The sequence below is a fragment of the Oncorhynchus gorbuscha genome, linkage group LG06, assembly GCF_021184085.1.
Source record: "Oncorhynchus gorbuscha isolate QuinsamMale2020 ecotype Even-year linkage group LG06, OgorEven_v1.0, whole genome shotgun sequence".
Lineage (NCBI taxonomy): Eukaryota > Metazoa > Chordata > Actinopteri > Salmoniformes > Salmonidae > Oncorhynchus > Oncorhynchus gorbuscha.
In genome coordinates this window covers 54,244,944-54,355,020 of record NC_060178.1, presented here as the reverse complement: position 1 = coordinate 54,355,020, position 110,077 = coordinate 54,244,944, and the positions used below count along the sequence as shown (strand labels likewise).

General features: G+C 43.2%; 3 protein-coding genes across 3 annotated transcripts; 2 read left to right on the top strand and 1 right to left on the bottom strand.

The window, feature by feature from the left end:
- The first annotated feature begins 17,007 nt into the window (after positions 1–17,007).
- On the top strand, positions 17,008–48,095 carry oga (O-GlcNAcase). The gene is made up of 18 exons (XM_046353537.1): positions 17,008–17,714; positions 23,472–23,523; positions 23,716–23,813; positions 24,211–24,341; positions 24,626–24,797; positions 24,901–24,999; positions 25,139–25,423; positions 26,198–26,356; positions 27,780–27,967; positions 28,230–28,484; positions 28,974–29,177; positions 31,561–31,735; positions 36,657–36,742; positions 40,970–41,074; positions 41,364–41,455; positions 41,549–41,741; positions 42,110–42,269; positions 42,663–48,095. The coding sequence occupies exons 1-18, from the start codon at positions 17,543–17,545 to the stop codon at positions 42,797–42,799; spliced, it is 2,763 nt and encodes a 920-aa protein (XP_046209493.1). The 5' UTR covers positions 17,008–17,542; the 3' UTR covers positions 42,800–48,095.
- A 2,441-nt stretch (positions 48,096–50,536) lies between these two features.
- npm3 (nucleophosmin/nucleoplasmin, 3) lies at positions 50,537–53,253 on the top strand. The gene is made up of 5 exons (XM_046351844.1): positions 50,537–50,721; positions 51,008–51,093; positions 51,363–51,482; positions 51,744–51,837; positions 52,190–53,253. Exons 1-5 carry the CDS (start codon positions 50,637–50,639, stop codon positions 52,285–52,287), a joined length of 483 nt encoding a protein of 160 aa, XP_046207800.1. The 5' UTR covers positions 50,537–50,636; the 3' UTR covers positions 52,288–53,253.
- A 3,286-nt stretch (positions 53,254–56,539) lies between these two features.
- LOC124038089 (suppressor of fused homolog) lies at positions 56,540–78,759 on the bottom strand. Its single transcript, XM_046353536.1, has 12 exons — positions 78,244–78,759; positions 71,539–71,673; positions 70,908–71,044; positions 68,602–68,744; positions 68,355–68,440; positions 65,096–65,168; positions 64,804–64,960; positions 63,411–63,513; positions 62,782–62,916; positions 62,407–62,545; positions 62,239–62,307; positions 56,540–58,643 (listed from the first exon to the last, which is right to left on the bottom strand). The coding sequence occupies exons 1-12, from the start codon at positions 78,390–78,392 to the stop codon at positions 58,554–58,556; spliced, it is 1,416 nt and encodes a 471-aa protein (XP_046209492.1). The 5' UTR covers positions 78,393–78,759; the 3' UTR covers positions 56,540–58,553.
- Between the last annotated feature and the right edge of the window lie 31,318 nt (positions 78,760–110,077).

The following is a 110,077-nucleotide window of genomic DNA, read 5'->3' as shown; positions in this document are numbered from 1 at the left end:
ATTATTTTTCCGTGAAGGGCGAGGTTTAGAGCGAGGCGTAGACAATGAGTCTTCATTGGTCCGCTCGTTTTGAAGAGACGGTTCGTTTTAACCCAATCAATGAACATGATTGTACATTATAATCAGGAAGTATTCAGACCCCTTTTTCCACATTTTGTAAGGTTAAAGCCTTATTGATAAAACATTTATTAGATCATGTAGATTGAGAGAAATAAACCACCATACCCCATAACCACAGAGCAAAAACAGTCTTTTAGAAATGTTTGCTAATTTATACAAAAAAAGCATTTACAAAAGTATTCAGACGCTTTACTTTGAAGCACGTTTTGCAGCGATTACAGCCTCGTGTTTTGGGTATGACGCTACAAGCTTTGCACACCTGTATTTGGGGAATTTCTCCCATTTTATTTTCTGCAGATCCTCTCAAGCTCTGTCAGGTTGGATGGGGAGCGTTGCTGCACAGCTATTTTCAGGGTCTCCAGAGATGTACGATTGGGTTCAAGTCCGGGCTCTGGCTGGGCTACTCAAGGTCATTGAGACTTGTCCCGAAGCCACTGCTGCGTTGTCTTGGCTGGGTGCTTAGGGTCGTTGTCCTGTTGGAAGGTACACTTTTCGCACCAGTCTTGAGGTCCTGAGCGATCTGGAGCAGCTTTTCATCAAGGATATCTCTGTACTTTGCTCCGTTCATATTTCCCTCGATCCTAACTAGTCTCCCAGTCCCTGCTGCTGAATAACATCCCCACAGCATGATGATGCCACCACCATGCTTCACAGTAGGGGTGGTGGCAGGTTTTATCCAGATGTGATGCTTGGCATACAGGCCAAAGAGTTCAATCTTGGTTTCATTAGACCAGAGAATCTTGTTTCTCATGGTCTCTGAGTCCTTCAGTCAAATTCCAAGCGGTCTGTCATGTGCCTTTTTACTGAGGGGCTTCCGTCTGGCCACTCTATCATAAAGCAATGATTGGTGGAGTGCTGCAGAGATGGTTGTCCTTCTGGAAGGTTCTCCCAATGCCACAGAGGAACTCTGGAGCTCTGTCAGAGTGACCATCGGGTTCTTGGTCACCTCCCTGACCAAGGCCCTGCTCCCCCGATTGCTCAGTTTGGCCACGTTGCCAGCTCTAGGATGAGTCCTGGTGGTTACAAACTTCTTACATTTAACAATGATGGAGGCCACTGTGTCCTTGGGGACCTTCAATGTTGCAGACATTTTTTGGTACCCTTCCCCAGATCTATGTCTCAACACAATCCGTTCTCTGAGCTCTACGGACAATTCCTTCGACCTCATGGCTTGGTTTTTGTCTGACATGCACTGTCAACTGTGGGATCTTATATAGAGAGGTGTGTGCCTCATGTCCAGTTTACCACAGGTAAACCCACATCCAATCAAGGATGCTCAATGGAAACAGGATGCACCTGAGCTCAATTTTGAGTCTCATAGTGAAGGGTCTGAATACTTAAAGGTATGTCATGACTTTCATTAATGTGATGACTTATTTATTCAATCCACTATGTTTAATTGTTACCTGATTAAATTAATGTAACAACTAACTCATTAGGAATTTGAGGCACAACGGAAGTTGTTTAACGAGATACCATCTCCCGATTTAAACTATAGAAGAGATAACAATATATTGATAAATAACTTATTCATCATTACCTCATATCAGTTCTCATTCTAAACAGTCATGACCTTGCATCCGCAAGAACCCAAACTTTTGCTTATTATTCAGTACTACACATTGGTTTCATCATTTATTTACTAACTAAATAATAACACAGAATACACATACACACTTTCATGAGACAAGTCCCTAGTGGACTGACAAGATATGACTGCTTGTTACACATATGGAGAGGGTTGGGAAAGAGATAGTGAAAGGGGACCTGTATTGTGGATACATTCTAGGACTGTCCTCACATTAATCACATACCTTGCACATGAACTTCTGCCCGTTTGGGGATAAGAAATTAATTTACGTGTTGAATGTCGTTCCCCTTTCTCTGTCAGAACGAAGCCCTCTTGGAAAGTTGTTTCGGTGAGAGTTTCCTGTAGGCCACTTGTACATGCTCTGATTGTCCACCAGAAGTCACAATGTCCTTCTTAGTTGTACCATCTCCAATTGTGATGAGCGTAGTAGGATAGTCGTTTAAATTAGCTGCCTTACATTAGATATCGAGAAAAGCTAATCAGCTGTACCAGGGATCGTCTGAGGTGAGATTCTCACCTATTTTCATCCTTGGGTAGATAGTCAAAGTTCCACACCACTTTACACCTTGCAGCTGCAGACTGACTGTTTCTGGTCTGGTAGAGCTGCAGCTGCAGACTGATGGTGTTTCTGGTCTGGTAGGTGAGGTTATTTTCTTCAACTCGTGTTGAGGCTAGGTTCTAACCATTTCCCACATGTAGCTGATGCTCCACACTTTCCTGGTCTCGTGTGAATTTCCGTACCAAGGCTTTTTATGCCCTTGGGTAAAAAGGAGCATTCCATCATGCTGACACAATCTCTGATCTCACTCGGGGCATGGCTAGTCACTGTGCATAGTTTATATGAAAGATAATTGTCATTTGACACTAAAATCATATTCCTATCTTAACAAAAATAGTTTAATCCATTTTCTTATTACAGAGACAACGTATTGGAAGAGAACTTGACATAAAATGGGTACACATTGAGTTACAGTATTTTCTTGATACCATTCTTAATGACATCACAAAATAATAAACAATGTGACATGATTATTCCCTAATGACCATTCCTAACATTCTCATCTTAGAAATATTGTTCCAATATTCACTTTTTGGGTGTTACAGTTTTGGCGGAAAAAGTCTTCTGGGGGACAAAGGCATTACTTTCACTGATAATGAAAAGCAGGAGGGAGATTCCCCTCCCTAATTTGAGAAGGGTCTGGTCATCGTCTGCCATTTGCCAAGCTGATCTGAGGCCTTGGATCCTCACCCATGAGAGGTATGACCGGTATTTCTGTTTTTCAGCGACAGGGACTGGGAGACTAGTCAGGGTTGAGGGAAAAATGAACAGAGCAAAGTACAGAGATCTTTGATGAAAACTTGCTCCAGAGTGCTCAGGACCTCAGACTGGGGCGATGGTTCACCTTCCAACAGGACAACGACCCTAAGCACCCAGCCAAGCAGGAGTGGCTTCGGGACAAGTCTCTGAATGTCCTTGAGTGGCCCAAACATCTCTAGAGACACCTGAAAATAGCTGTGCAGCGACGCTCCCCATCCAACCTGACAGAGCTTGGGAGGATCTGTGGAGAAGACTGGGAGAAACTCCCCAAATACAGGTGTGCCATGCTTCATACCCAAGAAGAACCGAGGCTGTAATCACTGCCAAAGGTGCTTCAACAAAGTATTGAGTGAAGGGTCTGAATACTTTTGGAAATGTGATTATTCAGTGTTTTTTATTTGCCAACATTTCTAAAATCCTGTTTTGCTTTGTCATTATGGGGTATTGTGTGTAGATTGATGAGGAAAAGGCTGTAGCTAGTGATGCACCGATATTACATTTTTGGCCGATATCCGATATTTTCCTTGCCAAAAAAAGAATACTGATTACCTTCTAAGCATTCTAGTACAGTTAAATAATTAACACACACACATCGACGCAGCGGTCTAAGGCATTGCATCTCAGTACAGGAGGCGTGACTACAGTCCCTGGTTCGAATCCAGGCTATATCACATCCGGCCGTGATTGGGAGTCCCATATTGGGCGGCGCACAATTGGCCCAACGTTGACCGGGGTAGGCAGTCATTGTAAATAACAATTTGTTCTTAACTGACTTCCCTAGTTAAATAAAGGTTTCTTACACCACACTGAACGAAAAGTTATTTTGTTGGCATTTACATATGTCCCCATTACCAGTAAAACAATCAAAACCTATTTCTTTCACTTACTTGCTGTGCTGTTTTGTTCATTTGTTCAGTCGTTTCATTCTCAAACAGGATTTCTATGGAACACCGTTTGGGTCTTTGACATGTCAAATAAGCTTATTGACCAATCAGGACCTGAATATGACTGCACGTCACATAATAATTTAACGCTTTCATACATGTTTTACATAGTTATTAAACATTGATTACTCTCACTCGTATTTCATATGTCACAGCGATTCATCAATACATATGCTGTGATGCTGGTAAAGTTGTCTCACGCACCTACAGTGCTGGTCATAAAAAAAGCTAGCTAGCTCATGGATGCAAACAATGTTTTTCCCCAAAAACATAGCAAAACGACAATCTGTTTCAGTAGCTATAGTTAGCGAGCTAACTAAACTCAGCAAAAAGAAACGTCCTTTTTCAAAACCCTGTCTTTCAAAGATAATTTGTAAAAATCCAAATAACTTCACATATCTTCATTGTAAAGGGTTTAAACACTGTTTCCCAAGCTTGTTCAATTAATCATAAAAATGGTATGAACCTGTGGAGCGGTCATTAAGACACTAACAGCTTACAGACGATAGGCAATTAAGGTCACAGTTATGAAAACTTAGGACACTAAAGAGGCCTTTCTACTGACTCTGGAAAAACACCAAAAGAAAGATGCCCAGGGTCCCTGCTCAGTTGTTGAATCTGATGTTAATAATACAAATATTTACACATGTTAAGTTTGCTGAAAATAAATGCAGTTGACAGTGAGAGGACATTTAATTGTTTTGCTGGGTTTTTTATAGCTAGGTGTCATCTAAAATAACCCACATTGTCCTTCTGTAGCTCAGTTGGTAGAGCATGGCGCTTGTAACGCCAGGGTAGTGGGTTCGATCCCCAGGACCACCCATACGTAGAATGTATGCACACATGACTGTAAGTCGCTTTGGATAAAAGCGTCTGCTAAATGGCATATATTATAAGACCGTTCTTATTTGATTAATGGTGATCGGACCCATCTATGTGAAGCTAGCCACAATAAGGTTTAGCCACAATAGTGGACTTTGCGGTTAGCCATCAAAATAGAAGTATGGCATAGTTCTACTATTTGTATTCATTTGCATCACTGTTTCATACTTTTATTTTGAAAGTAACCCGCAAATTCCACTATTGTGCCTAATCCTTATCGTGTCTAGCTTCACAACACATAACCCAGTCCGGTAGAGCCTTACTAGCCAGATGAAGCTAGCTGGCTGCTTATAACATTAGCTTTGGGAAACAGGGTTAAGTAGCTGGGTAGCTATTTATTTTCATGAACTTAAATTCAATTTCAATAGGTGAACAAGTGGCAACCTAGCTAATACTTACAAGGATTCCTAAATCATTGCTAAGAATAATGATAATGATTGCAGTTTCTACTAGAAACAGGCTTTCAGGCTGGCTCAAGCTAGCTACCCCAGAAGTTGCGGTCGAACAAATGATGCTTTATTACCAACGCAGTATTGTAAACACATTCGTGGCCGGTGATTGCTGATTTTTTTGTACAGCTTTAACAGTGTTACTGTATACTTTTTGACACGCAAAGACCCAAATGGCATTCCATAATATGTATGTTGTGAAGCTAATAGCAGGGACGCTATTACTGTGTTACTCCAGTAGGGCAACATCGGAAAAATAGCGCACTTGCTCGACCAGTCAGCAAAAGCCAACATCACCCACGCGACAGAGAACAGTTAATTGTCAAGGGCAATGAATTCCGTCATGTACCTTCGTTATATAGGTATGCACGTCAGCTTTGACATCGATTTTGCACATTGGGCGTTAAACTAGACATTGGCGATACGGATGTTGGCATTTTTCACTAACATCGGCCGATTACATATGTTCACCGATTTATCTCGCATCCCTAGCTGTAACACAACCAAATGTGGAAAAGGGTTAGAGGTCTGAATATTTTCCGAATGCACGGTAACTAACGAGATTACAATGAATGAAAATGTACACTTAATCCAGTATAAATTAATGTATATCATTTATTATACAAGAAACAACATTCACAAATTCTACAGCACAATGGCAGAGTCATGTCTGATGTGTAAAACTAATAATGACTCAATAATCCAAGCCTAGGGCTATTATGGTGACCATATTACTGCCACACCAGTGGTTATGAGTCATGACCATAGTCAAATCCAACGTGACCATTCAGAAAATGGAAACTAGGCTTCTCCAAGCTCTGATGCTGCTGATGGTCATTAGTAGTCTACCAAACTTGCTAACTGCCTGCTACTCAGCACTCTATTGTCCCTATAATAACTCTGACATCAATGCAAATGTAATTGAGAATTGAATCAAACACTTCATGAGAGCCCATAAGCTCAACATTTCTATAGGCTATACAATTGCGTGAGAAAACACGAGTTTTGAGGAGAATCCCATCAGCTTTTTATAGGCTAGGCCTAGTATACTGTATATTTATTTATCAACTTGACTAATATTAAGCACATTGCTTCGCTGGGGCAGCAGCGTAGCCTAGTGGTTAGAGCATTGGACAAATAACCGAAAGGTTGCCAGTTCAAATCCCCAAGCTGAAAAGGTACAAATCTGTCGTTCTGCCCCTGAAAAAGGCAGTTAACCCACTTTTCCTAGGCCATCATTGAAAATAAGAATTTGTTCTTAACTGATTTGCATAGTTAAATAGTTTAAATAGTTAAATAAAGGTCAAATAAAATAGCCTACCTGGCTGGCATGAAAATTAACCAAGGGAAAAGCGTCCTCCATTCGGTATTTAAGTGCATAGATGACATGTATTTTTTCCCCCTGCTCCGAGACAGGTGCATGATAATGGTCCATTCATTTTTAATATATGTAAAGACAAGATTAAATAAAGAATAGTCTGATAGGTGACAATATTAGCATATCACTTGTGAATGATGGGCTATATACAGTAAGGAAAGAAACAGCACGCCTTTTTTTGCTACTTTTTCAAATCGTAGTCGCACACCTCCTGTTCCCTAGCCCATAGGCCTCTAACGTTTGTATCACAACTAAAGTGGCCAAATAACTAAATGAATAACATTTATCTGCTTTACAACGGGTGTAGAGCCTAACTGGCATACATACGCAGCCGTGAGTTTCAAGTTTTGGGAAGATAATTTTCACTATAAAAATGCACCTTTATAATAAAGCATTACATGCATAATCGCGGTAGCTTTTAAGAATATTTTTTTCCCGCTAATTGATTGCATTCTGAAACATTCATGCTTATAGCCTACTGCTGTGAGAGAGAATACAGTAGACGGCACACGTCAAACGTGTGATTTATGACCCTTTGTCATGGGTCACGTGTATGCCCATATATTGAAAGAGTATGGCCCCCACCCTGTTTTAGTGACCTTAGGGCTGTTGTCTAAGAAACAGGAATGTCTGGGGGTATTGGGGGGACAGACGCATTATAAATAAGCCCCAGAACACAAGCGCCCATGATAAACCACTAAAGAAATTGAACATGTTTTTTGTGATCAGCGACACACGTGAAGACCGTAACAGCGGAAGCAGGACCTTGGTTGAAACATAGAGAAAGCTCTGAGGATAAAGCATCAATATACGATGCGCCAAAAAAGCGGTTTCTAAATATGTATAGAACCCAAATACCGCCCGCAACGGCGCTGAAAGATCAAGTGATGATGTCTAATGGACAGCAATGGGGTTATCTGTTTGATTACCCGGCCTGTAGAGTGATACCGTAGCCGAAGGAGAAGAATATACAGACCAGACTTTAGGAGTGGACTACAAGCTTGAAGACTGGCAGGTTTTTCGCAAGGTGGCTTGTTCACGGGCTACGAGACTCGTTGGGAAGGTGCCCCTAACTCCTCAGGAAGAATATTTCATAGGGTTAAAATACAAAAAAAGAATGGACTTCCATGTGGGGGCGTGGAGTTCTATATCAGCAACGAGGAAATCGGCAAAGGCAACAACAGGGATGGTGGCCTGACTGGGGATTTTAGGTTGCGTATGCTTCCTTTTAAAAGTTGGGATCTAATGGAATTGAAAATGTGAGTTGGTGGATGCTCTTTTTGTACAGAGCCAACAATGGCAGAGCATTGTTTGGCTAAGGAAGTGCATGATTAAAAGGAACCCCAAGAAGGGTCATCCTCAGAAGGTTCAGCCCCCGAAGAACTAAGTACTACTGCTACGTTAACCACGCCCTGATACCAAAGGACTGGTTCAACAATAAAAGGAGTGCCCATAAAGCCTCCAGTTCTTCATTTCAGCATATACCATGGATATTCATATACCAGGACTCCAATACGTCATGGGTACCAGACCCTAAGGACTCTATGCCTCACAGCCCTCCATTCTACTCCCCTCAGGCAAGACCCCCAACACCACCTAGATGTACACCGCCTGAGGATGTGTTTGATGGGGTGGTCAGTACTATTTTGGTGGACGCCATCAAGGTCTCTGTAGCCGCACTTTTAGACATGGTGATTGAAGAGTATATAAGAGAAAAATGCATCGGTTGTGAGCTCAAACACCCCAGCCAATGACGACATCCATGTTTATACGACCCCCCACGGTACTACCGCTCCAACCATTTTGAGAAGCTGGTGAAAAGACTGTGGTCCAGCCGGTTTATACCTTCGGCGGTCAGAGCCCTGGAGTCTATGGGTCTTGTGCCGTCTATTCCCAGAGTTTACGGGGTAACCGAGGCTTTCCTACATGAACTGAAGGAGGCGATCTACATCCACGAGGAACTCAAAGAAATCCGGCACACCCTGGTGGACAACAACAAATACAAGGAAGCTTTGGTGGCTGGTGTGGTGACTTTCTGGCTCAATAAACTGCAAGAGACCGAGTAACAATACATATTTTTTATTTAGATGTAAAGCAATGGGTAACTATATGCATATGATGTTAGAGAGAATAAATAAATAAAATATTTTGAGAGAACTTACAAATGTTATGCAGCAAATTATTGAAAAAGTGAACAATGCATCGTTTTACACAACCCACAATACATGGGCTAATGCAGAGCGTGTGCTCAAAATGGAGCAAATCATGAATCATGTACGACATGCGGGCGAGAGTCTACAATGGACACAACTGGTATCCCGTCTTGTGGATGATTCTGAAGAACTAGAAACAACCTTGTCTAAGATTTTACTTTATTTGTTTGAAACACTGTTAAATTGTAACATGTATCATATTTGTTGTTTATATACTTATATAATATTTAAAAATTCATCGACACAAGCCTGTAAATATAAACCAAATATACAAGGTGTTTGCATGCCTGGATCTTTGAGAAAACGGAGACTAGTATCCTGCTACGTATCCTGAATTGTCTGTATACATCATAAATTCAAAATGAAAATGAAATGTTCTCGTTATTTGAAAGGAGCTCATTAACGTTGTACATCAGAGAGGCAAGAAGAATGGCGGAGCAGATGTTGAAAAACATTTATTATACCCCCTCTAACCCAGGGTCTTAGGAGGGTAAGGAGCGGTTACAGAGAGCTATACCTGAAGAAACAGGTAGCAGGTTAGGCACTGCTCAAGTGAATGAATGAGCAGAGCAGGATGCTTACACTGCATAAACCTGTGCGAAAAACCCATACCTTGTCCCAGTTTCAGGCAGATCTATGTGACATGCAGGCCCTTGCAGATAAAAATGATGGAAATCTCTACATGTTAACAGTTATAGATACAGTATATGAATAACCAAAGTTAGAATTATACAACCAATTTTCCAAAGCCTATAGAGTTATCAGAGGCCTGGGAAGTAGGTCTCAGCGAGATAACATACCCCCATAGTTGGTATAATATCAAGGATAAGGACCGTGATATTTATTGCAAAAGGATATTGCAACCCCCGAAACTTATAAAGGTTAAAAAAAGGGTGCTATAGAACCGTCGACAGGATTGTCTCAGAGTTGAACGAACACCTAACCCTGAACAATATGGAAATACTCTTGAACTACAACCCTTTTCATAAACGTATACAAATCTCAGTGGCTGCTGATGGGGGTATAAAGACCAGAGGTAATTTAGCCTACATGTTGAGGATGAGTTCAAATAAATGGACGTATGTGAGTGATAGATTATTCCCATTCCCTGCGGATATACATGCTGGGTTTTACAACATATTTGTGTATACCGACATCATATCCTATCAAAGGGTAGGAGACAGATATGTGCCCCTCCTGAGAACAGTGCATATAGAGGGAAATGATGGTTATGGAGTCACTGTTAACTATGACAAGCCATACTATGTACCTGTAAGCAAGAAATATATTGAAAACATTCTGGTTTATCTTAAAACGGATCAGAATGAAAACATCGAATTTACATATCGTAAAACTCCACTTTAGACCCACCAAAACCTCTCTACATATCTAATATATTATTAGTATTATATATATATTTATAAACATTATACAAATAAATTCAAATGGTTATGGAACACAACCACCATCTCGACCCTAACCGCTATGTCTCATACTATGTTGATCAAGTGGGTAATGGATTACCCGGCTATCACGGATCCCCGACCATGTACGGTTCGGGGATAGGAGACATTTCGTAACCTCTTTAGGATGGTTTTACCGTTTATAAAGAGAGGCCTCAATATAGCCAAACCACATATAAAATCAGCTGCTAAAAATATTGTGAGGTTGTAGCCAATGCTATGACCAGAAAGGTGTCATTAGATGCCGAGCATCAAGAAGGCTCGGGGCTTATGCTGTTGCCACGAAGACCAAAAAATAGACCTCTGGGTATAAGGCGCAGGCCAGCCCCTAGCGGAGGTTAACTGTTAAATGAAACTCAGTAAGTCAAAGACGTGGTAAAGTGAGGAGGTCTGGACCAAAAACGTCAAAAAGAATACTCAGAAGTATTTTCTAAAAGAACAAGCAACATGGCTCTTTTACACCGCATGTCATCTGAAGCTATAAAGACAGAGCTCAATCTTTTCACGGCCCCCTTAACCCAATTTTCAATAGATAGGTCATGTTATGTGGAGATAGCCCCACTCTCTGCCATTACAGACAATGGTCATTTAGAATTTTTCATACCAGGCCATGGTGACAACTACCTGAACCTCAACAACACCTTATTGCATTTACGTCTCAAAGTGACCAAAAGAGATGGTACTAATATTGCAAATGATGCAAAAGTGAGTCTCATTAATTACCCCTTGACGACCATCTTCTCCCACGTGGATGTGACTTTGGGTGAACGCCTAATCAGTCAAAGCAGTGCCACCTACCCTTATAGGGCCATCATGGAATGTTTTCTAAACTTCTCCGAAGACACTCTCAAGACACAATTCAGTGCCGGGCTGTTTAGCAAGGATACTGCAGGAGTCTCTATGGAATCTACAGACCCTTCCACCGGTGCAAACAAAGGACTGTCTGCACGTGCTCGCTACTGTGCCGAAAATTGAGAGTTTCATCCGCTAGGGCCTATACACTCTGACATTTTCCTTCAAGAACGTTTACTCTTAAACTTGATTGATTTAAGGCTAAAATTAACTAGGGCCAAGGATGAGTTTTCTCTGATGTCTGCCCAAGACGGTGACTTTAGTTTAAAAGTATTGGGGGCAACGCTTTTTATAAATAAAGTGTCTGTATCTCCGGCCGTTCGTCTGGGTCATTCACAGGGTTTGATGAAAGGAAATGTCCTTTACCCTCGCCAAAGAATTACCATTTAAACCTTTGGCATACCGGTGGGCAGTAGAATCTGTAGTCAAGAAAACCTTTTTTCTAGGCCCTTTACCCCGCTTCATGGTTATGGGTTTGGTTGATCAACGCCTCTAATACAGACAGCTTATTTTTATTTTCAACACTTCAATGCAGAGTATGTAGCTCTCTGTCAGGACGGACGTCAGGTCCCTGCTAAGGCTTTCCAACCGCAATTTAATAACAACATGTCACGTTCTGACCCTAGTTCTTGTGTTATTTGTTTGTTTTAGTTGGTCAGGACGTGAGTTGGGTGGGCATTCTCTGTTTTGTGTTTCTAGGTTGGTTTTCTGTGTTTGGCCTAGTATGGTTCTCAATCAGAGGCAGGTGTCGTTAGTTGTCTCTGATTGAGAATCATACTTAGGTAGCCTGGGTTTCACTGTTGTTTTGTGGGTGATTGTTTCCGTGCCTGTGTTTGTTCGCCACACAGTACTGTTTCGGTTTTTGTTCACAGTTATTGTTTTGTAGTCATTGAGTGTTCAGTTTATTTTTTTAAATAAACAACCATGGAGACTTACCACGCCGCTTCTTGGTCCGATCCTTGCTACACCTCCTCTTCAGACGAAGAGGAGGAAAACCCTTACACAACATATCTGTGTGAGAATTTTACAATCTATTCCTGGTTACCGGGAGGCATCTAAAAGATCTCTCTTAACCTATTGACAGAAATGATTTTGCAGAGGGTTATACCCTCTGTATGCTTTCAATTTATCACCTGATGATGACACCTCAGGAAATCTCTCTGTGGTGTCCCAAGGTACCCTCAGGCTGGAAATGTGTTTCCGTACATCTTTAGCCTGTACAGTTAGAATGATTGTTTATGCATGCTCTGATTCAATCTTGGAAGTGAATGCCCGAAGACAAGTCTTAGTGGATTATTATTAAGGATCGTTGAGCAAAGACATCAAGAGCTAGAAGTTCTCATGAGCCGCTTGATTGGAAAACTATTTTGTGGAGTGTGGGCTTGTCATGAATTACCTATTGAGAAATGGCCGGAGTGACCGGCCATGCTTCTTGTCAATACCCATCCTAAACACATGCCGGGTGAACATTGACTAGCTGTGACATTAGAAGACGGAGGGAAACAAAATCTCTTTTTTTTTATTCCTACGGCTTTCCCCCCGGATTTTCACAAATTTTCCTCAAATCTATTAAACAATTTTTGACTAAAAATGGATATATCTACTACAGCATCAAACAAGTACAAGATAACCTTTCCACTACATGTGGTCAACACTGTGTATTCTACCTATGCCAAAGAGCCCGTCGAGTTTCTTTTGAAGATGTTATGTCTCTTTATAATGATGATTTAAGAAGTAATGATAGCGTTGTAGATTGTTTTGTTTGAAAATATCAAAAGTGTTAAAGTATGTGTCCTTTAAGACCCTGTAATCAAGGTGTATGCTCACGTCAAATGTTTCAAGAATGTCAGAAATGTTAAATTGTATAATTTTTCAAATAAAATTGATTGAATTTAATCAGAGTCATTCAGAAGTCTAACCACCCTGAGAGATCAGGATAAGGTCCGGAGACGTTCAGGGGAGTTATCATCAGTCCTTTCAAAGGGGGGAGGGGTTGTTAGAACATCTTTAGGGGTGCTGTAGCTCATTGAAGGTTTTTGTTTTAAAGTTTGAATCTGTTGACGAAGCTTATAGTTTGGTACACCCGAGAGAGTGGAATGTTGAAGATTGCCAGCGCCTTAAGAAACTGACACCACCCGGGAGGTCTTCTGTCATCAGCAATCTTGCAGGCTGCCGTGGTACTTTTAAGCAAGTGGGAGAACCCTTTTTTACTTTATTTTTCCTTTATTTTACTAGGCAATTCAGTTAAGAACAAATTATTATTTTTAATGACGGCCTAGGAACAGTGGGTTAACTGCCTGTTCAGGGGCAGAACGACAGATTTGTACCTTGTCAGCTCTGGGATTCAAACTTGCAACCTTTCGGTTACTAGTCCAACGCTCTAACAACTAGGCTACCCTGCCGCCCCTTGACAACAGCGCCCTGAAAGATAAACTCTCCATTGTCATTCCAAGTAGTGGCCCCCTTTGAGTCTTTTGGTTGGTCTCTCTCTCACCTTGTTTTACCAAGGCCAAATACCTTTGCAAGAGTTGTGTGTATTTTTGGACATTACCATAGGGGTTCAATCCTTTTTGGTTCAAAATATCCTTCATGGCCGTATCAAAATCATTTTCCGCTGTTTCTCTGATATTTTCAGGACCCTGTAATTGCTGTTTAAGTCTATCCAACTCTTGTTGAGGCACCAAGTACATTTTATTTGCCATCACACATGGTGTTCAACCCCCACTTCTGGCAGCAATAAGGCTGGTGATGAAGGGCACGGCGATACTTAGTAAAGGTAGAAGAAAACCCCCAGACTGTTGTATGCTATGTCTTTCCTTGTGAAGACTGGCCCTTTTATTGGCAAAGCGTTTGATCACGGTCTTTTGTCTCTTTAATTTTTTTAATTGGGTCAGGGTAAGTTGCGTTTAAACTAATGGTACGGCTATTTTTACCTTGGTGAAACACATTCTGCACCAAGTAAATCACGGACAGGTTTCTATGATGAGCATATTGGGTAAAAGCTTGTGCAATTTCAGGATGTTCGCAAAGCAATCTCACATAGGGATAATATGAGATCTGAAGAACAGTGACCCAAGATGGCATTCTGTTCTTTAGCGGTAGCCCTAACTAGGCTTCTCAAGAGCGGCAGGTTTATTTTTAAACGCAGAGACATAGCGGTTACTTTTTAGGAATGTTAGCTGCCAGCCACTCCCATGGGAACAAGCCGGTTCGGCGCCTCAGGTGTTCTGGAGTATTTGATTTTAAATCCATGATGAAATAAGAAAATGGCACTTTGGTAGCGTCCTCATAGCTCTCCACAAAGTAGGATTTCCTTCCTGGGTACATCTGCTGAGCTAGAAGGTTTATTTGTAGTTTGTCTCTAGGGTTATTGAACAAAACCATGTAATTGGCGTTTAAACTAATGGTACGGCTATTTTCACCTTGGTGAAACACATTCTGCACCAAGTAAATCACGGACAGGTTTCTATGATGAGCATATTGGGTAAAAGCTCGTGCAATTTCAGGATGTTCGCTACCTGCAAACAGCATATCGTCCAAATCCAGCAGATTGTTTTTATGAGGAGGTAAAAGTTCATCATCAGACAGGCATCATGTGGGTACTCCTTCAACCAACTTGATTTTTTATTTTCTTCAACAGCTCATCATACAAAGGTTGATAACATGAATAACACCATGACAATGACAATGATCCCAAACACACTGCCCGGTCAACGAAGGAGTGGCTTCGTAAGAAACATTTCAAGGTCCTGGAGTGGCCTAGCCAGTCTCTAGATCTCGACCCCATAGAAAATCTTTGGAGGGAGTTGAAAGTCCGTGTTGCCCAGCAACAGCTCCAAAACATCACTCCTCTAGAGGAGATCCGCATGGAGGAATGAGCCAAAATACCAGCAACAGTGTGTAAAAACCTTGTGAAGAATTACAGAAAACGTTTGACCTCTGTCATTGCCAACAAAGGGTATATAACAAAGTATTGAGATAAACTTTTGTTATTGACCAAATACTTATTTTCCACCATAATTTGAGTCAATTGGAGGTGTACCTGTGGATGTATTTCAAGGCCTACCTTCAAACTCATTGCCTCTGCTTGACATCATGGGAAAATCAAAAGAAATCAGCCAAGACCTCAGAAAAACATTGTAGACCTCCACAAGTCTGGTTCATCCTTGGGAGCAATTTCCTAACGCCTGAAGGTACCACGTTCACCCGTACAAACAATAATACGCAAGTATAAACACCATGGGACCATTATGATGAAACATAATATATAACTGTTTAGGCATAATGACCATTGTTATGTTTGGAGGAAAATGGGGGAGGCTTGCAAGCCGAAGAACACCATCCCAACCGTGAAGCACGGGGGTGGCAGCATCATTTATTTAATTTTCATTTTATTTAATCATGTTGTGGGGGTGTTTTTCTGCAGGAGGGACTGGTGCACTTCACAAAATAGATGGCGACATGAGGATGGAAAATTATGTGGACATATTGAAGCAACACCTCAAGACATCAGTCAGGAAGTTAAAGCTTGGTTGCAAATGGATCTTCCAAATGGACAATGACCCCAAGCATACTTCCAAAGTTGTTGAAAAATGGCTTAAGGACAACAAAGTCAAGGTATTGGACTGGCCATCACAAAGCCCTGACCTCAATCCTATAGAAAATCTGTGGGCAGAACTGAAAAAGTGTGTGTGAGCAAGGAGGACTTACAAACCTGATTCAGTTACACCATCTCTGTCAGGAGGAATGTGCCAAAATTCACCCCATTTATTGTGGGAAGCTTGTGGAAGGCTACCCGACACATTTGACCCAAGTTAAACAATTAAAAGGCAATGCTACCAAATACTAATTGAGTGTATGTAAACTTCTGACCCACTGGGAATGTGATGAAAGAAATAAAAGCTGAAAGAAATCATTCTCTCTACTATTATTCTGACATTTCACATCCTTAAAATCAAGTGGTGATCCTAACTGACCTAAGACAGGGAATGTTTACTTGGAATAAATGTCAGGAACATTGAAAAACTGAGTTTAAATGTATTTGACTAAGGTGTATGGAAACTTCCGACTTCAACTGTAGCTAGCTAGATGCTAAATAATTGTATTGTAATCACATACAAAATCTATTCACTTACTCCTGCAAATACAGCAGTTTCTGTGTTTGCCGAGCTGCATCTCTCACCCTCTTTCTCAAGAATAAATAAATCAGTCAGGACTAAAGCCCTGAAAGCCCAAGTCTGGTGACTCCAATGCCCATGGGACTGGAGATCGGTGGTGTCCGGTGAGATAAAAGCAGGTTGAGGTTGCCGGGGTTAGAGTAGAACATAAAGTGTTGTATCCTGAAGCAGTGAACAGAGTGGTAGAGAAAGATGGGTACAGGGTGAGGTTGGCGGCAGCTGCATTGAAGTATTCGGGATTGAGAGATTTTACTGCAGAAGATTTGCAGGGGGTGTTGAGTGGTAGTGTTCTGTCCTCCCAAACCGTTGGCATGGAGTAGGATTAGGTAGGGGTCAATTGTAGAATGGGGTGGTGATTTTCACATTTTTGTGTGGGCAAATAGCTAGCAGGGTAATTCTCCTTTTCCCCAATTTTGTATTACTGGACGTTAATGTTGGTCGGCCGTGACTGGCCTCACACTCCAGTACAGTAGGTGGCGGCGTATGCACCCAAAAGTTGGATGCGAACCGCCAACCCAAAGAAGAAGATGTCCACTATCTTGGTTATGGAACTCTACTATCTTGGTTATGGAATTGTGTTTTGTCACAAAAATCCGGTTGTGACTGGTTTGATCCAGTCTTCTGAGCATGCGCAATCGGTGTAAACAGGAAGAAGCTGCGAAAACCAGGGAAAATCTAGAAGAAGAATATATATTCAACGGGGAAAAAATCATAATGTTCATTGATTACTCGTAATTTTATTATTTTAGCGCACGAATATGTCAACGAATATTATTCTGAATGAAGTATTTTAGCACAGCGGTACACGACGATAGTCAGCAACATTATATCAGATAGACCTTTTCTTTATTTATTTTTTACAGATTGGCAACTAACTGAAGCTAGTAGCTTTCGTTTCGTTTTACTAGAAAATAGTTTGCAATAATCTAATTTGGACAGATAAGTCGAGCAATATTTTTTCACACCTGCGGCCTGTGATCAACGCCGGGGATTGTCAGTAAACTAACGTTACACGGTTCATTTCCCCTCCTTTCAAGTCGTCCGGATGGCCTGCTAACCTATTGTCAGAGTTTCGGGTCAGACTCCCCTAGTCCAAGCACGTTTTTTCCCTAAACCCTGTCTGTTGCTAGCTACGATAACAGACAGTCTATAGAAATGGTTCAGAAAGGTAAGGCGGTGGTGGGGACGTCTCAAGTGGAGGTTGAGGCGAGCCCAAGCTCGGGGCCGTCTGAGGCTGGTTCAGATGCCCCTGGCTCAGTGGAAGAACCGAGAAGCATCGGTGTGGAACTATCGGGCCGCAGGAAATTCATCAGTGGAGTCGTGGAGGGTGAGTAGAACATATTATATTGAACAAAAATCACATTGATTTGGTATAGCTAGTGATTTTCGTGTTGTGATGTTAATGCATACAAGATTTGCATATTGGTCAAATGCAGAAAGAATGCCAGAATATTTGTGATTATGCAGGACACTTATTAACACTCCATTGTACTATTAACAACTGCTCAAGGTCGATGACCCATTCGGAGGAACTATGGGATGTCATTATTTTTTAAATCGATCACGGTCTGCTCTCCCAAAAGCATCATAAGGCAATCATTAGAAACTTCGTAGGAGCAATTTAAAGCTGCAATATGTAACTGCTTGGGCCACCTGACAAAATTCACATAGAAATGTGAGTTATAGATCTGTCATTCTCATTGAAAGCAAGTCTATAAGAAGCGATCTTGTGTGCAACTGCAGCCCGTAATTTGGGGTGTTCCTGCATGTGGGCATTCCACATGCAATTGGATTCATGAACCCCCCCTCTAGCATCCCATTTAATGTATTATTATTTTTATTTTTTCGCCTCCCGGAGTCCTTGCTAGCTAGCGGGAGCGAAACCGGTAGACAGTGTTCTTCGCTCCCGCCTGCCGAACACCTGCACTCACTGTAGTTAACAGAACAGTGGGAAAACACTGCCTGACAGGCGGGGGTGAAAGGACACTGTACCGGTCGCCTCCCTCCTCCTGCTAGCACAGCAGGTGATAGGCTGGGGCGACACCAGAATGAAGGACACAGTCTACCGGCTACCTAGTTGTCACCCCCACCCCTTCTTCTGGGTGGTTTGTCAGCGGCTGGCATACAACGTGATTGTGCATTAACGCCACCTACTGTACTGGAGCGCTCCCACCTCCCGCCTGTACTAGCTTCAAAATGTACCGACAGAGAAGTATAGAGGGTGTCCTGCATGCCCACATGCAGGAGCGCCACGAATTGCAAGCTGCAATTGCACCCTTCTCCTAAGAAGCTGTAGATCTGAGTCACTTTAACAATTCTACCTACATGTACATATTACCTCAATTGCCTCGTCACAGGTGCCCCCGCACATTGACTATGTACCGGTACCCCCTGTATATAGCCCCGCTATTAACTGATTTTTTAAAACATTTTATTTAACTAGGCAAGTTAGTTATGAACAATTTCTTATTTACAATGACGTCCTACCAAAAGGCCTCCTGCGGGGACGGGGGCCCAGGATATATTTTTTAAACAATAAATACAATATAATTATAGGCCAAAACATACAACACTACATAAAGAGAGACCTAAGACCACAACATAGCAAGGCAGCAACACATGACAACACAGCATGGTAGCAACACAACATAACAACAACATGGTAGCAGCACAAAACATGGTACAAACATTATTGGGCACAGTCAACAGCACGAAGGTAGAGACGACAATCCATCACACAAAGCAGCCACAACTCTCAGTAAGAGTGTCCATGATTGCGTCTTTGAATGAAGAGATTGAGATAAAACTGTCCAGTTTGAGTGTTTGTTGCAGCTCGTTCCAGTCTCTAGCTGCAACAATCTGAAAAGAGGAGCAACCCATGGATGTGTGTGCTTCGGGGACATTTAACAGAATGTGACTGGCAGAACAGGTGTTGTATGTGGAGGGTGAGCGCTGCAATAGATATCTCAGATAGGGGGGAGTGAGGCTTTAGCAGGTTTTATAAATAAGCATAAACCAGTGGGTCTTGCAACGGTTATACAGAGATGACCAGTTTACAGAGGATTATAGGGTGCAGTGATGTGTCCTATAAGGAGCATTGGTGGCAAATCTGATGGCTGAATGGTAAAGAACATCTAGCCTCTCGAGAGCACCCTTACCTGCCGATCTATAAATTATGTCTCCGTAATTTAGCATGGTTAGGATGGTCATCTGAATCAGGGTTAGTTTGGCAGCCGTGGTGAAAGAGGAGCAATTACAATAGAGGAAACCAAGTCTAGATTTAACTTTAGCCTGCTGCTCTTTAATTATTTGTTATTCTTATCTCTTACTTTTTTGGGGTATTTTCTTAAAACTGCATTGTTGGTTAAGGACTTGTAAGTAAGCATTTTACTGTAAAGTTTACACCTGTTGTATTTTGCGCATGTGACAAATAACATTTGTGTTTCATGAGCCATCTCTTTGTCAGTGAGTTCAATTGTTGAATCATGTTTTGGCGTGATTGTCTAATTTCAAGTAACTAACTGCAGGCTTAAAGAAATTCAATCATATACTTTGAATAGAAGCCCAAAATAAAAGCCTGTAGATAGAATGGAACTTTAAAAATGACAGTTGCATATTAGCCAGTACATATGCCATAGCATACATTGCAATACAAATTCTCTAAAAACAGTTGTACAATGTGCTCTGCAATAAGATATACAGAGTTTGAGTTCTAAACCAGCAGCTTCCCTATACCATGGTAAGCGTGCATAATGTTGGATGCATTAGAATATAAGGTATGGAGAATGACAAAAAGGCTGTAGGATTATAGAAAAAGCAGTTGGGAAATTAATGTTTTAGTTTCAAATACTAAATGTTCATTGACTGGGAGTATATTTAAGTGGTTTAAATGATTACATTTCCTACTAACCTTCTAAAAGTTGAGTGCTAAGATCTTGTCAATAAATTCATTATTCTACTAACTACGACTGAGTGCGAGACATATTTTCCATAATGTACGTTTCATGCCTATACATACCGGACACCATCACACATACTGTTTCACCATTTATTGAGTATGGAGATAAATAGCCAAAGTGTCTTAGGTAGTATTTGAAGTATCTAATTATAGTAATCCATGTATATCAAGTGCCGTGGAGGGCACAATCTTACAATGTTGCAGTCCAGGAATGAGAGCTTTACCACCTATGCCAAAAACCTGGGCCAGTGATGGAGACTACAGTCGTGGCCAAAAGTTTTGAGAATGACGCAAATAATCATTTTTACAGATTGCTGCTTCAGTGTCTGAAGTATAATTACAAGCATTTCATAAGTGTCAAAGGCTTTTATTGACAATTACAAGTTTGATGCAAGTTGATGTAAAGACTCAATATTTGCGGTGCTGACCCCTATTTTTCAAGACCTCTGCAATCCGCCCTGACATGCTGTCAATTAACTTCTGGGCCACATCCTGACTGATGGTAGCCCATTCTTGCATAATCAATGCTTGGAGTTTGTCAGAATTTGTGGGTTTTTGTTTGTCCACCCGCCTCTTGAGGATTGACCACAAGTTCTCAATGGGATTAAGGTCTGGCGAGTTTCCTGGCCATGGACCCAAAATATCAATGTTTTGTTCCCCGAGCCACTTAGTTATCACTTTTGCCTTATGGCAAGGTGCTCCATCGTGCTGGAAATGGTATTGTTCGTCACCAAACTGTTCCTGGATTGTTGGGAGCAGTTGCTCTCGGAGGATGTGTTGGTACCATTCTTTATTCATGGCTGTGTTCTTAGGCAAAATTGTGAGTGAGCCCACCCCCTTGGCTGAGAAGCAACCCCACACATGAATGGTCTCAGGATGCTTTACTGTTGGCATGACACAGGACTGATGGTAGCGCTCACCTTGTCTTCTCCGGACAAGCTTTTTTCCGGATGCCACAAACAATCGAAAAGGGGATTCATCAGAGAAAATGACTTTACCCCAGTCCTCAGCAGTCCAATCCCTGTACCTTTTGTAGAATATCAGTCTGTCCCTGATGTTTTTCCTGGAGAAAAGTGGCTTCTTTGCTGCCCTTCTTGACACCAGGCCATCCTCAAAGTCTTCGCCTTACTGTGCATGCAGATGCACTCACACCTGCCTGCTGCCATTCCTGAGCAAGCTCTGTACTGGTGGTGCCCCGATCTAGCAGCTGAATCAACTTTAGGAGACGGTCCTGGCGCTTGCTGGACTTTCTTGAGCGCCCTGAAGCCGCCTTCACAACAATTGAACCACTCTCCTTGAAGTTCTTGATGATCCGATAAATGGTTGATTTAGGTGCAATCTTAATGGAATCAATATCCTTGCCTGTGAAGCCCTTTTTGCGCAGAGCAATGATGACAGCACGTGTTTCCTTGCAGGTAACCATGGTTTACAGAGGAGGAACGGTGATTCCAAGTACCACCCTCCTTTGAAGCTTCCAGTCTCTTGGTGCGGCTGGCTTCCGGGTTGGATGCGCGCTGTGTTAAGAAGCAGTACGGCTGGCTGGGTTGTGTATCAGAGGACGCATGACTTTCAACCTTCGTCTCTCCCGAGCCCGTACGGGAGTTGTAGCGATTGAGACAAGATAGTAGCTACTACAACAATTGGATACCACGATATTGGGGAGAAAAAGGGGGTAAAATAAAAAACGATTTAAAAAAAGAAGTTGTAGTTATTATAGGACTATTTCGCTCTATACCATTTGTATTTCATTAACCTTTTGACTATTGGATGTTCTTATAGTCACTTTATTATTGCCAGTGTAACAGTATAGCTTCCGTCCCTCTCCTCGCTCCTCCCTGGGCTCAAACCAGCAACACAACGACAACAGCCACCACATCGAAGCAGCGTTACCCATGCAGAGCAAGGGAACCAACCACCCCAAGGCTCAGAGCGGGTGAAGTTTGAAACGCTATTAGTGTGTGCTAACTAGCCAGCCATTTCACTTCGGTCACACCAGCCTCATCTCGGGAGTTGATAGGTTTGAAGTCATAAACAGCGCAATTCTTGACGCACAACAAAGAGCTGCTGGCAAAACGCAAAGAAAGTGCTGTTTGAATGAATGTTAATGCTTACTTTGCAACTTACCTTGGCTTACTGCATTTGCGTAACATGCAGTCTCCTTGTGGAGTGCAACGAGAGAGAGGCAGGTCGTTATTGCATTGGACTAGTTAACTGTAAGGTTACAAGGTTGGATCGCCCGAGCTGACAAGGTGAAAATCTGTCTTTCTGCCCCTGAACGAGGCTGTTAAACCCAGGCCGTCATTGAAAATAAGAATGTGATCTTAACTGACTTGCCCAGTTAAATAAAGATTAATTAAAGGTGTTAAAAAAATATATATATAAAAAAGGCGTCCAAAAATACAGATTTCCGATTGTTAAGAAAACTTGAAATCGCCCCTAATTAATCGGCAATTCCGATTAATCGGTCGACCTCTAATTTGAACTCATTTGCATGACAGAGTGTTCTCCAGCCTTGTCCTTGTCAACACTCACACCTGTGTTAACAAGAGAATCACTGACATGATGTCAGCTGGTCCTTTTGTGGCCAAAACGTTTGGCCACAACTGTACAAAGTAGCCCAATGATATGACCTGGCAGAATTATATTATTATTTTCATCAATCCAGTGGGTATTTGTTTCACAAACTCTACCATCACATGAGCTACAAAAAACATGGCTAAACAACAGCCTCTTGCTACACTATGTGTGGAAAACACTGATCAAGGAGGAGCCTGATGCAACACCCATACAGTCTTCAGGTCACACACATGGCAGCTGAATGTACACAGCCAGGGGAATAGATAGGGGTGGCTGTCTGCAGGCCTGGAATGTTTGCTGTGTGTGTTAAAGGGATGTTGCGAGATTCTGTCATTTAAGATTCTTTAATTTCTCTACTTACCCAGAGTCTGATGAACTCGTGGATATCGTTTTTATCCAGTCGTTGCGCTCACTAGTTAGTTGAAGTTTCGCGAGATAATACTAACTTCCTTCATACTGCACACTGAGACATTCAAATAGCATCCACAAGCCTCTGGGTAAATAGAACAAGGGCTTAAATGACGACATTTCTTCTTTTGTTTTCAACAGGCTTCTATGGCCGGCCATGGACAATGGAACAAAGGAAAGAGCTGTTCAGGAGGTAATTTAATGGTTATGTACAGCAGGCTGGCATAAGGTGTTGAATAGTGCTCTATCATAATGGGATCAGTGAATGTACTGAAGTTTTCAATATCAAATTAGAAATCGCTTTAATCAATTTAGTCAATATGTTCTGTGATAAACAAACCATGTCACGCAAAGCCTGTGTTAATCACTATGTGTTGTTCCCCAGACAGCAGAAATGGGGCTTGAACACATACCTCTACGCACCTAAAGATGACTACAAACACAGGATGTTCTGGAGAGAGATGTACTCAGTAGAAGAAGCAGGTAAGGTTGTCTCATCATGGCCATGGGTTGGACCTATACCTGTCACATATACAGACAAATATGTAATAAACAAACAAAAGTGCACAGGTGTTGCTGATTGTGATTGTTGCAATAGTGCTCTGCTTTGATAAATACGCTTGCTCTGAAACGCGTCAGCATGAAACATTTTCGAAGGGAATTAAGTTGCCGCCTTGAACCTACTCAAAGCATTTGTTTTACATTCCTATGTCTGAGCACCCCTTCAGCATTTCAGGACATATTTGAAATATTAGTTACAATACAGCGATGTAATAAACAAACCATGCCTCACATATTTCACATCCATACTGAGTGTGTGTGAGTGGGTGTCACGCTGATGTGAAATAGTATCTGAAACGAATGCATCTCTCTCTTATAGAACAACTGATGACCCTGATTAGTGCTGCAAAGGAGTATGGGACCGAGTTCATCTATGCCATCTCCCCAGGCCTAGACATCACCTTCTCTAACCAGAAAGAAGTGTCCACACTCAAGAGGAAACTGGACCAGGTATCCACAACTGTTAAAAAAAATACTTTTTAAATGCATCTCTCCTTCCTCCTTGCAGACGACGCAATACAATAACTCCTTATGTGCGTATAGAGATTTTAGGATTGGGTTAGAGGAGTACTGTCTTGCTAATAATGATAATCTTTAACCACAGTTAAGAATGCAGGCCTATAGTCTAATCTACATCCTTGATGGAATACATAACCTCTACATCCTTGACGGTCTGCACTCACTCGTTTGCCGGAGTCTTAACATAAAATATAATTATTCATTCTCTCCATTAGGTAACTCACTTTGGCTGCAAGTCATTTGCCTTACTGTTTGACGACATCGACCACAACATGTGCCCCGCCGACAAGGAAGTGTTCAGCTCCTTCGCCCATGCCCAGGTGTCCATCACCAATGAGATCTTTCAGTACCTGGGAGAGCCTGAGACCTTCCTCTTCTGCCCCACAGGTAACAGGTAACCCTGTATGTTGTTACTGAAATTTGATCTAGATTCAAAGTTGAAGGAAGATATACATTTCATGTATGTTTTTCATTGTCTCCCTAAAACCAGAGTACTGTGGAACGTTCTGTTACCCCAATGTGGCCCAATCTCCCTACCTGCACACAGTGGGAGAGAAGCTGCTGCCTGGTATTGAAGTGCTGTGGACAGGTACAATAGAACCAAACTAGTTCATATCCAACATGTTTTGGCACTCATTAGATGGAATTAACCTTACCATTATAAGATAAAAACACAGTAACGGACTTTAGAACTTGCATGACTCCTACATCGGACATTATTTTTCTAGGTCCTAAGGTGGTATCCAAAGACATTACAGTGGAGTCCATAGAGGAGGTCTCTAAGATCCTGAAGAGAGCTCCGGTAATCTGGGACAATATCCATGCCAACGACTACGACCAGAAGCGTCTGTTCCTGGGGCCGTACAAGGGACGCTCCACAGAGCTCATCCCCCGCCTCAAGGGGGTTCTCACCAACCCCAACTGTGAGTTTGAGTCCAACTTCGTGGCCATCCACACCCTGGCCACCTGGTACAAGTCCAACATGAACGGAGTGCGCAAGGATGTTGCCATGAGTAAGTCTGACTTGATTTCTGGCACATTCGGATTCGGTACGATGAAATTACACATAATATCATCGTCATGGGTACGTCTGACCGGGGTGGACTTCATTTATTTATTTATTCACTTACTTTATTAGATTTATTCGTCAGGGAAATTATGTTCTGTAATGTGCCCGATTGAGCTAAAAATACAAATTTCTTAAAGCAGGGATGTACAGTTTTGGTTCTCACGACTGCTGTGTGTATTGGTTTTCATTGTTGTCCTGAATCTGAGTGTTATTGCCAATTAATGAGGACAATTGAGTGAATGTTTTGGTATTTGTAGAGTAGGGTCACTCACCGTCACACAAGGTACACGAAATGGCTGCCAAAGTCTCGTCTGTTTGGTTTTTAAGAATGACACAAAATATGATATCTATCCTTGAAAGAGGACAGCGTTGTGTCTATTCAGATTACATGGCTTTGAATTAAATCGAATCACATGATTGATTACTCAAATAGAGGAATGGAAGGAGGCGCTTTCACAGTATTCAAACAGGCCTGTACATTACACCTGGTAATGGTGATTTGTTTGGTTATCAGTGTGGCAGCCCCCCGCACCTCTCTAAAACCTGAATGTGTCTTTCGAGGGGTTAGGTTAAAAGCAGAAGTCAAATTTCGGTTGGATTTTTTTGTGAAATGTACCAATAAAGTAATCTTAATCTTATTTATCTCCCTTCCTCTCTTCCTCCTTCTCTCTCCCTTCCCCCCTCTCTCTCCTTCCTCCATCCTCCTCCCCCCTCTCAGCGGATGGAGAGGACAGTACCGTGTCTATCCAGATCAAGCTGGAGAATGAGGGCAGTGATGAGGAGTTAGAGACAGACATGTTGTACAGCCCTCAGCTGGCCCTGAAACTGGCCCTCACAGAGTGGCTGGGGGAGTTTGTAGTGCCTCACCAGTACAACAGTAAGAACTGTCACCTACCTATCTTCTCTCATTTATACAACTGGTGGGCCTAATCCTGAATGCTGATTGGTTAAAAGCACATTCCAGCCGGTGTCTGTTCCACAAGTTACCATCGGCTAAATCCATGACATTAAAATGCACATTTACTCTGTTCCCCCTGACTGTGCAATCTAGTGTCTCATTAGCCCACTTTATAAACTTTATCTCCTATAAAAGCATCTCGACATTATCTCACGTTTCTTTTAGACTAACATTTTATTTTCAACAGGGGAGATTTCTATAAACCTTGCTGTCTGTCTCTGACATTTGCAACATTTTTTCAATATTCAATTTCGATCTCCAACTGTCCCATAGTAATGAACATGTCGGGTTCGGGACTAGACAGAGGAAGGCAGCTTTTCTCAGCCAGTCAAAATCATGAATCAGCTGGCATATTTTTTTATGGATATATACAAACTAGACTGCTAGTTTGCATTCTTTCCTGCTTCAGTTTGAAGATATTGTGTTAGCTGTGTTGTTTACTAGCTCCTCTGAGTAACAGTGTCCTGATGTGAGAGTCCATTTTCTATGCCAGGTGAAATCGTGCCTCATTATCTTATTGTTCAGGATGTATCCAAATAAATTTCACTAGAAAACAGCTTATGCAAATGCAGCTACTGTTGTTATTCTGTCTGTACTGTTTGACATGGCTGTAAGTTAGCCGTAGTTGGCTTGCTTTTTTATATATGTATTTTTTATTAGGGGATGGATCAGCTTTAATATTGCGGATAGATTGTTGTTTTGTAGTTGGCTAGTTAGCAAGGAAGGGATAAGAACATTGCCAGCCAGTATGGCAATGGAACATTTTAGAACGAAGAATTGAATCGTGTCCATAGATACAGAACAAAAAGACTGAACGACTGGGTCGCATCTCTGTCAACAGAGCCAATAGAACGAACGACCAGCTGGCTTGGGTAGCAACCCTAGGCTTGTGTTGGGACTATATCTTGTAGAAGGATGAAATAGTATGAATAAATGGATCAAAATAATGTTTTTAATGAAAAAATGTCAATCATTATTAGAATATTTTGGTAACCCGTTGTATAAAAGTGGCAATGCCCTTGAAGCCAGTGTTTGGATTATATATTGGAACGATTTTCCAGCCCTCGACTTCGTCTTGGGCCTAAACACCCGTGCCAATATATCCTTTATCACCTGCTTCTCTGGCATTGTCACTTAAATAACGTGTGTGTGTGTGTTTCCTTACTTCATACTGTATAATTTGAAATAATGGTAAATGTCTCTCGAAAAATTCAGCACTGGATTTTTAACACTTATTTCACTCATGCATTAAAGCTGGCCATTCAATTTTTGTCTAGTATGTTGATATTTGTTATAAAAGCCTCTTGTATAGCATGTTGACAATGTCTTGTCTCCTCTCCAGGTCGCCAGGTACCCCACAGCGGAGCTAAGAGTTCAGCTATTGACGTGTCATCACTAGGTGCCTCCTCCCTCTGCTCTGCTACTACAGTCACTACAGTGTTCCAACAGCCCATCATGACCCCCACAGGCGCCCCTGACCCCAACAACCACCCCATGGCCAAGAGACTGCAACAACAAGAGGTGGAGGAGGTAGTTACTGATTTAACTTAGATCATTTTTATATTAGATAGGGTAGAACATACAGTATGCAGTGCACATCCAATGGTTTTAAGTTGGTTTCCCTGGTTTGTCTCTGTTGTGCCAAGTCTCACAATCTACATATAGTACAACAAAACAAAATATTTCATTACAACTGATCAAGAATAACACACAATTCTACATGGGCTCACCAAGATGGTGAGGCAATAACTTGTTTCCTAAAAGTTTTCTACGCGTTTCTAATGTTGTTCAGGTGGATGTTGAGAAGAAGGAGTCTGATGAAGAGCCCATGGAGATGATTGTGGAGAAACCAGATGAGACTGACCCAGAGTCAGACCCTGTAGCGGAGGCTGCAAATGAGACCAAGAGCAGCCTGGTCCTTATAGACAAGATGGCAGAGGATCTGAAGCCCATGGACACAGACAGGGAAGTCCTGGTTCCTGAGTCCAAGTCTCCAGAGGAGGACATTGACATGGCCCCCATGCAGACAGACGAACAGCTCAAACAGGTAAGTCGTTTGTGTGTGTGTTGGAACTGGGTTCAAATACATGTTTTATTATTTGTTATTTAAATACTTATGTTCTGTGTATTTTCAAATAATACGGCCCTAATCAACTACTTCTATTGAAAGTATTTGAAAGTATTTTCAAATACATTATTTCAAATACCAGACCTGGGTTCAAATGCATGGGAGTATTTAAATATTGTATTTTAAAATACTCAAATACACAGACAAGTGTATTTTAAAATACATGCCAATACTTTCCAAGTGTATTTCCAAATGCATTCCAATATTCAACTACTTGTTTTCAAACAAGAAATATACAAATACTTACTTTCAAATGTCTTTGTGTCGGGGATATATCTTAAATAGTGTTTGAACCCAGTTCTGGTGTGTGTGAAGTACGTGTGTGTGTGTGTCCGTGACTCAGATTTTCCAAAGTGATTTGCAATTAAGTGACTTATGTTTAAACAATTACTTGTATTTGTCTTTCAGGATGTCTTTGTACCTGGTCCCAATGAGAAGGCATTGTACACGGCAGAGCCTCTCTCTCTGGAGGACCTGACCCTGCTAGCTGAGCTCTTCTACCTGCCCTATGAATACGGACCCAAAGCCCTGCACATGCTCAAGGAGTTCAACTGGCTACGGGCCAATAGCAGCACCGTCAGCGTCAACCGCGAGGGCAAGGAACCAGAGAAGGTAGGTGTATGGGATGGAGGGATGGGTAGTTAGGAGGGAAATTATCCCTAAATTAGCCTTGTTAGTCATTAGAATTTTTTTCTGATATTCAGGTGTGGTGGTGATCACAACTGCGGTACAAAATGGTAGTTGTGTAGTACCTTTATGCAGCCATTGGGGGTGGGTCTAAAACAATGAAACTGTATCTATGCTGTGGCACACACAATGTAAAATCTCCTCATGGAGATGACCGTTTTGCCGTGTTGATACATTTAGTTCTAACTAAGGCTGTGGATGAGGGGTCGCTCAAGATGGTGGCATGAGAGATCGTAAAATTTCTAGCTGAGGAACAATTTTAGAGGTTTCTCACAAAGTTGTTCATTTTAGGCTGCAGTTGCAACAAAAACAGAGTTTGGACACACCTACACATTCAAGGCTTTTCCTTTACAACTTAACAACACATGGAGTCATGTAGTAACCAAAAAAGTGTTAAACAAATCAAAATATATTTGGGATACTTCAAAGTAGCCACCCTTTGCCTTGATGACAGCATTGTACACTCTTGGCATTCTCTCAACCTGCTTCATGAGGTAGTCACCTGGAATGCATTTCAATTAACAGGTGTCCCCAGTCAATTTCCAATATGGATTTTTTGGGGGACAATGTAGCAAACACTGCTAAGAAGATTTATAATGATTTCAGGGATTTTTTATTTGCCCCAGTATTTGCGAAGAGGTGGAAACGAGATTTACGTCATATAATTGATGAAGAACAGTCTGGTTTTATGTATGGTCAACACATTAGTAATAACATCAGGTTGATCTTAGATATGATTGACTATAATAACCTCATCCTTGATCATTTTCTTAAGTTTGTAGATTTAATAAATCTTTTGACACTGTATAACATGAGTTCATGTTCATAGCAGTATGTTTTTTTTGTGGTTTGATGACTTTTTTAAGTAGTCAACTTCATACAGTGGTTGTACTAGCTCTGTGAAATTAGCACGGGACATCTCAAAGATTTGATGTTGGACGTGGCATTAGGCAGAGGTACCCAATTAGCATTTATATTTGTATTTGTTACTCAAATTATGGCTTTTCATATCAAGAAGGGGAGTTTTCATGGTATTTCAGCAATGAATTTAAACTATGATACCACCATATTTTTGAGAGACAGGAATAGGGTTTCTAAAGCAGTTTCCTGTATGGTAGAGTTTTTTTTTAGTTTTTGAGAAAACAAATAAGAAATTAAACCTAGTTACTGAGAGATATTTCAAATGGTCAGGTTTTATTGTCTGAGGCTGATGGTTATCCAGGTCGGTTTATGTCTCGTTATCACTTGACTTATCCCCATTTATAATTTTATTGGAGGAACAAGCCTCACTATCTATGGAAAGATATTCTCAGTAATCCAAAGAAACCTTGAGGTTTTAGATTTCAATACTCTAAATAATACTTTGACAATAAATTGGATTCTGAAGTATATTAAGAACCAGAATAGTATTTGGAATGTCTTCCATAAGTATTTAGTTGACTCTTGGTGGTTTAGAATTTCTGCTCCGGTGTAATTTTGATGTTGATAAAAATCCTTCTAGAATTGGACAAATATCATGAGCAGGCACTTTTTGCTTAGATGTTATATTATTATATTGACTAATTGTGATTTCTGTGGAATGGAGGAAAACCATTTTTCATTTGTTTTTATAACTGTATTTATAGTATAATGTTTTGGATTGACATATAGAACTTTGTTACAAAGAAAACAGGACCGGTTGTTATATTTAATTGTTTTGATATAATGCTATATTTGAGAAATAAACAATTTTCCCTCTCACAGATACTTTCTATGGAACAACAAAGATATACTATTTAAAAATAAGTCTTTTTTTTTTGTTTAAGAACAAAAAATTTTTTTTGGGTAGTTACTGAATGAGAATGGATATCTACTCACATATGGGGAATTTCTTGATAATTATATAATTCCAATAACCCTATGCAATTGTTTTTGATGCGATTCCAAGATTATAAAAAAAAAAATTGTATTCCTCTCTGGTTGATGTAAGTAACATCGGTTTACATGGAAATATATTATTTGGCAATATTAACATCCTTAAAGATAAATAATAGTAATCAACAGATTAGGAATATTGTTTGTGATACTACATTTCCCTCAGCAAGATTGTTTTGGTTGAATGTCTATGGTATATACAAAGGGGGAAAGCATGGAAAATATTGTATCAGTAAAGGAAGCTTCATTTAAAATTATACCAATAATTTATCCTGTGTTTTGTAAAGATTCAAGCTGAATATTGACTAATTGTGATTTCTGGGGGTGTATATTTAAGATTCTGTTTAAAGAGATAGGGTGCCCTAAAGAACACCACCCCGTTGTCTGCCCCCAGGTTGCGGAGTGGAAGTGCCGGGCTGAGAAGTTTGAGGAGATGTGCTGCTCGGTCATCCAGATGTTCACCAGGCTCTCTAATTCAGCCAACCGCACCATCCTCTATGACCTCTACCCCTACATCTGGGACATCAAGAGCATCACCTCCATGGTCAAGTCCTTTGTCCAGTGGCTAGGTACGCACGGACACACACACACACACACACACACACGCTCACACATCCACACTCATATTAGGCAGGGCAAACCCGTTCTGGTGATTTCTGATATATCATCAAAATAAATCAATCGCGGCACATTTTTGGAATCATTCAGCAGTTTTTACCCGATTAAGTACAATGCCATTGGAAATTAATGCTGACGCTGCCTCCGGTTGACAATACATTTTCATAAATAGCCCAATGTCAAAACAATTTTAATGTGTCCAAATCAATAACTAATATGCAGAAACAGTTTGACACTTAGAACATTTTTTGTTTCTGTTTTCAATCTACACATGCATGTACAACAATAGTAATCATATAATCCCCTTATAAACTGCACATGCACCAAAAATACAGTTGTCTTGACAAGTGTCAATAAATCACTGAAATAGCGAGAAAATCATGTTGTACATGCTTTTGAAACTAACACAACAACAACAAAAAAAGATTTGTATTTTTTTACATCACTGGTTAGACAACAACCTGTAAAAGACAGTTAGTTACATTTTGGAGTGATGCATTTCGATTTGTGGGTCACCGAAACAGAAAGAGAAAAGCAACACTTGTTTGTCAACCATTCATATTGATGTCACGTTGAAATCGATTGCGTGAGAGGGGGGAGAACTAAACACAGCTCAAAAAAAACACACTGAATCTGGGAATAATGTGTACATCACTGGTTATAGGACAATTTGTGGAAGACATCATTTTGAAGTGTTGCATTTTGATTCAAGTGGGTCGCCAACGCAGTCAGTGCGCGCAACACTTTTTTTGTTAATCACTTCCATCGATATCACGCTAAAATCAACAAAGCAGGGGGCAAATGTTTTGTGCTGTAGCGCTGTTCAAACTAACACTATTCAACGGCCACACTGAAACTTGGAATAACCTATGCATGGTTGGTTAGATGAGAACTTGTAGAAGGCTTATATCTATGTATTGGATGTTGATTTCGGGAGGCTACCATCATGGAAAAGGGGACAGACTTCATTTTCTGTTAGTTAATGTAAAATAACCACGACGTGGCATAGGACATCAACAGTGACTAGTTGGCTGCTATTTAAGTGATAGTCTGAATGTCAAATCCATGTATTGGTGTGTGGCCAGCGACTTTGATAGAGAGACCGCCCCGAATGTTCCGTGCCATTTCATTAACTCTGCGTTCTAAGTCCTGTGCATCCCAGCATGTTACAAAATCAATGGTACAAAACCTATGATATTTATATGCTTTAAGCAGTCAATCTTATGTCATTGTGAAGACGATAAACTTTTATACTAACATCACCAATCTGAGGTAAAAAGGATGTGTAATTCCACTTAATGTTATAGGGTGACAATGCAAGCTTGTGTAAGGTATTAACACAAACTGTCCACGTTAGGGAAATTAGCGCAATATACAATAATTTGATGGAAAATATGAAGTCATTCAACATGTCGATTTAAGATGATCGTATATGTTGCCCACTCACGAACTAGTACAACAATGACATCTGTTTCTCACTTATTTAACCATTCAGAGAGTTTAAAAATACTCTAGACTAGAGTCTCCATAGTTTCCGTGCAGCAGCCTGAATTTTTGACGTCTCTACTCATACACACAGACCAACTAGGTACGTATGGTATGGACACCTGGAACGATTCAGCATGACTCCGACTCCTCAGAGCAGCAGAACAGTTAGTAAGTGTAGGACATGAAACGCATATACTGTAGGCATGAACAAATAAATGTCAAGTCTTTAAGCTTCATGGTTAAGTTATTAATCCAGTGAAAATGCAGTTATTCTCATGGCTAGTTTTAGATGAGCTGAAAATATACACAAAGGTGAATACCATTGAGGTAAGCATGTTTATGAGCATTACAGATATGTTTATGACCATATTACACTTTCTCCATGCTAAAAATTGATAGTGTAGCTGAATGATTTTTCATCTGCCGTCCAGTCTTAGGTAGTTTAGTCATGCACATATTAATCATCTGCACAGGTACTGTAACTATAGTGCCCACTGCCCAGTCTGCTTAACAGATGGATAAAGCATATTTGACTTGGCAACGCAATATTTCACTTCTCTTGGCTTTCACCTGTATTCAAGGTGAGTCTAGAGAACTCTTGTTGTCAGCTCTTACGGGCTCGTATTAGGATCATTTAGGCTTAGTTTATATATCCACCAGTGCCAGACAGGCATCTGCTACATTGCTTATCAATCGTTGTTTTGATTCTGTTTTTATTGCACTTTTTGATTTGTTAATTTTACTTTTCGACTGACTGAATGCCGCTTGCACTGCTAGCCACACCGAAATAAATTGGTCCACCACAACTAAATGAAGTGTCCGTATCAGTGGTGATAGGTCCAGATATGGGGTACTGCTGCTTGCTGTGTGTCAAGTAACAGTCTTCTGCGTTCACTCCCACCCCTTAGCGTGCCAACGAGCTTGGAGAGGAAGGTGACTGACTGTGGAAGGCCATTCTGGTGCAACAACAAAGATAACAATGAATGCTCTGAGGCAATGTGTTACCGTATTGAAACTATTAGTTTCATAAAATGCCCTCACTAATGCAGTAACTGCAGAGGTCTGCAAGGTCAATGCAGAGCCTATTCTCAACACATGCTCTGTGTACCAGTGTTATTGCTGGCTCGGAGTGCCTGGTCTCTCCTGAATAGTTTATTCTAGCTGTATCGGAGCCAATTCTCTTTGGACTTAAAAACACTCCGTCTTACACACACCTCAACTACATGTAACATGTCTTGATAATGAGTCAACCAGTCAGGGATCCCAAATGCACCATTATACAGTTAGAACAACTTTTCTGCGAGAGGTCGTCTGCAGCCATAGAAAGCTGTTTTGATCAACCCTGAAGCACTAGCATGGCCTGTAGGTTACACAGTAACCATGTTTCATTCACAGGTTTCTGTCCAGAGCAGAAGACTCTAACCTATACAGTAAACAGCAGGCAGCAAACCCACACTGGTAGAACCACTGCTATATCATAGCTATAATGGCATTATAAACCAGTATAACATTTTAGACTGTAGAGAACCATTTTGTAGGTCTTTGTGAATAATTTAGTGGAGGTCTGTCTTTCTAAACAGCACTGGCTGTGGGCTAGCTAAACAGAACATTAAGCAACATAAAGGCTTTCCCTCATCAGGTTAATCTATTGTTTTGTAGACAACACATTCTCTTTTATTACTAAACTGCCCTCAAGGCCCTATCAAAGAGCTCTATTCTATGTATTCATCCCCTTACTGGTCTGTAGTTGTGCAACCGGCAGTCAGTCTTACCTTCTCCTCGCTGGTGTTGTTACTTGGACACATTTGCTAACGACTATCTTCTACTGTTCTCTCCTTTCACCGTGTGTAGATGGACAAATCCTCAGTACCAGTTTCTACTGCTATTGGATCGCAATGGCCGGCGTATGCTCACTGCTGGCCTTGTCACCTTTGTAAATGTTTTTTGTTTTGATTGATTTTCATATCAGATTAAGAGATTTGATTTGGGTGATGGAAGGAAAGCTGCCCTCCAGATGAAGTCACAGTCACATTTTGCGCAAGCGATCTGTAGTAGCGAGCGATAAGCATAACGTATTTTATTATTATTTTTCTCTGACAGCATTTGTTTCTCTCTAACATGTATGTTTTTACCAGTAGGCCTTTTCATAGATGTGGCTTGGACATGCACTGGGTGCACCTACACACTGGGGTTCACACCAGGCTTTCAGATTGTTAGTCTCTCTACCATCCTCTAGTTTTGGGGTGCTAACTACAGTATACACCACCTTTTTCGGTCTTTAATATGCTTTGAAAGTGACTAGTCGCTCGTCGCTTTGTGAAGGAACAACTTACATAGCAACTTGACACGCTGAGGCAAGCAGAACAAAACTGTGAAATAACAAGTTTATTAAGATAGAGATCTGTGTCTCCAGTGATTCACTCCCAAGCAGCTAAAAGCTAGCTGTGAGTTCCTCTCTGTGGGTGCATCTGTGTGATGAGTGGAGCCAGCCTCGTCAGAGGAAGTGTTCTAGTCAGGGTGAGGTTGTTACTGTATGTTATAGCAGGAGCGTTAACTCTACTGTAATGTTCCCGTGCTGCATCTGTGTCTACACATGACAGGAGAACTCACCAGATGTGGCATCGTCTATCAATCTGATCTTACTCTATATAGCACTTTTTTTGTAACAAAGTGCTTTACAGGCACAACAACCAACGATGGCAATCACTCATATATTTGAAAGGTGTGACTGACAATACAATTTTCAAGGCTGCTCTTGTAAGAACGGAGCAGAGTGCCAACACCACAGTAGGTACTCCCCAGTCAAGCGAGCACTTGAGGTGCACTGAAACTGCACCCCTTTTAGTTATGTGTCTGCATGGAACTGTCCTCTCTATGTTGAGTTTTTTAAAATTCAAAGCCTCTCGCTCTTCCTGGTTTGAGTCCTTCTCCCTGGTCATGTGCTGAGGCAGGTTAGATGAGAATGTGACTTCAGATGAGGTGCTGGGATCAGTGGGGCGACGGCAGCTGAAGCTTACACAGTAGGACGAGTTCCTCCTAAACACTGATCTAAGGTCAGTTAAGCTAGTTAGAGTATGGATGACTTGGAAGTTCTCACTGCAAGTAAACCAGAATCCGACTGTTTGAGTCAGGCTTTATAACCTCAATGATTCTTCCCAGTGAGACACACAAAAGTAAGCTTTAGTTGCTCGAGCCCCAAGTCCAACCAAACCCATTTCATACACATTTTATTATTTAAAGAAGCTTTTTATTTTCTTTGGAGTTATTGAAAAATAATGATAACCTGACCCTCCTTGAACCCCCCCCCACCTATCTGCAAGTTCCGCTCTATTTCTGGGTCCCATGGTAATGCTGTGTCCATCCGCCGCTGTTTGCTCCTAACAGGGTGCCGTAGTCAGGCCACTGCACAGTTCCTTAGTGGAGACCAAGAGCCTTGGGCCTTTAGGGGCGGTCTAGCAGGAGAGTTCCAGGTATATACCAATGCACTGACTTCACAGATCATAAATGTGATGTAATGCTAGTAAAGAAAATAAGAGTTTTGTGTTGAAGAGAAAGTGGTTGTTGCGCACAGCAGACGCGAAAGGGTTTGGTCTGTCTAAGGTGGGCTTATTACTAGGTTTAAGTTTCTTTAAAGGGTGTATACCTCCTTATATCCTTATATAAATAAGTCCATGTCTCGGAAAGAGTGCCTGTGAATTTGTAAAGATATTGGTCCAACCAGCATCTGGTATGGTCTGATCAGTCTAAAAGTGGAAAGGGTGAACTGACATCGTAAAAAGCTAAAGCAGTCACACTGGTTTTCTAATCTCCAAAGTGTCTCAAATTCGAATTTCTTTCAGCTGACTGCCCAAAGGAGATGCTGCTTTTCCTTGGCGCACGTGTTCTGCCTCCTCTCCCCTGAACGTGTGGCATGGCTAGTGTTGGATTTCCATGACATATAATTTCTTTGCAGGAAACGCTCAGTGCAAAAATCCCCATTTGCACACGGAAGCGTATGCATCACAGCGCCAGCGAGAACGCAAGCGAGTCCGTCCGCACGAAAGAATCTGTGAGCAGACACGATTGTCCTAGACTAGAATATACTGTTGGGCGATCCTCCTAGACTGTTGGAAACAGTTTTCTTCAGAACTCTGTAGTAGATGATCTTCAAAAGACTTGGTGGTTAGTCTTTAGCTGTATCTAATGTTTAATATACAGTACCAGTTAAAAGTTTGGACACCCACTCATTCCAGTTTATTCTTCTATTTTCGACATTGTAGAGTAATAGTGAAGACATCAGCACAATGAAATAACATATGGAATCGTGTAGTAACCAAAAAAGGTTAAAGAAATCAAAATATATTTGAGATTCTTCAAAGTAGCCACCCTTTGCCTTGATGACAGTTTTGCACACTCTTGGCATTCTCTCAACCAGCTTCATGAGGTCGTCACCTGGAATGCATTTCAATTAACAGGTGTGGCTTGTTAAAAGTTAATTTGTGGAATTTCTTTCCTTCTTAATGCGTTTGAGCCAATCAGTTGTGTTGTGACAAGGTAGGAGTGGTATACAGAAGATAGCCCTGTTTGGTAAAAGACCAAGTCCATATTATGGCATGAAAAACATCTAATAAGCAAAGAGAAACCACAGTCCATCGTTACTTTAAGACATGACGGTCAGTCAATCCGGAAAATGTCAAGAACTTTGAAAGTTTCTTCAAGTACAGTCGCAAAAAACATCAAGTGCTATGATGAAACTGACTCTTGTGAGGACCGCCACAGGAAAGGAAGACCCAGAGTTACCTCTGCTGCAGAGTATAAATTCATTAGAATAACTGCACCTCAGATTGCAGCCCAAATACAGTTGAAGTCCGAGGTTTACATGCACCTTAGCCAAATACATTTAAACGCTGTTTTTCACAATTCCTGACATTTAATCCTAGTAAAATTCCCTGTCTTAGGTCAGTTAGGATCACAACTTTATTTTAAGAATGTGAAATAATAGTAGAGATTTATTTCAGCTTTTATTTATTTGATCACATTACCAGTGTGTCAGAAGTTTACATACACTCAATTAGATTTGGTAGCATTGCCTATAGTTTTAAAAAACTTGGGTCAAATGTTTCTGGGAGCCTTCCACAAGCTTCACACAATAATTTGGGTGAATTTTGGCCCCTTCCTCCTGACAGAGCTGGTATAACTGAGTCAGGTTTGTAGGCTTCCTTGCTCGCACACGCTTTTTCAGTTCTGCCCACAAATGATCTAAAGGATTGAGGTCAGGGCTTTGTGATGGCCACTCCAATACCTTGACTTTGTTATCCTTAAGCCATTTTGCCACAACTTTGGAAGTATGCTTGGGGTCATTGTCCGTTTGGAAGACCCATTTGCGGCCAAGCTGACTGATGTCTTGAGATGTTGCTTCAATATATCCACATAATTTTCCATCCTCATGATGCCATCTATTTTGTGAAGTGCACCAGTCGCTCCTGCAGCAAAGCACCCTCACAACATGATGCTGCCACCCCCGTGCTTCATGGTTGGGATGGTGTTCTTCGGCTTGCAAGCCTCCACCTTTTCCCTCCAAACATAAGATGGTCATTCTGGCCAAACAGTTATATTTTTGTTTCATCAGACCAGAGGACATTTCTCCAAAAAAAGTACGATCTTTGTCCCCATGTGCAGTTGCAAACTGTAGTCTGGCTTTTTTATGGCGGTTTTGGAGGAGTGGCTTCTTCCTTGCTGAGAGGCCTTTCAGGTTATGTCGATTTAGGACTTGTTTTACTGTGGCTATAGATACTTTTGTACCTGTTTCCTCCAGCATATTCACAAGGTCCTTTGCTGTTTCACACCAAAGTATGTTCATCTGTAGGAGACAGAACGCGTCTCCTTCCTGAGTGATATGACGGCAGCGTGGTCCCATGGTGTTTATACTTGCGTACTACTGTTTGTACAGATGAACGTGGTACCTTCAGGCATTTGGAAATTGCTCCCAAGGAGGAACCAGACCTGTAGAGGTCTACAATTATTATTTTTTTTTCTCATGATGTCAAGCAAAGAGGCACTGTGTTTGAAGGTAGGCCTTGAAATACATCCACAGGTACACCTACAATTTTACTCAAATTGTGTCAATTAGCCTATCAGAAGCTTCTAAAGCCATGACATCGTTTTCTGTTATTTTCCAAGCTGTTTAAAGGCACAGTCAACTTATTGTATGTAAATGTGTTACACACTGGAATTGCGATACAGTGAAATAAACTGTCTGTAAACAATTACAAAGTAGATGTCCTAACTGACTTGCCAAAACTAGTATGTTAACAAGAAATTTGTGGAGTGGTTGAAAAGAGTTTTAATGACTCCAACCTAAGTGTATGTAAACTTCCGACTTCAACTGTAAATGCTTCACAGAGTTCAAGTAAGAGACATCTCAACATCAACTGTTCAGCGGAGACTGCGTGAATCAGGCCTTCATGGTCGAATTGCAGCAAAGAAACCACTGCTAAAGGACACCAATAAGAAGAAGAGACTTGCTTGGGCCAAGAAACACGAGCAATGGACATTAGAGTGGTGGAAATCTGTCCTTTGGTCTGATGAGTCCAAATTTGATTTTTTTTGGTTCCAACCGCTGTGTCTTTTGAGACGCAGAGTAGGTGAACGGATGATCTCCGCATTTGTGGTTCCCACCATGAAGCATGGAGGCGGTGATGTTGTTGGTGATTTTATTGAAAATTTTATGTCACGCTTAACCAGCATGGCACCCACAGCATTCTGCAGCGATACGCCATCCCATCTGGTTGCGCTAAGTGGGACTATCATTTGTTTTTCAACAGGACAATGACCCAACACACCTCCAGATTGTGTAAGGGCTATTTGACCAAGAAGGAGAGTGATGGAGTGCTGCATCAGATGACCTGGCCTCCACAATCACCCAATCTCAACCCAATTGAGATGGTTTGGGATGAGTTGGGAGTGAAGGAAAAGCAGCCACTGAAAAAAGCATTCCAGATGAAGCTGGTTGAGCGAATCCCAAGAGTGTGCAATGCTGTCATCAAGGCAAAGGTTACTACATGATTCTTCAAAGTAGCCACCAAACACCTTTTTTGGTTACTACATGATTCCATATGTGTTATTTCATAGTTGTGATGTCTTCACTATTATTCTACAATGTAGAAAAAAGGACAAATAAAGAAAAACCCTTGAATGAACTTTTGACTGGTCCTGTATGTTAGACTTGTGTAGTTTTGCTCCTGGAGTTTTGTCACTGTGTCAGCGCCAGCATCATGACTTCTCTCTACAGGAGGGCCTTGCCCTGCCCAGCGACTCAAAGTGATGCCTTAGACCAGACACGGGGAATGGAGCAGCAGTATCTCCTTTAGCCAGCAGCACCTTTCTCAGACCAAGCCTTTACTCCTCCCATATACACCTGTAACTCATATTCCTCTGTCTTTTAAAAGAAAACATTCTTTATGTGCTATGCTCTCATGAAAACAGATGTGATGATTTGCTACTGCTGCTCACTGTCTAGCCAAAAGTGCCACAGAAGCCATTTTTAGTCATGTTACTTCCATGTCTTGGACCATTGGCTGGTTTAACCTTCCTTTGACACCCAGCTGTTGTTGGTGCTACAGTGTCTTAGCAGTAGCAAAGGAGCTCTGAGACAGTGAATGCTGAGACCGTGCCTGATGTCAGTTATACTGAACCTTTCTGTTTTGATCCCTCGACAGAGATTGTTGCCAATCGAAGGGGCAAATGATCTTTTCTTCCAGCCTCCTCCCGCACTGCCAACATCCAAAATCTATTCCATCAGGCCCTACTATGCTAAAGATGAGGTAAGGATAGTTTTTATGGCACCTTTGCCCTACATCAGTAGGTGTGATTGTCTGTGTGTGGGTATGGGTGGGTGTTATTTCCCTGTATGCAGTCAGTGATTAGCTGAACAGACTGGGTGTAACTACACGCTATTGGTATCTGTGCTGTCCTCACTTAAAGACTGCTTTGAGTTTCATCGGTAGGCCTGTTTACCCATTCTGCACTGTCAGCAGTCTCCTCCATTCCTGTGTGTGTGCGCATGCACGTGTGCGTCATCCTGAGTCCTTTCTAACTGCTCGTGTGTTCCAGCATGCAGTTTATAAGATCTGCAGAGAGATGTACTCTGAAGGTGTGGAGGAACTGCCCTTCTCTGGAGAGGAGCCAGACCTCATAGGCGACAGGTAAGAACCTTTTTATTTTAGTTGTCATCTAACATTTATTTTGAAAACTATGGAAGTGGAGACAATTCACCCTAATGTGAATTGTTTCTCCAGGTTAGTAGGAGGGTTCCTGAACCTGAGTCCAGACTATGGGTTTGTCCTGGAGGACGAGGAGGGGATCTGTGGTTACGCTCTGGGCACTGTGGACGTCAAGCCCTTTGTCAAGAAGTGTAAAATGAGCTGGATCCCCTCCATGCAGGAGAAATACAACAAGCCCGACTGCCAGAAGGACCTCTCTGAGGCTGAGGTAGGAGACTGGTTTGACGGAGTCTCTTTTGCTTGACTGTTGTTATTCTAGTTCTGTGATACTTTTTTATATATATAAGTTGTGCCATGAACATGATATCTGGTTCTTTTACCTACTTTGGTCGAACGCACAAATACCCCTTTCACACTACTGAACTGAGCTGAACCAAGCCGAGCTGTACTGGGCTGGGCCTGGTTACACATCCACCATAGTTTCTGGAAAGGACGATGTCAAAGGAAAATAACCGAGACGGCTCAGTACAGTTCAGGTGGGCATGGTAGTGTGAAGGGTATTATTGTCAATTGCCCTGGCTGAGAGTGTCTGTTAAATTACTAAAATGGCAAACGATCTCTCTCCCCCTCCCGTAGAAGATGATGTTGAGTTTCCATGAGGAGGAGGAGGGCCTCCCAGAGTCATTCCTCTCCAACTTCCCGTCCCTCATCAAAGTGGACATACATGCCAAGGTCACCGACCCCAGCGTGGCCAAGAGCATGATGGGATGCCTGCTCTCCTCGCTAAAGGCCAATGGTAGGCGGAGTTGACAGCACCTGTCTTAAGCAGTCAATCAAGCACATTTTCTCGGGGGAACTAATCTACAAATCATCCCTAGCAAACGTCTATGATCCATTATCGAAAACTTCAGTCGTCCACATCCCAATTATAATGTATAAGGATGCTTGTCATGAGCATGTATGACCCCCTTATGTTGTATCCTCATCTCATAATGGTCCTAGTTAAATACCAGCCATTTTGAGTCTGTTGAAAATGTCCTACGTCGAGAGACGTAACATTATAAGGATAATAATAGTATATAAAGGCTCATACATGCTTATACCAAATTCTAACGCATATCTGCAGGTTTTAAGTAGTGTTACCATAACTTTTACTTATGTTGCTACGCTGTTTACTCTTTCCCCCCAGGTTCCATTGGTGCGTTCTGTGAGGTGCGTCAGGCAGACAAGAGGATGATGGACTTCTACAGTAAGCTTGGCTGCTTCGAGGTTGCCAAGATGGAGGGCTTCCCCAAAGACATAATCATCATGGGCCGCAGCCTTTGAGAACAACTACGAGATCATCAACACGGGATGCAGCTTCTGAGACAGTTGACAGCCTGGCTAACCAAGCAACCATGGAGCTGTATAGAAAGCTTAAGTCAGCCAGGCTAAAGATCACTGTCTGTTACCTTTACAAAACAACCAATACTTGATGATTTTATACTTCAACCACCTGGACTAGAGGCATCCTGTTTTTAGACCGTGTTCAGAAACATCGCATCTTGTACAGATTCACTGTGCTGCCGCTAAAGGCCCAGAGCTCTGCCGGATTGAAACAGAATCCAAAACTGTTAAGAGCCACAGAGGTTATCTGTAAAGCCCTGTGTGTGATGATTTGAGCCAAGATGGCAGATGGTTTCCCTCTGTCTTTGGTCTCCAGAATGGAGGTGATGACTGTTCCCCATGCGGCTGCAGGAAGTAGGAGCTGGTCAGGTGCCATCCACTCCCATTAGCCTTTCAGACCATTCGACTTGACTGTCAGTAGCCCCGAGTGGGGGTCTGTCTGTGTCTCACGCAGACACAGTCAGGGGGTGTATTGAGATATTACTCCCATCTGAAATTGCACCGTATTCCCCATGTAACACATTACTTTTGTCTGGTTAAAGGTAGTGCAGTGTATAGAGAATATGGAGTTATTTGAGACTTGGTAGTATATTCTGACACTACACCCTAGTATAGGCCTAGCTGACGGGGTGCTGGTTGGGGAAAAGGGGCCTTTAAAGTATATTACAGTTTTCTCCTGCACCACCTCTTCACAGGTGGTCCTCCTAGCAGAGTGGAAAGTGGTTTATGATTCCACCTATACTGTTTTCTTTCTGGTGTGTTAGATTCCTCAATAGTTTACCTAACCATGACAGACATGCAGATGAAATCATATGTTTGAGTGTTCGAGGAAACTTCTGAAGATTTAAGTAACGAGTTGTTTGCTTGAAACCCACCTGAGTAGAACCTTGAAGAGAGAGAAAGGAATATGTGGAAGTTGTCACTTATGTTATGGTTTGTCTATTCCCTTAACCCTTTGCTTTTGGCCATGCTTTTTTACTAGGGATGTAACGATTTACTCAATACGCATCGGTCCCCGATTTGAAATGTTTTAAGATATAAGTGCACCGGTCCATGGACACCAAACCGATCCAAATGTAGCAATGCATCGGTCAGAAAACGATTTAAACGTTACAAATGGCCAGTTCACCAAAATGTTTTGCTCATTACATTCTTTCTACCTTCTGAAAATACATCTCAACTTTTGTGTCAATGTCGAACTGCATGTAACTGTTGACAGTCATTGATCTACAAGGCGTTTTGCATGTCGAACAACCCCAGGCAATATCAGTAGCCTAGTCAAACTGATACCCTTTACAGACAGACTTTACAGTATGTTGCTTGTAAAAATGATTTTTTTTTTTAAACAGGCACTGTTTTTTAGGACCCAATTCATAGTCACATTCTTGCCAGGATAAGCCTTTTTTTATATCTCCCATGCACATGCCGGCAAGTGTGGGAGTAGACGTGGGGCCAATGTGGGTGGACATCCTATTTTAATAAATCCATTATTAATTCATTTTAGGCTGGACCTAAGAAACATAACTCATTTTTCCCCAAAAAATAGAATGCATTGTGTTTAATTATGTTACTGGTCTGTGTGACCTATATGGCTGCAGCATGCACGTGAAATCAATATTTATTTTGTTAATTAAACAGACAAAACATACTTGGGCTACATTATTGCATGCTAAATGTTTCTGATCAGTGATGGATGAGCAAACCGATCGATGAGCTATACCACCTCCACTTATTTTCCCAGACAGAGAATTAACAAAATATACAGACAAGAGATTCAGTGGAACAAAATCACATTGATTAAGACAAGTCAGAGGCTTTTGGTCGGGAGTAAGCCTAGGCTACTAAGTGACTGCCAGTGAAGAGCAAAATAATCCACTTGTTAAGCTACATAACATGCTGGCAAAATGTTCTGATCACTGCTAATAAATGTGCCAACCAGACAAGATGATCATGAGCAGCACTCACCTCAACTTAGCTAACATTACCACAGCCTAATTGTAGTCTTACCAATGTCCAAACAGAGGTTCGGTGAAAAGAAAAATCTGACATTGATTTATCAAGACCCCATGCTTGTCTCAAAGCGGTGCTGAAATAGTTGACCACACGCAGGAAGGCCACTGCGTCAATCAAATGTATTATAACAGTTGGATGACTGGGAGTTTCAGTAAGCAACTATTTGATGCCTTCAATTGGATTGGCCTACTTTATTCCAATATTTTTGTCATTCGGTGATGTCTATTCCAACGATAATTCTTTATGGATCCATCCAGTTATAGTTAAGAAAAGTGTGTATATGGTGGGCTACGCGAAGATGGGTGAAGTGACATGTCTCGCCAAGTTTAGAACTGCCAGGAGGATAGTAGTAACTGGTGGTGCCTAGCAACCATCAAGACCTTAAGAGCGTGCCAATGCCGCCTCAGCATTACGGCTACATTTCATACTAAGCCGTAGGCAGAACTGTACCGCAACCAAGTCGCCAGCAATACCTTTCATATATAAAGAGAAGTCGGCAAAAAGTTATCGGGGTGCTAAATAAAAAAAGAGGATAAGATCTTAGTTTGGAAGGTGTATGAGAAGGCTGCAATTGCGGCCTGCAATTCGTGGTGTTCCTGTATGTGGATATTCCTGCATCTGCATATTCAGGATAAGAATGGCCAAATTCAGGCTGCATTCACACACTGTTGGTCAAACTGAGCACAGTGCCCAGTTTTGCACGCTGACCAACACAATGTAGGCAACCTGTTCCTGCTCTTGCATATCTGTGCGGCACCTTCAGCATGCAAATGCTAAAATGGCTTGCATGATATCAAGCTTTATTAGTTGAGTGACAACCTATGTCATTTGCTACGTTATTGCCATCTATGTGATGTTGAAAATGGTGTTTTACCAGAATAAAAGTAAGCTACCAGAGACAACTCATCTGGCTATACCTGCTGAACAGGGCTTACACTACATTGTTTTGATTATTCAGGTTCACCATCAGCAATAGTTTTGATAGTTTTGCTTTAAACAATCCGTGTAGATGGTCATTTTTAGAAATACAGGGTAAATTTGATAATTTCATGACAAGGATACCAATCACTTTTGCGAGGCGCACTGCATGGTCCACACGAGGATATCACTCCATAACTTCCAAACGGTCAAAACCATTCAATTTAGAAAAAGAGTTGTGCTATATATTCATTGCGTAGGTCATAACTAATTTGTGAACAATAAATATTGATACTTTGCTAGCTCAAACACTTAATCTGCACAATTTCACAATTTTGATTTCAGAATCAGTGGGGGGACAAAAAACTGATAATGGGGTGGTAGATGCCGAGCCTCCCTTATGGCTCATCTCAGGTGCCTGCATAGTACATACACCGCATAGAAAGAAATAATTTACACGAACACACACATACAGAGGCCCAGCTCATTAGCTCCATCAACAGCAGATTTTAATTTAGAATGGAAAATGAATGTGTTTATGCAACAAATGTTAGTGCATCGCCTCGACCGAATCGCATCGATTCCTTTTCTAATCAAACCTAATGGCACAGAATTGTTTCAAACTAAAACGTATCGTTCCTGTATCGTATCTATACGTATAGAATCGTCTTAAAAAGGAAAGATGCGCATCCCTATTTTTTACAGTATGTTTATATTGCTTTTGTATTGCCTTTTGGTTCATTGCCTTTCTATATGATTTTTCTACCTGTGGATATCTCCAAGGGGCCTATTGCCCTGTACTGTAGCTCACAGGTGATTATCATGCACTCTTATCTACTGTCAATCCACCTGACATATACATAAGGGGACTTGAATGGGTGGGTTCATTTTAGCTTACTTGGTGCCCAGGGTGGGCTGAGTTTTGACATTTAATTACCATGGAATAGTCTACCTTCCGGTAACCCAGGCAAGCTAAAAATGAATGCACCTTGCCTCAATGGTGGGCCATCTGCTCTGAAAGGTCTCTAGATTCAGTTACAAATCCAGTGCTCAGGCTCTTAAGCCAAGAGAGATGAGCCAAATCTTAATGTTAGAAAATGTGAAAATAGGACGGAACAGTTTGCAGCTGCTTTAGCACTCCCACTATAATAATAATACAGCTGCTCTATTTCCCAACTTCCCATGATGTGCTGAGGAAAGCTAACCACTAACCAGAATCTTATCCAGGACAGCATGGTCAGTTAGAAATATACTGTGTAGAACAGACGCGATTCAATGCAAAGCAGAATGAGGAACCATGTCTGCTCTGTACGCCACATTTCTATCTGCAACGTCCTACAACATTGCACCCACTTGAATATCATTGCTGCCCTTCTCCCAGTTAGGATTGTTAAGCTAGAGTGACATTGACTGACTACCTTCACTGGCCCTGGCTGTGTCAAAAGAAATGGAGGGAGTGATATACTATACCTAGGCCTTTTGTATCTACGTATGTGTTAAATGTTTAATACTCAGTGTTTCTCATTTTGCTGTTTTTGTTCATGTAAAGCACTTTGATCCTAACATGAAGCCTTCTTTTTGTAACAGGAGGATCAGCCGTAGCTCATGTTGTTGCTTTGTCCTAGCTGCCTGCCAATGTGATGTTTTGATACTGCTACATACAGTACATCTGTGCTATGCATGATGCTTATTATATTTGTTTGGTTTAGCAAACAGAAGAAGAAAAAATCACATCCATATTACAGTCTAGTTCACCGGGGGGGTGATAGCTTGATGCCCTTCCTCAACCTATGACGTCACCGCAGACGAGACGAGTCAATTAAAAGGAATAGTGGGAAAAGATGACAAGTATTTTTGTTAACAAAAATGAGCTTTCTGATTTGTCATTTCTCAATGAGCACAAGCCTGAATCAGTTCAAACATTTTAAACACTAGTTAGATTGAAGCATATTAGTCTGCTCTATTCAACACGTCACCCTCCGTACTATATTATTCTGTGGTGGTCAAGTAAATTTCCCAGAGAGAATAGGAACATGTATCCTTCCAGTTCTCCACTGATATTGAAGGATTCACTTTTCCATAACGTCTGACATTTTATCATTGCTTGTGCTATTGTGATGACTGCTTTTTTCCCCTGATTTTGAAAGTATAGCTGCAGTTGGAAGGGATTATTGTAGGCCTGCATTTGATGATACATACATAGGAACATCGTTTTTTTTTAGGGGGATGTTTACTGAAACTCATTTCTGTAAAATGTGTATGTAAAAGAAATGGTTTATAATATTAATAAACAATTTAAAAAGTGTTGAGTAGTGTATTGTATGAACTTGTGAAAAATGTGTTATGATTACTGATATGACTGGGTGAGTTGTGTAAACAGCTGCAACTATTTAACAGGTATTGTGTAAACTACTGTATTTATTAGGATCCCCATAGCCTAAGCAGCCGACAGTGCATGTGCGCGATATCTGCACTAGGCTGGATGTTCCCAGTAATACACGTGTTCCCCATGGACCGGCTCCAGCATCCTCCATTCAGGCTGCAAATTTCCCTTGACTAGTTTTAATTTTGAGAAGGTGGCGAAGGTCTGAGGAGTTTCCTGGCCATGGACCCAAAATTTTGATGTTCTGTTCCCCGAGCCACTTAGATATCACTTTTGCCTTATGGCAAGGAGCTCCATCATGCTGGAAAAGGCATTGTTCGTCACCAAACTGTTCCTGGATGGTTGGGAGCAGTTGCTCTCAGAGGATGTGTTGGTACCATTCTTTATTCATGGATGTGTTCTTAGGCAAAATTGTGAGTGAGCCCACTCCCTTGGCTGAGAAGTAACCACACACATGAATGGTCTCAGGAAGCTTTACTGTTGGCATGACACAGGACTGATGGTAGCGCCAAGCTTTTTTTCCAGATGCCCCAAACAATCGGAAAGGGGATACATCAGAGAAAATTACTTTACCCCAGTCCTCAGCAGTCCAACCCTGTACCTTTTGCAGAATATCAGCCTGAAGAGAAGTGACTTCTTTGCTGCCCTTCTTGACACCAGGCTATCCTCCAAAAGTATTTGCCTCACTGTGCGTGCAGATGCACTCACACCTGCCTGCTGCCATTCCTGAGCAAGCTCTGTACTGGTGGTGCCCCGATCCTGCAGCTGAATCAACTTTAGAAGACAGTCCTGGCGCTTGCTGGACTTTCCTGGGCTCTCTGAAGCCTTCTTCACAACAATTAAACCGCTCTCCTTGAAGTTCTTGATGCACCTAAATCAACCATTTATCGGATCAATCTTGCCTGTGAAGCCCTTTTTGTGCAAAGCAATGATGACGGCACATGTTTCCTTGCAGGTAACCATGGTTTAAAGGGGAAGAATGATTCCAACCACCACCCTCCTTTTGAAGCTTCCAGTCTGTTATTCGAACTCAATCAGCATGACAGAGTGATCTCCAGCCTTGTCCTCGTCAACACTCACACCTGTGTTAACGAGAAAATCACTGACATGATGTCAGCTAGTCCTTTTGTGGCAGGGCTGAAATTCAGTGGAAATGTTTTGGGGGGATTCGGTTCATTTGCATGGCAAAGAGGGACTTTGCAATTCATCTGATCACTCTTCATGAGATTCTGGAGTATTTGCAAATTGCAATCATACAAACTGAGGCAGCAGACTTTGAAAATGAATATGTGTCATTCTCAACTTTTGGCCACGACTGTACATAGGATTCGATCATGTTCTCTAACCACATTTCCATCCATAGTTTTTATTTGCGTAAAGTCATACCAAAGATGTTTATAACTAACCCAAAATAGAACAGAGCCTGTCGTTTCCAATGGGAGCAAGTGTATTATAGTGGGCAGAACAAGCAAGTAAACAGCTGTAACTATGTAACCGGTATTATGTAGACTACTGTATTTAGTAGGATCCCCATTAGTTGGGATGAGTTGGACCGCAGAGTGAATAAAAAGCAGCCAACACGTGCGCAGCATATATGGGAACTTCTTCAAGACTGTTTGAAAAAGCATTTCAGGTGAAACTGGTTGAGAAAATGCGTGTGCAAAGGCTGTCATCAAGTCAAAGGGTGGCTACTTTGAAGAATCTCAAATCTAAAATATATTTTGATTTGTTTAACACTTGTTTGGTTACGACATGATATCATGTGTTATTCCATAGTTTTGATGTCTTCACTATTATTCTACAATGTTGAAAATAGTCAAAATAAAGAAAAACCCTTGAATGAGTAGGTGTGTCCAAACATTTGACTGGTACTGTATATAATAGCATCATGTAGAGTACCGCACAGTCTACCCGTTGTTGGCTAGAGTACACTTGCCAAGACCAAAGTAGGCATATTTGCTATTTAACGCAAAAGTGTTTGTAACAAAACTATCGGTAGAATTGAACATGCGATGGAAACATTAACTTTTTATTTTTTATTTGGTGCATGAAAACTGAAGTGAAAAATATATTTTGTGTGCACTATGCCATCACGCACTGATTTTTAGCCACAAGTCCATTTGGTGGAAACACACCACTGGATGGGAAAATGCGAGTATTTTCGTCATGTGGATTCTAGAATATTCGCATGAAAATCTGTCGCCAATTGGATGGAAACATAGTTTATAAGGTATGAGTTGTTCCAACTTCTTATATTGATAGATCAAAAATAACTAATGCTGTAACAAGTAAACTCCAGATCCAAACCAAAGTCCATTGGCCCCTCCCCTTCAAACACACGTTGAAACGTATTTACGCCTGCGACGCGATTTGTTTTGACGTCATATGTTGCATCTCTTGAAAGCGAGTCTGATCTTCAATCGAGCTAGCTAATAAAATTACTTTATTTTCACACAATCAATTATGTCGCACAGTCACGGAGAAGATGATTGCTGCTCGGAAGACCACGGGAGTGTTGGCCAATCGAGACTGGAGAGCTATGTATTCAGTAAGGATCGCCTTTTCCAAAACAATCTGTTGTATAAAATGCTTGGAAGCAGCACACGTGGGGATGCCATCATGTATTTTGGATCGTGTTTGATTGCATTTTTAACATTTTTGTTTTACAATGAGAGTAACCGATTTAGAGAGAAATGTATTGTAAGAAAGACTGCTGAAATATATTTAGATTTTGTATTAATTATTATACACCCCAACTGTAAGCGCTAATGTTACATCCGTCTCTGAAACACACGTGTAACGTTAGCTAAGATTGCAACATTGTATCTTCGTAGGTTGTGAATTATCCTCCAAAGTACCGTTCTACACATTCCAAGGGGACGAAGAGGAGGATTTGGAACACTTTCTCGAGCTACGGACGGTAGGTTTTTACTTTAAGCTAGCTAACTACATCACTTCACTCTCTTTATACAATTAGACTAACTTTTTTCTAAGACATGATAATCATGACATTGGAACCAATGGTATCAGGTGTGCCAGGGTCCAGAGTTATGTTGCTGTAGCATAGCTTACATGCCTCTGATACAGAAAAATTAGTGAATCAATGATGTAATGCCTCTAAAAAATCCACTATAATGATTCTATTTTGAGGGAACAAAGTTTCTGTACAAATGTTGTATACATCTCTAGGTTTGCTTGGGAGAGGGAGCGAAGGAGGAGAGTAATGTGGTGGAGGTGACCGCTATGAACCACCAGGGGAAAACTATTTCTGTACCTGTCGCCAACCTCCATATCAACTGCCTGCCAATGGTGAGGGGCACACATACACCACCACCTACTTCAGACTGGGAGGGGAATGAAACATGAGATTCAAAAGAAGACAATTCTACATTCTCCTACACACTGCTTATTTGTAACGTTTCTGACTTTCCCCATGGGAAATGCATTGGCCACCTGTAACACTGAGGTTTCAGATGTTTGTGTGGATCTGAAAGTGCTAAGGATTGATTTTGGATTAAATGTCTGCCGTGTGTATGTGTGGTGGTAAATCTCAATTGTTTTCTTTCTCAGGTGAGTCTTGGGGAGTTTGAGCTGAAGGCCCCTGTCACCATTAGACTGAAGTCAGGTACCGGACCAGTGACAGTTAGCGGTCTGCACCTCATTGGTAAAATTATTGTTTTAATAATTGGCCTGTAAGGACATGATCATGACCACATATACATTAAAGGAGAAGATTCACCCATCATATGATGCAAAACTCGTCATACCGGCTGTATTTCTGCCTATTTGAGCGTCAATGGCTCAGATACACATGGAAACATGAAATGACCCTGGGAATGGGTGTAGCAGTGCTTAGAGATGCACAAAAAACTAACATTCAAAATTGGTGAATCTTTCCTTTTAAAGGGATAGTCTGTAAGTTCTCTGATCTGTTGGCAGTGAGACAGAGTAAACAGTCCTAACTGAGGAACTGCATTTTTCCTAGTGATTTGATAACTTGTGTCCTCCTCTACCAGCCTCTGACAACGCTGACTCTGACTTGTCTAGCGAAGAAGAAGACTTGGACGAAGAGATAATCCCCATCAAACCAGCTAAAAAGAAACAGAAGTTGTAAAGGGACTGGATATCTGATTAATAAATGTTTCTTTAGGGAATAAAGATTTTCTTGTACCAATAGGAAACATGAAATTCAGATTCTCTATCCCACTGGAAAATTGTTGAGGAATGTGGGATGAAACATACTGGGGGGAAATTATGGATGAAAGATGCACGAATATGGACCTAATTTTTGATCTTTGACTGTGGCCATGTTTGGGTTGTGGTTACTGAATGTCCTAGGGATTAGTCTACTCTCTTTGGCCTGTTGGAGTGAGCTCTTGTTTTCAGCTGTGGAAGTGTTTGGTTCCATTATAAAGAATCAATTGCAATGTATTAAATACAATCAAGATCCTAAGATGGTTTTATTATTATTGTAACAAGTGTTTGGTTGAGTGGAACTGGATAACTAAGCTTTTAGGAAATATTAGGTTGGGACCCAATGCGATCGGCTATGCGGAAACCACATTCGCGGTAAATGGTACACATGTCGGTTCAGTCAGAAATGACCTTTTAATTGTCGATCTGAATGAATCCCTGCCATAGTTTTACATACTTTCTTCTCATGGTTACAGCACCATCAGTTGACAGAATTTTTTTTACTGTTGACTGAGTTTAAATGTACCTTTGTTGGTGAAAGTGGCTATACATTCATGTTTGCATGCTATCGTTTATTTGGATAACATTAAATCTAATTGTAAATGGAGTTGGTGGGGAAGGGGGTTGGAGAGGTGGGTGTTAATGTATTGGTTTTCTTGCTCTTCTGGCTGGGTTGGATTTGAAAAAAATCAGGATAAATAAGTTAGCCAGGTAGCCTTGAGAAACACTCAAGCTTACATTGAACATTGGTTATTGAAAGTAGCCGCACAAAAGTTATGGTCCGTTTTGTACTATTTGGGGAAATGAAAGCTTGCTAATTAATTGATCTTTGATCATTTTTGTTGTACATTTTCAGATTCTATAAATAAAAACACTTTTGGTATTATTAGGTCTCATTTATTGGCTTTTTAACAAATCAATTGTATATTTGAGTCTGACATCTCAAGTTGCGCCCAGTGTTGATTGGTCATTAGAGGCTATGGTATTTACATTTACGTCATTTAGCAGACGCTCTTATCCAGAGCGACTTACAAGTTGGATTTGATTGAATTGTGTTACTCTTAAGATATGCCTTGCCCCTTCACACACAAACAATAGGCAGACGTACCCTTACACATAGCTTTAGGTGTAAGAGTTTCTCAAACTCGGTCCTGGGTGCACGTGTTGGTTTTTGCCCTAGCGCTACTCAGCGGATTCAAATAAGCAAAGTTCGATGGTGGGTTGGTTATTTGAATCAGCTGGTTCAAGGACCGAGTTTGGGAAACCCTGGTATAAGGCATTCCATTTGGCTTAAATGCAGGTACTTGATAAACACAGCCCAGTTTCAAAGGTTAATAGATGTGAGCTTCTCTTTCTAGACATTTACTGGTTTTGAGAGGGGAATCTGGCTGAACATAATTTATGGAAGAGAACTTTAAGAGCTTCAGGAATAGTTTCACACATAGAATACATTTGTTTTCCCTCACTTTAAAGGCTTGCAGATGTACTATGGCTTATAGCAGGACATGGCTGAGAACTGTAGGAGGGTAGATCTGACATTATCGACTATAAAATTAAAACAAACAATATATATAAACTAATAGGTGAGAAATATGAACACTAGGGGGCCTAAAATAACTGCCTGTGTGAAATCCACTAAACAGAAATACTCTAGACAAACAGAGCTGTTGGTTCTCTCTCTACAGAATAGATCCAATGCCTTAGTGTGTTTGTCTGACAACCCAACATGTAACTCACCATACGAAACAAGGCTATTTTGCATATAAACATGATTTGTACAGTGGGGCAAAAAAGTATATAGTCAGCCACCAATTGTGCAAGTTCTCCCACTTGATGAGGTGAGGCCTGTAATTTTCATCATAGGTACACTTCAACTATGACCGACAAAATGAGAAAATAAAATCCAGAAAATCACATTGTAGGATTTCTTATGAATTTATTTGCAAATTATGGTGGAAAATAAGTATTTGGTCAATAACAAAAGTTTCTCAATACTTTGTTATATACCCTTTGTTGGCAATGACAGAGGTCAAATGTTTTCAGTAAATCTTCACAAGGTTTTCACACACTGTTGGTGGTATTTTCGCCCATTCCTCCATGCAGATCTCCTCTAGAGCAGTGATGTTTTGGGGATGTTGCTGGGAAACAAGGACTTTCAACACCCTCCAAAGATATTCTATGGGGTTGAGATCTGGAGACTGGCTAGGCCACTCCAGGACCTTGAAATGCATCCTACGAAGCCACTCCTTCGTTGCCCAGGCGGTGTGTTTGGGATCATTGTCATGCTGAAAGACCCAGCCATGTTTCATCTTCAATGCCATTGCTGATGGAAGGAGGTTTCTACTCAAAATCTCACGATACATGGCCCCATTCATCCTTTCCTTTACACAGATCAGTCGTTTTGGTCCTGGGATGGTTCTGGGATTTTTGCTCACCGTTCTTGTGATCATTTTGACCCCACGGGGTGAGATCTTGCGTGGAGCCCCAGATCGAGGGAGATTATCAGTGGTCTTGTATGTCTTCCATTTCCTAATAATTGCTCCCACAGTTGCTTACCTAATGCAGATTCAGTCTTCCCAGCCTGGTGCAGGTCTACAATTTTGTTTCTGGTGTCCTTTGACAGCTCTTTGGTCTTGGTCATAGTGGAGTTTGGAGTGTGACTGACTGAGGTTGTGGACAGTTGTCTTTTATACTGATAACAAGTTCAAACAGGCACCATTAATACAGGTAACGAGTTGAGGACAGAGGAGCCTCTTAAAGAAGTTGTTACAGGTCTGTGAGAGCCAGAAATCTTGCTTGTTTGTAGGTGACCAAATACTTATTTTCCACCATAATTTGCTAATAAATTCATTAAAAATCCTACAATATGATTTTCTGGAGAAAAAAAAAATCATTTTGTCTGTCATAGTTGAAGTGTACCTATGATGAAAATTGCAGGCCTCATATTTTAAGTGGGAGAACTTGCACAATTGGTGGCTGACTAAATACTTTTTTTGCCCCACTGTATGCATGTTGTATGCAAAAAAAATATTTGGAAGTGATGTTCTGTCCAGGAGGAGACACATCATCCGCGAACAACTGAGGGACGGCAACTGATTTCAGTAGGTCAATATAAATGAATTTGTATTTAAAAAAAAATTAAACGCCATTTTGACCGTGACTAGTTCTCGATTTCCTACGCCATAGTTCCTCTAAACGGGATTAAGACGATGGGAAAGGAAAGTGTAGGGATGCAGTTTTGGTCCTGGGACAGGATTTCCCCCACTGATGGGACAGGACAGGTCCAGATGGATTAAGATGGGAGCTGTAGTGAATCGATGCTTGAGGTCTGAGAATGCCTGGTCATCTGCTGGAGACCACGTGAATCGGACCTTGGGAGAGGTGAATGCTGAGAGGGGGGAAGCCAGGGTGCTTCAACCCTGGATGAGGTGACGGTAGAAATTAGCAAGCGATGTTGCAGCTACACTCTGGATGTGGGTTGAGGCCAATCCACCATCGCGCTCACCTTGTCAGAATCCATCTGAATATTTCCTGCAGTGATGACTTATCCTAGGAAGGAGATGGTGGAGCAATGGAACTCACATTACTCTTCTTTATAAAAACCCTGGTTCTTCAAGAGAAGCTGAAAGACCTGTTGGACTTTTTTGAAGGTTGTACTGATAATGAAAACGTCAAACGGTTTCACCGCAGAGAAAGCATTTCTTTAGGTGTCCATGTCCTTCGACTGTTTGCTCGGCGCTTTATTCTAGTCCCATCTCTGCAATTCTTTAGGCTGTTCTTTCTTTCGAGCTCTCCTGGTGAGAGGAATGAAACACGCTCAGGATGCAACTCCCAATAAAGCAGCGGCAAATATTTTATGTGGCAGCGCTTCCAGTCCGATAACGTGACCTGTCTGACACGGGAAGGAGTCGAGGGAAATGGATGGTGACAAAAACAACTCATCCGAGATTTTCATGATTCCAGATGGGGGCAAAAAATCATATCAAAAGTAATCTTGCAGTTTTAGTCTGTTCCTAGGTTCACCGCGAATGCTTCAGACCTACCTAAACTGAGAAAACTACAAAAGGAAATTATGAAGTAGCAAAATATTCAATATACTGAAATTAATTCATTATACACACGATTAAATGTACTTACACTAGTATAGACCATCAGACCAAAAACCACCGACGTGAATGTCGATTTCTGTTTAATGCACTTGTGACTACAGAAACAGGCAGTTTAGTTATTCCTTCATTCATCATAAAATAACAATAAACAGTATTATAAAGACCACACACAAAAATAAATCCCAATCGGAATAAAGAAAGACACTGTAGAATACATGTGAACAGGTATAGAAAAAAGGAGTCAGCTCCTGTTCTTGACTAACTAGCTATGGAATGCACTCATGGCATAACAGATATCTGGGATGCTGTATGTGTATAAAGACAGAGGTCCTTGATTGAAACTGATATATATTAAAATACAGGAGCGGTTGACAGTGGATACAATCTTCACAATGCATGGAGCCTATACACGTCAAGGCCATGGCAGACTGACTCTGGTTCTGTTTCTACCAGAGCAAAACAATATATTCATGCACAACAGTTGACACGCATTGTGACAGTGAAGGAAAGAACAAGTTTCCGTGAAGAAAGTGATAAAAAATGTGGCGTGGACCTAGGCTCTGACAAGTTCTAGTGGCTTCCTAAAAAAACACAGAGGCACTGACGTCAGTTCTATCAACAAAAATCTGATCCAACTAGGGACAGGAAACAATGCAGTAAATGTTCATCAGTGAAAATGCCAGACAAACTTTATTTGTGGACACATGGAGAGTTCTCTGAAACGCTTTCCAACATTTCACTCTGACAGGCCTATAAACTCTTACAAACACAATCTTTCCTCTAATAGTAGTTAAGTCATTGTAGAGCTTCAGATATATTTCATAAAATGAATAGTAAAACATTATACACAAAATATTACTCCGTAAAATAATCAGGCTCTTGGCACAGGGGGACAAAGATTTGACAGGACACAATAGAATGAGAGGATCATGTGGTTGGATTGTCTGTATCCCAAATTACACCATATGCCAAGGGTCTTCAAACTTTTTCCCCAGGGACCCCCTCCCAGGCAATCCAGCGACCCCCATCATATGTTAGCAAAAAATGATCATGTGTATAATAAATGGCAAAGAGAGGTAAAATACATTAAATAATTGATCTGGTAGATATTAATTTGACCTCTCCAATTATACTTGGAAGAGGAAGTGTACACTAACATCGGAATTACCTTAATAGCTAGTAGGCCAACACATGTCTGCAAAAATTGACGTCCACGTCAAGAAAGCTTACCAGTAGCCATCGGCACTTTCCCGGTACATGGATATTCACAAAAACATTGGAATAACATTTTTTTTTATGAACAGCCCCTGCAGTGCCTGCATGCTGTGGACATGTTTGAAGACCCCTGCCCTATATACCACTCATAAGGCTCTGGCCAAAATAAACTATATAGGGAAGAAGGCACCATTTCAGATTTGCACAGAGGTCGACACTGAATAGAGTTGTCTAAATTCCACAACATCTTGTCTGATACAAACCTCATGGGACACTGGTAGCACCTTTGGCTTGACCATAGATATACTTTATAACACATTAAGCAAATGTCCAGCACTTAAACAACAAATAAACACATATGCCTTTTAAGAGAACACTTCAAATGGAATGTGGCCCTAGAAAACCAAAAAACAGAATCCTTGAACTAAATGAACTGACCCTGCATTTTTGCCTGTGCTATAAACATCGAGTCTAGTGGGATGTCACATCCTAACTAGAAATTTTACCCATTCACAAGACATAGCAACTATGTATCATCTAGCAAGGCAGCTATCTGGAGAAACAGGTTTCCGGAACATCTCCAGGCGTTTCTACAAGGATAGAAAAACGCAGTAGAAATTGGTAGCAGATGTGACAGAAAGAGATCAGGTGGAGGTCAGGTGTTCTCACTTTGGGCTAGAAGGCAGACCAGAGCCCATGGAACAGAGCAGGGTTGTGTTCAGTAAAATGGAAGAGAACTTACAGGTACTACCTGAACTTCTGTTGGGAAATGCTTTGCAACGATGTGACCTACTGAACATGAACATTTAAAGTCTGAGTGAACAGGTCCAGAGTATTCTTTAGAGAGGAGTGGGTCCAAGTCTCACTGCAGAGGGCTGTCAAACACAGAGTCAGGCAGGACCGAGATCTTCAGCTTCTTTTCTGGCCAGCTGTATTCCTTCGGTAACTTGGTCTGGAAGGAGGAATCAAACAGGAGAAAAACATTTATTGACAGATACAGAACATGGAGTTAAAACATTCTGGAAACTTTGCCAGGTTTTTCTATTACGTTTTTTCTGGGAATCTTCCAAATATGATCTAGGATTTTTGGGGGAATTTTGCAAATGTAATATTACAGGACTACCTAGCTTCTTGAAAGGCCAAGGATCTGTTGGTAACCTCCCCATTCTGCCCTGGAAACCTTCCTCTGAGCAAAGATCTGAATCACATACTGTGCATGCGTTTCTTTACCTCTTTATGCCCACATTTTTGGTCACCCTCCCTTTACATTTGTAACTGTCAATCGTGAATGATAATTCAAGTTTTACCAGTGAAATGTCAATGCAGCATCTGCATACCAACCATTTGATCTGAATCAGTTTAATGGGAATATGCATTTAGATCTTCTCAAGTTAGTTGGTATCATAAGTATGTTACCGATCTAAAACTAAATATTCCATAATGTCCAAGTGAAAAGAAAATTAGTTGTGGAATTAGTATTCATCCCATTTGTTTAGGCAAGCCTAAATTAGTTCAGGAGTAGATGTGGCTTTAAAAAAGAATCATAAGACTTGCTCTGTGTAGGGGTTGACATGATTTTTGAATTACTACCCCTTCCATATGTAACATTCAGTAAGTATTCAGACCACTTATTCTAAAATGGATTGGAGTCCAGCAGTGGTAAATTCAATTGATGGGACAAGATTTGTAAAGGCACACACTGGTCTATACAAGATCCCACAGTTGACAGTGTATGTTAGAGCAAAAACCAAGCCATGAGGTTGAAGGAATTGTCTGTAGAGCTCCGAGACAGGATTGTGTCCAGGCACAGATCTGGGGAAGGGTACAAAAACATTTCTGCAGCATTGAGGGTCCAAGAACACAGTGGCCTCCATCATTCTTATATGCAGGAAGTTTGGAATCACCAAGACTCTTCCAAGAGCTGGCCGCCCAGCCAAACTGAGCAATCTGGGGAGAGGGGCCTTGGTCAGTGAGGTGACAAAGAATCCAACGGTCACTGACAGAGCTCTAGAGTTCCTCTGTGGAGATGGGCGAACCTTCCAGAAGAACAACAATCTCTGCAGCAATCCACCAATCTTGCCTTTATGGTAGAGTGGCCAGATGGAAGCCACTCCTCAGTAATAAGCACATTACAGCACACTTGGAGTTAGCCAAAAGGCACCTAAAGGACTCCCAGACCATGGAGAAACAAGATTCTGGGGTCTGATGAAACCAAGATTGAACTCTTTGGCCTGAATGCCAAGCGTCACATCTGGAGGAAACCTGGCACCATCCCTACGGTGAAGCATGATGGTGGCAGCATCATGCAGTGGGGATGTTTTTCAGTGGCAGGAACTGGGAGACTAGTCAGGATGTAGGGAAAGATGAACGGAGCAAAGTACAGAGAGCTCCTTGATGAAAACCTAATCCAGAGAGCTCAGGACCTCAGACTGGGGCGAAGGTTCACCTTTCAGTAAGGCAACGACCCTAAGTACACAGCCAAGACTATGCAAGAGGGGCTTCGGGACAAATCTCTGAATGTCCTTGAGTGGCCCAGGCAGAGTCCAGAGTTGCACCCGATAAACATCTATGGAGCTACATGAAAAGAGCTGTTCAGCGACGTTCCCCATCCAATCTGACAGAGCTTGACAGGATCTTCAGAGAATGGGAGAAACTCCCCAAATACAGGTGTGACAAGCTTGTAGCATCATACCCAAGAAGACTTGAGGCTGTAATCACTGCCAAAAGGTGCTTCAACAAAACTGATTAAAGCGTCTGAATACTTAGTTACATGTGAGAAGTTATTTTTTAAATAAATAAAAAAAACTAAAAACTGTTTTTGCTTTGTCATGAGGTAGTGTGTGTTGAGGAGGAAAAAACAATAAAACATTTTAAAATAAGGCTGTAACGTAAAGAAATGTGGAAACAGTCAAGGGGTCTGAATACTTTCTGAATGCACTGTATGTAAGGTCCCTCAGTCAAGTATTGAATTTCAAGCACATATTCAACTACAAAGATCAGGGAGCTTTTCGAAAGCCTCAAAGAAGGGCAGTGATTGGTAGATGGGGTGGCAGGTAGCCTAGTGGTTAGCGCGTAGGAAATGTTGCGTAGAAACATTGCAAGATCGAATCCCCGAGCTGACAAGGTTAAAAAAAAAATCTGTCTTTCTGCCCTTGAACAAGGCAGTTAACCCACTGTTCCTAGGCAGCCATTGAAAATAAGAATTTGTTCTTAACTGACTTGCCTGGTGAAATTGTGTCGTTGTATCTGTCGAACTGCTTTGCTTTATCTTGGCCAGGTCGCAATTGTAAATGAGAACTTGTTCTCAACTTGCCTACCTGGTTAAATAAAGGTGATGATGTATTTAACCACCCAGGCGCATCAAAGATAGTTCAGAATGACTGAGCTGCAGGACAGGAAGGAAACTGTTCTGGGATGTCACCATGAGGCATTTGAACAACATAGCTGCGATGGGAGCTAACGGATGGACCAACAACATTTTTGTGACTCAACCATTAATAAATTAAACGAAAGAGTGAAAATGATTCAAATATAAAGAATTCAAATATTCCAAAACATGTATCCTGAAGAATTTGGAAAATAATTAGGCAAATATTGCACAATCCACATATGCAAAGCTCTTACCTAAGAAGACTCACAGCTGTAATTGCTGTGTTTAATTAACATGTATTGAAGGGGGTGAATCTAAAAGGTACACTATATATACAAAAGTATGTGGACACCCCTTCAAATTAGTGGATGGAATGTTCGACGAGCACATGTCCACATACTTTGTCATATAGTGAATATTTGTTTTTTTCATTAATCTTTAAGAAATTGTTGTATTTTTCATCCACTTTGACACAGTACTTTGTGTAGATCGTTACCAAAAAAAAGACTTAAATTCATTTTAATCCTATCAATACCGTTGAAACTATAATGAAACAAAATAAATTAAAAATGTAAAGTATTGTTCCATGTGCTGAAATAAAAGATCGCATACTCAAAGATCCATACTCAAAAAAAGCTTAATTCTCTTATTTTGGGCACAAATTTGTTTACATCTCTGTCAGTGAACATTCCTCCTTCAATCCAATCCATCTACTTGATAGGTGGCATATCAAGAAATGGATTAAACAGCAATAGAATTACACAGGTGCACCTTTTGCGGGCCACAAAAGTGTGCAGTTGGGCCACAAAAGTGTGCAGTTGGGCCACAAAAGTGTGCAGTTGGGCCACAAAAGTGTGCAGTTGGGCCACAAAAGTGTGCAGTTGGGCCACAAAAGTGTGCAGTTGGGCCACAAAAGTGTGCAGTTGGGCCACAAAAGTGTGCAGTTGGGTCTTTATTACATGAGCACCATTCTCCATTCATCACTGAAATTCACCAGAGTAGCCTGTTCTTTGGGTAGCCAATTGAGCAGAGCAGAGATTGCGTAAAGTAGAGAATCCCACATGCGCAGGAGCTTCGAACCATTAGCTGTCGGGAAGACTGTTCCAGAGAACTCAGATCCACAAGCACATTCTTTATATTACCCCTGTAAAGAACGGTAAAAGGTGTTTCCAATCACCTCCTCTCGAGTGTTGAGCTCCGATAGATCTCCAAGCATCTGTTCAACAAACTCCTCAGTCAGCAATATCTGAGGAGATATGGTAACATAAGAACATGCAGTAAGCACATGCAGCAAGTATGCACTTGAAACAGTTTGTGTGTGTACCAGGAGCCAGGGCGTGTGTACCTGTAGCCAGGGTCCATGTGCGGCATACGGGTGTTCCTCAGTAGCAAAGGCCCCCTCTACTCCGGTGGACACGAAGGTGATGGCTGTGTCTCCATTTATACTCTTATAGGTGAAGTGTCTACCATGGAGCAAACGACCCCTAAGCACAGAATACGACCAGTACAACAATCATTAAACATCACTGAATACATACTTTATGGAAAATGTCTGCTGGGTTGGAGAACCTGCTTCTTATTACCACCAGTCTCTCTCAGCTCCCCATCTATCCCCCTTTCACATACAAACGGCTCTGTCAGATGACCCTAGTCTTGTTTTATTTAATGTATGCATGTGGGAAGACCCATAATATTCCCCAACTCTAGTGTGTGTGCGCACCTGAGACAGAGGGGCAGCAGTGTTCCTGACTCCTGGTTGAATTTCAGATGAACACTTTCCAGTTGTCTGGTACGAACTAGCTCGTGAGGAACGATGGCCGCTGAACTCTCACTCTCCAGACTGTCCTTACGACTCCTAGCGAAAGAGAGAGATTCAAATGACAACTTAGGTACAGGGGAAACATCAAGTCTGGTGGTGGCCTGTATGTTCCTATAAAGTGTGTGAAAGAGTTTGCTATGGCTTGTAACAACCTTGCCCCTCATCTTTCTCTTACCTGTGATACAGCTGGCTCTGCAAATGGCCCATTGTCTATGGAGAAACCAGGGGAAGAATTGTACCACATACAATATCATACACCTATCATGTGTTCAATGTCCCAGTACTACTTTGTACTCAGTGGGGTCTCATGGCTCTGTCTCTGGATGGGTTAAAAGGAGGGGTATGGGTGTATATGGCGAGTCTACTCTAGAGAACACTAAAAATAAGGGAGTGAAAGCTGTTGGTGTGACATCACTGCTTGAGAGGAAAGAAAAAAAACCTAAGAGTGCGTGTCTCAATGCGGACTCAGAATAAAAGTTTGGAGTGGGAAAGTGAGTAAAGAAAGCAGAACTGTGTGTGCATGTACTCACTGAGGCCTGTCATGTCCTTGTCTCTGTGAGTTGATAGGGGGTAGTGCTGCTTTAGTGTTGAACTCCAATCCTTTTCTCAGGGCTTCTCTGATCTGCTCTGTATCTGCAGGGGACAAACCATTGGGTTGGTTTTGGGACATACAATAACATTAGGACACAAAACCACTCAGGACCACTTAGCCTAATCTTGGTAGTTTACAAAAAGGCACTATGAAATATATATTTTTTGCAACAGAAAACAAATAGGAGTGGTTCTAAATTGGACACGTCCAGGTAGTACAGCCCTACTTCAATCTGTTTTCTTACATTTGGTGGCTATTTAACACAATGCATGTCAGATCTATGAGAGCCCATTAGAAGTGTCTTGTGCCTTCAGAAAGTAGTCATACCCCTTGACTTATTTCACATTTTGTTGTGTTCCAGCCTGATTTCAAAATTGATTTTACATATATTTTTTCCTTAGACCCAGAAAGACTAAGAGATTTGAAAATGTGGATGGAAAAATTAGAACATTCTTATTTTTCAAATTCTTCACGCTCTGTCAAGTTGGTTGTTGATCATTGCTAAAAAGCCATTTAAGTCTTGTCATAGATTTTCAGGACGATTTAAGTTCAAAACTGTAACTAAGCCACTTACGAACATTCAATGTCGTCTTGGTAAGCAACTCCAGTGTATATAAGCCCTTGTGTTTCAGGTTATTGTCCTGCTGAAAGGAGAACTCATCTCCCAGGGTCAGAAAGCAGACAATCAGGTTTTCCTTTAGGATTTTGTCTGTGCTTATCTCCATTCAGTTTATTTTTTATCCTGAAAAACACCCCAGGCCTTAACGATTACAAGCATAGCCATAACATGATGCAGCAAACACTATGCTTGACAATATGGAGAGTGGTACTCCGTAAAGTGCTGTATTGGATTTGCCCCAAACATTAGGAGTGTTACCAATTGATTTTATTCTTCAATAACACAAAATCCAAAGCAAAGCAGAAAAATATGTTTATTTGAGAAGGACAAATCAAGATGTTATGTTGGGAGGTAGAGTTCCAGTCTCCAGTCTTTACAAATAATTGTATGTGTGGGATACAGAGATGAGGTAGGCATTCAAAATTATTGAACGCAGAGTGAGTCCATGTAACTTATTATGCGACTTGTTAAGCAAAGTGTTACTCCTAAACTTATTTAGGCTTGGAATAACAAAGGGGTTGAATGCTTATTGACTCAAGAAATTTCAGGTTTTAATTCATTTGTAAAAATGTCTAAACATAATTCCACCAACATTTTGGTTTATGTGACAATCTCAATTTTAAATTCAGGCTGTAACAACAAAATGTGGAAAAAGTCAAAGGGTGTGAATACTTTCTGAAGGCACAGTAGGTTAGGTGTGCGTGTGTGTCACCTTTTTCCGACAGTCTTCGTGGCTGAGAACCTATACAGATTGAGCGGCTGTCCTCTTCATCCTCGGACGGTCGGCTGAGGTCATCCCACACACACTTGGCGCTCACGCCGCTCAGGTTGGAGCCCTCTGTCTCTATACCCTGGTCCACACGCTCCGGCTTAGGATGAGTACACACGCAAACATTAACACTAGCCAACACACATTAACACTAGCAAAGACCCACACATTGTGGGGACTGAACCAGTAGGTGGAGCTGTTTGAATGAAAACAGTATAATTAAGCAAAGCCTTACTTGTAAATGAGGGTCGATGTCAAAGATGGTCTCTCCTCTCCTCATGTCAGTTATCAACCAGGGCCCTCCAGCACTAAACACACACAGCACGGAGAGGGAAATGTTCATCATTAACATGGACTTGGTCACACTGGGATAAAGGTCATGTGAAATAAGACGAGTAGAGTGCAGTGGTGAAAAAAGTACCTAATTTTCATACTTGAGTAAAAGTAAAGATACCTTAAGAAAATGACAAAGTACAAGTCACCCAGTAAAATCAGTGAATGTCTAAAAGTATTTTGTTTCAAATGTACTTAAGCATTTAAAGTAAAGTAGCATTTAAAGTTATTTTTGCTCCTTTGCACCCCAGTATCTCAACTTGTACACTAATCTTCTGCACATCCATCACTCCAGTGTTTAATTTTCTATATTGTAATTATTTCACAACAATGGCCTATTTATTGCCTTACCTCCGTTATCCTACCTCATTTGCACACACTGTATATATACTTTTTCTACTGTATTATTGACTATGTTTGTTTGTTCCGTGTGTAACTCTGTGTCGCAAACTGCTTTGCTTTATCTTGGCCAGGTCAGTTGTAAATGAGAAATTGTTCTCAACTAGCCTACCTGGTTAAATAAAGATGAAATAAAAATATATATAAATACACACACACAGTTGAAGTTGAAAGTTTACATACGAGTTTTAATGGCGCCAACCTAGGTGTTTTTCAACCGCTCCACAAATTTCTTGTTAAGCAAGTCGTTTAGGACATCTACTTTGTGCATGACGCGAGTAATTTTTCCAACAATTGTTTACAGACAGATTATTTCACTGTATCACAATTCCAGTGGGTCAGATGTTTACATACACTAAGTTGACTGTGCCTTTAAACAGCTTAGAAAATTCCAGAAAATTATGTCATGGCTGAAGCTTCTGATAGGATAATTGACATAATTTGAGTCAATTGGAGGTGTACCTGTGGATGTATTCCAAGGCCTACCTTCAAACTCAGTGCCTCTTTGCTTGACATCATGGGAAAATCAAAAGAAATCAGCCAAGACCTCAGAAATAAAATTGTAGACCTCCACAAGTCTGGTTCATCCTTGGGAGCAATTTCCAAACACCTGAAGGTACCACGTTCATTTATACAAACAATAGTACGCAAGTATAAACACCATGGGACCACACAGCTGTCATACCGCTCAGGAAGGAGACGCGTTCTGTCTCAGAGATGGTGCGAAAAGTGCAAATAAATCCCAGAACAGCAGCAAAGGACCTTGTGAAGATGCTGGGGGAAACGGGTGAAAAAGTATCTATATCCACAGTAAAAATGAGTCCTGTATCGACATAACATGAATGCCCACTCAGCAAGAAAAAAGCCACTGCTCCAAAACTGCCATAATAAAGCCAGACTACGGTTGGCGACTGCACATGGGGACAAAGATCATACTTTTTACAGAAATGTCCTCTGGTCTGATGAAACTAAAATATAACTGTTTGGCCATCTGTTTGGAGGAAAAAGGGAGAAGCTTACAAGCCAAAGAACACCATCCCAACCGTTAAGCACGGGGGTGGCAGCATCATGTTGTGGGGGTGCTTTGCAGCAGGAGGGTCTGGTGCACTTCACAAAATAGATGGCATCAAGAGGTAGGAAAATTATGTGGATATATTGAAGCAACATCTCAAGACATCAGTCAGGAAGTTAAAGCTTGGTCACAAATGGGTCTTCTAAATGGACAATGACCCCAAGCATACTCCCAAAGTTGTGGCAAAATGGCTTAAGGACAACAAAGACAAGGTATTGGAGTGGCCATCACAAAGCCCTGACCTCAATCCTATAGAAAATATGTGGGCAGACCTGAAAAATTGTGTGCGAGCAAGGAGGCCTACAAACCTGACTCAGTTACACCAGCTCTGTCAGGAGGAATGGGCCAAAATTCACCTAACTTATTGTGGGAAACTTGTGGAAGGCTACCCAAAACATTTGGCCAAAGTTAAACAATTTAAAGGCAATGCAACCAAATACTAATTGAGTGTATGTAAACTTCTTACCCACTGGGAATGGGATGAAAGAAATAAAAGCTGATATAAATCATTCTCTACTATTATTCTGACATTTCACATTCGTAAAATAAAGCGGTGATCATAACTGACCTAAGAGAGAATTTTTACGAGGAGTTTACATGCATTTGGCTGAGGTGCATGTAAACTTCCGACTTCAACTGTGTGTGTGTGTACACACAAAATTGTGGATACCCCTTTAGTGGATTTGGCTATTTCAGCCACAACAGTTGCTGACAGGGTATACAATTGAGCACACAGCCATGCAATCTCCATAGACAAACATTGGCAATAGAATGGCCTTACTGAAGAACTCAGTGACTTGCAACATGGCACCATCATAGGATGCCACCTTTCCAACAAGTCAGTTCGTCAAATATCTGCCCTGCTAGAGCTACCCCTGATCGTCTGTAAGTGCTGTTATTGTGAAGTAGAAATGTGTCGGAGCAACAACGGTTCAGCCGCGAAGTGGTTGACCATACAAACTCCGAATGGGACTGCCGAGAGCTGAAGAGTAAAAGTCTCACTAGAGAGTTCAAAACTGCCTCTGGAAGCAACGTCAGCACAATAACTGTTTTTCGGAAGCTTCATAAAATTGGCTTCCATAGTCGAGCAGCCGCACACCAGCCTAAGATTACCATGCGCAATACCAAGCATCGGCTGGAGTGGTGTAAAACTTGCCACCATTGGACTCTGAAGTAGTGGAAACACCTTCTTTGGAGTGATGAATAACACTTCACCATCTGGCAGTCCGACGGACGAATCTGGGTTTAGCGGTTGCCAGGAGAACGCTACCTGCCCAAATGCATAGTGCCAAAGGTATGTGCCAAAAGTTCCTCCACCAAAAGTAATGGTCTGGGGATGTTTTTCATGGTTGTGGCTACTTGACTGGCCTGCACAAAGCCCGTACCTAAACCCCATCGAACACCTTTGGGATGAATTGGAACACCGACTGCGAGCCAGGTCTAAAATCGCCCAACATCAGTGCCCAACCTCCCTAACGTTTGTGGCTGAATGGAAGCAACTCCCCACAGCAATGTTCTAACATCTAGTGGAAAGCCTTCCCAGAAGAGTGGAGGCTGTTATAGCAGCAAAGGGGGGACCAACACCATGTTAATGCCCATGATTTTGGCATGAGATGTTAGACAAGCATGTGTCCACATACTTTTGTTCATGTAGTACATCTCATATTTCAAACATGGACCTCAAACTCACACATGGACCCCTCGGAGCAGCTCCAGCATTCCTTGGCCGTTCCACTGCTGGGCCGCCTGCAACTCTTCTGTACACACACCCACAATCTATATAGAGAGGAGAGGGAGTTACACACACAAAAAAAAGTGGAGTAAGAAAGACGGTTACAGAACACGTACAGATGAGGGGACAGACATAATGCTATTATAGACTCAAAAGGAAGGAGTTGAGAAGGTAGGCCGGAGAGCCTGGGGCAAGATTAGCTCACCTGCAGGAAGTTGACCAGGCCGAAGGGGGTGTGGACCGGAGTCATCTGGGGGTCTTCAGTGAGCAGCATGTGTTGGATACGAGACTCACTGTTGTCCAGGGGACTGTGCCATGATATGTGGTCTCCACTGCAAAACGTGTTTTCTACAGGACAGAGAAGAGACATGGAGGTTAGACTACTCAGTGACATACTGGAAAATAGTAGGGCCGGGATAATACCAGTACTGCAATACTTGTTTGTTTTGTTCCCTTGCCATGATACTAAGTGCATTTAACTTCATTAGGAAAAAAATATTGCAATACGGGTATCTTCCCAGCCCAAGAAAATACATATATTTTCTCAGCACTAGTCTAACAGCAAATGAGAAAGTCAAGGCGAAGGAGAAAGGAAGTGTGTGTATGTGAGAGAAATTGAGAATGAAGCGAGAAATTGAAGCGAAAGAGGCCATAAGGGGAAGACCGCGATTAAGCGATCCAGAGGAATCCATATGCTTGGGAGGCAACAGGGACCTAGTCCAGCTATACTGGAAAAGAGAGGGCGGAGGAAAAGGACTGTTGTTATGCTTCCCTTCGAGGTCTGAAGAGTGTTGTATTGCAAAAAAGGGTCTGAAAGGACTGCTGGCTCCCCACAGGCAAGACTGATTGGATGTTACAAAACGCAGATATTTATTTTACGTTGTAATTTCAGAAAATGTCCATAATATATCTGTCACTAAAAGTGGAATGATAGTGTTTCACAGTATTACACTAGTGTTGTTATTGAAGATCTTACAATTAAAATATCACAGCCAATCGGTTTTATTTGATTGTAACGCTTGTCACGCTCTCTCAATATATCAGCTATGTGAATCGATTTTGCAGCTTATCATATGGCATGCATAGCCAATGCAGCCATAGGCCTACAGTATAATGTCATTACTGGTCTTATGGGCATCGGTAATCTGAAGGAGAATAGCTAAACTCATTTTTTACATGTTGAGGTATATGTTCTCAATTTAAAATGATACCAGTACAGAACGTATGAGGCAAACCATGCCAGATTTTGTACATGCCTTTTAGGCACGGACATAAAAATGTTTCATTGAAATCCAACCCTTTTAATTTAGGTACAGTATGAAAATAAGGAGATAACAATTAGGCTACACGAGATAAGCATTACAGGTAACATTTTATGAAGTTAATTTAATTCATTTTAGCAATGTTGCTTGCAAAATTATTGCAGTTGTTCCCATAGAAAGAGCAACCATGTACCGTCATTATATCACTGACCCTGGATAAGCTAGAGACTGGGCTAACACCGCTAACCTTTTAGGTCACTATTATGTTTTTATAACAATTTTGTTGGCTTTATAATCTGAGAAATTTAACTAGCTAGTAGCTAGCTAGTTATAGGCTCTCGTTAGTTTTTTTTTCCAACTTCGATTTACTCTAGGCATACAATGCAGCATAGGGATAACCTATAGGCCTTGTGTTTTAATTTCTATATTTTTTATTTATGTTTTAATTTTTATATTTTTTTATGTATTAATTCGGGTTCACAGTATCATTACGGCCCTAGCAGATGGCGGTAGAATAACCTAGAGAGAATGGGCTCCCCCTCCCTCTGTTTCTCTGACCGGCTTTTAAACACTCCCACACTCTCCTCCTCAATGTAATCTTTAAACACGGCTAGATGATTTAAAGGACTTAGCAAAGTGGCGCGCACACACACCAGGAAAAGTCTGTGAGAAAGGGAGAAACGTTTTCACAGCTGTAAAGGATACTGTTAAGATTAGAAAGTTCCTCAGCTAAGACAACTTTTAACACACTTCTCCCATCAGAGAAAGGGAAATGAGACTTCTTTAGTGTCCCCAGAGCCCAGAAGAACCACACAGAGCTGGCTAGGTCTTTAAAAACACAGGTGTCATACATTACATAACATACTCTTCTAGTCCACATTTACTTCCATTTAGCCCTTATTCTAACAGGCAAGCTGAATGAGAACACATTATTTTACAGTCTACATGAGGAAGTTGCAGCAGAGAAGCAAAGGGTTGAAAGAGCCTATGAGAAGCTGGGGATGATTGGGCTGAGTTCCACTAAGTGTTCTCCTTAGCAAAAACATCACTGACGTAGGGTTACATGAGGTTAAATACTGACATGCTCCAAAATGTCCATGCGGAGTGCGGTGAAGTAACAAAGCGGCTGGGAATGCATAATGCCTGTGTGACTGCCTTGTAATTGTTAGACAAACAAGTCCCTTTCTCCTCACCTTACTCTGCCTACCATATCCCCGCCACACTAGACACACAGCGCCTGGGTCATTACCTGATTGGAAGACATAGCGGGCCAGGCCCTGCATGAGTTCAGCCGGCCAAGTAGGAGGGGCTGTTTCTCCCACCTCTCTCTTCAGCCTGAACGTCAGCTCAAAGCCAAAGCCACTGGGGCCTTCCTGGCCTGTAAACCTGACAATACACATACAGAATTCCCACACTTAATTCAAGCAGTCTCTCTCATCAGGTTTGTGTGTGTGTGTGTGTGTGTGTTAAATTAGCCAAACCCTGGGCCCTCCTAATTTGACAGCAAGTCAACACCATAAACCCAGATTATCCTTTCCTTTAGTTACTTTTCGTTACCCAATCCACCCATTCAGTAACACTGCAAAATTATGGCAAACATGCATTAAGAATGGCAGCTGTTTGAAGGGGAGATTGCTGGGAATTGTGGAGGAGCAGAGCTAGCAAGTCTACTCAAGAACAATACAAAACAAGGGGGAGAAAACTGTTGATGTGAAATAACCTTCAGAGGAACAAGAAAAACAAGTGTGGAAGCATCTCAATGCTGATTCTGCAGAATGACACAAAGGAGTGAAAGTGAACAGCTGCACACACCATGTGTCAGTGTGTTAGTAACCCGGGCAACTTGATCCGCCAGAGCTCTAACCTGAGGTACTACTTACTCATGTACTCTGTTGTCTCCATACAGGTCACTGAGTCCGAAGCTGATGTAGTGCCAGTGTTCCTGTACGTCTTGTGCTGCACAGCCCATGTTACGGTACATACTGATGTAGTCCAATGGATCAGGACCTCCCAACCTGTAGATACACACTACTGTTAAAAGTGCAACACCTGCCAAATGCGGGTAGATTTTGGAATTGGTGGGTAAAGATATCTATTTCACCAGCCACGTTGGTGGGTGGTCAGGTCACAATGCGAGCAACATGTGAATAAAAAGTATGACCACATTTAGTTAAATAAATGCAGCAATACCTGTTTTCAAAGTATTTATACCCTTGTTGCATAGCTGGTAAATTAAATCGCACAAAGTCAAAGAACTACGAACCCTAAATAGACTATGGGGGCTGTGCACATGTAACGAGCAGAGTGAAAGATTCATTTTTAGAAGCGCTGCACACAGGCATAAAAGTTAGTCTAATTTACTTGAAACAAACGTCTACTGAAGTCAGTTTGTCCAAGTGTTTCTTGGCTATTTACATTGTTTTGTTAACAAGTTAGGTTGTTTTTCTCTTTGAGTTAACTGCTAGGGAAGACAAGACATCTCACAGGCACAAACATGATTCCAGTCGCTCTACCAAAGTAATGTCCCGCCCATAAAAGGGACAGGTGTATTTGTCTCATCTGATATTTTTGGTTAAAAGACTCAGGTCACAAAAAAATGAATTTAAACAATATACCACATTATCTTCTTGGTAGTAATACATTTGTTTTAGAAACATTACAAAGCATGTGCATCCGTTGGTGTAATTTTATCGGCCCCAAAATATTTTGGCTGAAAAAAAAGAAAAAAAAAGCCACAAGAGAGGGGCGCCTATTCACACACAATTTGACTCAAATACACATTTTGTTGTGTTCTAGCCGAATTCAAAATGTATTCAATATTCGTTTTACATCTCACCCATCTACACACAATACCCCATAATGACATCAAAACATGTTCTTAGAAAAATGTTCAAATTCATAAATCTACTATTTATTCACACCACTTTGCTATGCCACTCCAAATTGAGTACACCTGTGACCAATTCGATTGTTTAGAAAAACACAGGTCTATATAAAAAAGTTCCACAGTTGACAGTGTGTATCAATACAGAAACTATACCATGAAGTTCAAGGAAGTCTGTAGATCTCTGAGATAGAATTGTGAAGAAGCATATATACCTGGGGAAGGGTATAAAACAAGATTATTGAATGTTTAAGAGCAGTGGCCTCCATCATTGGTAAAAGGAATAAAATATAGAACTACCCAGACTCTGCCTGGAGCTGGACGTCCAACCAAACTGAGCAACCGGGCAAGAAGGACATTGGTCAGGGACGTGACCAATAACCCTTGTCAGAACTAGAGTTCCTTGGCTGATATGGGAGAGCCTGCCAGAAGGTCTCTACAGCACTTCACCAATCTGTGCTTTATGGGAGAGTGGCCAGACGGAAGCCACTCCTGAGAAAAAAAAAAACACATGACAGCACACCTGGAGTTTGCAAAAAGGCATGGGAAAAGACTTGTGTGAAAGAACATCTACTGGAGATATTTCAAAAATACTGGTAGACTTGGGGATTTGGGTCAGGGACAGTGCTATTCAAACACTATCATCAGATGCCTGTATTACACCGAACGTGCAAGCCTGGGAAAATGAACAGGGACAATACTGTAAAGTAGGGCTAATAATGCTTAAATAAATCGACTGCTGGTATCATCAACTCTACAAGCAACACTAGACTCTTATTACGTTGGGAGATTTTAGGCTTGAACGTATATATACATTTTTGTAATAATGACAATTGCAACAATACTGAATGAACAATTAACACTTTTATTTTAACTTAATATAATACATATGGGCTTTTGGATGGGTGTTCTTAAGGTGATTCCACAGGTTGGTGGTATTTTTTTATTTAGCCGTTGCTGACCCCATGCTTACATCTTTATCACAAATAAGACACCTTGCTTTCCCTAGTCCCAATTCCATGTAATAGTCCCACACTGGTGCTTCTTAGGAGACATTTTGTCTGTCATAGTTGAAGTGTACCTAGGATGAAAATTACACGCCTCTCATCTTTTCAGGTGGGAGAACTTGCACAATTGGTGGCTGACTAAATACTTTTTTGCCCCACTGTATGCATGTATGCATGTATGTATATATATATATATATATTACCCCCTCCAAAAAAAATTGGCAACGATGCAGACAATTACATTGTTGCTTCCATCAATCTAACCACAATATTAAGCTGACACACTCCTAAAAAATTATAATAATAAAAGGGGTGGGGATTATGTATATTTGTAAACAACAGCTGGTACACAATTTATTCAAGTCTCGAAGTCTTGCTCGCCTGAGGTAGAGTATCTCATGATAGGTTGTAGACCACACTATTTACAAAGAGAGTTTACATCTATATTCTTCGTAGCTGTCTATTTACCACCACAAACCAATGTTAACAATACTAACCAGGTGAAATTGTGTCACTTCTCTTGCGTTCATTGCACGCAGAGTCAGGTTATATGCAACAGTTTGGGCCGCCTGACTCATTGCGAACTAATTTGCCAGAATTTTACGTAATTATGACATAACATTGAAGGTTGTGCAATGTAACAGCAATATTTAGACTAAATGGATGCCATCCGTTAGATAAAAATATGGAATGGTTCCATATTTCACTAAAAGAACAAACATTTTGTTTTCGAAATGATAGTTTCCGGATTCCATATTAATGACCTAAGGCTCGTATTTCTGTGTGTTAATATGTTATAATTAAGTCTATGATTTCATAGAGCAGTCTGACTGAGCGATGGTAGGCACTAGCAGGCTCGTAAGCATTCATTCAAACAGCACTTTCGTGCGTTTTGCCAGCAGCTCTTATGTTTGACTTCAAGCCTATCAACTCCCAAGATTAGGCTGGTGTATCCGATGTGAAATGGCTAGCTAGTTAGCGGGTGAGTGCTAATAGCGTTTCAAACGTCACTCGCTCTAAGACTTGGAGTAGCTGTTCCCCTTGCTCTGCATGGGTAACGCTGCTTCGAGCGTGGCTGTTGTTGATGTGTTCCTGATTCGAGCCCATGTAGGAGCGAGGAGGGATGGAAGCTATACTGTTACACTGGCAATACTAAAGTGCCTATAAGAACATCCAATAGTCAAAGGTATATGAAATACAAATGGTATAGAGAGGAATAGTCCTATAATTCCTATAACAACTACAACCTGGGAATATTGAAGACTCATGTTAAAAGGGACCATCAGCTTTCATATTTTCTCATGTTCTGAGCAAGGAATGTAAACATTAGCTTTTTTACATGGCACGTATTGCACTTTTACTTTCTTCTCCAACACTTTGTTTTTGCACTATTTAAACCAAGTTGAACATGTTTAATTTATTTTAGGCTAAATGGATTTTATTGATGTATTATATTAAAAATTATATTAAAGTGTTCATTCAGTATTGTTGTAATTGTCATTATTACAAATTTAAAAATACAAATTATTATTATTCTTTTTTTAATCTGCCGATTAATCGGTATCGGCCTTTTTTGGTCCTCCAATAATCGTTATCTGCGTTGATAAAATCATAATCGGTCGACCTCTAGTTTGAAACAATGCATTTCTGAAAATAATGCACCAATTTCAAATGAGGTTTTTGAACATAAAGATTAACTTTATCGAACAAAACACACATTTGTCTAACATGGAGTCCTGGGAGTGCCATCCTGTGAAGATCAAAGGTTAGTGATTAATTTTAACGCTATTTCTGTCTTTTGTGACACCTCTCCTTTGGAAAATGTCTCTGGTTTTCTGTGGCTAGGCGCTGACCTAACATAATCGAAAGGTGTGCTTTCGCCATAAAGCCTTTTTGAAAATCAGACACTGTGGCTGGATTAACAAGAAGTTTATCTTTAAAATGGTGTATAATACTTGTATGTTTGAGGAATTTTAATTCTGAGATTTGTTGTTTTGAATTTGGAGCCCTGCAATTGTTGGCGAGGTGGGACGCTACCGTCCCACATATCCCAGAGAAGTTAAACAGGTCAACACTCACAAGGACGCAGGGCTAGATGGATTACCAGGACGTGTACTCCGAGCATGCGCTGACCAACTGGCAAGTGTCTTCACTGACATTTTCAACCTCTCCCTGACTGAGTCTGTAATACCAACATGTTTCAAGCAGACCACCATAGTCTCTGTGCCCAACAACACATAGGGAACCTGTCTAAATGACTGCCGCCCCGTAGCACTCACGTCTGTAGCCATCAAGTGCTTTGAAAAGCTGGTCATGACTCACATCAACACCATTATCCCAGAGACCCTAGACCCCCTCAGGAGACTGAAGATTTATGGCATGGGTCCTCATATCATCAAAAGGTTCTACAACTGCACCATCGAGAGCATGGTTGAGTCACTGCCTGGTGTGGCAACTGCTCAGCTTTCGACCGCAAGGCACTACAGAGGCTAGTGCGTACGGCCCAGTACATCACCGTGGCCAAGCTTTCTGCCATCCTGGACCTCTATACCAAGCATTCTCAGAGGAAGGCCCTAAAAGTTGTCAAAAAAAGGCTTTTTCTCTGCTACGGCAAGTGGTACCGGAACGTCAAGTGTAGGTCCACAAAAAGAGTTCAAAGCTTCTACCCCCAAGCCATAAAACTCCTTTACAGCTAATCAAATGGCTATACAAACTATTAGCATTTCTCCCCTCTTTTACACTGCTGCTACTCTTGGTCTATTATGTGTGCAGTCACTAAATCCACCTACATGTACATAAACTCAGCAAAAAAAGAAACGTCACATTACTGTCAACTGCGTTTATTTTAAGCAAACTTAACCTGTGTAGATATTTGTATGAACATAAGATTCAACTGAGACAAACTGAACAAGTTCCTACAGACATGTGACTAACAGGAATGGAATAATAATATATCTCCCCTGGGGGGGGGGGTGAAAAGTAACAGTCAGTATATGGTGTGGCCACCAGCTGCATTAACTAGTGCAGTGCATCTCCTTCTCATGGACTTGACGATTCTTGTTGTGAGATGTTACCCCACTCTTCCACCAAGGCACCTGCCAGTTCCCTGACATTTTTTGGGGGGCCCAAGCCCTCACCCTCCGATCCAACAGGTCCCAGACGTGCTCAATGGGATTGAGATCCGGGCTTGTCGCTGGCCATGGCAGAACACTGACATTCCTGTCTTGCAGGAAATCACACACAGAACGAGCAGTATGGCTTGTGGCATTGTCAGTCTGGGGGGTCATGTCAGGATGGCCCTGCAGGAAGGGTACCACATAAGGGAGGATGTCTTTCTTGTAATGCACAGCGTTGACATTGCCTGCAATGACAAGCTCAGTCCGATGATGTTGTGACAAATCACCCTAGACCATGACAGACCCTCCACCTCGATCCAGCTCCAGAGTACAAGGCCTCGGTGTAACGCTCATTCCTTCGACAAAAAAACGCAAATCCAACCGTTACCTCTGGTGAGACAAAACTGCGACTCGTCGGTGAAGAACACTTTTTGCCTGCCCTGTCTGGGTCCAGCGGCGGCGGGTTTGTGCCCATAGGCGACGTTGTTGCCGGTGATGACCTGCCTTACAACAGGCATACAAGCCCTCAGTCCAGCCTCTCTCAGCCTATTGCGGACAGTCTGAGCACTGATGGAGGGATTGTGTGTTCCTTGTGTAACTCAGGCAGTTGTTACCATCCTGTACCTATCCCGCAGGTGTGATGTTCGGATGTACAGATCCTGTGCAGGTGTTGCTACACGTGGTCTGCCACTATGAGGATGTTCAGCTGTCTGACCCGTCTCCCTGTAGCGCTGTCTTAAGTGTCTCACAGTACAGACATAGCAATTTACTGCCCTGGTCACATCTTCAGTCCTCATGCCTTCTTGCAGCATGCCTAAGGCACGTTCACTCAGATGAGCAGGGACATTGGGCATCTTGCTTTTGGTGTTTATTTCTAGAGTCAGTAGAAAGGCCTCTTTAGTGTCCTCAGTTTTCATAACTGTGACCTTAATTGCAGACATTGTTCCACAGGTGCATGTACATTAATTGTTTATGGTTCATTGAATAAGCATGGGAAACAGTGTTTAAACCATTTACAATGAAGATCTGTGAAGTTAATTGGATTTTTACTAATTCTCTTTTTTTGCCGTGTTTATTACCACGCATAACCGGTGTCCCCGCACATTGTACCGGTACCCCGTATATATAGCCTCGCTAATGTTATTTTACTGCTACTCTTTTAATTATTTGTAATTTTATTTTTTAATTATCCATTTTTTACTTAACGCGTATTTTTCTTTAAATTACATTGTGTTGTGTTGGTTAAGGACTTGTAAGCAAGCATTTCACTCAGGTCTACACCTGTTGTATTTGGCGCATGTGACCAATACAATTTGATTTGTTACTTTCTCTTACGTTGTCATAAAAATTGTATGTTTTTGTTTGTCTTTGATGTTACTTAACTGAATGTCTTGTATTTGATTCAGTACAAAGTCGCCACTCAACTCAATCGTAAATCGTTGAGTTTTAGGCTATTAGCTAACTTAACGAGGTTAACTTTCTCGCCGTATCCTGTTACCTTGGAAGGTTGTTATCTAGCTAAGTTAAATTTGTGAACCAGCTAAGTTATGTATCCAGAAGAAGACGTTATCTACTCACCAGTATTTTACAATGGCTGTAACTTGTAAGGGGTTGGCCTGGTCGGGGTAGAGGCGCCTGCATTCCCCGTAGATTGCCTGCAGACCCGGGGGGAAGAGTGACGCCAGGGCGGGGGCTCCTGGTCCGCTGGTAGGCCGCACTTCGTCCATCCCCTACTGCTTCAGAAAGCTGGGAATACCTCCAAGGGCGAAACAAATTACTTTCTCCAGGAAGATAAGGGAGAATCCCTCGGCTTACTGTTGGTTGATAGAACAACAGTAACTGTATTTTGAATTGTTGATATTGTTTAGAAGCTAAAGTAAACTGTTGCCCCACGATTGTTATCCCCACTCACTGTTGTTTGCTCCCACCTATGACAACTTTTCCTCATTGGTTTGGGCTGTAAGATAAGGAACGGAGGAACTGGTCAAGTTCGTTTTGCATGTCCCGGTGCCCCGTTTGCAGGGAGTTTAAATCACTTTTTAGATCATTCAATTGGTCTTATTAAGTGAGACATCCACTCACCCGGGGTTACGGGACATGCGCCACTAATTGAGTGACGTTAACTCAATCCAATCAAAGTGCCATTCTTGGGTAGGCGGTTCCAAATACAGAGATGTGGTTGGCTGAACAATTGTTAATCATTACCCGAGACCCTTTCGCAAGAACATGAACAACTTTTCCTCAAGTTTTTGATCACATTACAATTGATCATAATGTGTGTTTATTTTGGAGGGTGAAAGGTTCTGAATGTTGCAGTTATTTTCGCACCTAAAAAATACATGTTCAATACCAGATATCATATTTATTTCCATTGCAAAGTTATTTTCCCTTATTTTACAAAGCAACGACCTGGCGAAAAGAGTTACAGAGGGGACGAGAGGAGATGAAGCTGGAGATGATTTGGTTCCCATGATGGTATGAGCATAGACAATAATGGGGGCCTGTTCAGCCCTCCGTTTCCTATAGTCCCACGATCAGCCCCTTTGTCTTGCTCACATTGAGGGAGAGGTTGTTGTCATCAGGCCAGGTAGTCCTGAGGCATGGTTCCAGGCAGGGCTCAGGTCCTCTGGGAGGGAGATGGAGAGTGAGAGAGAGAATGAGAGGGGGAATACTTAAATTCACACAGGAAGACAGGAGAAATACTCCAGATATAACAGACTGACCCTAGCCCTCTGACACAAACTATTGCAGCATAAATACTGGAGGCTGAGATACGAGGGGTGGGGAGGCACTGTAGCCCCATCTAATGATACCCCCGGACAGGACCTATGATGTAGTAGGAGCACACATTTTTCACTGTAACACCACGTTTGACCTGGGCAATTTTTATGTTTCACCCCGTCATGTTTTCCGTCATGTAGCGTTTCAAGAGGCACCTGTCCTTCCTCATTCACACCACCAGGCACATGGAAAACCACAAACAGTTCTTTCGCACCATCCTTTCACTCCTTCCCCAACTATCAACAGCAATCTTCTGCACAGACACAGATAGAAGCTATTGAGGGAGCAATCCAGTTGTCAATTGCTGGAACCACATCTCGAACAATGTGAAGCACAAGATGGGGTCAGAGGGTGCCCAAGCTGTGGCCGATTACCAGCAGGCCATCAAAAAGCTCTTGGCCTCAAATCAAGGAGTGACTACAAATGCACACTGGAGCCCTGATCTCGAGGTTTATTTCCATCAGTCGCTATCCGACGCCATGGACAAGAGCACACAATATGTGCTAAACAGCTTGGGCATCCAGTCAGACGGAATTGCTAACAACTGCTCAGAAAGCTTCAATGCTGTCCTCAAGGCAAAGGTTGGATGGAAGAATGTCCAAACCAATGCTCTGAGGGAAGTGCTGAGGGGCTACTGTAACCTAGGGAATTGTGTGTGTGTCCTGTCAGGTGTCTGAGCAGTGGACTACTTCCTAGCAGAGTAGGACATCTCAACTCTAAACTCTTCCTCTCTGAGGTCACCAAGAAAGAGAAGAACCTATGCAAGACATAGGGGTAAGAGAGAGAAGCTAGAGTTTGAGAGCGTTTCATACGTATTAATTTTGTACTCAGTGGTGTGTTTAGAACTAAATGTTTTTCCCTGTGTCTCTTCTCTCTTCCACTCAGTTCCGTTCAGTGCTCCCTCCCTTCTCCCTCAGACAGTCCTCTCCCTCTGCAGCACCAACAGCTCAAGCTGCAGCTCTACAGCAGAGAAGCGTAAACACTCCTCAGCCTTCCCTGAGACCACCACTGGGACCCCCAGAAAACAGCCTTACCTAGGCCAGGGTAACAGCCTTACCTAGGCCACCCACCATGAACCCTCCTCCTTCAATGAGGGTCTCTCCTCCCAGGCCTCTAACCCCTGCCTGCTGCCCTATAACTCATCACAACACCTGGTGGGTCTGGGGGCTAGTTCCAGTGGACCTTCATCCACCCCCTCCCACCAGAACCTATTGTATCCCTCTTACTACTCCAGTGGAAGGCCCTCTCAGCAGAATGTCCTGGGTATGTGAGCCATTTTGGAAATTTAGCCAGCAAAATAAAATATAATACATTTCAATATATTAAAAAAATATTCGAAATACATGAAGATACATTTGCATCTTTCCTAATGCCATAAAACAGGGATGGCCATCTCCAGTCCTAAGGGGACCTGATTGGTGTCACAGCTCCAGCTAACACACCTAACTCCAATAATCAACTAATCATGATCTTCAGTTTAGAATGCAATTAGTTTAACCAGCTGCGTTTGCTAGGGATGGGAGAAGAGTGTGACACCACACCACTCCGGCCCCCAAAGACTGGAATTGCCTATCCCTGCCTTGAAATGTATTCCAGAGATGCATATACATACATTTGCATCTTTTCTCAAATGCAATATTCCAGAAATGCATTGCTATGATATCAAGTCTCCTGAGTGGCGCAGCGGTCTAAAGCACTGCATCTCAGTGCTAGAGGTGTCACTACAGACCCCGGTTCGATTTCCAGGCTGTATCACAACCAGCTGTGATTGGGAGTCCCATTGGGAGTCCCATGGTCTGGGTTAGGCCGTCATTGTAAATAAGAATTTGTTCTTAACTGACTTGCCTAGTTAAATAAAAAGCCAAAACTTTGGCAGTGATATAATTAGTTCGCTGGGAAACCTATAGCTATTCTTGGATGTTTTTCTTGACCTGGTCAAATAACTCAAGCATAGATTGGTAACTTTTTTTCTAATTTGGCACACAGAAACTACTGGCCAATCGTAACTTGGTCAAAAATGATGGCACCAATGGGCCTATAGGTGGCGCTGTTGTAAGCAATCTCACTTAAAACCTCATATCCGCTGCCCCGTTTGACCAAGAGACTTAAAACTGTGCATGTCAGTGTCTTTCCTCATGCTGAACAAATTTGCCTCAATGACCCATCTTTCCTCATGCAGAACAAATTTGCCTCAATGACCCATAAGGTCCGTCAGAATAGATTATCCTCCATCTTGGACATTTTGGAAAACCTTTGAAAAATGTATTCTCATGAACCATAGGTCCAAATTACACCAAATTCAGTATGGCCATGGTACATCTCTTAACTTAGTTGAGGAAATGGTTAAGAGATGGCTGAGTTATTGATACTTCATAAAACCAGATTTTACATGTCCATTTAAATCCTTTGTAAATCCACTTCAACTTATCATAGCAGGCACATGCACCGATAGGGGTCTACCTTCGCATAGCACATGCCCCTTTGCCTTTCCAGTCTCCAAAGTGCCCTTTTCGGTGGTGGTATAACTTTTTTGTTATTGTTGTTCTGAACCCACTGCACGCAAGTCATCAATAAATTCTCATTATGCTTCAGAACCTACCAGAATTGAACATCTTGATTGTTGACCAAAGACCAGTCATTAGCATTGGCACGCATTTCCAGATCAGTGATGAGAAATAACTTATTTCCTACAGTTTGGCCTGTCAAACATAATAGGCATAATCCATATAAAATTGCCACACCCTGATCTGTTTCACCTGTCTTTGTGCTTGTCTCCACCCCCCTCCAGGTGTCACCCACCTTCCCCATTATCCCCAGTGCATTTATACCTGTGTTCTCTGTTTGTCTGTTGCTAGTTCGTCTTGTCAAGCCTACCAGCATGTGTTTCGCCGTGGTCCTGTGTCGCCTAGTCTGTTTTCCTAGCCCTCCTGGTTCTGACCTTTTCAGTCTGCCCTGACCTCGAGCCTGCTTGCCGCCCTGTACCTTTTTGACTCTGACCTAGTTCTCCCTGTCCTCAACCTGCCTATTGCCTACCCCCTGTATTTTAATAAATATCGGAGACTCAAACCATCTGCACCTGGGTCTCGCCCTGTGTCGTTATATAAAATATAGCAATCTACTAGTGACTCATTTTTGCCTAGAAAAATAGGCTACCTATTTCAGATAGGCCTAGCTTGGGTGGCTACTGGCCATATGTTTAACAGTGTACATGAAATACATGATACATTACAGAATAACACAGAGTAAATGACTATCACCAATAGGCTAAGACTTAACGAGGTTACACGTATGTTCAGTTCAGAATCATCTTTAAGAGAAAAAACTATCTGTGTCTGAAACAAACAGGAGCTTGGTAGTGTCATGACTCTCCTGTGGGGATCCAAAGATCAGGTTACAATGGAGCAACTTCTACAGATCCCTCTCACCCGCAGAGGGGAGGAGGGATTGATGTGGGGGTTTTATAACACCTCACACCAAATGTAAATTGTATGCAGCAGATGCCTCTTTTTGGTCTCTGTATGGGGATTGGAATGTCTCTTTGTTACAGAGACATTTTGCAGCCCAACAACACTAACACCCAAAAGTCAACACTGTGTCAGCTCCTCTCCTTGTTCGGGCGGCGCTCGGTGATCGAAGTCACCATCTTTCTAACCATCGCCACTCCATTTTTCATATTATCCATTTGTCTTGTCTTGTTTCCATACACACCTGGCTTTCATTCCCCCAATCAATCTACTTGTATTTAACCCTCTGTTTCCCATCATGTGGTCCTTCTGTAGCTCAGTTGGTAGAGCATGGCGCTTGTAACGCCAGGGTAGTGGGTTCGATCCCCGGGACCACCCATACGTAGAATGTATGCACACATGACTGTAAGTCGCTTTGGATAAAAGCGTCTGCTAAATGGCATATATTATTATTATTATTATATATTATGTTTTGTGTGTAATTGTATCATGTTATGTGGTGTTAGTTTACGCACTTTACTTTTATGCTCCGTTTTTTGAGCTCGTTTGATTTATGTAGCGCTCTCGTTTTTGGAACTATAATAAAAGTGTGCCTGTTCATTATACTCTGCTCTCCTGCACCTGACTTCGCCTCCAAAACAACATTGACAGAATTACACACCTCTAATGGAGTCAGCAGGAGCAGGTACCCCAGTTAGAGGAGTCGAGGAGCGCGTCCAGGAACATTCGGCCATGTTACATCCTCTTAGTGCCATGATGGATCACGTTGTCCAGGCCATGGATCGTTGTCAGAGATAGGAAGCCTCGACCAGTACAACCGGGGTTGTCTCCACCCGTTCCATCAGGAGAGAATTCCGGTGGAATGCGTCTCTCCCTTCCCAGGGAGTATGATGGAACGGCAGCACAGTGCCAGGGATTCTTGTTAAAACTGGACCTCTACCTGGCCACTGTGCACCCAGCTCCCTCGAGAGGGGAGAGAGTGGCCGCCCTTGTCTCCTGCCTCACAGGAAGAGCGCTGGAGTGGCAAACGCCGTGTAGAGAGAAGGAGACACGGCGCCAGACCACTTCAAGGAATTCACCCGCCGCTTCCGGGCCGTCTTTGACCATCCACCTGTGGGCAGAGCAGCAGGGGAAAGGCTCTTCCATTTGAGACAGGGGACAAGGAGCGCCCAGGACTACACCCTGGAATTCCGGACCTTGGCCGCAGGAGCAGGCTGGAACGACAGGGCCCTCATCGACCACTATCGATGCAGCTTACGAGAAGACGTCCGACGTGAGCTGGCCTGCAGGGATACCACCATTTCCTTTGACAAACTGGTGGATTTGTCCATCCGGTTGGATAACCTGCTGGTCACCCGCGGACATCCAGAGGGGGCTCTGTCGGTTCCATCGTCCAGCACCCCCGCTCCGGTGCCCATGGAATTAAGAGGGGCTGGAGGAGAAGCCATCACGTGTGCCACCTGTGGCGGCAGAGGACACACTGCTTGTCGGTGCAGTGTTGGTTCCTCTAGGAGTCGAGGAAACAGGCAGGGCACTCTGGCGTCACCCCAGGTGAGTTTGCACCACACTCATCCAGAGTCCTCTGTTGATCAACTGTTTGTGCCTGTTTGTTTCTCTGAGTTTTCTGGCATTAGCCATTAGGTTAGGGATACCAATTTTTCCTATAGTTAGACCCTTCCCGGTACACACTCTAGATAGTCGACCATTAGGGTCCGGGCTAATCAGGGAGGCCACCATCTCCTTAGTCATGGTTATGCAGGGGATCATGAAGAGAGAATCAGTCTCTTCATCATTGACTCTCCTGTGTTTCCTGTGGTACTAGGCCTTCCCTGGTTGGCTCTGCATAACCCCACTATTTGCTGGCAACAGAGGGCTCTCATGGGGTGGTAGTGAGAGTGCTCAGGGAGGTGTGTAGGGGTTTCCGTTGGTGCTACCACGGTGGAAAGTCCAGACCAGGTCTCCACCGTACACATCCCCCCAGAATATGTCGATTTGGCTCTCGCCTTCTGTAAATAGAAGACGACTCAATTACCACCTGGGGGGGATTGTGCGATAAATCCCCTGGTAGACGCTGCACTTCCCAGGAGTCACGTGTGTCCCCTGTCACAAGCGGAGACGGTGGCTATGCATACATATGTCTCTGAATCCCTGCGTGAGGGGTACATTCAGCCCTCTACTTCACCCGCCTCCTCTGGTTTCTTTTTTTGTGAAGAAGATGGATGGAGGTATACGCCCGTGCATTGACTATGGAGGTCTCAATCAAATCAGGGTAAGGTACAGTTACCCACTACCTCTTATCGCCATGGCGATTGAGTCAATGCATGGGGCGCGCTTCTTCACAAAACTGGATGTCAGGAGTGCGTATAACCTGGTGAGTATCCAGGAGGGAGACGAGTGGAAGACAGCGTTCAGTACCACCACAGGCCATAATGAGTACCTCGTCATGCCGTACGGGTTGATCAATGCTCCATCAGTTTTTCAATCCTTTATAAACAAGATGTTCAGGGACCTGCACGGGCAGGGTGTAGTGGTGTATATCGATGACATTCTGATTTACTCCGCTACACGCGCCGAGTCCTTGGTGCGCAAGATACTTTGACGACTGTTGGAGCATGACCTGTACGTCAAGGCTGAGAAATGCCTGTTCTTTCAGCAGACCGTCTCCTTCCTAGGGTATTGCATTTCCATATCAGGGTTGGAGATGGAGAGTGACCGCATTTCAGCCGTGTGTAATTGGCCGACTCCCACCACGGTAAAGGAGGTGCAGCGATTTTTAGGGTTTGCCAATTACTCCCGGAGATTTATCCCATTGCCCATTACCTCACTGCTGAAGGGGGGTCCTGTAAGGTTGCAGTGGTCGGCTGACGCGGACAGGGCTTTTGGGCAGCTAAGAGCTCTGTTAACCTCGGCTCCAGTACTGGCCCATCCAGATCCATCTTTGACATTCATAGTGGAGGTGGTAGCGTCCGAGGCTGGGATAGAAGCCATGCTCTCACAGCGCTCGGGCACACCACCGAAACTCCACCCCTGTGCTTTCTTCTCGAAGAAGCTCAGCCCAGCTGAGCGTAACTATGATGTGGGGGACCGGGAGTTGTTTGCTGTGGTTAAAGTGTTGAAAGCATGGAGACATTGGCTTGAGGGGGCTAAACACCCTTTCCTCATCTGGACTGACCATCGCAACCTGGAATACACCCGGACAGCGAGGAGACTGAATCTTCGTCAGGCAAGGTGGGCCATGTTCTTTACCCGTGTTGTGTTTACCCTATCCTACAGACCAGGTTCCCAGAATAAGAAGGCAGACGCACTGTTCCGGCTGTATGACGCAGGGGAGCGGCCCATGGATCAGACTCCTGCCTGGTAGTGCTGGTCGTGTGGGATCTGGATGCGGACATTGAGCAGGCGTTGTGTACAGAACCCGCTCCGCTCCAGTGTCCCATTGGGCATATGTACGTTCCGTCTGCTGTCCGTGACACGTCTCCCTCCTCTGGTCAACCCGGGGATCGATCAGACGGTGCGCTGTCTGACTGGGAAGTACTGGTGGCCCACTTTGGCTACGGATGTGAGGGTTTATGTCTCCTCCTGCTCGGTGTGTGCCCAGTGTAAGGCTCTGAGACAGCTGCCCAGAGGTAAGTTACATCCCTTACCCGTTCCACAACATTTGTCAGTGGATTTCCTAACTGATCTTCCTCCTTCACAGGAAAATACCACGATCCTGGTCGTTGTGGATCGTTTTTCTAAGTCCTGTTGTCTCCTCCCTCTGCCTGGTCTCCCTACATGGAGACTGCAGAGGCCCTGTTTACACACGTCTTCCAGGACTACGGGGTGCCTGAGGATATAGTGTCGGATCGGGGTCCCCAGTTCACGTCGAAGTTTGGAAGGCGTTCATGGAACGTCTGGGGGTCTCGCTCAGCCTTACCTCAGGTTTTCACCCCGAGAGTAACGGGTAGGTCGAGAGAGTCAACCAGGATGTGGTAGGTTTCTGCGGTCCTACTGCCAGGTCCGGCCGGGGGACTGGGCAGCATTCGTGCCCTTGGCCGAGATGGCACAGAACTCACTTCGCCACTCTTCCACTAACCTCTCCCCCTTTCAGTGCGTATTGGGGTACCAGCCGGCTCTGGCACCCTGTCATCAGGGGTCAGTCCGAGACTCCTGCGTGGACGACTGGTTTAGGTGCGTGGAGGAGACATGGTAGGCTGCCTGTGTCCATCTCCAGCGTGATGCGCGTCGCCAGAAGGCCTGTGCGAAACGTCACCGCAGTGAGACCCCGGTGTTCGCACCGGGGGACTGGGTCTGGCTCTCGACCCGTAACCTGCCCCTCTGCCTGCCCTGCCGGAAGCTGGGTCCGTGGTTTGTGGGGCCATTTAAAGTCCTGAGGAGGGTGAAAGAGGTGTTACAGATTACAGCCTCCCTCTGATTATCGTCTTAACCCCTCGTTCCATGTGTCTCTCCTCAGGCCGGTGCTGGCTGGTCCGCTCCAGGAATCTGAGGTGCGGGAGGTCCCTCCACCCCCTTTGGACATCGAGGGGGCCCCGGCATACATCGTTCATTCCATCCTGGATTCGAGGCATCGGGTGGGGGTCCTTCAGTACCTTGTGAAGTGGGAGGGGTACAGGCCGGAGGAGAGGTGCTGGGTTCCGGTTGCAGATGTTTAGGATCCTGAACTGCTCTGCCTTTGGCCAGCTTCTCTATGAACTCCTGGCAGGGGAGGTTGAAGTTTGTCTTCACAATAAGCATGGCCTTGATGGAAGGAACAGTGAACCTATTTCTTGCTGCTGTCCATAGATCATTCATTTGGGAGAAAACTCTCTCGACTGGTGCATTACTTCCAGGTAAGCAAATGACAACAGACGCTAATCTAGCCAGGTTAGTGTGTGGGATGTCATTCTATTTGAAGTGGGTAACCACCGTGTTTTCCATTCTTCAAGGGATCCCCTTTAGGAACTCTTGCAGGCCATTAACCTTGTCAAACAACGCATCCTCATTGATGTTCTCATTGGGGCATTTTTCCTGCAGTGTGCCTGCTGCCTTCTGGATGTCTTCACGAAGAGGTTGCCTTTTTAAAAGGAGACCATGTAAATCTTTTAGATTATCTGTGTGCTTTCCCCATGCTTGCACGTAGTTCACAGCCATAGTGAAGAATGATTGGGATGTTTTGAGAAAGCTCTCTTTAGACATGGCTCCATTTTCCTCTAGCTCTCTCAGAAGTCCTCTGACCAAAACTGGAATGAAGTTGCCACCACGTCCTGCAGTCAATTTTGCCTCAATGTTTCTCAGAATTGCAACGGAGTCCACAGCACAGTGGTCCTGGCCTCCAAGCATCGTGTCACTGAATACAGTCAAGTTTCCATGGACAAGGGCCAGCTAAAGTTCAGTCAGTGGATCTTCGAACATTGTTCGCAGGACAACAGGGCATTTGTCATCAGAAATAAAATAGGATTTCAATGGCACATACATTTTCAGCACCCTTTCTAGAGCAGGGAGCATGGACATCTAGCGAACATTGCTGTGTCCTAAAATATTATGGTACTCTTGGCCAACAAACTCACAAAAGCCCTTCAGTCATTCTACTCTGACGGTGAAAATATGAACATATGTTATGTAGGAGCAAGCCCATGTAATGCTTTGTAGGTTAGCAGTAAAACCTTGAAATCAGCCTTTGCCTTAACAGGAAGCCAGTGTAGAGAGGCTAGCACTGGAGTAATATGATACAATTTTTGGGTTCTAGTCAAGATTCTAGAAGCCATGTTTAGCACTAACTGAAGTTTATTCAGTGCTTTATCCAGGTAGCTGGAAAGTAGAGCATTGCAGTCGTCTAACTTAGAAGTGACAAAAGCATGGATACATTTTTCTGCATCATTTTTGGACAGAAGGTTTCTGATTTTTTCAATGTTATGTAGATGGAAAAAAGCTGTCCTTGAAACAGTCTTGATATGTTTGTCAAAAGAGAGACCAGGGTCCAGAGTAACACCAAGGTACTTCACAGTTTTATTTGAGACGACTGTACAACCATCAAGATTCATTGTCAGATTCAACAGAAGATCTCATTGTTTCTTGGGACCTAGAATAAGTATCTCTGTTTTGTCCAAGTTTAAAAGTAGAATATTTGCCGCAATCCACTTCCTTATGTCTGAAACACAGGCTTCCAGGGAGGGTAATTTTGGGGCTTCACCATGCTTCATCGAAACGAACAGCTATGTGTCATCCGCATAGCAGTGAAAGTTAACATTATGTTTCCGAATGACATCACCAAGAGGTAAAATATATAGTGAAAACAATAGTGGTCCTAAAACGGAGCCTTGAGGAACACCGGAATTTACAGTTGATTTGTCAGAGGACAAACCATCCACAGAGACAAACTGATATCTTTCCGACGCATAAGATCTAAACCAGGCCAGAACTTGTCCATGTAGACCAATTTGGGTTTCCAATCTCTCCAAAAGAATGTGGTGATCGATAATGTCAAAAGCAGCAATAAGGTCTAGGAACACGAGGACAGATGCAGAGCCTCGGTCTGAAGCCATTAAAAGGTCATTTACCACCAAGGTTTGGCTTCTTCAAGAGAGGCTTTATTACTGCCACTTTTAGTGAGTTTGTTACACATCGGTGGATAGAGAGCCATTTATAATGTTCAACATAGGAGGGCCAAGCACAGGAAGCAGCTCTTTCAGTAGTTTAATTGGAATAGGGTCCAGTATGCAGCTTGAAGGTTTAGAGGCCATGATTATTTTCATCAATGTGTCAAGAGATATAGTACAAAAAACTTGAGTGTATCCCTTGATCCTAGGTCCTGGAAGAGTGGTGCAGACTCGGGACAACTGAGCTTTGGAGGAATACGCAGATTTAAAGAGGAGTCCGTAATTTGCATTCTAATATTCATGATCTTATCCTCAAAGAAGTTAATGAATTTATCACTTCTAAAGTGAAAGTCATCTTCTCTTGGGGAATGCTGCTTTTGAGTTAGCTTTTGCGACAGTATCAAAAATAAAACTGAGTTTGAAAAATAGGATGATCGAGCAGCAGTGAGGGATCTTCGATACTGCACGGTACTGTCTTTCCAAGCTAGTCAGAAGACTTCCAGTTTGGTGTAGCGCCATTTCCGTTCCAATTTTCTGGAAGCTTGCTTCAGAACTCGGGTATTTTCTGTATACCAGGGAGGTAGTTTCTTATGACAATTTGTTTTTGTTTTTAGGGAAGCGACTGCATCTAGGGTATTGCGCAAGGTTAAATTGACTTCCTCAGTTAGGTGGTTAACTGATTTTTGTACTTGACGTCCTTGGGTAGGCGGAGGGATTCTGGAAGGGCATCTAGGAATCTTTGGTTTGTCCGAGAATTTATAGCACAACTTTTTATGATCCTTGGTTGGGGTCTGAGCAGATTATTTGTTGCGATTGCAAACATAATAAAATGGTGGTCCGATAGTCGAGGATTATGAGGAAAAACATTAAGATCCACAACATTTATTCCACGGGACAAAACTAGGTCCAGAGTATGACTGTGGCAGTGGTCCGGAGACATGTTGGACAAAACCCACTGAGTCAATGATAGCTCCGTAAGCCTTTTGGAGTGGGTCTGTGAACTTTTCCATGTGAATATTAAAGTCCCCAAAATTAAAATATTATCTGCCATGACTACAAGGTCCAATAGGAATTCAGGGAAGCTGTAAATGGCCCAGGAGGCCTGTAAACAGTAGATATAAAAAGTGATTGACTAGAAGCTCAAAAGACGAAAACAACATTTTTTTTGTAAATTGACATTTCTATCATAAATTATAGCAACACCTCCTCCTTTGCGGGATGCGCGGGGGATATGGTCACTAGTGTAACCAGGAGGTGAGGCCTCATTTAACACAGTAAATTCATCAGGCTTAAACCATGGTTCAGTCAGGCCAATCACATCAAGATTATGATCAGTGATTAATTTATTGATTATAACTGCCTTGGAAGTGATGGGTCTAACATTAAGTAGCCCTATTTTGAGATGTGAGGTATCACAATCTCTTTCAGTAATGGCAGGAATGGAGGTCTTTATTCCAGTGAGATTGCTAAAGCGAACAACGCTATGTTTAGTTTTGTCCAACCTAGGTCAGGCACAAACACGGTCTCAATGGGGATAGCTGAGCTGACTACACTGACTGTGCTAGTGGCAGACTCCTCTAAGCTGACAGGCTGGCTAACAGCCTGCTGCCTGGCCTGCACCCTATCTCATTGTGGAGCTAGGGGAGTTAGAGCCTGTCTATGTTCGTAGATTAGATGAGAACACCCCTCCAGCTAGGATGGAGTCTGTCACTCCTCAATAGGCCAGGCTTGGTCCTATTTGTGGGTGAGTCCCAGAAAGAGGGCCAATTATCTACAAATTCTATCTTTTGGGAGGGGCAGAAAACAATTTTCAACCAGCGATTGAGTTGTGAGACTCTGCTGTAGAGCTAGCTCATCACTCCCCCTAACTGGGAGGGGGCCAGAGACAATTACATTTACATTTACATTTAAGTCATTTAGCAGACGCTCTTATCCAGAGCGACTTACAAATTGGTGCATTCACCTTACTCGATGCCGACATCTTTCTAGTTGATTTACACGCTGAAGCTATGTTGCACTTGGTGAGCTCTGACTGTTTCATCCTAACATCGTTGGTGCCGACGTGGCTAACAATATCCCTAAACTCTCTATACTCGCAAGTTTTAGCTTTAGCCAGCACCATCTTCAGATTAGCCTTAACGTCGTAACCCTGCCCCCTGGTAAAGATTGCACGATCGTGGATGATTCTTTTTAGTCTAATACTGTGGGTAATGGAGTCGCCAATGACTAGGGTTTTCAATTTACCAGAGCTAATGGTGGGAGGCTTCGGCGTTTCAGACCCCGTAACGGGAGGAGTAGAGACCAGAGAAGGCTCGGCCTCTGACTCCGACTCGCTGCTTAATGGGGAAAACCGGTTGAGCATTCCTACAGCATTTCCCTCCAGAAACCGTGAGAAAGTTGTCCGGCTGCGGGGACCGTGCGAGGGGATTTATACTACCGTTACTATCTGTACTTACTGGTGGCACAGACTCTGTTTCATCCTTTCCTACACTGAAATTACCCTCGCCTAGCGATTGCGTCTGAAGCTGGGCCTGTAGCACAGCTATCCTTGCCGTAAGGCAATCGTTCTCCTGTATATTATGAGTACAGCGACTGCAATTAGAAGGCCTCATGTTAATATTACTACTTAGCTTCGGCTGTTGGAGGTCCTGACGAACCATGTCCATAAAGCGTCTATAAAGCGTCCGGAGTGAAAAAGTTGAATGAATAAAAAAAAAAGTTGAGGGAAAAAACAAAAATATAAATGGTAATTAAAAAGTAAAAACCGTAAAGTTGTCATGCTCTGATCCCATATCTCCACATAGTGTGCGCTCAGTTGATGTGGTTTGATGAAGTTTTACAATCAAAGTTATCTGCTGTGGTATATATCTCCGAGTACTGTGCTCAGCTCTTTTTACACCAGCTGCTGCCAGTTGCGTCCATAGATGGATCCCCATCTGTGCAAAATCCCACAATTCGATCCCATGGAATCTGTTTTCCTCAATATAGCCACGCAGCACACTGATCCCCTGTGCCGATGGATGCTTGGGAATCGTGAGACAGAACATAATGTCCTCGTGAATAGCAACCCATGACATGTATAGCAAACAAAAGCCAATGCTTGGGCATCTCGGTCCTCACAGCTAACGCCCATTTGGAGAGTATAAGCTGGGGAGTTTTTGAGTCATTCAGTCAGTTTCCTCTTGATTGCTAGCAATACCATCAATTATTTGTTTAACAGTGTTATCTGATAAAGGCATTGATGTGAGTTTCTGTGCCTCTGCCTCACCACACATTGTTTTCAACATAAGAGTTGCGGCCGGTAATATCAAAGACACTGCAATAGTGTGTGGATTCACAGCGTAGCGGGGCTAGCCATTCACCATGGGAATGACTCAAGTGAAACGGTCAAGTGCAGCCTTTTCCCATGATCTAAGGGCACTCTCTGGTTGAATTTGATCTTTTAGGTTAGAATTATTCTCATTTAGATTTTTAAGGTAAACCACATTACAATGGTTTTGAGCTACAAAGACGATACTGAAAGCAGAGGAAAGTAAGAGGACAATTAATGATATAGAAACTCTTACTAATGAGATATCTTTCGACCCTACTGAAATTAATAATACTTTTAACTTAAGAAATACTATGAAGACCTCTACACTTCCCAATCAAGCGATGATCTATCAAAGATTGACTCCTTTCTCTCATCTCTCAACCTCCCATGCCTGTCAGAGGAAGACAGAGAGCGCCTGAGTGAACACTTCTAAGTTCCTGAATTGTTGGAGGCCATTAAATCCCTACCTTCTAATAAATCTCCTGGGGAGGATGGCTTCCCTCCAGAGTTCTATAAAGAATTTAGGGAGCTGTTGGTTCCCTACCTAATGGAGGTACTTAAAAAAGCCAAGTCTTTCTCTCAAGCAGTGATTACTGTAATCCACAAGAAAGGGAAAACCCCGCAAAAGTACGCCTCCTATAGACGAATCTCTCTCCTTAACACAGATTGTAAACTGGTCACCAAGATGCTATCAAAGAGACTGGAGTCATGTCTTCCCCTGTTGGTCAACCCGGATCAGACTAGCTTCATAATTAATAGATTGTCCTCCACTAATCTCAGAAGGTTCTTTGATATAATTCACCTTACTAACAAAAACAAAATACCTAGTGTCGCAGTCTCCCTCGACGCTGAAAAGGCCTTTGATAGGGTTGAAGGGCCAAACCTTTTCGTGTCTTGGAAAAGTTTGGTTTAGGGATTTGTAAATTTGATAAAATCACTCATACAAATCTCCTAAAGCTAGGATTGCTACCAATGGGATTACTTCCTCCTCTATCCCTCTCTATAGGGTGAACAGACAAGGTTGCCCAATTAGTCCCCACCTCTTTGCCCTCGCCATTGAACCGTTGACTGAGGCTATTAGAACGTGCCCTGACATACATGGCTTTGAGGTGGGCCCCCATACTCATAAATTATCACTCCTTGCAGATGACCTTATCTTATTTCTAACAAAACCAGAACACTTCCTCTCTCACTTGCATATCCTACTACAGTGTTATAGTTCTTTCTCTGGATTTAAAGTCAATTTTGATAAAAGTGAAATCTTACCGTTGTCTGTCTTTGACCATCATACCATCAAGCATAAGTTTCCTTTTAGATGGTCTCTAATGGGCTTCACATATTTGGGCATAATGGTGGATGGTAATCTGAACAACCTCAATCTGGCCAGTTTGTTGCAAAAGGTGGAGGGTGACCTTTGTAAATGGATGGACTTGTCTCTCACTCTACTGGGTAGAATAAATGTAATTAAAATGAATGTCCTGCCCAGATTTCTATATTTGTTTCAATCTCTCCCCATCCCTGTTCCCGCAGCATTCTTTTCCTCTCTAGACAAGCTGACCAGACGGTTTATCTGGCACGGCAAAACCCCTAGGGTTGGCCTGGATAAACTGACCCTTGATTACGGTCAAGGGGGCTTAAACCTCCCCAATTTTAGAATGACCTACTGGGCTGCACAGTCTAGGTTTCTGGTTCAGAGGTTTGACAATGGTCCTTAAATGATGACACTGGGGCAGAATTGTTTTACAAATGGGACAGAAAATCTATAAAAACCATCACAGACAACACTTTAATTATACATTCTGTCCTGACATGGTGCAAACTGCATGAGCTGTTCAGACGAGGGTGATTCCTTTCCCCTAAAATACCTTTATGGAACAATAGATTGATCCCTATGTTTTTCCAGAATAGTAACTTTAGACCATGGTCTGATAAGGGGATCACTCTTCTGGAACATTGTTATGAGGAGGGAGTTCTTATGTCTTTTGATCAGCTGAAACAGAAATACCACTTGCCTGACAGGGACTTCCTTAGCTACCTACAACTACAAAACTTTATTAGGGTGACTCTCAAGGGACAATGGAACCTACCTAAGATGTCACCTATTGAACAACTCTGTCATGTTTTGTCTTAGATTGTCTTGTCATTTTGCTTTTCCCTCTGTTCATTTTCCCCCTGCTGGTCTTTTTAGGTTCGTTCCCCTTTTTCTCTCTCCCTTCCTCTCTCTCTTCTCTCTATCGTTCCGTTCCTGCTCCCAGCTGTTCCTATTCCCCTAATCAATCATTTAGTCTTCCCACACCTGTTCCCTATCCTTTTCCCTGATTAGAGTCCCTATTTCTCCCCTTGTTTTCCGTTTCTGCCCTGTCGGATCCTTGTCTATTGTTCACCGTGCTGTGTCTGTGTATCGCCCTGTCGTGTCGTGTTTCCCTCAGATGCTGCGTGGTGAGCAGGTGTCTGAGTCTGCTACGTTCAAGTGCCTTCCCGAGGCAACCTGCAGTTCTTGATCGAGTCTCCAGTCTGTTCTCGTCATTACGAGTGGAATTATGCCTTATGATTGTAAATTTACTTTACTGGATTAAAGACTCTGTTTTCGCCAAGTCGCTTTTGGGTCCTCATTCACCTGCATAACAGAAGGATCCGACCAAAGAATGGACCCAGCGACTACAGATGCTCGTAACACTGCCGTCGAGATCCAAGGAGCCATGCTCGGCAGACACGAGCAGGAATTGTCTGCTGCTCGCCATGCCGTGGAGAACCTGGCCGCTCAGGTTTCCGACCTCTCTGGACAGTTCCAGAGTCTTCGTCTCGTGCCACCTGTTACTTCCTGGCCTGCCGAGCCTCCGGAACCTAGGGTTAATAACCCACCTTGCTACTCCGGGCAGCCCACGGAGTGCCGCTCCTTTCTCACCCAGTGTGATATTGTGTTCTCTCTCCAACCCAACACATACTCTAGCGAGAGAGCTCGGGTTGCTTACGTCATTTCACTCCTTACTGGCCGGGCTCGAGAGTGGGGCACAGCTATCTGGGAGGCAAGGGCTGATTGTTCAAACAATTACCAGAACTTTAAAGAGGAGATGATTCGGGTTTTTGACCGTTCAGTTTTTGGTAGGGAGGCTTCTAGGGCCCTGGCTTCCCTATGCCAAGGTGATCGATCCATAACGGATTACTCTATAGAGTTTCGCACTCTTGCTGCCTCTAGTGACTGGAACGAGCCGGCGCTGCTCGCTCGTTTTCTGGAGGGACTCCACGCAGTGGTCAAAGATGAGATTCTCTCTCGGGAGGTTCCTTCCAGTGTGGACTCTTTGATTGCTCTCGCCATCCGCATAGAACGACGGGTAGATCTTCGTCACCAAGCTCGTGGAAGAGAGCTCGCGTCAACGGTGTTTCCCTGCTCCGCATCGCAACCATCTCCCTCCTCTGGCTCAGAGACTGAGCCCATGCAGCTGGGAGGTATTCGCATCTCGACCAAGGAGAGGGAACGGAGGATCACCAACCGCCTGTGCCTCTATTGCGGATTTGATGGACATTTTGTCAATTCATGTCCAGTAAAAGGCCAGAGCTCATCAGTAAGCGGAGGGCTACTGGTGAGCGCTACTACTCAGGTCTCTTCATCTAGATCCTGTACTACTATGTCGGTCCATCTACGCTGGACCGGTTCGGGTGCTACATGCAGTGCCTTGATTGACTCTGGGGCTGAGGGTTGTTTCATGGACGAAGCATGGGCTCGGAAACATGACATTCCTTTCAGACAGTTAGACAAGCCTACGCCCATGTTTGCCTTAGATGGTAGTCATCTTCCCAGTATCAGATTTGAGACACTACCTTTAACTCTCACAGTATCTGGTAACCACAGTGAGACTATTTCTTTTTTGATTTTTCGTTCACCTTTTACACCTGTTGTTTTGGGTCATCCCTGGCTAGTATGTCATAATCCTTCTATTAATTGGTCTAGTAATTCTATCCTATCCTGGAACGTTTCTTGTCATGTGAAGTGTTTAATGTCTGCCATCCCTCCCATTTCTTCTGTCCCCACTTCTCAGGAGGAACCTGGCGATTTGACAGGAGTGCCGGAGGAATATCATGATCTGCGAACGGTCTTCAGTCGGTCCCGAGCCAACTCCCTTCCTCCTCACCGGTCGTATGATTGTAGTATTGATCTCCTTCCGGGGACCACTCCTCCTCGGGGTAGACTATACTCTCTGTCGGCTCCCGAACGTAAGGCTCTCGAGGATTATTTATCTGTGTCTCTTGACGCCGGTACCATAGTGCCTTCTTCCTCTCCGGCCGGGGCGGGGTTCTTTTTTGTTAAGAAGAAGGACGGTACTCTGCGCCCCTGCGTGGATTATCGAGGCTGAATGACATAACGGTTAAGAATCGTTATCCGCTTCCCCTTATGTCATCAGCCTTCGAGATTCTGCAGGGAGCCAGGTGCTTTACTAAGTTGGACCTTCGTAACGCTTACCATCTCGTGCGCATCAGAGAGGGGGACGAGTGGAAAATGGCGTTTAACACTCCGTTAGGGCATTTTGAGTACCGGGTTCTGCCGTTTGGTCTCGCCAATGCGCCAGCTGTTTTTCAGGCATTAGTTAATGATGTTCTGAGAGACATGCTGAACATCTTTGTTTTTGTCTATCTTGACGATATCCTGATTTTTTCACCGTCACTCGAGATTCATGTTCAGCACGTTCGACGTGTTCTACAGCGCCTTTTAGAGAATTGTCTCTACGTGAAGGCTGAGAAGTGCTCTTTTCATGTCTCCTCCGTTACTTTTCTCGGTTCCGTTATTTCCGCTGAAGGCATTCAGATGGATTCCGCTAAGGTCCAAGCTGTCAGTGATTGGCCCGTTCCAAGGTCACGTGTCGAGTTGCAGCGCTTTTTAGGTTTCGCTAATTTCTATCGGCGTTTCATTCGTAATTTCGGTCAAGTTGCTGCCCCTCTCACAGCTCTTACTTCTGTCAAGACGTGTTTTAAGTGGTCCGGTTCCGCCCAGGGAGCTTTTGATCTTCTAAAAGAACGTTTTACGTCCGCTCCTATCCTCGTTACTCCTGACGTCACTAGACAATTCATTGTCGAGGTTGACGCTTCAGAGGTAGGCGTGGGAGCCATTCTATCCCAGCGCTTCCAGTCTGACGATAAGGTTCATCCTTGCGCTTATTTTTCTCATCGCCTGTCGCCATCTGAACGCAACTATGATGTGGGTAACCGCGAACTGCTCACCATCCGCTTAGCCCTAGGCGAATGGCGACAGTGGTTGGAGGGGGACCGTTCCTTTTGTCGTTTGGACAGACCATAAGAACCTTGAGTACATCCGTTCTGCCAAACGACTTAATGCCCGTCAAGCTCGTTGGGCGTTGTTTTTCGCTCGTTTCGAGTTTGTGATTTCTTACCGTCCGGGTAGCAAAAACACCAAGCCTGATGCCTTATCCCGTCTGTTTAGTTCTTCTGTGGCTTCTACTGATCCCGAGGGGATTCTTCCTTATGGGCGTGTTGTCGGGTTGACAGTCTGGGGAATTGAAAGACAGGTTAAGCAAGCACTCACGCACACTGCGTCGCCGCGCGCTTGTCCTAGTAACCTCCTTTTCGTTCCTGTTTCCACTCGTCTGGCTGTTCTTCAGTGGGCTCACTCTGCCAAGTTAGCTGGTCATCCCGGTGTTCGAGGCACTCTTGCATCTATCCGCCAGCGCTTTTGGTGGCCGACTCAGGAGCGTGACACGCGCCGTTTCGTGGCTGCTTGTTCGGACTGCGCGCAGACTAAGTCGGGTAACTCTCCTCCTGCCGGTCGTCTCAGACCGCTCCCCATTCCTTCTCGACCATGGTCTCACATCGCCCTAGACTTCATTACCGGTCTGCCTTTGTCTGCGGGGAAGACTGTGATTCTTACGGTTGTCGATAGGTTCTCTAAGGCGGCACATTTCATTCCCCTCGCTAAACTTCCTTCCGCTAAGGAGACGGCACAAATCATCATCGAGAATGTGTTCAGAATTCATGGCCTCCCGTTAGACGCCGTTTCAGACAGAGGCCCGCAATTCACGTCACAGTTTTGGAGGGAGTTCTGTCGTTTGATTGGTGCGTCCGTCAGTCTCTCTTCCGGGTTTCATCCCCAGTCTAACGGTCAAGCAGAGAGGGCCAATCAGACGATTGGTCGCATACTACGCAGCCTTTCTTTCAGAAACCCTGCGTCTTGGGCAGAACAGCTCCCCTGGGCAGAATACGCTCACAACTCGCTTCCTTCGTCTGCTACCGGGTTATCTCCGTTTCAGAGTAGTCTGGGTTACCAGCCTCCTCTGTTCTCATCCCAGCTTGCCGAGTCCAGCGTTCCCTCCGCTCAAGCGTTTGTCCAACGTTGTGAGCGCACCTGGAGGAGGGTGAGGTCTGCACTTTGCCGTTACAGGGCACAGACTGTGAGAGCCGCCAATAAACGCAGGATTAAGAGTCCAAGGTATTGTTGCGGCCAGAGAGTGTGGCTTTCCACTCGCAACCTTCCTCTTACGACAGCTTCTCGTAAGTTGACTCCGCGGTTCATTGGTCCGTTCCGTGTCTCCCAGGTCGTCAATCCTGTCGCTGTGCGACTGCTTCTTCCGCGACATCTTCGTCGCGTCCATCCTGTCTTCCATGTCTCCTGTATCAAGCCCTTTCTTCGCACCCCTGTTCGTCTTCCCTCCCCCCCTCCCGTCCTTGTCGAGAGCGCACCTATTTACAAGGTACGTAGGATCATGGACATGCGTTCTCGGGGACGGGGTCACCAATACTTAGTGGATTGGGAGGGTTACGGTCCTGAGGAGAGGAGTTGGGTTCCGTCTCGGGACGTGCTGGACCGTTCACTTATTGATGATTTCCTCCGTTGCCGCCAGGATTCCTCCTCGAGTGCGCCAGGAGGCGCTCGGTGAGTGGGGGTACTGTCATGTTTTGTCTTAGATTGTCTTGTCATTTTGCTTTTCCCTCTGTTCATTTTCCCCCTGCTGGTCTTTTTAGGTTCGTTCCCCTTTTTCTCTCTCCCTTCCTCTCTCTCTTCTCTCTATCGTTCCGTTCCTGCTCCCAGCTGTTCCTATTCCCCTAATCAATCATTTAGTCTTCCCACACCTGTTCCCTATCCTTTTCCCTGATTAGAGTCCCTATTTCTCCCCTTGTTTTCCGTTTCTGCCCTGTCGGATCCTTGTCTATTGTTCACCGTGCTGTGTCTGTGTATCGCCCTGTCGTGTCGTGTTTCCCTCAGATGCTGCGTGGTGAGCAGGTGTCTGAGTCTGCTACGTTCAAGTGCCTTCCCGAGGCAACCTGCAGTTCTTGATCGAGTCTCCAGTCTGTTCTCGTCATTACGAGTGGAATTATGCCTTATGATTGTAAATTTACTTTACTGGATTAAAGACTCTGTTTTCGCCAAGTCGCTTTTGGGTCCTCATTCACCTGCATAACAAACTCTGCCACGCAGACCTGCCGATTCATTGGGCTTCCACGTCCCAACCGGCTTGTCCAGCGCCCATGTCTCGGCCGGTTTGCCCAGGTGGGACGCTGGGTGGTGCCCCTAGAGGGGGGGATACTGTCACGTCTGCTCCCGCTCTTCCCTCCCACGCTTGAGGGTGCCAGGCTGCCCTGCATCATGCACTACTGCCATCTATTATGCACACCAGCCTTCCATCGTCAAGAGCATCAGCGATATTGGACTCACCTGGTCTCATTCATTTATTTCCTCCCCTATATTTGCCAGTTCCATTACTCTGTTCCCTGCTGCTATATTAATTGTTTTTTTTGTTTGTGTTACTCGTTTGCTAACGCTGTTCCAGTCTTATTCCATCTCCGTTCCTTAATAAATGTTTTACTCTCCGTACCTGCTTCGTCTCTCCAGCATAATTCCATGTGACAGTCGCGGACACCGACGTCTTGCTTCAGGTCAAATTAAACAACTTCTTTGCATGCTTGGAGGACAATACAGTTCCACCGACAAGGACCGCTACCAAAGACTGTGGGCTCTCCTTCTCTGTGGCCGACGTGAGTAAAACATTTGAATCTATTAACCCCCGCAAGGCTGCCAGCCTAGACGGCATCCCTAGCCGTGTTTATAGAGCATGCGCAGACCAGCTGGCTGGTGTGTTTACGGACATATTCAATCAATTCCTATCCCAGTCTGCTGTCCCCACATGCTTTAAGATAGCCACCATTGTTCCTGTTCCCAAGAAAGCGAAGGTAACTGAACTAAATGACTATCGCCCTTTAGCACACTTCTGTCATCATGAAGTGCTTTGAGAGACTAGTCAGGATCATATAACCTCCACCCTACCTGTCACCCTAGACCCACTTCAATTTGCTTACCACCCCAATAGGTCCACAGACGATGCAATCGCCATCACACTACACACTGCCCTATCCCATCTGGACAAGACAAATATCTATGTGAGAATGAAGTGCCCTCCAAACTCATCATTAAGCTTGAGACCCTGGGTCTCGACCCTCTCCTGTGCAACTGGGTCCTGGACTTCCTGACAGGCCGCCCCCAGGTGGTGAAGGTAGGAAACAACATCTCCACTCCACTGATCCCCAACACTGGGGCCCCACAATTGGTGCGTTCTCAGCCCTCTCCTGTACTCCCTGTTCACCCACGACTGTATTGCCATGCACGCCTCCAACTCAATCATCAAGTTTGCAGACGACACTAGTTGTAGGCTTGATTATCAACAACGACGAGACGGCCTACAGGGAGGAGGTGAGGGCCCTCGGAGTGTGGTGTCAGGAATATAACCTCTCACTCAATCTCAGCAAAACAAAAGAGATGATTGTGGACTTCAGGAAACAGCAAAGGGAGCACCCCCTATCCACATCGACGGGACAGCAGTGGAGAAGTTGGAAGGTTTTAAGTTCCTCTGTGTTCATTTCACCGACAAACTGAAATGGTCCACGCACACAGACAGTGTGGTGAAGAAGGTGCAACAGTCGCTCTTCAAACTCAGGAGGCTGAAAAAATGTGGCTTGTCACCGAAAACCCTCATTAACTTTTACAGGTGCACAATTGAGAGCTTCCTGTCGGGCTGTATCACCGCCTGGTATGGAAACTGCACCGGCCACAACCGCAAGGCTCTCCAGAAGGTGGTACGATCTGCACAACGCATCACCGGGGCAAACTACCTGCCGTCCAGGACACCTACAACACCCGATGTCACAGGAAGGCAAAAAAGATCATCAAGGACAATAACCACCCAAGCCACTGCCTGTTTACCCCGCTTCCATCCAGAAGGCAAGGTCAGTACAGGTGCATCAAAGCTGGGACAGAGAGATTGAAAAAAAGCTTCTATCACAAGGCCATCAGATTGTTAAACAGCCACCACTAGCACAGAGAGGCGGCTTGTCTACCTACAGACTTGTTATCATTGGCCACTTTAAAAATGGAATACTTGTCACTTTAATAATGCCACTTTAAGAATGTTTACATATCTCACATTACTCATCTCATTTGTATATAATGTATACTGTATCTTTCACTATCTATTCTTTACTATCTATTGCATCTTAGCCGCTCTGTCACTGCTCATCCATATATTTTATACTTATATATTCTTATCCAATTCCTTTACTGGATTTTGTGTTATGCAGGTGAATGAGGACCCAAAAGCGACTTAACAGAAACAGAGTTTATTCCAGTCTTTAACAAAAACGATAATCCTGGATACTATCACAGGTAAAGTCAAAACAGGAAAACTGAAACCCTCTAATCAGTAGAGGGGAACAACTGGAGATGCGACCACAGACTGCAGGTCGCTTCGGGAAGGCGCAGGCCGTAGCTGATATAGACACCTGCTCACACGCAGCATCTGAAGAAGGCAAAAACACGACAGGACGGAACTAGGACACAGAACAGCAAACAAGGATCCGACAAGGACAGAAGCGAAAACAGAGAGAGAAATAGGGACTTAATCAGAGGGCAAAATAGGGAACAGGTGTGAAAGAGTAAATGAGGTAGTTAGGAGAATGAGGAACAGCTGGGAGCAGGAACGGAACGATAGAGAGAGAGAGAGAGAGAGGGAGAGAGGGAGGGGGAGAGCGAGGGATAGAACGAGGGAAAGAACCTAATAAGACCAGCAGGGGGAAACGAATAGAAGGGGAAGCACAGGGACAAGACATGACGATCTATGACAAAACATGACAGTACCCCCCCACTCACCGAGCGTCTCCTGGCGCACTGGAGGAGGAACCCTGGCGGCAACGGAGGAAATCATCAATCAATGAACGGTCCAGCACGTCCCGAGATGGAACCCAACTCCTCTCCTCAGGACCGTAACCCTCCCAATCCACTAAGTACTGGTGGCCACGTTCCCGAGAACGCATGTCCATGATCCTCCGTACCCTGTAAATAGGTGCGCCCTCGACAAGGACGGGGGGGGGGGAAGACGAACGGGGGCGCGAAGAAAAGGCTTGACACAGGAGACATGGAAGACTGGGTGGACGCGACGAAGATGTCGCGGAAGAAGCAGTCGCACTGCGACAGGATTGACGACCTGAGAAACACGGAACGGACCAATGAACCGCGGAGTCAACTTGCGAGAAGCTGTCGTAAGGGGAAGGTTACGAGTGGAAAGCCACACTCTCTGACCGCGACAATACCTAGGACTCTTAATCCTACGTTTATTGGCGGCTCTCACAGTCTGCGCCCTGTAACGGCAAAGTGCAGACCTGACCCTCCTCCAGGTGCGCTCACAACGTTGGACAAAAGCCTGAGCGGAGGGAACGCTGGACTCGGCGAGCTGGGACGAGAACAGAGGAGGCTGGTACCCAAGACTACTCTGAAAAGGAGATAGCCCGGTAGCAGACGAAGGAAGCGAGTTGTGAGCGTATTCTGCCCAGGGGAGCTGTTCTGCCCAAGACGCAGGGTTTCGAAACGAAAGGCTGCGTAATATACGACCAATCGTCTGATTGGCCCGTTCTGCTTGACCGTTAGACTGGGGATGAAAACCGGAAGAGAGACTGACGGAAGCACCAATCAAACGACAGAACTCCCTCCAAAACTGTGACGTGAATTGCGGACCTCTGTCCGAAACGGCGTCTAACGGGAGGCCATGAATTCTGAACACATTCTCAATGATGATTTGTGCCGTCTCCTTAGCGGAAGGAAGCTTAGCGAGGGGAATAAAATGAGCCGCCTTAGAGAACCTATCGACAACCGTAAGAATCACAGTCTTCCCCGCAGACGAAGGCAGACCGGTAATAAAGTCTAAGGCGATGTGAGACCATGGTCGAGAAGGAATGGGAAGCGGTCTGAGACGACCGGCAGGAGGAGAGTTACCTGACTTAGTCTGCGCGCAGTCCGAACAAGCAGCCACGAAACGGCGCGTGTCACGCTCCTGAGTAGGCCACCAAAACCGTTGGCGAATAGAAGCAAGCGTACCCCGAACGCCGGGGTGGCCAGCTAACTTGGCAGAGTGAGCCCACTGAAGAACAGCCAGACGAGTAGAGACAGGAACGAAAAGAAGGTTACTAGGACAAGCGCGCGGCGACGCAGTGTGAGTGAGTGCTTGCTTAACCTGTCTCTCAATTCCCCAGACAGTCAACCCGACAACACGCCCTTCAGGGAGAATCCCCTCGGGGTCGGTAGAAGCTACAGAAGAACTGAAGAGACGGGATAAGGCATCAGGCTTGGTGTTCTTATTTCCCGGGCGATAAGAAATAACGAACTCGAAACGAGCGAAAAACAACGCCCAACGAGCTTGACGTGCATTGAGTCGTTTGGCAGAACGGATGTACTCAAGGTTCTTATGGTCAGTCCAAACGACAAAAAGGAACGGTCGCCCCCTCCAACCACTGTCGCCATTCGCCTAGGGCTAAGCGGATGGCGAGCAGTTCGCGGATACCCACATCATAGTTGCGTTCCGATGGCGACAGGCGATGAGAAAAATACGCGCAAGGATGGACCTTATCGTCAGAATGGAAGCGCTGGGACAGAATGTCTCCCACGCCCACCTCTGAAGCGTCAACCTCGACAATGAATTGTTTAGTGACGTCAGGAGTAACAAGGATAGGAGCGGATGTAAAACGCTTCTTGAGGAGATCAAAAGCTCCCTGGGCGGAACCGGACCACTTAAAGCACGTCTTGACAGAAGTAAGGGCTGTGAGAGGGGCTGCCACTTGACCGAAATTACGAATGAAACGCCGATAGAAATTCGCGAAACCGAGAAAGCGCTGCAACTCGACACGTGACTTAGGGACGGGCCAATCGCTGACAGCCTGGACCTTAGCGGGATCCATCTGAATGCCTTCAGCGGAAATAACAGAACCGAGAAATGTGACAGAGGAGACATGAAAGGCTCACTTCTCAGCCTTCACATAGAGACAATTCTCTAAAAGGCGCTGGAGTACACGTCGAACGTGCTGAACATGAATCTCGAGTGACGGTGAAAAAATCAGGATATCGTCAAGGTAAACGAAAACAAAGATGTTCAGCATGTCTCTCAGTACATCATTAACTAATGCCTGAAAGACAGCTGGAGCATTAGCGAGACCGAACGGCAGAACCCGGTATTCAAAATGCCCTAACGGAGTGTTAAACGCCGTTTTCCATTCGTCCCCCTCTCTGATGCGCACGAGATGGTAAGCGTTACGAAGGTCCAACTTAGTAAAGAACCTGGCTCCCTGCAGAATCCCGAAGGCTGACGACATAAGGGGAAGCGGATAACGATTCTTAACCGTTATGTTATTCAGCCCTCGATAATCCACGCAGGGGCGCAGGGTACCGTCCTTCTTCTTAACAAAAAAACCCCCCGCTCCGGCGGGAGAGGAAGAAGGCACAACGGTACCGGCGTCGAGAGAAACAGACAGATAATCTTCGAGAGCCTTACGTTCGGGAGCCGACAGAGAGTATAGTCTACCCCGAGGGGGAGTGGTCCCCGGAAGGAGATCAATACAACAATCATACGACCGGTGAGGAGGAAGGGAGTTGGCTCTGGACCGACTGAAGACCGTGCGCAGATCATGATATTCCTCCAGTACTCCTGTCAAATCACCAGGCTCCTCCTGAGAAGAGGGGACAGAAGAAACAGGAGGGATAGCAGACATTAAACACTTCACATGACAAGAAACGTTCCAGGATAGGATAGAATTACTAGACCAATTAATAGAAGGATTATGACATACTAGCCAGGGATGACCCAAAACAACAGGTGTAAAAGGTGAACGAAAAATCAAAAAGGAAATGGTCTCACTGTGGTTACCAGATACTGTGAGGGTTAAAGGTAGTGTCTCACATATGATACTGGGGAGAAGACTACCATCTAAGGCAAACATGGGCGTGGGCTCCCCTAACTGTCTGAGAGGAATGTCATGTTTCCGAGCCCATGCTTCGTCCATAAAACAACCCTCAGCTCCAGAGTCTATCAAGGCACTGCAGGAAGCTGCCGAACCGGTCCAGTGTAGATGGACCGACAAGGTAGTACAGGATCTTGATGGAGAGACTTGAGTAGTAGCGCTCACCAGTAGCCCTCCGCTTACTGATGAGCTCTGGCTTTTACTGGACATGAAATGACAAAATGTCCAGCAGAACCGCAATAGAAGCAAAGGCGGTTGGTGATTCTCCGTTCCCTCTCCTTAGTCGAGATGCGAATACCTCCCAGCTGCATGGGCTCAATCTCTGAGCCAGTGGGAGGAGATGGTTGAGATGCGGAGAGGGGGAACACCGTTAACGCGAGCTCTCTTCCACGAGCTCGGTGACGAAGATCTACCCGTCGTTCTATGCGGATGGCGAGTGCAATCAAAGAATCCACGCTGGAAGGAACCTCCCGGGAGAGAATCTCATCCTTAACCTCAGCGTGGAGTCCCTCCAGAAAACGAGCGAGCAACGCCGGCTCGTTCCAGTCGCTGGAGGCAGCAAGAGTGCGAAACTCTATAGAGTAATCCATTATGGATCGATCACCTTGACATAGGGAAGCCAGGGCCCTGGAAGCCTCCCTCCCAAAAACTGAACGATCAAAAACCTGTATCATCTCCTCTTTAAAGTTCTGATACTCGTTAGTACACTCAGCCCTTGCCTCCCAGATAGCTGTGCCCCACTCCCGAGCTCGTCCAGTAAGGAGTGATATGACGTAGGCGATCCGAGCTCTCTCTCTTGAGTATGTGTTGGGCTGGAGAGAGAACACAATATCACACTGGGTGAGAAAGGAGCGGCACTCAGTGGGCTGCCCAGAGTAACATGGTGGGTTATTAACCCTAGGTTCCGGAGACTCGGAAGACCAGGAAGTAGCTGGTGGTTCGAGACGGAGACTCTGAAACTGTCTTGAGATGTCGGAGACCTGAGCGGCCAGGGTCTCAACGGCATGACGAGCAGCAGACAATTCCTGCTCGTGTCTGCCGAGCATCGCTCCCTGGATCTCGACGGCTGAGTTGCGAGAATCCGTAGTCGCTGGGTCCATTCTTGGTCGGATCCTTCTGTTATGCAGGTGAATGAGGACCCAAAAGCGACTTAACAGAAACAGAGTTTATTCCAGTCTTTAACAAAAACGATAATCCTGGATACTATCACAGGTAAAGTCAAAACAGGAAAACTGAAACCCTCTAGTCAGTAGAAGGGAACAACTGGAGATGCGACCACAGACTGCAGGTCGCTTCGGGAAGGCGCAGGCCGTAGCTGATATAGACACCTGCTCACACGCAGCATCTGAAGAAGGCAAAAACACGACAGGACGGAACTAGGACACAGAACAGCAAACAAGGATCCGACAAGGACAGAAGCGAAAACAGAGAGAGAAATAGGGACTTAATCAGAGGGCAAAATAGGGAACAGGTGTGAAAGAGTAAATGAGGTAGTTAGGAGAATGAGGAACAGCTGGGAGCAGGAACGGAACGATAGAGAGAGAGAGAGAGAGAGAGAGGGAGAGAGGGAGGGGGAGAGAGAGGGATAGAAAGAGGGAAAGAACCTAATAAGACCAGCAGGGGGAAACGAATAGAAGGGGAAGCACAGGGACAAGACATGACGATCTATGACAAAACATGACATTTTGTGTATTAGGTTTTGTTGTGGAATTGTTCCATATTACCTGTTAGATACTGCTGCACTTTTGGATCTAGAAGCATAAGCATTTTGCTACACTCACAATAACATCTGCTAACCATGTGTATGTGACCAATAAAATTGGATTTAATTTGTTTCTAGGCTACCTGGCTAAAATTCTTGTTCGCTAGCCTAACTTCCATTCAAGGGCAACTTTAGCTAGTGAACATTCGCCTTCTACATATATCTACATATTGAGGGTCCATCCTCTCAGACTAGGGACAAAGCAATGTACTGTATGAGTTAATGATTGGGTCAGTATCGCCGTTATAATCATTGGTCGGTATGGAGAATTAAGTAAAACCACAAGTCCAAGTTTTTCTGTCAATGACGTATGCTCTCAGTGGGAGTTGATAGGAGTGACTGCAAATCCAAGTTGGTTTCCCTTTTCACTTTATTTTTGGTGTGCTAAGACCAATCACAGATGAACTCGCTCAGTTTAGCTCAACGCTGATTGGCCAATGTTTAAAAGGGTTTTTTGTCAAGGGAGGCCCGATAGCGGCAACAATGTCATACTCATTTGGACCAGACAGCATCAGAGAGATGGCCTATACACTATACGTAGAGAGACAGAGGGGCGCTGTTTCGCTTGCTCGGATGCTTTCTCCAATGAAATTACATTCAGCCTCTTGCGATTTGAAGGACAATTATGAAACATAGAGAGACAATAGATGACGAATTATTTTATAAAAATATTTTTTTGTTCAATTTTTTGGGGAGGCCTGGCATCCCTTGGCATCAATGAATACGCACCACTGGTTAGAAAGGATTACCTACACATACGGAGCAGCTCATATTATAGACAGAAGCATGCTTACATGGCAGACCAATCCAAACTCATCTCTCGGCATGTCCAGCCAATCCATTATCTCAATATATAATATATACATTAAATACATTTTCCGATGCATTTAACATATATTTTGTGATGTACATTTTATATATACATATTAAATACATTTCATAATATGTTGGAATGTATTAAAGGTAGACTCTGTGATATGACATAGATGCAGAAAGTAAACTGCATAGTGGGTCAATATCTTAAAAGTCTAAGAGCGTTGAAGCATGAGGCTCAACTTCTCCTCTATTTTGCTGCCCTGGCTACCACTCTGTGAACAGCGTGAAGTGAACCATTGCACATGTGCAGATACTGTGTGTGACTGTGAGAGTGAAGTCTTACATCTCGTTCATCTCAATATCTGTGGTGCTGCTCGTGGCAATGTCATTTAGCTAAGCCTACCTTTAAATACATAAACAATATATACATTATTTGGCATTTTTATTTCACATGTATCCTGAAAAAGTTATAAAATATATTTTAAATGTGGGTTTTTTCCATATGGGAGGACACCAGAGTTAACACCGTTTGATAAGTGCCTTGGGATCTTTAGTGACCACAGACAGTAAGGACACCCATTTTAACGTCCCATCCGAAAGGCAGCAGCCCTCCATCAACACTTCCAGTAGCATCTGGTCATCTAGGGATCGACCAGGGCCAACCCTGCTTAGCTACACAGGCAAGCCAGCAGTGGGATGCTGGGTGGTATGTTGGTGGCAATTTGTTAAATTCTGAAATATCAAATTTGGCACATCTTAATGTTTGGATAGGCTTGCATAAATCTGCCTAGTGTGAAATGCAAACACAAATTTCACTAGGCCTATGGTGCCATCTACTGTTTGATTGATATGTCCAGTAGTATAGGAGGAACATCCAGGTACCTCAAAGGTGCAACTGCCAATGGTAGGCTGTCCTAAAAAGCTATTTGGTGTTTTGACTTTATGACTTGCCAACAATACCGACGTACTATTTGCCCCAAAATATAAACGCATTATGTAAAGTGTTGGTCCCATTTTTCATGAGCTGAAATAAAACATCTCAGAAATCTTCAATACGCAGAAAAAGCGTATTTGTCTCACATTTTGTGCATAAATTTGTTTATATCCCTGTTAGTGAGCATTGCTACTTTGCCAAGATACCTGACAGGTGTGGCATATCAAGAAGCTGATTAAACAGTATGATCATTACACAGGTGCACCTTGTGCTTGGGACAATAAAAGGCCACTCTAAAATATGCAGTTTATTCACACAACCCAATGCCACAAATGACTCAAGTTTTGAAGGAGCGTGCAAATAGCTATGCTGTCTACAGGAATGTCCAATGTCATTTTGAGAAATTTGGCAGTAATTGCATTTTATTGATGGCAGTTTGAATGCACAGAGATACTGTGATGAGATCCTGAGGCTTATTGTCGTGCCATT

Coding starts and splice junctions, on each gene's coding strand:
- oga (XM_046353537.1), top strand. CDS start 17,543: ATGGTTCAGAAAGGTAAGGCGGTGGTGGGGACGTCTCAAGTGGAGGTT. Junction 28,485..28,973: donor CAGACGAACAGCTCAAACAG/GTAAGTCGTTTG, acceptor TTTGTCTTTCAG/GATGTCTTTGTACCTGGTCC. Junction 41,075..41,363: donor CCTACTATGCTAAAGATGAG/GTAAGGATAGTT, acceptor CGTGTGTTCCAG/CATGCAGTTTATAAGATCTG.
- npm3 (XM_046351844.1), top strand. CDS start 50,637: ATGTCGCACAGTCACGGAGAAGATGATTGCTGCTCGGAAGACCACGGG. Junction 51,094..51,362: donor ACTTTCTCGAGCTACGGACG/GTAGGTTTTTAC, acceptor ATACATCTCTAG/GTTTGCTTGGGAGAGGGAGC. Junction 51,483..51,743: donor ATATCAACTGCCTGCCAATG/GTGAGGGGCACA, acceptor TTTCTTTCTCAG/GTGAGTCTTGGGGAGTTTGA.
- LOC124038089 (XM_046353536.1), bottom strand. CDS start 78,392: ATGGACGAAGTGCGGCCTACCAGCGGACCAGGAGCCCCCGCCCTGGCG. Junction 71,045..71,538: donor GGAGACAACAGAGTACATGA/GTAAGTAGTACC, acceptor GTGTATTGTCAG/GTTTACAGGCCAGGAAGGCC. Junction 62,546..62,781: donor CTGCTGCCCCTCTGTCTCAG/GTGCGCACACAC, acceptor TTCTGTGCTTAG/GGGTCGTTTGCTCCATGGTA.